Below are 144,179 nucleotides of genomic sequence, written 5' to 3' on the forward strand. Positions count from 1 at the left end.
TGCCCCACCTTGGTTGTTGTCCTCTCAATCCCTCTCGCCTTCCCGTGATGTGTGGGTCTCATCCATGCAGCAACCCTCTCCACCATGCAAGAGCCTTGCGTAGTTGCAATATTTTCTTTCTTCTTCACCATCTCTAAAGGATGTCCACACACACACACACACACACACACACACACACAGAGTCTTATGCATTTCCTTCCACTCGAAATGATGATGCAAGCCTGAGAAATTGGTCAGTTACAGTAACCATGCACTTGGTGTTGCAGAGTCATGTGAAATTGGAGTACTTCACATGTTAAATACCAGATGAGTGCAGCTGCATGAGAAAGAGAGAAAGAGAGAGTCGCATGCAATTCCTCCCCACTTTGCTCACCGTCTCCATCACCTCCCCACCATACTCCTATGCCCATGGCTTAAGTGTCGTTTCCATCTAGGATGCCTACCTACGCTGCCGACAACAGTCCCAATCCCTCTCCTAAGATGTCCACGTGTGGTGTCAGCTGCAACGTCAATTGTGCCCTCTACTCTCAAGCTAGCCTCTCATGCCTCGACTTTGCTATAATTTTCCAAGCATTGGTCTCTCATGCCTCATATGAGATCCCAACCCTATTAATTGCATCGTGGCTTCGACCCATAGGCTATGCTATTGAGATGGTGTGGATTGGCAGGTAGGATTGTACCTCTAGAAGGTATTCGAGTTTTGTCAAATTGAAATCTTAAAAGAATTTCTATAATTAAATCTTTCTCAAAACCATGGGTTTCTACTCCCATCATTGCCTTTATAGTCTTCACTCTATGACAAGTGATTGCTATTTCATTCAACCAATGAAAAAATTGTGCATTTTTAAAAAACTAACTTCCCCTTTTTCATTAGCAAAAAGGGAGGCATCACTACGGCCTTACTTCTTTGGGGTAGGCCAAAAATACAAAACCTATGATGTGGGTGCCCTATTCTTAGACTCCACCTACACTTTTTGCGTTTTAGATGTTTTGAAGATTTTTACTTGGTGAGCCTAAGAAGGACTTTTTAAACGAGCCTCAGGGGATTGAGCCATCTGGCTCAATCCGAGCCCTCAATTGAGACATAATCCAATGTTGAAGATGATGCCATGATTTTTATTAATCGCCTCTATTAAGAACCGCTTTTCTGATCGCTTGCGTTGACTGTTGAGTGTACGAAAAGCTCTCCACACAATCACTTCGCTTCTCCTGCATATGTTCTTGTAACAAGTTATCAGCTCTTGGAGAGCCACGATACGCAACCCGATCATTATTTGTTTCTTGGTTCAAAGGTCTGCATAGAGCTTGAAGCTAATATTGCTTGTTCTGATAGAGTGTTAACAGAATTCATCTCATCGACCTCGTCCAGAAGAGTTAGAAGAAGGAAATGTTTGTCAAAACCCTTGAAGAGAATGACACTGAGCTTTGTGACTACTTTGTCATGCTGCACGATGTGGTATGGCCTTGACCACTCATCATATGGTCAGGTGATGCTAAAGAAAGATGCATGCTTGGGAATGCTTTGGTCGTTTTGTATGTCATATGTGGTGCCCTTAAGAAAGCACATATAGTTCTTGATGAGATTTCTGCTCAAAATGTTGTCTCTTTGAGTATGTCCATTGCAGAAGACGCCCAACATGGACATGGAAAGGAAGATTTTGGTTTTTTTTTACCGAATGCAAAGGGTTGGCCTTTTGCCAAATGAAGTTGCCTATGCTCCCACCTTGAAGGCATGTGGCCTTATGCAAGACCTTCACATGGGCAAGAGGATTTATGATGTCATTTCTGCTGATGTGGTATTGATCCCTCTTGCTAAGAGTCAAGCGAGTCTTATTTTGTAGAAAACTATTACGCAGTAGAATTTTGAGCAGGTTAGCACACCCGTAGATTGTTGTGTTGGTGCCCTAATCGGGCCATTGTGGGTGAAGCCGCCTGGACTCTGTAGAGCCAAATCACGTTGTTGCTTTCAGAGGTTCTTGGAGGCCGCTTGCTGTCTTTTGTGTGGGGCATCATCCCCTTTTATATATGCCATTTGCGGAGTGCATTGATTGTGGATATGTCCAAGAGGGATAGGGCCAAGAAGCTCTACGCTATTTTCAGCAGATGCCAAGAGATGGAATATCTCCAAATGCAATCACCTACACTTGCATCTTGAAGGCATGTGGCATTACGCTAGACACATGTGTGGGCAAAAGAATTCATGATAATATTTTTGGTCAAGGGGTGTTGAAAACAAACGTCGTTCTTGAAATGCCTTAGATGACATCTATGCCAAACATGTCAGAAAAGCTCAAGAAAGTGCTTGATGAGCTTCCTACCCGGAATGTCGTTTCTTTGAACAAATTGATTGCAGGATATAACAAGGGCAACGTTGATATTATTAGATAGGGGTTGTGTGCTTGGCATTGCCTTGATCAACATGTATTCTAGATGTGGTGTGCTCGAGGAGCTTTGTGTCCAGAAGCTTGTCTCTTGGAATGCATTGGTTATGGGATATGCTTAACAAGGGCAGGGCTAGAAAGCTCTGGTCCGTTTTTTAGCTCATGCAAAGTGAGGGTACATCTCTCTAGATGCAATCACCTATGCTTGCATCTTGAAGGCATGTGGCAATTACATCGTTTATTTGAATGCATTGATTGCATGATATTTTAACTAAGGCTCTATTCTATTTTTAGCTGATGGGAAGCAAGGGCACTTCTTGCAATACGCAAGACTCCAATACAAGCAACGATGATATTTTTAGACAAGAGCTACGTGCTTGGAATTGCCCTGATCGACATGTATGGCATATGTGGTCTGCTTGAGGAGCTTTTTGTTTGGAATGTCGTCTCTTGGAACACACTGATTGTGGGATATGCTCAACAATGGGAGGATCAGAAAGCTTTGGATTGTTTACAACAAATGCCAAAAGCGAGGACATTTCTCTGGATGCAATCACCTATGCTTGCATCTTGAAGGCATGTGGTACTATGCAGAATGTCAATGTGGAAAAAATAATTCAAGATGATATTTTTAGTTAGTGGTGGATGTTGAAACAATACATCGTGTTGTTGGGGTATAGGCGTCTATGCCTTGCCCGGTCGCCCAGGCTATGGGCGCCCGTCCACTGACACCTTATTCTTGTGTACATATACAAAGAATAAGGGGCAGCTCACGGTAGAGTCTTGCTCCACCCACACACTATGTACTCTCTCCTTCTCTCCTTCCCACACACACACCGCACCGCGCATGCACGCATCCGTGCACTCGTACTCTTCAACTAGTATCAGGGCTTTGGCGGCAGCATGCGCAACGGCTTTGTAGCGAGACGAAAGCGACGGAGCTCGGCTATGGCCGCTTGAGCTTGGCGATGATAGAGAGATTAAGAAAGCTTGAAAGCTTTGTGAGAATGCAATGGGAGCGGAGCTGGTGGGTTCAACTGAGAGTGATGTATGCTCTTGTGGAAGCTCAGAAGACAGTGTGAAAGATTGTGTGTAAGTGAAGGTGCTGTCGTAAAAATTGTGTGCGTAGTAGCATTGTTTTCAGATTTGTTTTTGTCTTTGTAGAACGAAGATTTGAGGATTCTATCTGTTGACCCCATCTGTTTCGACGTGGTCTACAACTTTGCAGAATAATTTTTTGCAAATTCCTCACCGTTTTGTTGATATTCAACTCAGACTGACTGTATATAGAAATTGCAGGTTTTGTGTTTTCGCATAATGTGCGAGTGTGATACACTTTTGGAAGCACGACAAGTGCTCAAAGTTAGGTGCATAAATTCTGAGCTAAAGATGCAATTTCAGCTTGTGTAGAGCTTGTGGTTTGACGGTTTTTTTGTATATTTGGGTAACGAAGTACAGAGGTGTTTACACACCATCGAAGTGGTCTCTTGACAGACATGGTTTTTGGAGCACACAGGTGGAGCTTCTTTCAAATGTTTTCACAAGATACTTTGACAGCAATTTTGTGCTTGGATTCATAGTCTTTGCGAATGGGTTTGCATATAGTAATGGCGCATGGTTGATGCCCATTATACATGCATTTTGGCGAGCACTTTCAAGTGCCGGTGAGCTCACTTGAGAGCATTGTTTTTGCATTGATCATGTTTCTGGATTGCAACTCTTTTGGTGCTTGTTTATGCACAGTCACTCCGTGGATGTACGTTGAGTGTGGATTGCCATTCTATATAAGATTGTGGAGTCATTTTGGCATTTCTACTCATTGACATTGATTAGTGTTATGGTTTATGGTTTAGATTCCTCTTTCGAAGAATTTAGTGGTCGAGTTGGACTCCCACTTTGACAGGTTTTGTCAGCTTGGACACAATTTAATTTTCTTTGTACCCACTCTCATAGGAGTGAGGATTACGTATGCTTGTGTGGCTACAGACTTTGCTAGTCACACGTTTCACAGGTTTTTACAGATTTTTGTAGGCAGTTTGTGGGATGCGTATGGTTATGCGCTTTACACTCGGTTAAGCAGTTTATCCCAATTTATGCTTGGAGAGTTTGCAGATTGTGGAGTTACTTTTAGGCATATATGAGTATCAGCTTTGATGCGTTTGATCATGCTTTTGATGATTGTGTAGTGGTCGAGTCACTTCCCATTTTGTTGCCAGTTTTTGGCATGGTATATGGTTAAGATTGTACTTGAGTTTTTGCTCAGTTTACAAGGGAGATTCTGCCAAATTTTTCCCTGAGTTCTCACCATACTTTGGTTCTTAGCCATTCACCTATGGTTGCAGATATGTGTGACACAGTGAGAGACGACGGTCTCGTTCTTGCCGATACTTGCGTTGTTGGCATTGTGGTCACACAGGGCACATTAGGTGCCGTTGTTTTAGACGTATGAGACAACAACGGAGATGTATGCGTGATGCAGATACAACTTTGACACAGGTTACAGAGGCAGTTCTAGTGGCAGTGTATGCCACTGACGCTGATGTAATGCTTGCCTCGAGTGTACCTCTTGCAGATATGCATATGCGTAGCACACTTTCTTTATAGTGGTTACTAGATAGCGATGTTATTTTCCACCTCACACCATGTCGTGAGTGGTTTAGCACTTTTTCTAGTGGGAGACTTGGTTGTGTGCGACTTGTTGATGGTTCAACATGTGACATAGAGGGTGCAGGAGATGTTTGTTTGTCTTTTCCCAGCGGTGCATTTTACATGCTACAACATGTGTGCTATGTTCCTCAGCTGAGATAGAGCTTGATCTCGGCGAGACACTTAGCAGATTTTGGATGTCGGACACTTCTTTGAGACGAGTCCTTACAGTTGCATTGCGATTCAGTAATGATTGCCAGAGGAGCCCGCAACCGCCCGGTATATCCTATGCATGTGTCTGAGGTTCGAGACGTCATAGTCTCAGTTTTGTTGCTAGCATGCTTTGAGCGAGAGACGAGATGTGTCTCTTTTGTAGGTGAGCTCCACCATGCTCACGAGACAAAGTATTTAGCTGTGGAGGACATGCCAATAGACTTTGTAGTGACAGAGGTAGAGCGACAGTGCTCTAGTGAGACACAACAGGTGTTGTCAGACTTTGTGCAAGCAGAGGCAGAGCGACGGTGCTCTAATGAGACACAACAGGTGTTGTCAGACTTTGTGTTGGGGTATAAAGCCTGGTCACCCAGGTAAGTGGGCGGGCCGCCAGGTATGTACACATATTCTTTTGTAAAAACCTAATAAAAACTCACTATGCTCTACACATTACAGTAGAGCGAGTTCACCATATCGTCGTGCTCTTCTTCTCGCACTCTCTCTCGCGTCGCACTTCCGCTCGTACTCCTTCAACTGGTATCACAGCTCAGATCGAGGCTCGGGGCAGCACTGCAGGAGGCTAGAGTCACCAACTCAGATTGGAGTGAAATTCGACAGGCGAAGACACGGCCCCAATTCTCGTGGTGCAGCCCAAAGGGCTTTCGTGTTGTCAGAATTTCATTCTAAGGTCATCTCGGCCACCGTTCGACTTCAACAAAGGTCTGCGCATGCCATTTTCGACTACGTGGTCTCGGCGGGTGCAGATCCGACTCTGCAAATTTGGGATTTTCGGCCTACGACTGCAGGTGCTGAGGATATCGACACTCCCAGAGTGTTGATTTGTGGCTGTCTACACATCGAAGGACGGCTCACAGTTCTTGGTGGCGTGTCACATACGACACGGGCGCATCTACACACAGGCTGTAGGCGACATCCACTAGTTCATCAGGTAGCTTGTGTTTGCTGCTTGATATTCCAGATTTCATCCTGACATTGCAGGTACTTCCACATGGGATGTATTGTCAGAGATGATGTATGTCTGTTGAGGGTTTGCTGGCTGTGAGTCACGCAGCAAACAACCGCTGCAGCGGTTACAGCATACAGTGGAAAATTTGTGGATGTATGACTTTGTGGGAAGTCTATGTACTGTCAGATTTACTGCAGCCTTTGTTGAGGGTCGAGTGAGGTTTTATTGAGCTGGGGGATTCTCGAATGTTGAGATCCTTTCGGTGATACAGGTCTTGGAGCGATCCCTCGAGCACCCTTAGATAGGCAGCTAGGATGTATTGACTGTGAGTTAGACAGTTGGGATTGCATCTTTGCTTTACTGCCGTTGAGGCATTGTCGCAGTCTATGCTTATAGGACAGTGACAGGACAGTGAGAGACAATACAGGTGCAGGATAGGTTTACCCGCAGCTTACAGTGTCAGAGAGACAGTGTTTTTTGAGCTGTTTTTTGGTCTGTTTTTGAGTACACCAGAGCCATTTTACAAAGGAGACTCTGCCGAAATTTATGCAGAATCTGAAGCTTTCTTGGTTCATTTGACAGGTTGATATTGGTTCAGAGGTCAGTTTACAGGGGAAACTCTGCCGAATTTTTCCCTGAAAAGTAAACTACTGTGAAGCGTAGCTATGGCTGGATCACAGGACACTGCTCTTTACAATATCAAGAAGCTGAATGGAACCAATTTCCCATTGTGGAAGAAACAGGTTTGGCACGTGTTGGTACAAAAGAAGCAGATAAAACCTATAAAGCTCAAGGGGATAAAACCAGAAGATATGGACGAAGATGAATGGAGTGAAATGGATGAATTGGCACTTTCTACCATTATGCTAACTTTGGCAGAAAGCGTTTACTTCAATGTAGCAGACGAGATGTCGGCTTATCAAGCATGGTTAAAGCTGAGTGATCTTTATGAGAAGCAGAGTGCAGCTTCACAGATATACTGGCTTAAGAAGCTTGTTGACTTGAAGATGAAAAAAGGGACACCTATGTCCAATCATCTGAATGAATTCAACACAATCTATAGCCAGTTGTCAGCTCAAGGTGTCAAGTTTGATGAACCTGTTAGAGCTATGTTCCTGTTGATCACATTGCCAGAAAGTTGGGACACTTTTCGCACAGCTTTGAGTAATTCTGCACCTCCAGATGGTTTCAACATAGCAGGTGTAGAAGGAAGTCTGCTTACTGAAGAAACCAATAGAAAGACAATGGACAAAGGCAAAGGAACAGTCTTAGTTGTCAGGGGAAGGACCAAAGAAAAGTACAAAGGTGGAAAGAGGAATCAGTCTCGTAGCAAGTCCCGCAGTGCTAAAGGCAAGAGTGACATAGAATGCTACCATTGTGGCAAGAAGGGTCACATGAAAAGAGACTGCAGAGAATGGAAAGCAGAAAAAGGCAAAGAGAAAGCTGAAGACCATGGTGAGAAGAACAAGTCCTCAGTGAAGATTCAAGAAATAAATGTGACAAACACTGTTGGAGAGGATGACAGTCTAGTGTCAGGAGACATCTACTTCTTGAAGAATACAATGGACTCAGCTCTTCTTACAACATCTGATGGAAATGCACTGAGTGACTGGATTATAGACTCAGGGGCATCCCTTCATGTGTCTCCAAACAAGGAGTGGTTTACTTCTTATGTGACCACTAAAGATCATGTTTGGCTAGGCAATGGGCAGACATGTGAGATCTTAGGTGTTGGAGATGTTCAATTGAAGTTTCAGAATGGCTCTTCTTTCACACTGAAGAATGTGAGACATGTTCCCGCAATTACAAAGAGCTTGATCAGCACAAGTTTACTTGATGATGCTGGCTACGTCACCACTTTTGGATAGAACATGTGGAAGATATCCAAGGGTTCTATGACAGTAGCACATGGAGTAAAGTCTGGAGGACTTTACATGATTTATGTATCAAATGTCTCTAAAAATGTAATCAATGTAACCGAGCAGCCGAACGTTTCTTTGTGGCATAGCCGGTTAGGACATATGTCCAAGAAGGGAATGGAAATCTTGTCTCGTTCTGGTTATTTGCCTGGCTTTTCATTTAATGATTTTGAATTCTGTGAACATTGTCTGTATGGTAAGCAAACACAGCAGCCACATAAGCATAGAAGCAGTAGAAGAGATACACAGTTGGCACTTGTTCATAGTGATTTGTGTGGACCTATGCCTAACCTATCTCTAGGGGGAGCTTCTTACTTTATGACATTTATAGATGATTACTCGAGGAAAGTATGGGTTTACTTTCTCAAGCACAAGGATGAAGCGTTTAGTGTTTTCAAAACATTTGTGACACTTGTGGAGAATCAGAGTGTTGGAATTAGGGTTGCAGAGAAACACACACAGCTTGGAGAAGACGAAGGAAGCTCAAGGCACACAATAGAGAGTGTGTTACTTAGTGTGCAATGGAAAGATAGATAGCCCTAGAGTGATGGGCGTATATACAATGCACAGGGGAAAAAAACCTCCTAAAGAGGGAAAAAATGCCCCGGCGGTCCTAGTGTGTTCACACACATCACTACCACATGTATATGGTAACAAATCCCCTCTGGAGTGATGCGGTGAACGAGAGCTGGCACATGAGTAAAGGGAAGTAAGCCCAAAGCTTTGCGGAAAGCTTCAAGCTTCTCACGAGACAATGCCTTTGTGAAAAGATCTGCAAGGTTGTCCTGTGTTGGCACATAAGCCAAGCTGATCTCTCCTGCTGAGAGCCTCTCCCTGACATAGTGGTAATGCACCTCAATGTGCTTTGTGCGAGCATGAAAAACTGGGTTCCTCGCAACTGCCAATGCGCTCTGACTGTCAGTGTAGATAGTGTTGGCAGTGTCCTGTCCAACACCCAAGTCAGCCATAAGGCGTCTGAGCCATACACACTCAACCGTAGCTGTGAAGACTGCCCTGTACTCAGCCTCACAACTCGAAGTGGCCACAGTAGGTTGCTTCTTGCTCAACCATGATATACATGAACTGCCAAGCATGAAACAAAAACCACTTGTGGACACTCGCGTGTCAAAACAACCAGCCCAATCTGAGTCCGAAAAAGCATGTAAGTCTGGCGGCAATGATCCCCCCTTGGGATAAAACAAGCCAAGATGTAAAGTGCCACTAAGGTAGCGGAAAATCCTCTTGACAGCCTGCCAATGCTTAGACCCTGGGCTATGCATAAATCTGCTGACCTGTGAGATTGCAAACTGAATATCTGGCCTCGTGTTGCATACATAAATGAGGCAGCCAACAGCAGTTTGGTAAAGAGTGACATCAGCAGGATCGCCAGCATCATGTAGACTCAACTTCAAACCTGTTTCCATGGGAGTGGCAATAGGTTTGCAATCCTCAAGTCCAAACTTACATAGCAATGTCTCTATGTAACTTTTCTGACACAAGGCAATACCACCATCACACTGCTTAAACTGTATACCCAAGTAATGATGCAACAGCCCCAAATCTTTCATCTTGAAAGTAGCATTCAAATCAGCCTTAAATTCAGCAATATGTCTCTCATTTGGTCCAGTGATCAGCAAATCATCAACATAAAGAACCACAATGAGAAATACATCATCCTCACGCTTTACATACAATGTGCTTTCTGTTGGACTGTTACGAAAGCCTCGTTTAACCAAATGAGTGTCAGCTTTCTCATACCAAGCACGAGGAGATTGCTTCAACCCATACAAAGCCTTCTTACATCTGCACACTTTGTCCTCTTGTCCTTTTATGACAAAACCGCGAGGCTGCATTACATAAACTTCCTCAAATATGTCACCATTCAAGAAAGCAGTAACAATGTCTGATTGATGTACATCCCAACCAAAATGAGCTGCCAATGCACATAGAAAACGCACAGTAGTCATACGACAAGTGGGAGCAAAAGTCTCTTCATAATCTATGCCTTTTTGTTGTGCATAACCCTTTGCAACAAGTCGAGCCTTATGGCGATCGATCTCACCATCCAGCTTGCGTTTCAACTTGTAAACCCACTTCGTACCAATGGCCTTTTTGCCAGGAGGCAAATCACATAAAATCCATGTGTCATTCTCTATAAGTGCATCATATTCTGATTGCATGGTAGCAATCCAATTTTCTGAATTCTGTGCTTCATCAAAAGACAGAGGCTCCTCAACATCATGTAAACTAGACACAGCCAAAGCATAACAATCTGATGCATAAGATGCATGGCGAGAGCCTGAACGAGTACAACTAGACAAAGGTGCATCCAATTTACTGTCACGCAAAGTGTGCACCAGCCATTTTGGCATACCTCTAGCCTGCTCATTTTCAGCCCTTTCCTCATCAAGTACATCATGTACATCTGCATCAGTAATAGGCTGTTCTAAAACATTTTCAGAAACCCCCATAGACTGTACATTTGCCTCATTGGAACTTACATTCGTATTTCCACCACTGAAAAGAGGCAACAAAGTGTCATAAATGTCCTGTGAGCTTACATTACTGTCTCTAGTACATGACAGCAAGGGCTGAACAGAATCTTCCACAAACACTACATCCCGTGAAACCAGAATACGTTTTGTTTGCGGATGATACAACCTGTAACCTTTGCTTTCAGCACTATAACCAACAAAAATACATTTGATAGCCTTATCATCCAATTTTCTGCGCTGCACTTGTGGCACCAAAGCATATGCCAAACAGCCAAAAACACGCATGTGCTCAATAGAAGGCTTTCTATCATGCCATGCTTCATATGGAGTAATAGATTGCAAAGCTTTCGTAGGACACCTGTTAAGTACATAAGTGGCACACATGATGGCCTCAAGCCAAAAAGAATGCGGCAAAGCTTGACTTTTGACCATACATCGTGCCATTTTCGTTAGTGACCTGTTTTTTCTCTCAGCAACACCATTTTGCTGAGGTGTATAAGGCACTGTACATTGGTGTTTTATCCCACGACTAGCCAGAAATGCATTAAATTCATGAGACATATACTCCCCCCCTCGATCGGAACGGAGGGTGCCCATAGTACATTTTGAGACATTTTCAGCCATAGCCAAAAATTGTTTGAAGCACATAAAAACTTCAGACTTCGCTTTAAGCGGAAATACCCATGCATGCCTGGAGTAATCATCAATGAAAGTCACGAAGTACAGGTAATTGCCCAAGGACGGAGTTTGCATGGGCCCACAAACATCACTATGCACAAGATGCAACCTGCATGTGGCCCTAACTGAACCATCCTTTGGAAACTTAGAACGCTGCATTTTACCCAGAATACAGCCTTCACAAACATGTTTGACAGGTGCTTCAAGAGGCGGCAAAGAAGCAACCATATCAGATTTCTGCAAACGCAGCAAACTGGCAAAATTCAGATGACCAAAACGTGCATGCCAAAGTTTTGCATCTGAAATAGCCCTTGAATCTGCAACAGCATTTGCAAAATTTTGTCCACACTTGTCATACAAAGTGAGCTTATACAGCCCATGGCACAAAAGCCCAGATGCAACAATTTCATCACCAAAACTGAGATCATGAACTGTACATCTGTCATCCACAAATTTGACTACAAGTCCAAGTCTAGCAAGTGCGGATACAGACAAGAGATTCTTCTTGATCCCAGGTACATAAAGTGCATCAACAAGTGTGAAGGAACTGCCATTAGCAGCAGTGAACACAATCTTTCCAACTCCCTGAACTAGATAAGAGGCGTTGTTGGCACAAGTGACTGAGTTCCCATGAGGGACTGACTCGAGAGAGGTAAACAATTCACGATGTGAGGTAATGTGCTTTGTAGCACCACTGTCGAAATACCACACATGTGAATCTGCAGCAACTGACAAGCATGCATCATGGACAGCAGGATTGTAAGTGTACTCTGCGCTAAAAGCCCATTCTACATCAACATCAGCATCACAATCTCCTTTCACAGAAGACTCAACAATGGCTGCATTTGTAGTGGAACCAGCATTTGCAGTGGAACCACCCTCTTTCTTCTTAGCCTCTTTGGCCTTCAACTTAGGACACGACTTGATCAAGTGATCATTGGCTTTACAGTAATGGCAACGCATCTTCTTTTTGCCCTTATCACCAGAATTGCCAGACGAAGTGCTCCCACCAGAAGCATTAGGAACAAAATTTTTGCCACTCGCAGTAGAACCATAAGAAGTGGCTGCATTATTGTTACCACCCTTTCTTTGAGAAGCAATAAAAGCCTGTTCAACTGCACGCTGCCTAGTCCTGTTTTTTCTAGAAAGTGACTCTTGCAACAGCAATGTGCATAATGCATCAAACTTGACAACTTCAGGATTTCCTTGGGTCATCAGTCTCCAAGTACTAGCAAAAGTCTGGTAGGAATCTGGTAAGGCATCAAGAACAGTCTGCACAAGGGAACTGTCCGAAATGACTTCACCTGCAGAAATGAGTTGCTCGTTGATATCCTTGACACTAGCAAGGAAAGTGTCCATATCATCTTCCTCATGCATAATCTTCGACTCCAGCTCTTTACGCAGCAAAGCAATTTTAGCCTCATTGCGGCTTGCATAAAGACCTGCTAGAATATCCCAAGCCTGTTTTGCAGATTTTGCTGAACGGATGTGAGGAATAATGGTGCGCTTTACAGACAACGCAATCAATGCATGAGCCTGCGCATCCTTAACATCCCAACGAGCTTGTTCTGCTGTAGGCAAAACAACTCTAACAGCTGCAATCCTTGCAGCAAGACCTGCAACATCCTCAACATCGCCTACATCCTCAGAACCAGGACGTACATCAATGCCCTGCACAATGTTCCAGACACCTTTTGACACAAGAACATGTTGCATCATATAAGCCCACATAGGGTAGTTGTCCCCATCCAACCTGTCCTCAGCAGCAAACATCTTGAACACATCTGTGTTGTTGTTGTCAGCCATGGTAAATGCTGCAGCTGATGTGAAAACTGCCCGAAAATAGGAGAAATGGAGCGGGAACAACTTGTGCTATATAGCACAAACCGTAGAAGACTATAAGGCACCTGTTATGCAGAAAACGGCATTGATAGAAAATCTGCACAAAATGACGAAATAGCCTGTGCAGTACTGCCCGTAGTGGAATCGGAGGCCGAAATGAGCCCTAATCAAAATTCTGAGCAGACCGAGCTCTTTGAGATCACCCAAAATATTTGTCGACCTACGAACGCTCGCCAAAGCTCACTGAAATCGGAGAAAGTGAGCAGACGTGTGCTGGAGCAGCTGGCGACTAAGCCCGGGAGGACGAGACCTGCTCTGATACCAATTGTTGGAATTAGGGTTGCAGAGAAACACACACAGCTTGGAGAAGACGAAGGAAGCTCAAGGCACACAATAGAGAGTGTGTTACTTAGTGTGCAATGGAAAGATAGATAGCCCTAGAGTGATGGGCGTATATACAATGCACGGGGGAAAAAAACCTCCTAAAGAGGGAAAAAATGCCCCGGCGGTCCTAGTGTGTTCACACACATCACTACCACATGTATATGGTAACACAGAGTGGCAAGAAGCTTAAATGCTTACGCACTGACCATGGTGGAGAGTATGTTTCAAAGGCCTTTCAGGACTTTTGTGAGTCAAAAGGTATAAAACGTGAACTTACTACTCCTTACAATCCTCCTCAAAATGGTGTTGCTAAGAGGATGAATAGGACCATATAAGAGAAGGTCAGAAGTATGTTGTCTAATGCACAGCTGCCAAATGGGTTTTGGGCTGAAGCTGTATCAACAGCTGTTCATCTTGTAAATAGATCTCCTAGCAAGGTTTTGCAGAAGGATTCAGTGCCAGAGATGGTATGGTCAGGCAAAATGCCCTCATACAAGCATCTCAGAGTCTTTGGCTGTGAGGCATATACTCACGTTCCAAAAGAATTTAGGAACAAACTTGAGCCAAAGAGTAGAAAGTGCATCTTTCTAGGCTATGGTAATTCTGGTGAGATGGGGTACAGACTTTGGGATCCCGAATCCAAAAAGGTTGTCCGCAGCAATGATGTTCACTTTAATGAATCCAAATATCATTCTAAACCAGAGAGGGTTGAGGAGATTAGAAGAGTTGTCTTCCAAGAAGATGGACCTGCACGTGCAAGACAAAATGTCAGGGCTCAAGAGGAGCAAGGACAGGATAGAGTGGAACCACAGGTTGTGGCTGAGCCTGAGCCACCTATTGTGCGTAGATCTGGACGTGTCACGCGACCTCCTGATAGGTTTGTTCCATCTATGAACTATGTCATGTTGACTGATTGCAATGAGCCTTCATGTTACAAGGAAGCAGTGCAAATGAAGGACTCCGGAAATTGGCAATTGGCCATGCAGTCAGAGATGACAGCTCTGCATAAAAACAAGACATGGAAGCTAGTTAAATTACCACAGGGCAAAAAGGCTCTACCTTGTAAATGGGTTTACAGGTATAAGATCACCGCTCATGATAGTTAGCCAAAGTACAAAGCAAGGCTTGTTGCCAAGGGCTTTAAGCAAGAACAAGGCATTGACTTTGATGAAGTCTTCTCTCCGGTGGTCAAGATGACTACATTGAGATGCTTTCTTGCATTGGTTGCCATATTAGATTTGGTGTTGCACCAAATGGATGTCAAGACAACGTTCTTGCATGGTGATTTAGATGTGGAAATTTACATGCAGCAGCCAGAAGGGTTTGTTGAGAAAGGCAAGGAAGATTGGGTATGCCAGTTGTTAAAGAGTCTTTATGGCTTAAAACAATCACCGAGGGCATGGTACCATAAATTCCACAAGTTTATGCTTTCTCAAGGCTACAAACGTAGTGAGTTCGATCACTGTCTATATACAAAGAAGGCTAAGGATGGCAGTTGACTGATCCTTATTTTGTATGTGGATGACATGTTGATTGCTGGCAAGCACTTGGAAGAAATTTCAGCTTTGAAGTCAAAGATGGCAAAATCGTTTGACATGAAAGACATGGGTGAGGCAAGTCATATACTTGGTATGCGCATTGAGAGAGACAGATCAAAGAAGTTGATTTGGTTATCTCAAACAGAGTATATTGACAAGGTTTTGCAACGTTTCAATATGGAGAAGGGAAAGGCACTGAGTGTTCCATTGCCACCATATGTGAAACTTAGCAAACAAGATTGTCATGTGTCTGAGGAAGAACAGGCTGAAATGGATAAGATTCCATATGCGTCTGCAGTGGGTAGTTTGATGTATGCAATGATTGCTACTCGCCCAGACATTGCATTTGCAGTGGGAGTAGTAAGTCGATACATGTCAAACCCAGGCAAGAAACATTGGGAGGCAGTGAAAGGAATATTGAGATACCTGAAAGCTACAAAGAGTATGCGTATATGCTATGGGATTCAGGAGCTAAGTGTAAAGGGTTTTACAGACTCAGATTATGCAGGTGACTTAGACAACCGAAGGTCTACGTCAAGGTATGTCTTTACATTGGCTAGTGGAGCAGTATCATGGCGTTCTAGATTACAAGATTGTGTTACTCAGTCTACTACAGAGGCTGAATATGTTGCAGCATCAGAGGCATGCAAAGAATCAATTTGGCTTAATCGACTAGTAACAGATTTGGGAATCAAAGAAGAGATGCCTGTGTTATATTGTGATAGTCAAAGTGCTATACAATTGGCTCGCAATCCAGTTTATCACTCAAAGACAAAGCATGTGGATGTGAAGTATCATTTCATCAGGGAAATGCTCGAGGATAAGCAACTTCAGCTTGTCAAAGTTCACACCACAGAAAATCCTGCTGATCTACTTACAAAAGGACTTCCCTTAGAGAGCTTTGCGCATTTTCGCAAGCAGTTAGGTGTAGGGTAGTACATCACTTCTCTACATCTCTTGTATATTAGCTTGTATAGTAGCTTCTCTCACACTTAAAGTACCACATTGGACTTTAAGTGGGAGGTTGTTGGGGTATAAAGCCCAATGTGGTCGCCCAGGTAAGTGGGCGGGCCGCCAGGTATGTACACATATTCTTTTGTAAAAACCTAATAAGAACTCACTATGCTCTAGACATTACAGTAGAGCGAGTTCACCATATCGTCGTGCTCTTCTTCTCGCACTCTCTCTCGTGTCGCACTTCCGCTCGTACTCCTTCACTTTGTGCAGGCAGAGGTAGAGCAGGTATGCTCATGTTAGAGGTTGATGAGTTGGTACCAGGACGCACAATTTTGCTTATGGGTGAGAGGGACGTAGCTTCCCCAGTGTCGGTGTTGACACATTCATACGCGATGGGTAGTCCGGATGATGCAGTGATTGCAGATAGCACAGGGGAGGCGATTACAGCCAGGTTTGCACAGATTTTGTCACCGTTCGGGCGTCTCATGTTTGACTTGTTAGTGTTGAGGCCAAATCTATCAGCTGCAGTGGGAGTATTTGCAGCAGGGGTTGTCAATCATGTGATGATTGACACTAGCATGATGCATATTGGAGTTTTGTAGACCATACAAAGAGTCTGCGAGATTTACATGCAGGCTCTAGTGTGGGTATGCACGCTCGCCTACCACGAGAGTCGATACGACTGCATGTAGATCGATTGAGCGAGTCGGTGGGTGTAGGTTGAGAGAGTCTCTCACCCGTTTTCTTGTACATACTAGTAGTTTAGCTAGTAGGACCCACTTATCGGCACATTCACCTTTAAGTGGGAGGTTGTTGGGGTACATGCGTCTATGCCTTGCTCGGTCGCGCAGGCTATGGACGCCCGCCCACTGACACCTTATTCTTGTGTACATATACAAAGAATAAGGGGCAGCTCATAATAGAGTCTTGCTCCACCCACACACCGTGTACTCTCTAGAGGCCTCCTCTCCTTCCCATACGCACACTAGCGCGCACGCACGCATCCGTGCACTCGCACTCTTCACATGCTTGGCACTATGTGTATGCCAGATGTGGTATAATTTAGAAAGCACAAAGAGTTCTTGAGAAGCACCCTGTCCGGAATGTTAAGCCTTAGAATGCATTGATTGCAGCGGAGCAAAGAAGCTCTGGATTGTTTTTGGCTGATGCGAAGCGAGCACATCTCTCTAGATGCAATCACCTATGCTTGCATCTTGAAGGCATGTGGCAATTTGGAAAACGTTGAGATGGGCAAAAGATTTCACGATGACATTTCTAGTCAAGGGTCGTAAAAAAACCCCGTTATCCTTGGCACTACCTTGGTTGACATGTGTGCCAAATGTGGCATGGTCCTCAAGCCATAGGATGTTTTCAGCAAATGCGAAGCACAAAAAGGGCTTGAGGAGCGTTCTATCTGGAATATCATCTCTTGGAACACATTGCTTGCGAGATATGATCAACAATGACATGACTAGAAAGCTGTGGGTTGTTTTCAACAAATGAAAAGTGAGGACATGTCTCCAAATGCAATCACCTATGCTTGTTGGTAGGGCCAGGAAGCACTGGGCTGTTTTTAGCAGATGCAAAGCGAGGACATCGCTCCAAATGCAATCACCTGTGCTTTCGTCTTGAAGGCATGTGGAACTACCAAAGGCTCTTTGGTAGATGTTGTTCACATTGTTGGCACTTGGCGGTCACATAGGTCTCTTTACAACACCAAACAAACACATTGGAACCAACTTGGGCTCTAAAATCGAAAACAAGTATGATTAGGAGCTGTTTAGCTCGTATATCACATTCTACATAAAGAGTACATAAAGGGGCTATGGCCCTGCAAAAAAGGATTTGCAATTTGCCTCCAAATCCTCAAAAAGATGCATCACGCATTGGCTCTACAGAGTGTGGGTGGCGTCTACCAAAAATAGTTGGATGGGGCAGCCCGATGTGGGTCAACCAACTCAAACAAACCTAACTGTGTATAACTCAAAAAAATAATGCTCTGTTGTGCAATAGTTCATTAAACTGCATAATCAACTCAAGGCTCGCAAGGGGAAGCGTCACCATAGCCCACTACAGGTGCCAATGGAGAGCGAGGGACTATAGCCCTGCGCCTCTGAATTTGCTCTGAAAACCCTCAACACGTGGCTACCTCACACGTCAGCACGCGGCCTCCACGCACGAAATAGGACGGACTTGTAAGAAAATCTGCAAGGGCCAACTTCTCCACACGAGCCAAACCTCGTAGATCCTTCTGCGAAGCTCTTCTCTATGATTTGTAACTTGTTTCTTGCGCTGGGAACCTACAGGTCTCGACCTCTCTATTTTGCATGTCCGTAAGCTTAATATCATTAGCCCTTTTCCAACTCCTAAAGTCAACTTACTTCTTGACTTACCATCAACCCTGTCTAATAACTCAAGGGGTCATGCCCACACACTACGCCCCCTACCATCCATAAACCACACTATGGGCCCACCTGCGCTACGAGTCCTCTAGAGTCGAGATCACATGAAAGGGCCGAGAGGGAGACCCAAAACACTCACCCCTCCCCCAAGAGAGCTCGATGTTCTCGTCAAGTGCATCACCATATGATCCAGCATTGCCACACTCGTGATGCCATCTTTTGCTTTTGCCTCGTTAAGTACCCATATACTAGTTCGAAAGACCATCTCATGTCTGCCCCACTGTCACATCGGTCTCAGCTTAATATATTTTAGTAGAATTCAAAGCCAATATTGCTTTAAACGGTTTGAGTTTTTTATTTAAACAATATAGTGTAGAGTCGAAACAATAATATAAGGCGCCCCTGCTCAGCATCCATAGCCTACCGATTGAGTGATTTTACTGTGATGATTGCACCGAAGCTTATGGACTAAGAACTCATCGCTATAATAAACCCTAGACTGTTGTTTATGACGTAGAACATAAAGTTACCTCTGCTTTTCTTTTAACTTTAGATCTCTCTTTAAATCCATCTCCTGCCTACTAATTGAGCCATTCTATTGTATTGATTGCACTAGAGCTTATGAACTGAGAACTCATTAATACAATAAACCCTACACCATTTATGACATAGAACATAAAGTTAGCTCCGCTTCTCTTTATTTTTAATTTATATCCTGTATCTTTTGTATTTGTGTTAACTCTTGTTTTGTGTGTGGCAGAAAGGACATATATTCACAACAGTGGACTTCGGCTGCACAACCACGACTCTAGCTCGACAACACTACAAGGTCCGTTATTTGCATCCAATTCCCCATGCCTATGCGTTTGCTTGGCCCAACACATAAATCCCATTGGGCAGGTTACGACTTCCGTTTCTTATAATTTCTGGAGAGACCATAGTGCCAGCTTTCTACCATACTTCTGTATGGCACTTCTGCATGACATGCACTATATATTTAGCATTTTTGCTTTGCGTCTGACTGTAAGACGAAATGTTTAACTATTCACATTGCTTTTATGTAGCTTGATCCAAATATTGTCCTCCTACTTGCACAATTGGATGACACCTATACACGATTACCAATCTGATAGTGCAATTTAATTTGTATAGTCTGTTGATGCTTTTTGTATTTTGAGTTTGTCAATGCTTCCTTAAGTTTAGTTTAGCCACATGTTTTCCTCACTTCATCGTATCTATATATCAAATAGACATGCACTTTTTTTCTCATAGTACGGCAACTCAACTTATGTATTGCAGTCCTCAATGCACTATGTACACATTTACTTTATCCTAGGTGGTTGATGTGAATCTACGTATATCCTTGTTTGGAAATGCATCCTATATAATGGAATCCATCGTTCTCCTTTGCATAACCATTCTATAGCACGAGGACAACCCTTTATCCCTGCGTGATCCTCCTAGGTATGTTTTGCACCGGGTTCTGTGATCGACAACCAAGACTCCTTGCTCCCTCCGACGGTGACAATACATAAACACTCTCTCTCTCTCTCTCTCTCTCTGCGGTTCTACGAGAAATATGAGAAAATTGACTACGTTTAATTTAGAGTAATAAATACGTATACAATTCTTTCTTAAAAGTTTGCCAATGCTGTGAAATTGGACCACTTTACCGACAACTATAGATGTAATCAATCATCATCTATGCAATTAATTTTTAAAAATTTGCCAATGCACTTTGTAGTTTTTGTAGTTGCTTACTTTAGAATCTGCATATGTCGTGTTATGTTCTATAGCAACGTGCGTAAAACTCCTTCTCCCTCCTCACATCAAGCTCAAAACTCGTCCACTAAAAAGAGTACTTCCGCAGGGGAGAATGGCCTCGGCCCTCAAGGGCAGCAATGAGTTGTGGGCGTACCTTTTGCGTGACCCACGTGACAACCTTTGCGTGCTCTGCGCAACGAGCCATGGAGAGTGAGAGCATGGTGGATAATCATGTCACTATCGGAGGAAGCACAACAGTGCGGAAGAGAAAGAAGAGGTGAGGCAGAAAACGGAAAAACTAGCTGGTCTTCTGTCACAACGTGATGGGTTTCCTTCTTCTCTATCTAGTGCTGGTGGAGGCAGGGGTGTCTTTTGTGCTTATGTACGGAAGGCCCTCAGTTCTTTACAATACAGTGTTATGGGCGATCCAGAGTGTCAACCAAGGAGCCCCCTTTTCCGTGGTATTTAAGGGCTTTGCAGGATCCTTAGCCCTCATGCTTGCTCCCACTCTTTTTCGCATATTCAAAGCACGCAGGCGCATTGCATTTTCTGGATTCCCTACGGCCTCCTCCGATAGTCTTGTACTTCAAACACACCTTTTGGAGGCATGTCTCATCGGTGAGCATTCAAACATTACTGATTGATACCTCGTTATATTATCCTGCATTGACATGAACTTATTAGAATCTTTAAATAATCTCATTTTTGTAAATCTAATTTTGTCGTAAAAGGTTGGTGTGCCTCCTTTCTCCATGCTCAAAGGCTTGGATCTCCACGCTCTGTCTCCGAGTATACAAGGCCTTTGACTTTTGTGAGCCCCTACCATAGTAAATCAATTTAGTTTGGCCAAGGTACTCTGTCACTCCTAAGTGAACCAAAGTCCTTTCCCGAGAGTAAATGGTATTTGTCCCGAATCTCATAGCATATTGGATATCTACATTTAAAGTGCTTTTCAAGACTCATGGTGGCTTAATCTAAGGATCCTTCTTGCAAGCCCCATTCAACGGTGTCGCAAATTGCTGATGAGGCGAGTTGCTTGTTGACTGTACAAGTTGATGATATGGCAGGCTGCTGATGCTGCTGCCTGTCTTATGTCTGGTGCTCTCTTTGGCCCCTTTATTTTTAGAATGCTACCTCCACCCCTATATGTAGGGCACGTGGGAGGCTTGGGCTTTTATATGTTGATCACATCAGTTGGCCTATTGGTGTCAAACAAGGTTGCATTTGTACGTACCAATCTGTATAGTACTATATGTTCGTACAGTACGGACTCAAAACATATGGAGAGGTATGGTACAAGCAGTTTTCTTAGTCAAGATTTTGGGGGAGCTCGTCTAGCATGTATGTACGGACCAGCTTGGCTAGTGTTTTCGTGGCATACATGCCTTTTCAGCCTAATGTTTTAAGTTGCAGAGCTCTTTGGTTTATCATAGAGAGAAACTTGCTACCACAGAAAGTGCTCAGAGTGTCGACATGGATTTATCTATTGCCTGTTTGTTTCTAGTTGCACAATGTAGTTTTAGTGTTATGTTTCTTGAGTCGTGCAAATAACACTATTAGTGATCATCGGAATTCTGAAGTGATATGAAAATTGGTACCGCGGAATGGCTGAAGGGTCTTCTCTTGTGCTAGTGTTCACTCTATAGTGCTAATCTATGAAGTAAGTTCGTTACAGGCAGTGTGTATAGAATCCTGAAAATTGCGGCGCTGTGCTGATGTGGCAGATTGTACGGATTTTCGTAAAATCTGTTGGCATATTTTAGCAGTTTCTATGTGGGCTTTTTGGGAGCAGATGCTTTTGGGGGTTTGTGCTTTTGGGCTCTGGCTTTAGCCATCCCATGTAAGTTTAATAGAGCCCTTGGGCCTTCACTCTGCAGTGTTTTTGGATGCAAGAGTCTGAGAGCAGAGGACCCTTGGGAGTTGTACTGTTGCGAGCATAATAATAAAGAAATACCGAAAGAGATGCTAGTCTTTGGGACTAGTGCATCTGGGCGTGGGACTTTGCCGTGCCGTGTTGACTCTCTTTCTCTGTGACGGGTTTTAGGGTTAGGGTTTCTACGACGAGGTCATAGATGCATCGGTCCAATTCATTCGTTTGGCCCGCCCCAGACTCACTCTCCCTAGAAAGGTGGTCCATGCCAATCTCTTGGTCAAAGCCAAAATCGTTCCAAAATCTGAGGAGTATCTGCTTGTCACGTGCACATCTAACCCTATGTGCATGTGAACAAGCTACTTCAGGTCTAGGGTTCAATTCAGCTTAGGAAGTGTTCTGGCACCTTTGTGAGCCTGTGCGCAAGCCGTGCATGTCCAGGCACTTAGAGTAGTTGCATATCCTCTGGTTGCACACAGCATGATCATCAACATGACAGTCAATACCCATCATGAGCATTTTACAGTGCACAAAACCCATTTTTCCTATTTTATCCATTTTTCACTTATTATTAATAAGTGACTTCGTTGGGAAACTGGGTAGGGCAACTTTGCTAAGTTGATATATAAGAAAACTAGCGCTGGCACTTTTTGGTAGAAGAGGCAGCCAACTTACAATGCACCTTCTCAGCAATACCGGCAGGTGACCTAGCGTTTCCAACCAACAGCAGAACAAGACCAGCGTTTGGCTTCAGTTTCAGCCTAGCATTTTCAACAGTACCAGATCAGCCGTGGCTTTTTTGCAGATAGCATCAGTGTTTTGCAGATTGACGGCGACATATCAGCCCCAGTCATTAGCGTTTTCAGTTTTCAGCACTTAAGACACCGCAGATCCCGCCCCTAGCTTTGCAGATTTCACCTACCCGCAGCAGATTCTCGCCGCACGGTCAAATCAGCCAGCATTTTCAGATTCAGCCCGTTGTTTGCAGGTTTCAGCATTTGCTTTTCAGCGCATTGTCGTCGCGTTGTTGCCATCGCCGTCCTCGCCGACACCGTGTCAGAATTCAGCAGTTAACAGATTTGCAGATTTCAGCCCCTAGCGTTTTCAGATTTCAGCCGGTCTCGTCGTCGTCATCGTCATCATTGTCGTCGACATCGTCGGCAAGTCCATTGCATCTAGACCATTGTACCAGATTTGTGCAATCAATAGCATAGACCTCTCTCACCATAGAGAGGGGGGCCCTTGGAGGAGGGTTTGACAACCTTCTGGTGTCGTATTCTTCTCTCTCTCTCTCTCTCTCTCTCTCTCTCAGTCTCAATACCTTCAGTCACATGAGCATAGTTTGGAGCACTCATCTTGAGCAAAGTTCAACATTCACTTCCGTTGCACCTTACACTGCTAGGTCCTCCTCCTCCATCCACTTCGCATCTAATGCCGGATAGTTCTTGAATCTAACCAAGAACCGCCGAATCACTTACCTTTCATCTTTCTTTCCTTGTGTGCCAAAATTTGTTAAAGAATGAGTCTCCTCGCTCTCTTTCACTTCGGGTTGCTCATCAGGCTCCCCATCAACTGGTGTCACGAGGACGTGGCAATTGTTAACTATGTCACGAGGACGTGGCAGCTGCTAACTCTAGTTGTTGGTTTCTTTCCAATGATTTTTGTTTTATTTTTGAGACCCTCTTTTTGAAGTTGCAAATGGTCGGACATTGTATGGCCAATGTGAACGGTAGTTTCACCGGTAGACGGGAAGTGGGTCGGTACTTGAATTTGTATAGTAAGAGGATGTCTAGGCTCAGTTCAAGATCATGTAGGTCCCTCCGTCGCACTTACCAAGTTGGTGGATACTAGGAAGTGAACTCAATAAAGGCATAAAGCCAAGGTGGGTCACCAAAGGAAAGTTCCCGACAGTTGGGCCACATTGCCTTTTTGGATGCGGTGCCAGTGGGGATAGATGGTCAGAAGACCAGTGGGAGCCCAACGGAAGCATCTCCTAAAACTTAGGGAACTGCTTTTTTGGGCCATGAAATCTGTTTGCGTCGTTACCTCCGGAATGACAAGGGGAACATTTTAGAACTCTGCCATGAAGTCAACTGGGCAACCGGTCGGGAGATTTTTAGGCGGCAACCCCAAAACGGGAAAATGCTTGTAATCGCGCCAAGTGGCACAAAATGGTGCACTTTCCTCTTGCAAAAAATTGGGCGCTGATTTTTGTAGCTGAGAGGGCTCATTTGTGAAACCTGTCTCACAGGTTAAGAGCTATGGAGTGCTTGCTTTCCTCTCTATGTACAGTGTGGTGCAAGGAGTGATGACCTGCACACTACACACTGCTCTCTCCCCCCTACGTGCAGTTATGTGATGCCTCACAAGAGGGCTCTTCATTTGATTGATGTACATCTGTGTGGTTTCATGCTTTTGTGCCGAGGCAAGAGCCTCTATGAGCAGGAACATGAGTAGCTAACTACTACTTCAAAAGCAGGCACCGGTGAGGGTGATAACCTCACCGTGCAGGTGCGATTTCAACGCTGAATATGCGCTGTATTTTGACTGTTTTTCAGCCATATGGACGCAAGCACCCGTGGGAATAGTGCCCCACTGCTAGAGGGCAGTTCGAGGATTGTTTAGGGCTGGAACAGGGCAAAAACCAGTAAATACAGCGAGCTGAATTTACTGTTTTTGGGCAGGAATCAGAGGGTTTATGGCAATGGAAGTGAGTTCCAACAAGGGAATTGGTTTCGGGCAAGTTTTGGGGCTGTTGTGTTGCTAAAATTTTGCCAAAACAGGCGGTATCTAGTTGGATACAGGTAAAGAATTCCCAGGACTCTACTTTGAAATCTACCCTCTCAAAGAATAAAGAAAAGCTGTAAGGGGTGCCAATTTTGGGGCCTATAGGTTGTCAGCGTTTGCTCGGAGCATTCTAGCTTTCGAGATGTGTGTGTGCTTAAGTGTTAATTCGTGTCTCGCAGGTTCCCTTTGCAAAGTATTCTCTCTCTCTCTCTCTCTCTCTCTCTCTCTCTCTCTCTCTTTCTGTCTAAAGTTTAAAATAAAGAATTTCGGGTGAAAGCCAAAGCCTACCGCCCCATGGGTCGGTTTCAAGGTTCCATTGCTGGGATATCAATCACTTTTTCCTCAAGAAGTGAGCCTCGGTTGTCTTGGTAAAGACACAGAGTACATGTAACAAACTGCTGACGTGTCAAAGCCTAAAGAATGGAGCCAACTTACAGATGCCGGCCGAGGGGCCTAAACCGTAAGAAGAACAAGTAACAGAAGAAGTCCTCCCAACTTATGGGGACCCCGTTCGATGGGGCCCCGGCCCATAGTTACCCGGAACGCGGAACAGGAACGGCGACGGGATCCCCGCGGAATGGGGGAACGGCTAGGGGTCCGAAACGGGAACGGCGCGGAACGGGAGGTATAAAAAACACCCAAATAGTGCATTTTTTAGCTCCTTGTGTTTAAATACAAGGAGTATTAGAGTGCTTTGAATACTCCTTGTTTAAATACAAGGAGTATTAGAGTGCTTTGACTCTAATACTCACAAAAAACTCGTTTTGAAGACCATTCAACCTTGCTATGACTAGATGATGTGTGTGAGAGAGAGAGAGAGAGAGAGAGAGAGAGAGAGATTTGAGAGAGTGGGAGGGAGAGGAAGAGAGCTTGAAGGCTTGAAGCCTTGAGCCTTGAGAGAGTGAGTCTTGAGAGGGAGAGATCTTGAGAGTGTGAGAGGGAGAGAGCTTGAGCCTTGAGGATTAGCTTGTGGAGAGAAAGGGGGAGGGGGGTGCATTTTATGAGTCCTTGAGGCCTTGCACACTTCAAAAAGAAGCCCAAACATTTACTTCAATTTTTTCAATTTTTGCCAAATTTGTTTGTAGCCGTTGGCCGTTCCAGGGGCATTCCGAAACGTTCCGGGGGCGTTTCGGAACGACCGTTCCGGTTTGCACTGGCCACACGGAACGTCTGACATTTCGAGACGTTTCGGAACGTTCGGGAAGGGAACTGCACCCGGAACGGGGGCTAGGGGGCGTTCCCCGGTAACTCTGCCCCGACCCCCAAGTAACATAAAGGATTAAAATAAAGCAGGTTGGCAGATTTCCGAAAATGGCATTGGCATGATGACGTGGCAGGCTTTACGGATTTCCGCTTTTTGCGCTGGCTGATGACGTGGCAGGTTGTACGGATTTTCGTGATTTAAGTTGGCAGCTTTTTGGCTTTGCTTTTGGACCAGATGCTTTTAAGTTTGAAGGCTTTTTACTGTAAACTGCTCTTTAGGCCAAGGGCCTTTAAATATGAGGTTAGGGCTCATTCTCTGGCATGCTTCCTGGAGAAGGTGCAGAGTCTCGAGTACCGGCTTGTACTTTGATGAAGCAATATAAAGAAATACCGAAAGGGGCGCCAAGGTTTGGGGCCAATACTCTCTAGGGTGGAATTTCTCCACTCCGTGTCGCGTGTCGTCTCTCTCTTTCAGTTCAGTTGTTATTGAAGTGCTAAAAGTCTTTTCAGTCTGCTCTTTTCTATTGGCACGTGGTGCTTGTCTTGTGACAGTGGTATTAGAGCATCATGTGTGTGCTTTTCTGAAAGCATACCGGTCCCACAAAAGAGCAGACAGAGCTTTATTTGAGGTATCTTCGCCCTCCAACCCGGACTTATTAGCCACTCCCACCCTTACTTCATCGCACATCGGGCGCGCTCCCGTCTTCACCGCTCATGTCTTATAGGGCATAAGTGTCACAAAGTGATGACGTGGTTGCCCGCTCTGCAGGAAACCCTAATCTGTTGAAACCCTAATTTGCTGAAACCCTAACCCTAACCCTAATTTTTTGAAACCCTAACCCTAATTTGCAAAAACCCGAAACCCTAATTTGCTGGCTGTTGCGTACGGAAAAGCTGACACGTGGCTGTCCGGAATTTCCGGGATTCGTGGCGCAAATTGCGAGATTTTGGCTAACAGCTTTTGGGCGATGTTTTTACGCTTTTTGCTGGCTGCTTTTCCCTACGCTTTGGGAGAGAGAAAAAGCCCCTCTTTGCTTTATTTTAGCAAGAGAGACAAAGAGAAAGCCTCTGCTTTATTTATTAAAGGAAACAGAGAGAGAGAAGTTTTGCTTTATTTTCAAAGCTTTTACTTGAAGCTTTTGGCTCTGCTTTTGGCATCCCTTGTACTCTTTAAATAAGTGGGTAGGCCACTCACAACTCAGAGCATCTGGACGTAGAGTCTGAGTGCGAGCGCCTGTCCGCACTCTTGTACTTTGAACTCAGATTAATACAAAAAGAAATACCGAAAGGGGCGCCAGTTTTTGGGGCCAATATCTTTAGGCACGGAACTCTGCCGGGCCAGTGTCGAATCAATTGTGAACTGTGAACTGTTTTGAAGTGGTTATTTGTGCTGTCGTGGTAGATTCTTGACTTTGGAGTGTCCAAGTTTGTTACAGTGGTATCAGAGCACGGCCGATTTCTCTTCTACAAGAAATCCGATCCCAATTTTTTTTTTCCCGTGGCACCTATGGCTTCAGGCAAGGATCAGTCGACTCCCCCTGCATCTGGAGATGCGGGAAGGGATCACAACGAAGATTCCGGTAAGGAGTATGGCCCGCCTCGGCCTACTTCGGCGGAGCGTTGATAGATGGAGTGTCAACTATTGATCGGCGACGCAACAAAGCGATGCTTAATTTTGCCAAGGACTCGAAAATGGCAAAATATATATGAGCAAGACCTCTTTAGAGGAGGTGCACACGCAGTGGTAGAAAACCACACCACCACCCCCAAAACCCGCTCTCAAGAAACCAAGAAGTATACAGAAAAGGAATTAGAAGAGGTGGTGGATGCACGAATTGCTCAGCTTTTTGACGCGCAAAACAAAGCTGAAAAGCACGGCAAAAAGCAGAAGAAAGGCACCGACTTCCCGGGCTATTTGGGTCGTCAGACGACATTTGAAAAGGTGAAACAGAAGAAGCGTGTTCGATTTGAAGGAGTACCTAGTTCTTCTTCTTCTTCTTCTTCTTCTGACAGTTCTTCTAGCTCATTTGACTCGAGCGAAGAAGATAGAAAAGGCAAAAAGCGAAGCAAGAAGCACCGCTTCAGAAAGGGCAAGAAAAAGGCAAAAAAGTCTAAATCTCACCCCGTGAGTGACAGTTCTACAGAGGACTCGTCTACAAACAGTTCAGACTCTGATGAGAGCAACTTTTTTGCAAAGAAGAATAATTTTTACAAGGCCAACCAGTATGACTTTCTGGAAGACAAAAGCAAGAAAGTCAGAGAGTTTAAGGAAGGTGGACAGTCAATTAAATTTGACACGTTTTTTGGTTATAGAGATGCTTCGAAGGCTTTGTCTTTTGTACAGCAGTTTGACATCGCTTTTGCGGGAGGACGTTACTCAAAGCCCTTTAAGATTCGGAGAGCTGCCTCTTACTTTAAGGGGAATGCTCGAACTTGGTGGTCCACGCTTCTATTAAGCAAAACTGCGCCAGTTAAATGGCTGAAATTCAAGAGGCTTTTTATTTCTTCTTGGTTGACTCGAGAGTATGAACGTGATATACGAACTGCTTGGAACCATCTTCGGATGACGAAGAAGGATACTGTGGATACTTATTGCGAGAGATTCTGGAGCTCTTTTCTACTCGCCTCTTCATTTAAGAAGATCTCGTTCAAGGAACAGATTGAGCGGTTTACCTTGGGTCTACCTACAGAGATCCGAGATCACTCCTTGGAACAGAAGTCAGCTTCTATTTAGGAGTTGATGAGTCATGCGAAACGGGGTTTTGCCATTCACTCTGGCAGTTTGACCTACCCCACTGATGAGATCATGACACAAAGAGCCGAACAGACTTCGACAAATGAAAGTAGAAAGAGGAAGAGCAACCCAGAAAAAAAAGATGCACGACCCAACCTTACTCCTCAGGAGCGAGCTCGCTTCATTAGGGAGGGGAAGTGTCACGTGACACATCCCAACCCTATGTGTCCGTGGACAAGCTACACCATAACAGGGTTTCCGTCAAGTCCAGTCAAGTTAGATTAGAAGTGATCTAGCACTTTTGTGAGTCTATTCGTAGACCGTGCATGCCCAGTCACTTAGAGTAGATGCATATCCTCTGGTTGCACATTGCATAAGCATAAGCATTTCCATTAGATTCCATCAGAGACACTTTGGGGATTTTTCAAATTTTCCCTATATTTAACATTTTTCACTTATTTATTAAGTGACTTTTGTTGGGTACTCAGTAGGGCAAATTGGGTAAGTTAATATATAAGCAAACCCAAGTTAACACAAATTGGCAGATGAGCCAAGGAGCATAGCAGGCTACCAAGCAACAGGTGTTCCCTCCCTCTCTCAGCAAGACCCTCTCCAAGCAACTTGGTGAGGCCCATTCCCCCGCATCATCATCATCTTGGGATCGCCCCTCTTCTGGCCTGCCCTAGCGTTTTTCCTCCCATGCAGACATCGCCAGCAGAGCTTGAAAGCTAGCGTTTTTCCCCTAGTCACTTCAGCGTTTTTTGGCCACTACTAACGCCAGGCAAACCTCAGCAAGTTCAGCGATTTCATCAGCAAATTGCAGCAGATTACCATGGCATGATACGGGGTTATTAACACTTGGAAAACTGCCATTTTCAGCAAGAAGATACCTGCTGCCACAGCGTTTTTCAGCCAAGGGTCTATCTCCAAAAACGCAGCATAAAGAGCGGGAAGTCCAGCGTTTTTCATCATCACCTCAACCCCGACAAGGACAATCAATTTCAGCCATAAAACCAGCGAGAAACAGTCATTTTCAGCCACCAAGAAGATCACAGATTTCAGCCTAAGTCGCCGTCGTCATCACCGTCATCGTCATCGGCACTGTCCCATTGCATCAGTCCATTGCATACGCATTGTATACCTTGTGCAATCAAAGTAGACCACTCTCGCCGACGAGAGTGGGGCCTTCGGAGGAGGGTTTTACAACCTCTCGGGTGTCGTATCTCTTCTCTCTCCTTCTCTTAGTCTCATTCACTTGCACGCACAATATCCACTCACTTTGTTCGTGATCACAGCACTCTCCATAAGACGGAAAGCTCTCTCTTTCCCTAAGAACTAAAAGGAACCTTGAGCAATAAAGATCACTAATCTTGAGAAAATACAACATTCATTCCGCTGCACCTTACAGGAAGTGCTTTGGATGCGGGGAAACTGGACATATCTCCGCGAAGTGCCCTAACAAGGTACCGAATGAACAGGATGAAGAAAGGCTAGAAAGTTCTAAAGCAGCTGAGGGACGTGGCAGAAAAGGCAGATAACAAGCAGAATTGGTACCACATTGTGTGGCACCCGAACCGAATCAAATGAATGAAAGTACAAACTTTGCCGCTTTTCGGGCAAAGGGAAAGATCAGGAAGCTCTTTTGAGGGAGCCAAGGCCAGCTTCTTGAATTAGCGGCTCGATTTGGAATTACGCCCGACAGGTTGAGGCCACAGGCAGAGGTAGTTCGAGAGGGCACCCGGACGGGATGTTGCCATTATACTGAGCATTGACAAACTTTGTTTGCAATGACAGGGGTGTTTAGGGCACGCGGAGTTTTATGTAATTACCTTGGAAGGTTGTGACGTTCTACTCGAAATCCCTTGGTACCACAAGAACAACGCCGTGGTTGACTACCGGGCCGAGAATGCGACTTTGACAAATGAAGGGCTCAGAGATTGTACTTGATGAACTTCAGTTTCTTTACTCACTTTTTTTGGGAGAGAATTGAACGATGAATGAAGGTCGAATATGTTTGACCTGAATAAAAGAACGCCAAGATTTTCTCCACACTCATGCCGATTGCTTTTCAGAGGGCCTACCAGGTGAGTTACCATCCGCTCGTCCTGAAGATCATACTAGTGATCTGATACCTGGAAGCACACCACCGAACCGGCCACCTTATCGTGTGAGCCGAGCCCAGAACGAAGAGATTATGAGCCAAGTGAAAGACCTCTTGGAAAAGGGTCTTGTCCAGCCTAGTACTTCACCGTATTACTCTCCAGTGTTGTTGGTTTTGAAGAAAGACGGATCTTGGAGAATGTGCATCGATTATAGAGCTCTCAACAAAATCACCATCAAGAATAGATTTCCGATTCCTAGGATCGATGATATACTCAATAGATTACAAGGATCCTCGTGTTTTAGCAGGATTGATTTGAAGAGTGGATATCATCATATCAGAATCGCGTCGGGAGACGTCTACAAGACAGCTTTTCGAACGACTTTTGGGTTATTTGAGTTTTTGGTGATGCCTTTTGGCCTAACCAATGCTCCTGCGACATTTAACCGGATGATGGACATGATTTTTTGGCACTTTCTTTGACGATATCAATGTTTTCTCCAAGAATGAGGCAGAATATAGAGATCATCTGCTTCAGGTCTTTCAGGCATTACGAGATCACAAGTTAGTGATTAATGCAAAGAAAAGTGAATTTTTCCTACTAGAGATACACTTTTTGGGACACATCGTCTCAGCAGCAGGAGTGCAAATGGATCCGGCCAAGATAGAGACTATCCGTGATTGGCCCGATTTGAAGAATGCCCATGAAGTTAGAAGCTTCTTGGGATTGTGTTCGTACTACAGGTGGTTCATTAGAAAGTTTGCAAAGGTTGCTTCCCCTTTGAATATCTTGACACAGAAAGGCGTCCCTTTCTCGTGGGGACCCACAGAGGTGACTGCCTTTCAGACTTTGAAAGAGAAATTGACTACGGGACCAATTTTGACTTTGTCGGACTTGCAGAAGTTGTTTGAAGTATATTGTGATACTTGTGGTCGTAGTCTGGATGCGGTCTTAATGCAAGAAGGCCAATGTCATTGCCTACGAGAGCTGATTGTTCTCAAGGTCGGAATTGACAACACAAATTTGTGGGAAAGAGCTTTTGGCGGCTATCCATGCTCTTATTCAGTGGCGACATTACCTACTCGGAGCCGATTTTACGGTTTTCACAGATGGTGGGGGTTTACGCTACTTCTTGTCACGGAAGCAGCTATGGGAAAAAGCAGACGCGGTGGGCAAACATTGTCACGGTTTACTTCCGGATTGTCCATGTGCAGGGACATAAGAAATTGGTGGCAAATACTTTGTCCGGAAAGTCGTTGGTTTCGGCTATTTCCGCGATACATCATAGGAACTTCGAGGATATGGTTGGTCAATACGCCACATAACAGATTTTGCAGATGTATCCAGTTGAATACAGAAAGGGGAGATAGTAGCGGACTATTCCATTCGGGATGGCTACTTGAAGAAAAAAACCATGTTGTGCGTTACACAACCGTTGAGGAAAAAGGTTATGACCGAATGCCACTGTCCGCCTTTACAGGTCACCACAGCATTGCTACCGCCATGAAAGGGGTAGAGAGAGACTTCTTCTGGGCAAGACTCTAGAAGGATGTGGACGAGTTTGTGCGCAGTTGCTTGGTATGGCAGAAGGTCAAGTTGACAGGCATAAGCACAGGGATTGTTACAGCCTTTACCCATACCCACCCACCACTGGGAAAGGATTACAATGGATTTCATCTCCCGAGAACACAGCGTGGGCACGATTGTTTATTGCCCAGGTCTTCAGATTAATGGCATACCTGAGTCGATTGTCTCCGACAGGACCCCAGGTTCACGAGTTTGTTTTGGAAGCCTATTTGGGAGAACATAGGCACGCGGTTGCAGTTCTCGTCATCGTTCCACCCGTAGATTGACGGGCAATTAGAGATTGCTATTCAGTGAAACACGATTAACTCTTTGATGGGGAAGGTGCCATTTGAGATTCTTGAATTTGCTACGAAGGTTTCACCCTTAGCACGAAAGATAAGATTTTTCTTTGAAGCCGACCAGTTCACGAGGGACTTGGTTTGGAAGGCTTTGCAGAAATTTCAGGAAAGACAGAAAAAGGAAGCAGATCGCCATCGTCGCGATTTGAAATTGAAGGAGAATGATTGGGTGCTCTTACATTGTGGGAAGGCACGCTCGAGAAAGAAATCAAAAGGGCAAGGAGCGGCTTCTTTGTAAGCTTAGCATGACATAGTGTGGACCTTTCCAGGTTTTCCGAAAGATAAATGATATCTCCTTTGGACTGAAGCTGCTAGAATACTTGGAGGATTTACATTGTTTTTCATGTGAGTCTCTTGAAGCCTTTTGAAGGCGATGTGCTTGTTGATGAACAACCCGAAATGGACGAAAACGAGCAGATACTCGTTCCAGAACAGACATTGGCACAGAAAGAAAGAAAGAAAGAAGGTAAAGCGAACTGACGGTTTTTGGATTAATTCAAGACCTACTTTGCCTTGGATGCAAAGCGAATGGAGGAGGAAGACCTAGCAGATATTCCTCGGAATGAGAATCTTTACCTTGAAGCTTTTGGTTTAGCATAGTCTATCCAAATGGAACCCAGAATTCAGCTTGGTCGAGGATTTGGTGCAGTGGGTTTGCACAAGAGTGGAGTTACTCCGCTCCTTTGTCAACGGATGCCTCGATTTTTGAATAGTCACTGATGTCTCTTTGAGCTTCAGGGATACTGAGAGCTGACAGTATTCTGCTGGATGACTTTATGAAATGGAATTCTGGAATATGAAACTGATTTGTTCTTGACTTGTTTTTAAGTGGGCAGGAACTGATAGACGAAATGACTGCAGCATTTTGGTCTAATTGATCTCGAATAGACATGGTTGCAATAGGGGTTAGTCAATCGGACATCTATGAGGTCCCAACTGGATCTAGATGCGATTGCTAGCTACATTGCCGATAAATCATGGTCTAAGATCCGAATGAATGTTGAATGTCATGTGATGTCCTGTGATGTGACTGTCGATTGGTACATGTGCTAGATGTGTGTTCCTAGTACGTAGATACTAACAATCAGTGTCTGCTAAGACAATTTATGGCCTCTGTCTGTTTTGCAGGCGTAATCGAGGGCGATTACAATGCTTCCAAGAGGGGGGTATGTCACAAAGTGATGATGTGGCTGCCTGCTCTGTAGGAAACCCTAATCTGTTGAAACTTCAACCCTAACCCTAATTTTTGAAATCCTAACCCTAATTTGCAAAAACCCGAAACCCTAATTTACTGGCTTCTGCGTACGGCAAAGCTGACACGTGGCTATACGGAATTTCCGGGATTTGCGGTGCAAATTGCGGGATTTTGGCTGTCAGCTTTTGGCGATGTTTTTACGCTTTTTGCTGGCTGCTTTTCCTTACGCTTTGGGAGAGAGAAGAAGCCCCTCTTTGCTTTATGTTAGCAAGAGAGAGAGAAAGAGAAAGCCTCTCTGCTTTATTTATTAAAGGTTACAGAGAGAAAGAACTTTTGCTTTATTTTCAAAGCTTTTACTTGAAGCTTTTGATTTTCAGCTTTTGGGCTCTGCGTTTGGCATCCCTTGTACTCTTTAAATAAGTGAGTAGGCCACTCACAACTCAGAGCATCTGGACGTAGAGTCTGAGTGTGAGCGCGTGCCCGCACTCTTGTACTTTGAACTCAGATTAATACAAAAAGAAGTACCGAAAGGGGCCCCAGTCTTTGGGGCCAATATCTCTAGGCACAAAACTCCGCCGGCCAGTGTCGAATCAATTGTAAACTGTGAACTGTTTTGAAGTGGTTATTTGTGCTGTCGTGGTAGATTCTTGACTTGAAGTGTCCAAGTTTATTACAATAAGCCATTAAGATCACTTGCAAGAGAAGGATCCAAAGATTTGTGTCGAGCTGCTATTTTTCTCAAAGACAGTGCCATGCAGATGTTGATGTCTACAACTACCAACTACCAAGCGGCACACTTCCAAGGACTTCGCAAGCTTTCAAGAAAACTTTTGCCCGAAGTTATATGGTTTCTGACGCCTTCATTCGGAGTGCAACTTCTGGCAGAGTGGGGTATCCTGAAATGCTTGCCATGGAAACCCTAGCAGATTATAACTTGAAATTTTCTTGACATCTCTCAGTAGATGTCTCTTCACGAGCAGATGACCTTGGAGGTCCAGTGCGATTGCTATCTTGGGACTACCATCGCCGCCAAAGAAACACTATTTGGGCTGATGGACCATGCTGTGCTCGGCTACGACCCTATGGGATGAACCTAACCCTAGTTTTTGGTGCAGGTTTTAGGATGGAAAGTCAATAGACTTGTCGAGATTGCTTTTTAAGTTTGAAAACTATTTGAGAACTTGTTTGGTGACCCTTTTTGGAATTTGTTTGAAATGGATAGTATCTGTTTTGAACCTGTTTTGGTGCCGATTTGAATTGTTTTGACTCTGGTTTGATACTGGTTTCAATGATTGGTGATTTTACTCTCGGGTGAAATACTGTTTTGGTTTGAACCTTGGAACGACGCAGGCTAGTGTAGGGGAGCGTTTCGTTGTATGTTTGAAAACCTCCGAATGACGCAAGCAGATGCCTGGGGAGCGTTTGGTTGTATGCTTGTAAAGTAATTGTTGTTGTGACTCTCGGCCCGGACCTGGATGGTTATGCAGGAGGAGTATTAAGAAGTCTGAGCAGTGGTTACTCTCAGCACCTCCAAACGATGCAGGCTGCGGTCTGGGGGGCGTTTGGTTGTAAAAGGCCTCTATATCTCTCGGCCCGGACCTTTTTAGATTATGCGAGAGGAGTGATGAGGGAATCGTTGAATATCTCCCTGCCCGGACTTTGTTAGGTTATGCGGGAGGAGTGTTCATCGGCGACTTTATGTTTCTATGTCTTGTAACATGCATATGTGAGCATTTGTGTTGCATTGTGATGTGCCAACTACTGAATATTCCTAATTGGATGAGATTGCCTGGGTATGTAATTTTAGTGCATCAAGACACCCGTGGAAGATTAGTACGGTCTGGGTGTGATGGCTAATTTTACTACGTCGGAATATCAAGAGTTCCGATCTGGAAGAAAGGAGAAGCTAACTGCTTGATCAAAACAGCCGAAAGGAGAAGCTAACTCCTTGATCAAAAGAGCAGAAAGGAGAAGCTAACTCCTTAATAAAAAAAACAAACTAATTGTCCCTCGGAATGTCTCCAAAATTTTTGAGCTAACTTGAGTTGTTTTGCAGATATGCTGTAATCGCGGACTATTACTCTCTTTCAAGAAGGGGAGATGTACCAAACTGCTGACGTGTCAAAGCCTAAAGAATGGAGTCAACTTACAGATGCCGACCGAGGGGCCAAAACCCTAAGAAGAACAAGTAACAGAAGAAGTCCTCCCAACTTATGGGAACCCCGTCCGATGGGGCCCCAAGTGACATAAAGGATTAAAATAAAGCAGCACCCGCATATACGCAAAAATTGATGACGACAGATTTTCGAAAATTGCACTGGCATGATGACGTGGCAGGTTGTACGGATTTCCACGTTTTGCGTTGGCTGATGACTTGGCAGGCTGTACGGATTTCCGTGATTTACGTTGGCAGCTTTTTGGCTTTGCGTTTGGACCAGATGCTTTTAAGTTTGAAGGCTTTTTACTGTAAACTGCTTTTTAGGCCAAGGGCCTTTAAATATGAGGTTAGGGCTCATTCTCTGGCATGCTTCCTGGAGAAGGTGCAGAGTCTCGAGTACCGGCTTGTACTTTGATGAAGCAATATGAAGAAATACCGAAAGGGGCGCCAAGGTTTGGGGCCAATACTCTCTAGGGTGGAATTTCGCCACTCCGTGTCGTGTGTCGTCTCTCTCTCTTTCAGTTCAGTTGTTATTGAAGTGCTAAAAGTCTGTTCAGTCTGCTCTTTTTTATTAGCACGTGGTGCCCGTCTTGTGACAATACAGGAAAGCGGGATTACACTATGTTTGACAAAGGGAAGGGCATTATGGAACAGGGTTCTAAAAGGGCGAAGCAGAGGGTACCGGTAGGTGCGCGTCGCGATGTAGTGCAGGATTGGGGCAAGAAGCAGGAGGCAAGGTGCAGCAGAGAGCTAGCGCTAGAGATCGAAAGCAGAGAGAGAAGGCACGCTCGTTTTTGGGGAAACCCACAATAATGGTTTTTGTGGCCATCCCACTTTTATATAAGTGACTTTAAAAAATGTGTTCAGGTTCAATGTGAACCTGAACAAAGTATAAAAATATACAAGAGAGGTTATTTAGGGCCTTTAACCCAACAACCTCCCACTTAAAGGCATAAATGACGCCTTTAAGTTAACCAACTCCCACCAGCTGTATGCAATGCTGAAGTTGAGCCTTAGCAAGACTCTTGGTGAGAACATCTGCAGGGTTATCCTGTGTATGGATCTTAGTCAAGGTGACTGGACCATCCTCCATATCTGACGTATGAATTGGTACCACACATCTATGTGTTTGGTACGCGCATGAAACATGGCATTTTTGGCTAAGTAGACAGCACTCTGGCTATCACAACCTAACATGGGTGTATGAGAAGGCATGCCAAGTTCTTTTGCAAGTTTGCCCAACCAAATGGCCTCCTTTGAAGCATGCGTGGCTGAAATGTATTCAGCCTCAGTATTACTCAATGCCACAATTTTGTGCAACCTACAACACCAAGAGACTGTACCACCAACAATAGCAAATACATATCCACTGATAGATTTCTTGGTATCCATGTCACTTGCCATGTCTGCATCACAATATCCCTGCAACTTTAGGTCACTTTTGCCATAACAAATACACTTTGATTGTGTACCTTTCAGATATCTCAGAATGCATTTGACAGCTTCCTAGTGCGCTTTGCCAGGATTCGACATGTATTGACTAACAACTCCCACTGCATAAGCATTGTCGGGACGAGTGGCAACCATAGCATACATAAGAGAACCACACGCTGATGCATAAGGGATTCCCTTCATTGCTTTCAATGTCACCTCATCCTTTGGGCAATCTGCTTTGCTAATGTAAGGTGCAGCGGAATGAATGTTTGAACTTTGCTCAAGATGAGTGCTCCGAACTGTGCTCAAGGTTCCTTTTGTTCTTATGGAAGGGAGAGCCTTCCGTTCTTAATGAGAGTGCAATGATTACGAACAAAGTGAATGGACACTGCGTGTAAGTGTATGAGACTGAGAGATAGAGAGAGAAGAGAGATACGATACCAGAGACGTTGTAAAACCCTCCTCCGAAGGCCCCACTCTCGTCGGTGAGAGTGGTCTACTTATGATTGCACAAATTGGTACAAACTGAATGCATGTGACTGATGCAAGTCGAGGCTATGTCGGTGATGACGACGAGACCGACCTAAGGGCTGAAATCTGCAATCTTTTATCTGCTGTCCAAAAACGCTATAGGCTGAAATCTGCCGTGGCGGAAAAACGCTGATTCGGCTTGTCGAAAACGCTGATTTCCTGCGGGTCTTTATGGCTGAAAACTGCACTTCTTGTAGGCTGAAAATTGATGGTCTTTAGGTTGAATCTGAGACTGCTTCCTTGCTGAAAAACACTGCCAGAAGGGAGGGCGATCTGGGCTTTTTACTAACGCTAGGGCTGAGGGGTCCTTGCGGTGAAGTCTGGGATAAAAAACGCTAGGCCTGTGGTCTTTGCGGCTGATTCTCCAAAACGCTAGGCTGAGATGGAAAACGCTAGGTGTGGGGATGTCTTTGCTTGGAGGAAAGTCCACCAAGGGTCTTGCTTGAGAAGTTGCCTGTTGAGCTGGGCTCCTGTTGCCGCTTCTGCCATTTATTGCTAGTCTAGGTTTGCTTATATACAAACTTACTCAATTTGCCCTCCCTACTTTCCAACAAAAGTCACTTAAAAATAATAAGTGAAAAATGTCAAAAATAGGAAAAATAGGTTAAATGCACTGGAAAATTCCCCTGAAGGATTCTGATGGGAATGCTTATGATCATGCTGTGTGCAACCAGAGGATATGCATCTACACTAAGTGACTGGGCATGCACTGTCTGCGAAGAGATTCACAAAAGTGCCAGATCACTTCTAAATCTAGATTGACTTGACTGAACTGAACCGTGATCATGTTGTAGCTTGTCCACGGACACATAGGGTTGGATGTGTCACGTGACATCCCCTCCTTTTGAAAGTGAGGTACTGGTACCGAACTGTATGGCGTCAAGGGAGATCGCCAATAGCATCCGGAATCGTGGAAGGGACTCTTTGTCGGCCCACTCTGATGTGTGGTTCGTGCGGTACTTGAACTTCATAAAGGTCTGCAAAGCTTGCTTCTTTGGGCTGCGCCGAAAGCGACACAAAGTCTTATGTGGCTCCTTCAATGCTTCAACTTCGTCGAGAGTCATGCTTCTTTCTTCTTCAAGAATCTCCATGGCTGGAAATTCCTAAAACCACAATGCAATGTAGATGAACAAATAGACGGAGTTACAAACTGTTCATCAAACACATGCAAACAATGAGATCGAATCTTTCTCTTATGATCTAGAGCAATCAATTGTGGCAATTCACAACGGAAATGCCCATGTGTGGTAAGGAAGAGACAGTGACTTCCTTGAATGCATACTTTTTAGCTTTTCATGAAAAATCTGCAAACATTTGTGCTCATCCATGAGTGAAACGTGCTCAACGTACAATATGTCATGCCTAGGAAAAGGGATCACATAAAGACGCTGACTAAAATATAGGAAACGATCACGAATGAAACACTCGAATAATGCGTGCGTATCAATCATGCGAACACATAATACTTCTTGTAAGGGCTCTTTGGACCTAGGCTCGAGAGCCAAGATCGGATCTTCGGGATCTATCGAATCTTCTTGTGGGGAATCTGTTGTTAGGTGCAACGGAATGAATGTTTTGCGCTTTGCTCAAGATGAGTGCTCCGAACTGTGCTCAAGGTTCCATTTGTTCTTATGGAAGGTAGAGCCTTCTGTTCTTAATGAGAGAATGCTATGATCACAAACAAAGTGAATGGACATTGTGCGTGCAAGTGTATGAGACTGAGAGATAGAGAGAGAAGAGAGATACGACACCAGAGACGTTGTAAAACCCTCCTCTGAAGGCCCCACTCTCGTCGGCGAGAGTGGTCTACTTATGATTGCACAAACTGGTACAAACTGAATGCATGTGATTGATGCAAGTCTAGGCTATGTTGACGACGACGACGGGGATGACGAGGCCGATACTAGGGCTGAAATCTGCAATCTCATATCTGCTGTCCAAAAACGCTATGGGCTGAAATCTGCTGTTGCCAAAAAACGCTGATTTTGGGGCTGTTTTTTGATGGTCTTTGTCGCTGAAAATCTGCAGGTCTTAGGCTGAAAACTGAGGTTTCTTGGGGTTGAATCTGCTACTCTTTAGGGGCTGAACTTGCAGGTTCTTCATGGCTGAAAAATACTGCATGCTGAAATCTGTAAAGGCTGAAAACGCTAGGTCAGGGATCTCCAAAAACGCCAAATATGTTGGGATAAAAAACGCTAGGCATGGGGTTTCTGTGGCGATGATGCTGATGCAAAACGCTAGGCTTGGGCTTGCTTGTGGCGATGATGCTGATGCAAAACGCTAGGGTAAGAAAGTCCTTGCTTGGTGGAAATGCACCAAGTTTCTTGCTTGAGAAGTTGCCTGCTGAGCTTGGCTCCTGTTGCCTCTTCTGCCAATTAGTGCTAGTCTAGGTTTGCTTACATACAAACTTACTCAATTTGCCCTACCTACTTTCCAACAAAAGTCACTTAAAAATAATAAGTGAAAAATGTCAAAAATAGGGTAAATAGGCTAAATGCACTGCAAAATTCCCTTGAAGGATTCTGATGGGAATGCTTATGATCATGCTGTGTGCAACCAGAGGATATGCATCTACACTAAGTGACTGGACATGCACGGTTTGCGAACAGACTCACAAAAGTGTCAGAACACTTCTAAATCTAGACTGACTAAACCCTTGTCGTGCTGTAGCTTGTCCATGGACATATAGGGTTGGATGTGTCACGTGACATCTCTCCTTTTTAAAGTGAGGTACTGGTACTGAATTGTATGGCGTTGAGGGAGATCGCCAATAGCATCCGGAATCCTCGAAAGGACTCTTCGCCGGCCCACTCTGAGGTGTGGGTCGTGCGATACTGGAACTTCATAAAGGTTTGCAACGCTTGCTTCTTTGGGCCGCGCCGAAAGTGAGACAAAGTCTTCTGAGTCTCCTTCAATGATTCCACTTCTTCTATGGACGTAGGTCCACCTTCTTCAAGAATCTCCGAGGCTGAAAATTCCTAAAACCACTCCCAACACAAAAAACATGGACATACCCATTCCATGTAAAGTGACTGGAAAAAATCTTGTCGTCCTAATAGACTGTGCATGCAATGTAGATGAACAAATAGACGGAGTGTTAAACCGTTCACCACACACAGGCAAACAATGAGATCGACTCTTATCTTGTTGATCTAAATCAATCAATTGTAGCAATTCACAACAGAAATGCCCATGCTTGGTGCTCACACTTTCATGTGCTCTTTCTAAACCGTGTCGTGCCAAGGAAGAGACATGGAATGTGACTTCCGTGAATGCATACTTTTCAGCTTTTCATGAACAATCTGCATACATTCGTGCTCATTCATGAGTGAAACGTGTTCAATGTACAATATGTCATGCCTAGGAAAAGGGATCACATAAAGACATTGACTAAAATACAGGAAACGATCATGAATGAAACACTCGAACAATGCGTGCGTATCAATCATGCGAACTCATAATACTTCTTGTGAGGGTGCTTTGGACCTAAGCTCGAGAGCCAAGATCGATCCTTCGTGATTGATCGAATCTGCAACGAGGTTAGCTTTGCTAGAAAAAGCATCAACTAACACATCATCCCTGTGAACAATCACATCATGTTCATGCAACTCATCATGCTTGTGAGAAATCACATCTTGATCATGCAAATCATCATGCTTATCATTATCATCCAATCCATCATCATACTTCTCATAATCATGCAAATCCTGTGTGTCATGCTTTGGAGAAGAAGAGACTGAGAGAGTCTCCTCCTGAATCCTTTCAATCTTGTCCTGCATATTAGCAATGAGAGAGGGAGAATGAACATGTCCTCTCCACGAATGACGATGGGAGAATCACTTTTGGCATAGAGAGTGAAAGTGTTAGCCTCCCAATCAATGAGAGGGTTAAGATCACGAAACCATCAAATGCCCAAAATCATATCACATCTTGAGAGAGGAGAGACAAAAAATCTTCTAGTGAAGGCAGCTTGTTGAGTTGTAAACAACACACCAAGACACTCTTGCGTGATGAGAGAGTCCATACCGGGAACAAAGCTAGAGACCTCGAGAGGAGATTTCTGACTAACTTCTAGCGGGCTCTCTCAACAAGAGAGGGACTGATCACATCATGCATACTACCTGGGTCAAACAATATGACAAAACGTTGCCCCGACACCTGACCATAACATTTAATGAGAGAATCATCAATGGGAGGGTCAAGAGAAACTTGGGGCACACTCGTGTTATCAATAATTGCATTGACAGAGGAAGTGGGTTCTGTGGATTCTTTAGATTCATTCGATTCAAGCTTATGACATGTTCTTTTTATGTGACCCTTAATGTGACAATGAAAACAACGACCTTCCTTAGAATAAGTGCTTTGCTCTTCCGATGTGATGTATCCTCCTACAATCCCGTGTGCTACCTTTTCATATGGAGTAAGCTTAGGTTTAGCAATTGTGTTAGCCTTACCCTTAGGTTCATTGGAAGAATTCTTTTCTGAGAGACTGTTGGAAGATTGGTTAGAAGAGTTATCATTCTTACCATTCTTACCGTTCTTACCGTTCTGAGGGTTCTGAGAAGTGTGCGAGGTACTTGTGGAGTCTTGTTCTCCTTAGGCTTTTCCTTGTTGTGCTTCATCTCCTGTGCGAGAGCAATCGATACCGCCTTGTTGAGATCGATTGGGTCAAAGACTTCTACATCAAACTTGATATAGTCGTCTAACCCAAAAAGGAATGCCTCTTTGCGTTCATCATCCGACTTGCGTAATTGGGTACCTAGCTGCAAAACACGATTAGAAGAAGACATAACCGACATACCATTTAGCTTGAGAGCGCGCCAATCGTCCTTGAATAGTGTGAGGTACTGAGGTGGCATAAACCGCGCCTTGAGCTTGTCTTGGAAATCAGCCCAATTGAAGGAAAGGGGCGTTGAATTTGTCGGCTTCCTCTAGGTGCGCGGCTAACTGTGCCTCTTGCCATGCATGGTACCAATTGATGGCATCACCGGCAATATACATGGCTGCCGTCAAAACTTTGCTATTTCCTGTCTTCTTAGTTGTCGCAAAATAAGCATTAAATTGATGCAACCAAAAATGAATAACCGTAGCATCCATCTTACTATCATACTTACTAAAAGTCAACTTCTCTGTGACTGGATTGTTGGAATCCGCATCGTGGCTTCCGCCACTTGAGGAACTCCCACGATCTTTGGTTGGTTCGGACTTCGAGGCAAGTACTTGTCGAACCAGTTCTTGAGTGCGTAGTTCTCTTTGAGCCTCACGCTCGACCTCCAAGGCCACTCTTTGAGCTTCACGCTCGGCCTTTCTTTATGCTTTTCTTTCGTCGCGCTCACGTTCTAAAGCAATGTGATTTGCTTCTTGTTGTGCGGCAATTCTTTCGTTTCTTTCTTCGCGCTCGCGGTCCTTGGCTTCCTGTTGTTCTGCTTTCCTTGCTAGTTGTGCCAACGCAACTCGATTCGTTTCTTGTTGGTGTGCCATCATCTCCAACATCGACTTGACCATCACCTCCATAAAAGTTGGTACAACTCATGGCGTAGATGGAGAAGGGGGAGGGTCGGAAAAATCTCTTGGTGGAGAGAACTCTTTGTCGCCTCTCTCATGCTCACCATCTGTATGCGAAGTATCCATTCCGCTTCGGGTGATGACCATGCACTATGATCTTTGGTTCTTAAGTTCACGAGGAACTTGGGTTCTTGGGTTCTTGAGGTTCTTGAGGTTTTCTTTCGCTTGTAAACCGTGTTGGAGAAGGATCTTCTCTTCACCTATTGCTAAATTGGCTTTATCTAACAGAAAAATAATTCTAAATGAATTATTGGATTTATAAGTGAGAGGGTTTTCTCGCTTGGAACAACAGGAAAAATAATTCTAAATGAATTATTGGAATTTTAAGTGAGAAGGTTTTTCTCACTGGAGACATCCGAGTACAGAGTATTCCTAGTGCATCATTCAAAGTAATGACGGGAGCACTGTGAACGGGAATATCTGTAAGGCCACCAAGAACGGGTACTTCTGATGCGTCACATCGGATGGGTGACAGGGAGCATCGGGAAGAAGTATCCGACCATCCGGGAACGGACATCTCTGATGCGTCATAGGATGGGTGACATAGAGCATCGTGAAGGGGATTGTACCGTAAGTTCGGTAGGAAAGGACTAGGTGATGGGTATTCCTGATGCGTCACAAGGTGGGTGACGGGTGCATCAGAAAGGGGATATCCATAGTCGAGAGGATATTCCGAACTGGAAAGAGGAATACGCGTAAAGACGCAAGCACAAGAATAAAGATGGGTTCTGAGAAGCTTTTCTTAAAAAGCGGATATTTTAACGAGTTTTTCGGGAAGAGCAGACGCTTTCCCGCGAGGATTCTATGTTTGCATTGCATTCGTACATGTGGTTGCATCCAAGGACGCCTGGGAAGTGCTGTGAAAGCATTGTTTTTAACTTATAAGGTTTTATTGAGTTTTTGGGCAGGTTCAGACCAATTTTAAAAATATGCCGGCCGTCCACTTAATAAGTGGGCAGCCACTTAGAAAATAAAGCAACAAAACCAGCCAGCGAATTCTCTCTCCCTATTTCGGATAGGGAAAAAAAAATAATAAAAAAAAACGGCCGCGATCTCTCCGCGAGCAACTATTCGTGCTGTGGTGAAGGAGCTATAAAAGCACCACATGCCCTCACTGAAGGGAGGTTGCCAACGCCAGCAAGAGAAGACTCTGTCGCCAGAAGACGCGAGAGATCGCGAGACCAAGAAGCACGGAAGTCGCTTTTCCCGCGCAAGAGCGACAGGTATCTATTGTGGATTCGCCATACGAATTGTTGTCGTGTGTTTGCGTGTGTGTTTGCAGGTACTTCATCGCGAAGGAGAAGCGAGAAGGCTTCGGCCTACGCTTGGGAATTCCGGAAACGGAATTCGGAAATTGTTTGCGGAGTCTCGACTCCGAGTACAGACGGAAAAAGGATTGAGAGCTTGCCTCTCGGATTTCCCTTGCGGGAAGGAACGACCATTGAGTCAGAGATTTAGAACGGAGGCGTTTTCTCCGGTTCTTGTGCTTGTAAAAAGATTCTCCCTAATAAAGAATACTCTTTAAGGGGGGGGACCAGCCCATCTTCTGGTCCCTAGTACTGTGTCGATCTTCTCACTTTATCTCTCTGTCTCTATCTATTTCTCTCTATATCCTCTGGTTTCAATATTAAGTGATAAATTTTATTTATCCGAGTATATTTTATATTGCTATGCGCTCCCGTTTGTGACAGTGGTATCAAAGCATGGTCTCCTCTCTTTCTCTGTAAAGGAGGATGACTCTGGGAAGATACGGGAAGAAGCCATGACAAGCCAAGAGAGAAGTAAGCAGGCGAAAACCTAAGTCCTGCAGGAAAAGCTCGCAGAGTTGGAAAAAAAATTTCTCTCTGCAAGAAGTCGACACAAGACTTGGGATTCTCTGAGAAGGCGACAAGAGCATGATGCTCAAGAGATCCTAGAGAATCCAAGGAGCGGAATGCTCAAGATTCTTCAGAATCTAGAAAATATCCATGAACATCAATCCAAAACCATAGCCAAGAAATCCCGTCATTTCAGGAAGGATATGAAGGTCTTTAGACCTTAGAACACTCTGGTCAAGCTCGATACTTTTGACGGAAGGGAAGATGTCCTGAAAGCTACTGCTTTCATTCGCGACAGTTTGAAGTTGCCTTTGCAAACGGCAATTTTTGAGAAGCGTCGAAGGTGAGGTATTGTGACCAAACACCTCAAGGGGATTGCAAGTACTTGGTAATATACCAAAGCTCTGCAAGGAACTTACAACAAGACTTGGATTCAATTCAAGGCTGAATTTTCCGACAAATTTTTTCCCTCTATGCTTTGAGGAAGGCATCCAAGAAGATTGGGATCGGTTTGCCCAATAGAAATACGAGCGAGTCCAAGCAAGTAGTGGTTCACTCTTGCCAAGGTAGCTCCACTCTTGATCCTCTCTGAGGAAGGAAAGATGAAGAAATTTAACGAGAAGGACTTTTGCCCGAATTTTGTAGACGCATCTGCAAGATACTTTGCAGCAGATGGTGGAGTCAGCTATAAAAGCTGAAAGTGTACACCTTAGTGTACATAGACTTTAATCCCCGCAGTGGAACGGGAACCATTGAACACAGAAACAATGAATTTTTGTTACCTCTCCTCGAAGGATACGTTGCTATCCGGAGAAAGTTTGGAGTAAGGGAATTCAATCTAACTCCTAAGTTTTTGAATAGAAGACCCTCAAATTTTAAGTGAGAGGGCAGGTCTTTGATCAAAGTTAAATCTTTGAGGAACTCATAAACTGCGTATTGCTTTTATGCACGAGATATGCATGTGTCTAACCAGGACAATCACTCTCGAGTGTTTATGAGAGTAGAATTGAGTTGAAACATTGCTTTATGCGATGGATTGGTTTGCTCAAATATTCGGAAGGTCAACTATTGATCTCGTATCCGGTAGTTCACCAACAAATTACCTGCTATTGCGGGTAGGACGGGAGAAAGGAAGGAACCATTCCGAGATTTCAACCAAGAACAGCTTTCACTAAGCTTGAGTATCTTATGAACCAACACCCTCTACCCGGTAAGGGAGAACATGGTAGTGCTTTTCGCACAAGTGAATGAACACTCTCTTTATGAGGGAAGGAGCAAGCGACGACTACGGACTATGCTCGAGAATCCAAGGATTGAAATCCTAGTTTGTTTAATGAGTGGGTTTTGCTCTAAGATCGAGCCAAGGGATCATCAGGTTGAGCGTCTTCGCTCTAAGGATCTTACGAAGGGAAGGTAATTTCCAAGGTTCATTAAAACTCTAACACAGCTTAAGAATTATATACACCTTTGGGTACATGGATAACACACGAAGATGCAAACCTATGCCAAGGTGGGTCATCTACCATTTTTTCTGCTGAACGGAATGAGATGAACCAACTTCCTTTTCAGGAATTGGACGGGAGTTTGTTGTACTCTCTTGAGTGCCTTTTTATGCGCAAGGATATTTCGACACGAGAATCTCTATTTGAGATGTGTTCGGTAGAAGGAATTTGAGTTTCTCTACGGAGAAGAGGTTTTCTGATGGTCGTTGATCATTGAGTACGCTATGTGCTTTTACCATTACAGTAGCAACTTTTGGTTGGGGTATATGTTTCTCCATGAGTAGGTCAAGTAGCATTTACACGCTGCTGGAATAAATTCGAACTATTCTGTTCGTAAGAATATAATTCGCCAACCGTTTCAAAATGGTAAGAATTACATATGGGAGAACATCCCTGAGAATCAAAGAGGGTTCGCTCTATTGTGAACTAGGTTTGAATGTACGTTTAGAAAATGCTATGGCTAGAATCCTATCTGCCTGAGATTTTGCAAGGCATCATTGATGCTTGCAAGGAGGAAAAGATTGGAAGGAAGTGTGCCGTGCACAAGGAATCTTCGGATTGGAACCGTCCGCCTACGTTGAGCGACGGCCTGAAACAAGAACCTTCTCTAAGGTGATCACACACTTTGTTTGTGAAGGAAGACATCAAGATTAATACTCTTATGATTTGGGCATTCCCTATGTGGGAGGACACAAGAGGTTTAGTATCCTCAGGACTAATAGTGCAAGGTTATGCGCACGGACATAGACCTAAATTTATTTTTAGGAGGATGATTCTTCTCGGGATTGAGAAGGTGGAATTGAGTTAACAGATTCTCGGAAAGACGCGAATAACGAGTTCTTACATGGCTCGTAAGTTTAATGAATGGTGAAGGATATCCTCGAGGTACTAGAGGAAGGACATGAACTGGTAAGGTAAGTATTGAATTATTGAATTTTTGTTTAATTTAATTTCTAAGTTCTCTTTTGAGAAAGGACTGGCTCAACTCACCATTGAGCAAGATTTGAAATTTTCCGGTTTCTCCCCGGCAGTTCAGTTGGACCTCTACAATTGAGGACAACTGTTTATAAGTGAGAGGGATGTTGCTAAATTGGCTTTATCTAACAGAAAAATAATTCTAAATGAATTATTGGATTTATAAGTGAGAGGGTTTTCTCGCTTGGAACAACAAGAAAAATAATTCTAAATGAATTATTGGAATTTTAAGTGAGAGGGTTTTTCTCACTGGAGACACCCGAGTACAGAGTATTCCTAGTGCATCGTTCAAAGTAATGACGGGAGCACTGTGAACGGGAATATCTGTAAGGCCACCAAGAACGGGTACTTCTGATGCGTCACATCGGATGGGTGACAGGGAGCATCGGGAAGAAGTATCCGACCATCCGGGAACGGACATCTCTGATGCGTCATAGGATGGGTGACATAGAGCATCGTGAAGGGGATTGTATCGTAAGTTTGGTAGGAAAGGACTAGGTGATGGGTATTCCTGATGCGTCACAAGGTGGGTGACGAGTGCATCAAAAAGGGGATATCCATAGTCGAGAGGAAATCCGAATTGGAAAGAGGAATACGCGTAAAGACGCAAGCACAAGAATAAAGATGGGTTCTGAGAAGCTTTTCTTAAAAAGCGGATATTTTAACGAGTTTTTCGGGAAGAGCAGACGCTTTCCCGCAAGGAATCTATGTTTGCATTGCATTCGTACATGTGGTTGCATCCAAGGACGCCTGGGAAGTGCTGTGAAAGCATTGTTTTTAACTTATAAGGTTTTATTGAGTTTTTGGGCAGGTTCAGACCAATTTTAAAAATATGCCGGCCGTCCACTTAATAAGTGGGCAGCCACTTAGAAAATAAAGCAACAAAACCAGCCAGCGAATTCTCTCTCCCTATTTCGGATAGAAAATTTTAAAAAAAAAAAAAAACAAAAAAAAACGGCCGTGATCTCTCTGCGAGCAGCTATTGGTGCTGTGGTGAAGGAGCTATAAAAGCACCACATGCCCTCACTGAAGGGAGGTTGCCAGCGCTAGCAAGAGAAGACTCTGCCGCCAGAAGACGCGAGACCAAGAAGCACGGAAGTCGCTTTTCCCGCGCAAGAGCGACAGGTATCTATTGTGGATTCGCCATATGAATTGTTGTCGTGTGTTTGCGTGTGTGTTTGCAGGTACTTCATCGCGAAGGAGAAGAGAGAAGGCTTCGGCCTATTCTTGGGAATTCCGGAATTCGGAAATTGTCTGCGGAGTCTCGACTCCAAGTACAGACGGAAAAAGGATTGAGAGCTTGTTTCTTGGATTTCCCTTACGGGAAGGAACGACCATCCAGTCAGAGATTTAGAACGGAGGGGTTTTCTCCGGTTCTTGTGCTTGTAAAAAGATTCTCCCTAATAAAGAATACTCTTTAAGGGGGGGGACCAACCCATCTTCTGGTCCCCAGTACTGTGTCGATCTTCTCACTTTATCTCTCTGTCTCTATCTATTTCTCTCTATATCCTCTGGCTTCAATATTAAGTGATAAATTTTATTTATCCGAGTATATTTTATATTGCTATGCGCTCCCGTTTGTGACATCACCCGAGTTCTACTCTTTTCCGCGGGCGCACCCCTTGGCGGCCTTGCGCTCACACCAAGGTTGCTTTTTCCCACCTCACGTCGATTGGCCAGCTGCTAAGGGCACGGTCTGCTCTCAATGAGTGAAAAGAGACACAAGGGGAGGCTGGACAAGACCTCCTTTCCTGGGATTCTTGTCACTCTTCAAAAACACGATTAGGATTCGACACGCCCAAGCGAACTTGGGTTCGTGCGACTGCAACAAACAAAAAAAATTCTTGTGATTCTTTCCTTGAGTGATACAGAACACTGCCAAAGCTATGATACCAATGTTAGGTGCAGTGGAGTGAATGTTTGCACTTTGCTTAAGATGAGTGCTCCGAACTGTGCTCAAGGTTCCTTTTGTTCTTATGGAAGGGAGAGCCTTCCGTTCTTAATGAGAGAATGCTATGATCACAAACAAAGTGAATGGACACTGTGCGTGCAAGTGTATGAGATTGAGAGATAGAGAGAGAAGAGAGATACAACACCAGAGACGTTGTAAAACCCTCCTCCGAAGGCCCCACTCTCGTTGGCGAGAGTGGTCTACTTATGATTGCACAAATTGGTACAAACTGAATGCATGTGACTGATGTAAGTCTAGGCTATGTTGACGACGACGATGGGGATGACGAGGCAGACACTAGGGCTGAAATCTGCAATCTCGTATCTGCTGTCCAAAAACGCTATGGGCTGAAATCTGCTGTTGCCAAAAAACGCTGATTTTGGGGCTGTTTTCTGATGGTCTTTGTGGCTGAATATCTGCAGGTCTTAGGCTGAAAACTGAGGTTTCTTGGGGTTGAATCTGCTACTCTTTAGGGGCTGAACTTGTAGGTTCTTCATGGCTGAAAAACGCTGCATGCTGAAATCTGTAAAGGCTGAAAACGCTAGGTCAGGGATCTCCAAAAACGTTAGTAATGCTGGGATCAAAAACTCTAGGCACGGGGGTTTCTGTGGCGATGATGCTGATGCAAAACGCTAGGCTTGGGCTTGCTTCTTACGATGATGCTGATGCAAAACGCTAGGGTAAGAAAGTCCTTGCTTGGAGTCAATCCACCAAGTTTCTTGCTTGAGAAGTTGCTTGCTGAGCTTGGCTCTTGTTGCCTCTTCTGCCAGTTAGTGCTAGTCTAGGTTTGCTTATATACAAACTTACTCAATTTGCCCTACCTACTTTCCAACAAAAGTCAATGAAAAATAATAAGTGAAAAATGTCAAAAATAGGGAAAATAGGCTAAATGCACTGGAAAATTCCCCTAAAGGATTCTGATGGGAATGCTTATGATCATGCTGTGGGCAACCAGAGGATATGTGTAAGGTGCAGCGGAATGAATGTGGTATTTTCTCAAGATTAGTGATCTTTATTGCTCAAGGTTCCTTTTAGTTCTCAGGGAAAGAGAGAGCTTTCCGTCTTGTAGAGTGCTGTGGTCACGAACAAAGTGGGTGGATATTGTGCGTGCAAGTGAATGAGACTGAGAGAAGGAGAGAGAAGAGATACGACACCGAGAGGTTGTAAAACCCTCCTCCGAAGGCCCCACTCTCGTCGGCGAGAGTGGTCTACTTTGATTGCACAAAGGTGTACAATGCGAATGCAATGGACTGATGCAATGGGACTATGCCGAGGACGACGACGACGACGACGACTTGATGGCTGAAATCTGAGATCTTCTAATCGTTGAATTTCGGGACTGTTTTCGGTGGCTGAAAATGACTGTTTTCAAAAGGCTGCGTCTTTATGGTTGAAAATGGGGGAACATCTGCAACCAACTTGGGGTGGTTCTGCTATTGTGCATAAGGCTGAAAACACTGTGGTCTGAAGTGGCTTAGGGCTGAAAACACAAAACGCTGGCTGAATCTGTCCTTCACCAAAACGCTAGGCTGATTTGTATCTGCAATCCCAAAACGTTGATGGATCTGATGCATGCGAGGCTAATCTGACTCTGCAAAGCAAAAACGTTGAAGTGCTTGATGATGCTGGCGTTAGTAGTGGCTGAAAACACTGATGGTGATGGGTTCCTTGCGATGGCAACAATCTGCTAACGCTAGGGTGCTGAGGGCGATGGCGATGACTGCAAATGAGGAAACGCCAATGTGGGAAATGGCCCGGCGAGGATGAACTCCAAAAACGCTGGGTGTGCTGGGCGGTTCTTGAGGATCTTGAGGTTCTTGAGGTTTTCTTTCGCTTGCAAATCGCGTTGGAGAAGGATCTTCTCTTCACTCGAGTTCTACCCTTTTCTGTGGACGCACCCCTTGGCGGCCTTGCGCTCACACCAAGGTTGCTTTTTCCCACCTCCATCGATTGGCCGGCCGCTAAGTGCACGGTCCGCTCTCAATGAGTGAAAAGAGACACAAGGGGAGGCTGGACAAGCCCTTCTTTCTTGGAATTCCTGTCACTCCGCAACAAAACACGATTAGGAATCGACACTCCCAAGTGAACTTGGGTTCGTGCGACCGCAACAAGCAAAAAAAATTCTTGTGGTTCTTGTGGTTCTTCCCTTGAGTAATGCAGAACACTTCCAAAGCTCTCATACCAATGTAAGGTGCAACGGAATGAATGTTGTATTTTCTCAAGATTAGTGATCTTTATTGCTCAAGGTTCCTTTTAGTTCTTAGGGAAAGAGAGCGCTTTCCGTCTTGTAGAGTGCTGTGGTCACGAACAAAGTGGGTGGATATTGTGCGTGCAAGTGAATGAGACTGAGAGAAGGAGAGAGAAGAGATACGACACCGAGAGGTTGTAAAACCCTCCTCCGAAGGCCCCACTCTCGTCGGCTAGAGTGGTCTACTTTGATTGCACAAAGGTGTACAATGCGAATGCAATGGACTGATGCAATGGGACTATGCCGAGGATGACGACGACGACTTGATGGCTGAAATCTGAGATCTTCTAATCGTTGAATTTCGGGACTGTTTTCAGTGGCTGAAAATGACTGTTTTGGCTGCGTCTTTATGGTTGAAAATGGGGGAACATCTGCAACCAACTTGGGGTGGTTCTGCTATTGTGCATAAGGCTGAAAACACTGTGGTCTGAAGTGGCTTAGGGCTGAAAACACAAAACGTTGGCTGAATCTGTCCTTCACCAAAACGCTAAGCTGATTTGTATCTGCAATCCCAAAACGCTCATGGATCTGATGCATGCGAGGCTGATCTGACTCTACAAAGCAAAAACGCTGAAGTGCTTGATGATGCTGGCGTTAGTAGTGGCTGAAAACGTTGATGGTGATGGGTTCTTGGCGATGGCAACAATCTGCTAACGCTAGGGTGCTGAGGTCGATGGCGATGACTGCAAATGAGGAAACGCCAAGGTGGGAAATGGCCCGGCGAGGATGAACTCCAAAAACGCTGGGTGTGCTGGGGGGTACTGCTGAGAAGTTGCCTGTTGAGCGGGAAGCTCTTGCTGCCTCTTCTGCCAGAAAGTGCTAACTTGGGTTTGCTTATATATCAACTTAGCAAAATTGCCCTACCTACTTTTGTTGGAAAGTCACTTAAAAATAATAAGTGAAAATAACCAATAAATAGGAAAATAGGATAAATGCACTGGAAATTTTCCCTAACTGATGCTAATGGATTCTGATGGGAATTCCGATGATCATGCTGTGTGGAACCGGAGGATATGCATCTATGCTAAGTGACTGGGCATGCACGGTTTATGAATAGACTCACAAAAGTGCCAGATCACTGCTAATCTAACTTGACGGGACTGACTGAACCCTGCTGTGGTGTAGCTTGTCCACGGACACATAGGGTTGGGATGTGTCACGTGACATCCCCTCCTTTTCAAAGTGAGGTACTGGTACCGAACTGTATGGCGTCGAGGGAGATCGCCAACAGCATCCAGAATCCTGGAAGGGACTCTTGGTCGGCCCACGCTGCTGTGTGGGTCGAGCGGTACTTGAACTTCTTAAAGGTCTGAAACGCTTGCTTCTTTGGGCCGCGCCGAAAGCGACACAAAGTCTTCAGAATCTCCTTTCTTGCTTCAACTTCGTCTAGAGTCCTGTTTTTTTCTTCTTCAAGAATCTCCATGGCTGAAAATTCCTGAAACCATTTCCAACACAAAACCATGAACATACCTATTCGATGTAAAGTGAAGGAAAAAAATCTTGTCTTCTCTAAAGACTGTGCATGCAATGTAGAGGAACAAATAGATGGAGTGACAACCCGTTCATCAAACACATGCAAACAATGCGCTCGATCTTTTCTGTTTGATCGAAATCAATCAACTGTGGCAAATCACAATGGAAATGCCCATGCTTGGTGCTCATACTGTCATGTGCTCTTTCGGAAATTGTGTCATGCCAAGGAAGGGACATGGAATGTGACTTCCTGTCATACAAACTTTTCAGCTTTTCACGAACAATCCGCATACATTTGTGCTCATTCATGATAGAAACGTGCTCAACATACAATATGTCATGCCTAGGAAAAGGGATCACATAACGATGTTGACTAAAATACAGGAAACCTTCACGAATGAAACACTCGAACAATGCGTGCGTATCAATCATGTGAACACATATTACTTCTTGTGAGGGTTCCTTGGACCAAGGCTCGAGAGCCAAGATCGGTTCTTTGATCTATCGAATCGTCTTGTGGGGGATTTGTCGACCTCGACTCGAAAGCCAAGATCGATTCTTGGTGATTGATCGAATCTACTACGAGGTTAGCTTTGCTAGAAAAAGCATCAACTAGCACATTATCCATGTGAACAATCACATCATCTTCATGCAATTCATCATGCTATTCTTTTTCATCCAAATCATCATGCAAATCATTATCCATCAAATCATCATGCTTCTCATAATCATGCAAATCCTGTGTGTCATGCTGTGGAGAAAAAGAGATTGAGAGAACCTCCTTATCCCGAATTCTTTCAACCTTGTCCTGTATATTAGCAATGAGAGATGGAGAAGGAGCAGTGTCCATTCCATGAAAGACAATATGAGAATCACTTTTGGCATTGAGAGTTAAAGTGCTAGCCTCCCAATCAACGAGAGGGTTTATTTCACGAAACCATTTCATGCCTAAAATCGTATCACATCCTGAGAGAGGAGAAACAACAAATCTTCTAGTGAAGGCAGTCTGTTGAATTGCAAACAACACATCAAGGCACTCCTTCGTGATGAGAGCGTCCATACCAGGACGAAAGCCAGAGACCTCGATAGGAGATCTTGGGCTAACTTCGAGGCGGGCTCTCTCAACAAGAGAGGGACTGATCACATCATGCATACTACCTGAGTCAAACAATATGACAAAACGGTGCCCTGACGTGCGACCATAACATTTAATGAGAGAATCATTAATGGGAGGGTCCTAAGAAACTTTGGGTACAATCGTGTTATCATTCATTGCATTGACAGATGTAGTGGGTGCTGTGGGTTCTTTAGATTCATTCGATTCAAGCTTAGGACATGTTCATTTTATGTGACCCTTAATGTGACAATGAAAACAACGACCTTCTTTAGAATAAGTGCTTTGTTCTTCCGACGTGATGTATCCTCCTACAATTCCTTGTGCTACCTTTTCATCTGGAGTAAGCTTAGGTTTAGCAATTGTGTTAGCCTTACCCTTAGATTCATTGGAAGAATTCTTTGATGAGATACTGTTGGAAGATTGGTTAGAAGAGTTATCATTCTTACCATTCTTACCGTTCTTCCGTTCTGAGAAGTCTGCGAGGTACTTGTGGAAGTCTTGTTCTCCTTAGGCTTTCCTTTGTTGTGCTTCATCTCGTGGGCGAGAGCAATTGCTACCTCTTTGTTGAGATCGATTGGATCGAGGACCTCGACATCATACTTGATATACTCGTCCAATCCGTCCTTGCGCTTCGCATCCGATTTGCGTAATTGAGTGCCAAGCTGCAAAACACGGTTAGAGAAAGACATAACTGGCATACCGTTTTGCTTGAGAGCTCGCCAATCGTCCTTCAATCGTGCAAGGTACTGAGGTGGCATAAACCGCGCCTTGAGCTTGTCTTGGAAATCAACCCAACTAAAAGAGAGGGGCGTGAAATCGTCGGCTGCCTCTAGGTGCGCGGCTAGCTGTGCCTCTTGCCATGCCTGGTACCAATTTATGGCATCACCGGCAAGGTACACAGCTGCCGTCAAAACTTTGCTATTGCCTGTTTTCTTAGTTGTCGCAAAATAAGCATTAAATTGATGCAACCAAGAATGAATAACAGTAGCATCCATCTTACCGTCATACTTACTGAATGTCAACTTCTCTGTGACTGGATTGTGTGAATCCGCATCGTGGCTTGCTCCACTTGACGAACTCCCACGATCTTTGGGTGGTTCGGTCTTCGAGGCTAGGATTTGGGCAATAAATTCTTGATTGCGAAGCTCCCTTTGAGCTTCATGCTCGGCCTCCTTTTCTGCTTTTCGTTCATTTTGTTCAGCGCCCTTGCGTTCGAGAGCAAGTCGATTTTCTTCTTGTTGTGCGGCAAATCTTGCGTTTCTTTCGTCGTGCTCGCGGTCCTTGGCTGCTTGATCTGCGGCCATTCTTGCAAGTCTGTCGTCACGCTCACGGTCTTGAGCAAGGCGATTTTCTTCTTGTTTTGCGGCAAGAGCAATGCGCTCTCGCTCCTGAGCAAGGCGCTCGTGTTCTAAAGCGAGGCACTTGTCTTCTTGTCTATCCATCATGGCCATCATCTGCTTGACCATTGCCTCCATAGGGTCTGGCGTAGATGGCGAAGGGGGAGGGTTGGAAAAATCTCCGGGTGAAGAGAATCCTTCGTCGCCTCTCTCATGCTCATCACCTGAATGCGAAGTATCCATGTGCTTCGGGTGACTACCATGCACTATGATCTTGGGGTCTTAAGCTCGCGAGGAACTTGGGTTCTTGAGGGTCTTGGTTCTTGGGTTCTTGAGGATCTTGAGGTTCTTGAGGTTTTCTTTCGCTTGCAAATCGCGTTGGAGAAGGATCTTCTCTTCACTCGAGTTCTACCCTTTTCTGTGGACGCACCCCTTGGCGGCCTTGCACTCACACCAAGGTTGCTTTTTCCCACCTCCGTCGATTGGCCGGCCGCTAAGTGCACGGTCCGCTCTCAATGAGTGAAAAGAGACACAAGGGGAGGCTGGACAAGCCCTTCTTTCTTGGGATTCCTGTCACTCCGCAACAAAACACGATTAGGAATCGACACTCCCAAGTGAACTTGGGTTCGTGCGACCGCAACAAGCAAAAAAAATTCTTGTGGTTCTTGTGGTTCTTCCCTTGAGTAATGCAGAACACTTCCAAAGCTCTCATACCAATGTAAGGTGCAACAGAATGAATGTTGTATTTTCTCAAGATTAGTGATCTTTATTGCTCAAGGTTCCTTTTAGTTCTTAGGGAAAGAGAGCGCTTTCCGTCTTGTAGAGTGCTGTGGTCACGAACAAAGTGGGTGGATATTGTGCGTGCAAGTGAATGAGACTGAGAGAAGGAGAGAGAAGAGATACGACACCGAGAGGTTGTAAAACCCTCCTCCGAAGGCCCCACTCTCGTCGGCTAGAGTGGTCTACTTTGATTGCACAAAGGTGTACAATGCGAATGCAATGGACTGATGCAATGGGACTATGCCGAGGATGACGACGACGACTTGATGGCTGAAATCTGAGATCTTCTAATCGTTGAATTTCGGGACTGTTTTCGGTGGCTGAAAATGACTGTTTTGGCTGCGTCTTTATGGTTGAAAATGGGGGAACATCTGCAACCAACTTGGGGTGGTTCTGCTATTGTGCATAAGGCTGAAAACACTGTGGTCTGAAGTGGCTTAGGGCTGAAAACACAAAACGTTGGCTGAATCTGTCCTTCACCAAAACGCTAAGCTGATTTGTATCTGCAATCCCAAAACGCTCATGGATCTGATGCATGCGAGGCTGATCTGACTCTACAAAGCAAAAACGCTGAAGTGCTTGATGATGCTGGCGTTAGTAGTGGCTGAAAACGTTGATGGTGATGGGTTCTTGGCGATGGCAACAATCTGCTAACGCTAGGGTGCTGAGGTCGATGGCGATGACTGCAAATGAGGAAACGCCAAGGTGGGAAATGGCCCGGCGAGGATGAACTCCAAAAACGCTGGGTGTGCTGGGGGGTACTGCTGAGAAGTTGCCTGTTGAGCGGGAAGCTCTTGCTGCCTCTTCTGCCAGAAAGTGCTAACTTGGGTTTGCTTATATATTAACTTAGCAAAATTGCCCTACCTACTTTTGTTGGAAAGTCACTTAAAAATAATAAGTGAAAATAACCAATAAATAGGAAAATAGGATAAATGCACTGGAAAATTCCCCTAACTGATGCGAATGGATTCTGATGGGGATTCTGATTGTCATGCTGTGTGCAACCGGAGGATATGCATATATGCTAAGTGACTGGGCATGCACGGTTTATGAATAGACTCACAAAAGTGCCAGATCACTGCTAATCTAACTTGACGGGATTGACTGAACCCTGCTGTGGTGTAGCTTGTCCACGGACACATAGGGTTGGGATGTGTCACGTGACAATATGCATCTACACTAAGTGACTGGACATGCACGGTCTACGAACAGACTCACAAAAGTGCCAGAATACTTCTAAATCTAGACTGACTGGACTGATTGAATCCTCGTCGTGTTGTAGCTTGTCCACGGACACATAGGGTTGGATGTGTCACGTGACATCTGTGGACCTCGACTCGAAAGCCAAGATCGATTCTTCGTGATTGATCGAATCTGTAACGATGTTAGTTTCGCTAGAAAAAGCATCAACTAACACATTTTCCTTGTGAACAATCACATCATCTTCATGCAAATCATCATGCTTGTGAGAAATCACATCTTGATCATGCAAATCATCATGCTCATCATTATCATTCAATTCATCATGCTTCTCATAATCATGCAAATCTTGTGTGTCATGCTTTGGAGAAGAAGAGACTGCGAGAGTCTCCTTCTCCTGAATCCGTTCAATCTTGTCCTGCATATTAGCAATGAGAGAGGGAGAATGAACGACTTCCTCTCCACGAATGACAATGGGAGAATCACTTTTGGCATAGAGAGTGAAAGTGTTAGCCTCCCAATCAATGGGAGGGTTAAGCTTTCGAAACCATCGAATGCCCAAAATCATATCACATCCTGAGAGAGGAGAAACAAAAAATCTTCTACTGAAAGCAGCTTGTTATTGTAAACAACACACCAAGACACTCTTGCGTGATGAGAGAGTCCATACCGGGAACAAAGCCAGAGACCTGGAGAGGAGATTTCTGACTAACTTCTAGGCGGGCTCTCTCAACAAGAGAGAGACTGATCACATCATGCATTCCTGGGTCAAACAATATGACAAAACGCTGCCCCGACATATGACCATAACATTTAATGAGAGAATCATCAATGGGAGGGTCAAGAGAAACTTGGGGCACACTCGTGTTAGCAGTAATTGCATTGACAGAGGAAGTGGGTTCTGTGGATTCTTTAGATTCATTCGATTCAAGCTTAGAACATGTTCTTTTTATGTGACCCTTAATGTGACAATTCGAGTCTGCATCGTGGCTTGCGCCACTTGAGGAACTTCCACGATCTTTGACTGGCGAGGCAAGTACTTGTCGAACCAATTTTTGAGTGCGTAGTCTCTTTGAGCCTCACGCTCGACCTCCAAGGCCACTCTTTGAGCTTCCCGTTCCTCCTTTCTTTGTGCTTTTCTTTCGTTTCGTTCATCGCGCTCGCGTTCTAAAGCAATGCGATTTACTTCTTGTTGTGCCAACACAATTCGATTCGCTTCTTGTTGTGCCAACGCAAGGTGAGTCGCTTCGCGATTGGCTTCTTGTTGTGCCAACGCAAGGCGAGTCGCTTCGCGATTGGCTTCTTGTTGTGGGGCCATCATGTCCAACATCGACTTGACCATCACCTCCATGGAAGTTGGTACAACCCGTGGCGTAGATGGAGAAGGGGGAGGGTCGGAAGAATCTCTTGGTGGGGAGAACTCTTCGTCGCCTCTCATGCTCATCACCTGTATGCGAAGTATCCATGCTGCTTCGGGTGATGACCGTGCACTATGATCTTTGCTTCTTAAGTTCACGAGGAACTTGGGTTCTTCAGGGTCTTGAGGTTCTTGAGGGTTTTCTTTCGCTTGCAAACTGTGTTTGAGAAGGATCTTCTCTTCACCCGAGCTCTACTCCTTTCCGCGGGAGCATCCCTTGGCGGCCTTGCGCTCACACCAAGGTTGCTTTTCGCCACGTCACGTCGATTGGCCGGCCGCTAAGTGCACGGTCTGCTCTCATTGAGTAAAAAGACACACAAGGGGAGGCTGGACAAGCCCTTCTTTCTTGGGATTCCTGTCACTCTTCAAAAACACGATTAGGAATCGACACGCCCAAGCGAACTTGGGTTCGTGCGACCTCAACAAGCAAAAAAAATTTCTTGTGATTCTTGTGGGTCTTTCCTTGAGTGATACAGAACACTGCCAAAGCTTTGATACGAATGTAAGGTGCAGCGGAATGAATGTTTGAACTTTGCTCAAGATGAGTGCTCCGAACTGTGCTCAAGGTTCCTTTTGTTCTTATGGAAGGGAGAGTCTTTCGTCCTTAATGAGAGAGTGCAATGATTACGAACAAGGTGAATGGACATTGTGCGTGTAAGTGTATGAGACTGAGAGATAGAGAGAGAAGAGAGATACGATACCAATGACGTTGTAAAACCCTCCTCCAAAGGCCCCACTCTCGTCGGTGAGAGTGGTCTACTGATGATTGCACAAATTGGTACAAATTGAATGCATGTGACTGATGCAAGTCGAGGCTATGTCGGCGATGACGACGGGGACGACGAGACCGACCTAAGGGCTGAAATTTGCAATCTTTTATCTGCTGTCCAAAAACACTATGGGCTGAAATCTGCTGCGGTGGAAAAACGCTGATTCGGCTTGTCGAAAAGGCTGATTTCCTGCGGGTCTTTATGGCTGAAAACTGCACTTCTTGTAGGCTGAAAACTGATGGTCTTTAGGCTGAATCTGAGATTGCTTCCTTGCTGAAAAACGCTGCCAGAAGGGAGGGCGATCTGGGCTTTTTACTAACGCTAGGGTTGAGGGGTCCTTGCGGTGAAGTCTGGGATCAAAAACGCTAGGCCTGTGGTCTTTGCGGCTGATTCTCCAAAACGCTAGGCTGAGATGGAAAATGCTAGGTGTGGGGATGTCTTTGCTTGGAGGAAAGTCCACCAAGGGTCTTCTTGCTTGAGAAGTTGCCTGTTGAGCTGGGCTCTTGCTGCCTCTCCTGCCATTTAGTGCTAGTTTAGGTTTGCTTATATACAAACTTACTCAATTTGCCCTACCTACTTTCCAACAAAAGTCACTTAAAAATAATAAGTGAAAAATGTCAAAAATAGGAAAAATAGGCTAAATGCACTGGAAAATTCCCCTGAAGGATTTTGATGGGAATGCTTATGATCATGCTGTGTGCAACCAGAGGATATGCATCTACACTAAGTGACTGGGCATGCACGGTCTACGAAGAGACTCACAAAAGTGCCAGATCACTTCTAAATCTAGACTGACTTGACTGAACTGAACCGTGATCATGTTGTAGCTTGTCCACGGACACATAGGGTTGGATGTGTCACGTGACAGCTAAGCTTAGTGTATGGAGGTAAAGGTACTCCAAGAGGCTTAGCATCAGCCACCCCAAAAAGGCATAGCAAGAACAACATGAAGACATGCCAGAGAGTTTGAGAGCAGCAGAGGAACGTGGTAGAAAAGGCAAGATAAAAGCAGGACTGGTTCCAGATTGCATGGGTATTGACCCAAGCATGATTGATGAAAGTACAGAACTTTGCCGAGCTTGGGGCAAAGTGAAAGATCAAGAAGCCTTGATTTTCTTCGATGGAGGAGCCAAGGCCAACTTCATTTCACCTGAATTGGCGGAGCGGCTCGAGATTACACCCGATAGGATAAGACCACCGGCAGAGGCAGTTCTAGCGGCGCCCGAATTGGTCATAGCCATTACACTTGTCATTGGCAAACTTCGGTTGCATTGTCAGGGGTATTTTGGGCACGTGGACTTTTACATAATGCCCTTGGAAGGTTGTGATGTCCTCCTTGGAGTGCCTTGGTAACATAAGAACAACGCCGTGGTCGATTATCGAGCAAAGAAAGCGACTTTGACAAATGAAAAGGGCGGAAAATTTATACTTGATGTGAAACTGCAGGGCGAGTCTGTCCGTTTACAAATTAATGAAATCTAGTTTGTTTGTTTAGTCGATCTACTTGAAAGAGTTAAATGATGAACGCAGAACAAACATGTCTAAACTTGATAAAGAACGCCAAGATTTTCTCCACACTCATGCCGATTGCTTTTCTGAGGGCTTGCTAGGCGAGGTGCCACCATCTCGTCCTGAGGATCACACTATTGATCTTATACTTGGAAGCACACCATCGAACCGACCACCTTACTGTGTTAGCCAAGCCCAGATTGAATAGATTATGAACCAAGTGAAAGACCTTTTGGTAAAGGGTCTTATCTAGCCGAGTACTTCACCCTATTGCTCTCTGGTATTGTTGGTTTTAAAGAAAGACGGATCTTGGAGAATGTGCATTGATTACAAAGCTCTCAATAAAATCACCATAAAGAAAAGATTTCCGATTTCAAGGATCGATGATATTCCTGACCGACTACAGGGATCCTCTTGGTTCAGGAGGATTGATTTGAAAAGCGGATATTATCAGATTAGATTCGCGCCGAGAGATGTCTACAAGACAGCTTTTCGGACGAGCTTCGGTTTATATGGATTTTTGGTGATGCCTTTTGGCCTTACCAATGCTCCAACGACTTTCAACAAAATGATGGTTAGGAGTGCTCACGAAACCATCGAATGCCTAAAAGCCGGTTTAGGGTAATGACCATACACTTGATGTCTTGGGTTCTTAAGTTCACGAGGAACTTGGGTTCTTGTGGGTCTTGGGTTCTTGGGTCTTGAGGTTCTTGAGGTGCTGGAGTCTTGGGGTTGTTGAGGTTCTTCTTTAGCTTGCAATGTGTGTTAGAGAAGGATCTTCTCTAGCCCGAGCTCTTCTCTTTCCCGCGGGCGCACCCCTTGGCGGCCTTGCGCTCACACCAAGGTTGCTTTTTCCCACCTCACGTCGATTGGCCAGCCGCTAAGTGCACGGTCCACTCTCAATTAGTGAAAAGAGAAACAAGGGGAGGTTGGACAAGCCCTTCTTTCTTGGGTTTCCTGTCACTCTTCAAAAACACAATTAGGAATCGTCACGCCCAAGAGGACTTGGGTTACGTGCGACCACAACAAGCAAAAAAAGATCTTTTCTTGAGTGATACAGAACACTGCCAAAGCTCTGATACCAATGTAAGGTGCAGCGGACGTGAATGTTGAACTTTGCTCAAGGTGAGTGCTCCGAACTGTGCTCAAGGGTTCCTTTTACTTACGGAAGGGAGAGCCTTCCGTTCCTTCAGTGACAGAGTGCAATGATCACAAACAAAGTGGGTAAACACTGTGAATGAAGGTGTTGAGACTGAGAGATAGAGAGAGAAGAATACGACACCAAAATGCTGTCAAACCCTCCTCCGAAGGCCCCACTCTCTATCGCGAGAGCGGCCTACTATTGATTGCACAAATCTCTACAATGCTTTGGACTCGACGACGATGAGGACGACGACGATGAGATGGGCTGAAATCTGAAAACGCTAATAGCAGAAATTTTGCAAATCTTGGATCTGTTGAATTCTAACTTTATGTCGGTGACGATGTTGATGGCGACGATGCAACGATGACGCGCTGAAAATGCAGCTGCTGAAATCTGCATTTTCCGGGCTGAATCTGCAAACTACGCTGGATCTGACCGTGCGGCGAGGATCTGCTGCAGGAAGGTGAGGTCTGCGAGGTTCGGGACTTGTTTTGCGGTCTGTCTATGCTGAAAACTGAAAACGCTGGTGCAAAGGGGCCAAATGTCACCGGAAACTGCAAAACGCTAGGTTGACATGCTCATGCAAAAACGCTAGGGGGCTCCTGTTGCAAAAACGCTAGGTATTCGCTGATCCGCAACTGCAAAACCTTGGCTGTTCTGCAAATGCTGAAAACGCTAGGCCTTCTGGATGGTTGAAAACGCTATGTCTCTTGCCGGGGGGTCTTGTTGAGAAGGTGCACTGTCGAACTTTGTGTTCCTGTTGCCTCTTCTACCAGATTATGCTAGCGCTAGCTTTACTTATATACTTGCTTGGTCAGTTTGCCCTACCTAGTTTCCCAACAAAAGTAACTTAAAAATAATAAGTGAAAAAAGGCTAAAATAGGGAAAATAGGTTTGTGCACTGTAAAAACGCTCCTGATGGGTTCTCACTGTAATCTGATGATCATGCTGTGTGCAACTAGAGGATATGCATCTATTCCAAGTGCCTGGACATGCATGGTCTGCGAACAGACTCACAAAAGTGCCAGAACACTTCCTAAGCTAACTGAACTGAACCCATGTCATGAAGTTGGTTGTCCACGTACACACAGGGTTATATGTGCACGTGACATCCCCTCCTTTTCAAAGTGAGGTACTGTACCGAACTGTATGGCTTCGAGGGAGATCGCCAACAGCGTCTGGAATCTTGGAAAGGACTCTTCGCCGACCCACTCTTATGCGTGGGTCATACGATACTTGAACTTCATAAAGGTCTGCAACGCTTGCTTCTTTTGGCCGCGCCGAAAGCAACACAAAGTCATCTATGGCTCGTTCAATGCTTCAACTTCGTCTATAGTCATGCGTCTACCTTCTTCAAGAATCTCTTGAATGAAAATTCCTGAAACCACAACATACCCATTCCATGTAAAGTGACTTGAAAAATTCGAGTCTTTCTAAAAGACTGTGCATGCAATGAAGATGAAAATATAGACGGAGTGCCGAACCGTTCATCAAGCACACGCAAACAATGGAATCGAATCTTGACTTTCTGATCTAAATCAATCAACTGTGCAAATCACAATGGAAATTTTTGTGTATTGCCAATCACAGTGTGCTATCATTGATGGCCATTAAGCTCAATCCTTCTTGTGCTCTTTTGAATACTGTGTCATGCCAAGGAAGAGACATGGAATGTGAATTTCTTGGGTGCAAACATTTCATTTCATGAGAAATCCGCATACATCCGTGCGAATTCATGAGTGAATCGTGCTCAGCGTACAATATGTCATGCCTATGAAAAGGGATCACATAAGGACGGTGACTAAAATACAGGAAAGCATCACGAATGAAAGACTCGAACAATGCGTGCTGACTAATCATACGAACACAGAATAGTTCCTGTGGGGGTTCATTAGAACTCGACTCGAGAGCCAAGATCGGTTCTTCGTGACTGCTCGAATCTGCAATGAGGTTAGCTTCACTAGAAAAAGTATCAACTAAACCATCATCCTTGTAAACAATGACATCTTTATCATGCAAATCATCATGCTCGTGAATAATCACATCTTGATCATGAAAATCATCATGCTCGTGAATAATCACATCTTGATCATGCCAATCATCATGCTTATCATCTTGCTTATCATTATCATGCAAATCATGTGTGTCTTGCTGTCACGTGACACATCCAACCCTATGTGTCCGTGGACAAGCCACAACATGACCAGGGTTCAGTTCAGTCAAGTCAGTCTAGAATAGGAAGTGATATGGCACTTTTGTGGGTCTGTTCGCAAACCGTGCATGTCCAGACAGTTAGATTAGATGCATATCCTCTGGTTGCACACAACATGATCATCAGATTACAATCAGAACCCATTAGGATCATTTTTACAGTGCATTAGACCTATTTTTCCTATTTTTGACATTTTTCACTTATTTATTAAGCGACTTTTGTTGGAAACTAGGTAGGGCAATTTTGCTAAGATAATATATAAGCAAACCAAAGTTATCACTTTCTGGCAGTAGAGGCAGCAGGAGCATTGCTCAAGAGGCAACTTCTCAGCAAGATCAACCCCCAGCAAGACCTAGCGTTTCTGCCTCACAGTAGCTACACTAGCGTTTTTGCATCAGTAGACTAGCCTTGGCGGTTTTGTTCAGCAAATCAGCCCGGCGTCATCACGACACAACGGATCTCCTAGTGTTAGCAGTCTCCATAGCAGGAAGACAGTTTTCAGCCTAGCGTTTTTGGGGCAGCATAGACACTCAGCGTTTTTGCAGTTCCGATGCAACAAGACCATCAAGAACACCAGCGTTTTCAGTTTTCAGCATTCAGTACCCACAGTAGAACCCCCAAACCTCGCAGATCTCACCTTCCTGCAGCAGTTCCTCGCCGCACGGTGGGATCCATCGAAGTTTACAGTTTCAGCCCGGAAAACACAGATTTCAGCATTTGCGTTTTCAGTGCATCGTCGTCGTACCGTCGTCATCGACATCGTCACCAACATAGAGTCAGAATTCAGTAGATAAAGATTTGCAGATTTCAGCCATTAGTATTTTCAGATTTCAGCCCGTCTTGTCGTCGTCCTCATCGTCGTCGGCATCGTCGGCAAGTCCAAGCATTGTAGAGATTTGTGCAATCAATAGTAGACCGCTCTCGCCATAGAGAGTGGGGTGTTGTATTCTCTTCTCTCTCTATCTCTCAGTCTCATGCACCTTCATTCACAGTGTTCATCCACTTTGTTTGTGTCCATTGCACTCTCTCACTAAGGAACGGAAGGCTCTTCCTTTTGAAGTAAAAGGACCCCTTGAGCACAGTTCGGAGCACTCATCTTGAGCAAAGTTCAACATTCACTTCCGCTGCACCTTACACTTGCTTTGGAGAAGACAAGACTGAGAGAGTCTCCTTCTCCTGATCCTTTGCAATCTGTGCCTGCACAATGAAAAATAGTCGCAACAACTCTGTCATATGTCGATCTCTTAACGCTTGTCTTCCTTTGTGTGCGCGATCCAATTCTGCTTTTCTTTCTTCGCGCTCACGATCCAAGTTGGCTTTTCGTATTTGGGCTTCCAAGCGTGCTTGCTCGTGCTCACGCTTTATGGCTGCCATTCTTTCTTTGTATTTACGCTCTATGGTTGCCATTCTTTCTTCGCATTCTAACTTCCAGTCCATCATCATCTTGTCGAAAGCCTCCATAGGAGTTAATGCAATCCTTGGCGTAGATGGGGAAAGGGGGAGGGTCAGAAAAACCTCATGGTGGGGAAAATTCTTCTTCGTCACTGTCATGCTCATCACCTCCATGTGAAGTATCCATTTCGCTTCAAAATCTCAATCATAAACCATATTAAAGATGCCAAAGTGGGAGATCTCCTTGACCACTACACAATCATGACTAAAATCAATGCATCTGCAACATGTAGCTCATAGCTTTATGAAAAAATTGGACAAAAGCAGTATCCAAAACCCTGTACTAAACCAAGTAAAAACCATGCATAAGAAAGTGCAAAGAGATGATGCAAACACAAGCCGTATCATTGGAAGCAAGGAACCAAATAGAAACCATGCAAAAGCAAGCACAAAGAGATATTTCGCAAACACAAGTGGTATCATTGTAAGCAAGGAACACCGAAACTTGGGATAAATAGATCTCACAAGAGCATAAAATGCATAACCATATGCATACGTAGAGAGAGCCCGATACTCAATACGTATCCTGGAATGAGCTGGACACTTTACCATACACTTGAAGTCTTGGGTTCTTAAGTTCACGAGAAACTTGGGTTCTTGTGGGTCTTGGGTTCTTGGGTCTTGAGGTGCTGGAGTCTTGAGGTTCTTTTTTAGCTTGCAATTTGTGTTAGAGAAGGATCTTCTCTAACCTGAGCTCTTCTCTTTCCCGCGGGCGCACCCCTTGGTGGCCTTGCGCTCACACCAAGGTTGCTTTTTCCCACCTCACGTCGATTGGCCGGCCGCTTAGTGCACGGTCCGCTCTCAATGAGTGAAAAGAGAAACAAGGGGAGGCTGGACAAGCCCTTCTTTCTTGGGTTTCCTGTCACTCTTCAATACACAATTAGGAATCGTCACGCCCAAGAGGACTTGGGTTACGTGCGACTGCAACAAGCAAAAAAAAAATCTTGGTTCTTTCCTTGAGTGATACAGAACACTGCCAAAGCTCTGATACCACTGTAAGGTGCAGCGGAAGTGAATGTTGAACTTTGCTAAAGATGAGAGTGCTCCGAACTGTGCTCAAGGGTTCCTTTTACTTACGGAAGGGAGAGCCTTCCGTTCCTTTAGTGAGAGAGTGCAATGATCACAAACAAAGTGGGTAAACACTGTGAATGACGGTGCTGAGACTGAGAGATAGAGGGAGAAGAATACGACACCAGAATGTTGTCAAACCCTCCTCCGAAGGCCCTACTCCCTATGGCGAGAGCGGTCTACTTTTGATTGCACAAATCTCTACAATGCTTTGGACTTGCCGACGATGTCGACGAGGACGAGGACGACGACGAGACGGGCTGAAATCTGAAAACGCTAATGGCTGAAATTTGCAAATCTTGTATCTGCTCAATGCTGACTCTATGTCAGTGACGATGTCGATGGTCACGATGCAACGACGACGCGCTGAAAACGCAGGGGCTGAATCTGCAAACTACGCTGGATCTGACCGTGCGATGAGGATCTGCTGCAGGAAGGTGAGGTCTGCGAGGTTCGGGACTTGTTCTGCGGTGTGTCTATGCTGAAAACTGAAAACGTTGATGTAGAGGGGCTGAATGTCGCCGGAAACTGCAAAACGCTAGGTTGACATGCTGATGCAAAACCGCTAGGGGGCTGAATTTGTCCTGTTGCAAAAACGCTAGGTATCTGCTGAGTACTGTTGCCTGGCTTGATCCGCAACTGCAAAACGCTGGCTGTTCTGCAAATCCTGAAAATGCTAGGTCTTCTGGATGGCTGGAAACGCTATGTCTCGTGCCGGGGGGTCTTGATGAGAAGGTGCACCGTCGATCTCTGTGTTCTTGCTGCCTCTTCTGCCAGATTATGCTAGCGCTAGCTTTACTTATATACTTTCTTGGTCAGTTTGCTCTACCCAGTTTCCCAACAAAAGTCACTTAAAAATAATAAGTGAAAAATGGCGAAAATAGGGAAAATAGGTCTGTGCACTGTAAAAATGCTCCCGATGGGTTCCGACTGTAATCTGATGATCATGCTGTGTGCAACCAGAGGATATGCATCTATTCTAAGTACCTGGACATGCACGGTCTGCGAACAAACTTACAAAAGTGCCAGAACACTTCTTAAGCTAACTGAACTAAACCCATGTCATGAAGTAGCTTGTCCACGTACACATATGGTTAGATGTGCACGTGACATCCCCCTCTTTTCAAAGTGAGGTACTGGTACCGAACTGTATGGCGTCGAGGGAGATCGCCAACAGCGTCTGGAATCCTGGAAAGGACTCTTCGCCGGCCCACTCTGATGCGTGGGTCGTACGATACTTGAACTTCATAAAGGTCTGCAACGCTTGCTTCTTTTGGCCGCGCCGAAAGCGACACAAAGTCATCTGTGGCTCCTTCAATGCTTCAACTCGTCTATAGTCATGCGTCTACCTTCTTCAAGAATCTCCGAGGATGAAAATTCCTGAAACCACAACATACCCATTCCATGTAAAGTGACTTGGAAAATTCGAGTCTTCCTAAAAGACTGTGCATGCATTGACGGAGTGCCAAACCGTTCATCAAACACACGCAAACAATGGAATCGAATCTTGACTTTTTGATCTAAATTAATCAACTGTGGCAAATCACAATGGAAACGCCGATGCTTAATGCTCAATCCTTCTTGTGCTCCTTTGGATACTGTGTCATGTCAAGGAAGAGACATGGAATGTGAATTCCTTGGGTGCAAACATTTCATCCATTCATGAGAAATCCACATACATCCGTGCTCATTCATGAGTGAATCGTGCTCAGCGTACAATATGTCATGCCTATGAAAAGGGATCACATAAGGACGGTGATTAAAATATAGGAAAGCATCACGAATGAAAGACTCGAACAATGCGTGCTGACTAATCATTGGAACACAGAATACTTCCTGTGGGGGCTCATTAGAACTCGACTCGAGAGCCAAGATCGGTTCTTCGTGACTGATCGAATCTGCAATGAGGCTAGCTTCACTAGAAAAAGTATCAACTAAACCATCATCTTTGTAAACAATGACATCTTTATTATGCAAATCATCATGCTCGTGAATAATCACATCTTGATCATGCAAATTAACGTGAATAATCACATCTTGATCATGCAAATCATCATGTTTATCATCTCACTTATCATTATCATGCAAATCATTTGTGTCTTGCTTTGGAGAAGACAAGACTGAGAGAGTCTCCTTCTCCTGATCCTTTGCAATCTGTGCCTGCAAATCAGCCTCCTCTCTCATTTTGGGCGTCCCCCTCTTCTGGTTGAAAGTGACAAAACTGCTGCAGAGCCGCCATGTGTCGAGTTTGCCTCTTTAGAGTTAATCCTTAGTACCCACCGACTTACGAGTGTAGTGAGGGGGCCTAAATGACTTTGAACTGAGCCTAGACACCCTTTTACTGCTCGGGTTCCAGTGCCGAGTGGCCCGACCATCTCGTGGCGACCTGTAACAGACTTGGACACTCCAAGTCAAGAATCAATCACAACAGCACCAAATAACCACTTCAAAACAGTTCACAGTTCAGAATAGATTTGCACTGGCCCGACGGAGTTCTGTGCCTAGAGATATTGGCCCCAAAGATTGGCGCCCCTTTCGGTATTTCTTTAGGTATTAATCAATGTTCAAAGTACAAGAGAGCGGTTAGGGTTTCACTCTCAGACTCTGCGTCCAGATGCTCTGCAGAGTGAACCCAAAACCACTTATTTAAAGTTCTTACGAGGGATGCCCAAAAGCAGAGTGCCAAAAGCTTCAGTTCCAAAAGCAAAATTCTCTCTCTCTCTCTCTCTCTCTCTCTCTCTCTCTCTCTCAAACAAGAGAGTTTTAATAAAATAAAGCAAATAATATCTCTCTCTCTCTCTCTCTCTCACACACACACACACACACACACACACACACACACACACACACACACACACAATTTGCGTGGAGAAATAAAGCAAAAGTTGACGCAAAAGCAACAAATTCAGCCAACGCCATTTTCGGATTTTCATCTGCTGCTTTTAGGGTTAGGGTTAGGATTTTTGGTAGATTTTAGGGTTTGCAAGTTTTAGGGTTAGGGTTTGCAGAATTAGGGTTTTCAGCAGCAGTCAAGGCTAGAGTTTCCCGCATGCTCTCGGGCAGACACGTCATCACTTTGTGACATACCCCCCTCTTGAAAGCATTGTAATCGCCCTGGATTATGCCTGCAAAATAGACAGAAGCCATAAACCGTCTTAGCAGACACTGACTGTTAGTACCTATGTACTAGGAACACACATCTAGCACATGTACCAATCAACAGTCACATCACACGACATCACAGGACATCAGTAGACATCACATGACATTCAACATTCATTCGGATCTTAGACCATGATTTATCGACAATGGAGCTAGCAATCGCATCTAGATCCAATCGGGACCTCATCGATGTTCGATTGACTAACCCCTATTGCAACCATGTGTATTCAAGATCAATAAGACCAAAATGCTGCAGTCATTTCGTCTATCAGTTCCTGCACTTAAAAGAAGTCAAGAACAAATCAGTATCATAATCAAGAATTCCATTTCATAAAGTCATACAACAGAATACAGTCCCAAGAAGCTTCCGACTTCATGGACATTCTTCAAATCGGGTAAATCACAGATAGTGTCTATCTTGGCCGGATCCATTTGCACTCCTGCTGTGCTGCTGAGACAATGTGTACCAAAAAGTGTATCTCTGAAGCAGATGATCTCTGTGTTCTGCCTCATTCTTGGAGAAAACAATGATATCATCAAAGAAAGTGCCAACAAATAGCCTGTACTTGAAAAATCCTGTCAATCATCCGGTTAAATGTCGCAGGAGCATTGGTTAAGCCAAAAGGCATCACCAAAAACTCAAATAACTCAAAAGTCGTCCGGAAAGTTGTCTTGTAGATGTCTCCCCGCGGGATTCTGATCTAATGATATCCACTCTTCAGATCAATCTTGCTGAAGCACTAGGATCCCTGTAATCTGTCGAGTATATCATCGATCCTAGGAATCGGAAATCTGTTCTTGATGGTGATTTTGTTGAGAGCTCTCAACTCGATGGACATTCTCCAAGATCGGTCTTTCTTCAAAACCAACAACACTGGAGAGCAATACTGTGAAGTACTAGGCTGGACAAGACCTTTTTTCCAAGAGGTCTTTCACTTGGTTCATAATCTCTTCATTCAGTGCTCGGTTCACACGGTATGGTGGCCGGTTCGGTGGCGTGCTTCCGGGTATCGGATCAATGGTATGATCTTCAGGCCCTCTAAAAAGCAATAGGCATGAGTGTGGAGAAAAATCTTGGCGTTCTTTTTGTTCAGGTCAAAACATATTCGACGTTTATCCATCGTTTAGTTCTCTTCCCAAAGAATGAGTAAAGAAATTGAAGTTCATCAAGTACAATCTCTGAGCCGTCATTTGTCAAAGTCGCTTTCTCGGCCCGCTAGTCAACCACGGCGTAGTTCTTGTGGTACCAAGGGATTCTGAGTGGAAGGTCACTCGCGTGCCCTGAACACCCCTGTCATTGCAAACGAAGTTTGCCAATGCTCGGTGCAATGGCAACATCCCGTATCCGAGTGCCGGTTGAGCTACCTCCGCCTGTGGTGTCAGTCTGTCGGGCGTAATTCTAGATCGAGCCGCCAATTTCAAGTGAAAAGAAGCTGGCCTTGGCTCCTTCAAAAGAGCTTCCTGATCCTTCACTTTGCCCTAAAAGCGGCAAAGTTTGTACTTTCATTCATTTGATTTGGTGCAGGTCCCACGCCATGTGGTACCAGTTCTGCTTTTTATCTGCCTTTTCTGCCACGTCTCTCAGTTGCTTTTGAACTTTCTGGCCTTTCTTCATCTTGTTCATTTGGTGCCTTGTTAGGGCACTTCACGGAGATATGTCCATGTTCCGCGCGAGCTCTCTCCTCAGAAGTAAGCTTGGGTCGTGCATCCTTCTTTTCTGGGTTGCTCTTTCTCTTTCTACTTTCTTTCGCTAAAGTCTGCTCGGCTCGTTGTGTCATGATCTCATCGGTGGGGTAGGTCAGACTGCCAGAGTGAATGGCAAAGCCCCGTATCGCATGACTGATCAACTCCTGAATAGAAGCTGACTTCTGTTCCAAGCAGTGATCTCGGATCTCTGAAGGTAGACCCAAGGTAAACCGCTCAATTTGTTCTCTGAATGAGATCTTCTTGAGTGAAGAGGCGGGTAGAAAAGAGCTCCAGAATCTCTCACAGTAAGCATCCACTGTATCTCTCTTAGTCATCCGAAGATGGTTCCAAGTAGCTCGTATATCGCGTTCATATTCTTGCGTCAACCAAGAAGAAATAAAAAGCTTCTTAAATTTCAGCCATTTAATTGGCGCAGTCTTGTTTAAAAGAAGCGTGGACCACCAAGTTCGAGCATTCCCCTTAAAGTAAGAGGCAGCTCTCCGAATCTTGGAGTGCTCTGAGTAGCGTCCTCCCGCGAAAGCGATGTCAAACTGTTGTATAAAAGACAAAGCCTTCGAAGCATGTGTGTGTCCTGAAAAATTGTCAAATTTGATCGACTCTCCACCTTCCTTAAACTCTCGGACTTTCTTGCTTTTATCTTCTAGAAAGTCATACTGGTTGGCTCTATAAAAATTTTTCATGTTCGCATAAAATTTTCCCTCATCGGAGTCTGAACTGTCTGTAGACGAGTCCTCTGTAGAATTGTTAGTCACTGGGCGAGATTTAGACATCTTTTCCTTTTTCTTGCCCTTTCCGAAGCGTTGTTTCTTGCTTCGCTTTTTACCTTTTCTGTCTTCTTCGCTCGAATCTGAAGAGCTAGAAGAACTGTCAGAAGAAGAAGAAGAAGAACTGGGTACTTCTTCAAATCGAACACGCTTCTTCTGTTTCTTTGCTTTGTCAAATGTCGACTGACGACCCAAATAACCCGGGAAGTCGGTGCCTTTCTTCTGCTTTTGGCATGCTTTTTGGCTTTCTTTCGCGCGTCAAAAAGCTGAGCAATCCGTGTATCAACCACCTCTTATAATTCCTTCTCTGGATATTGCTTGTGATCAGAAGGTTTCTTGAGAGCGGGTTTCGGGGGTGGTGTTGTGGTTTTCAGCCACTGATTGTGCACTCCCTGAAAAGAAGTCTTGCTCATATATTTTGCCAATTTCGGGTCCATCGCAAAACTGAGCATCATCTTTGTTGCATCGCCGATCAATTGACGACGCTTCATCTCTCGTTGCTCCGTCTGAGTAGGCCGAGGCGGGCCATACTCTCTGCCGGAATCTTCGTTGTGATCCCTGCCCGCATCTCCAGATGTAGAGGGAGTCGACTGATCCTTGCGTGAAGCCATAGGTGCTGCGGAAAAAAAAATTGGGGATCGGAGTTCCCGTAGAAGAGAAATCGGCTGTGCTCTGATACCACTGTAATGGACTTGGACACTCCCAAGTCAAGAATCAATCACAACAGCACCAAATAACCACTTCAAAACAGTTCACAGTTCACAATAGATTTGCATTGGCCCGACGGAGTTCCGTGCCTAGAGATATTAGCCCCAAAGACTGGCGCCCCTTTCGGTATTTCTTCATGTATTAATCAATGTTCAAAGTACAAGAGAGCGGTTAGGGTTTCACTCTCAGACTGCGTCCAAATGCTCTGCAGAGTGAACCCAAAACCACTTATTTAAAGTTTTTACAAGGGATGCCCAAAAGTTGAGCCCCAAAAGCTTCAGTTCCAAAAGCAAAATTCTCTCTCTCTCACACAAGAGAGTTTTAATAAAATAAAGCAAATAATCTCTCTCTCTCTCTCTCTCTCTCTTTCTCTCTCTTTCTCTCTCTCCCTCACACACACACACACACACACACACACACACACACAACTTGCGTGGAGAAATAAAGCAGAAGTTGACGCGAAAGCAGCAAATTCAGCCAGCGCCATTTTTGGATTTTCATCTGCTGCTTTTAGGGTTAGGGTTAGGGTTTAGGACAGGTTTGAGGGTTAGGATTTCTGGTAGATTTTAGGGTTTGCAGGTTTTAGGGTTAGGGTTTGCAGAATTAGGGTTTTCAGCAGCAGTCAGGGCTAGGGTTTCTTGCATGCTCTCGGGCAGACACGTCATCACTTTGTGACACGACCTGCCCTTCCCAACTACAGGTGAAACTATTAAGCCGTCGGCCGTTACACACTGGCCACGCAATGTCCGACCATTTGTGACTTCAAAAATAGGGTCCCAAAAATTAAATTAAAATCATCGAAAAGAAAACAACAACTAAGGTTAGCAGTTGCCATGTCTTTGTGACAATAATTAGCAGTTTCTACGTCCTCGTGACAACAGAACTTACATATCTGGATGAGTCCAATAGATTAGGTAGAAGCCTCTTGCATAAATGGTTTGTACACGCGTTTTGAGAGATGTCACAAACTGTTGATGTGTCAAGCCACTAAAGAACGGAGCCAACCTGCAGATCATGGCGGAGAGGCCTAAACCCTAAGTGAAGAAGTAGAAGGTGATAAAAGGCTGTTCAGTCCGTTCTTTTCTATTGGCGCGTGGTGCTCGTCTCGTGACAGTGGTATCAGAGCATCAGGCGTGTGCTTTTTTGAAAGCATACCGGTCAGAGGATCAGGCGTGTTCTTTTCTGAATTACACTACGTGTTAGGTGCAACGGAAGTGAATGTTGAACTTTGCTCAAGATGAGTGCTACGAACTGTGCTCAAGGTTCCTTTTATTTACAGAAGGGAGAGCCTTCCGTTCCTTTAGTGAGAGAGTGCAATGGACACAAACAAAGTGGTGAACACTGTGAATGAAGGTGCTGAGATTGAGAGATAGAGAGAGAAGAGAATACGACACCAGAGATGTTGTCAAACCCTCCTCCGAAGGCCCCACTCTCTATGGCGAGAGCGGTCTACTTATGATTGCACAAATCTCGACAATGCTTGGACTTGCCGACGATGTCGGCGACGACGAGACGAGCTGAAATCTGAAAATGCTAAGGGCTGAAATCTGCAAATCTTTATCTGTTGAATTTTGACTCTATGTCGGTGACGACGGCGCGACGACGACGTGCTGAAAACGCAGATGCTGAAATCTGCGTTTTCTGGGCTGAAATTGTAAACCTTGATGAATCTCACCGTGCGGCGAGGATCTGCTACGGGAAGGTGAGATCTGCGAGGTTCGGGGGTTCTACTGTGGGTACTGATTGCTGAAAACTGAAAACGCTGATGCTTAATGAGGTTCCATCGCGAAGATCTACAAAAACGCTGAGTTGTCTTGTAGATGCAAAAACGCTAGGGCTGAAAATCCTCCTACTGCTGCCGGATGTCCTGCAAATGCAAAACGCTAGGCTTCTTGTTCTGTCTTGTTGCTGCCGGGGCTGATCTGCTGTGCACAAAACGCCAGGCAGCGTGTGGATGAAAACGCTAGGTTCTTGCAGATGCAAAAACGCTAGCCTTGCTGATGTGGGGGGTCTTGCTGAGAAGTTGCCTATTGAGCGAGGTGCTCTTGTTGCCTCTTCTGCCAGAAAGTGCTAGCTCTGGTTTGCAAATTAATAAGTGAAAAATGTCAGAAATAGGGAAAATAGGTCTATGCATTGTAAAATTGCTACTGATGGATTTTGTTGATCATGCCGTGTGCAACCAGAGGATATGCATCTATTCTAAGTGTCTGGACATACACGATCTGCGAACACTCACAAAAGTGCCAGATCACTTCCTATTCTAGACTGACTTGACTGAACTGAACCCTGGTCATGCTGTAGCTTGTCCACGGACACATAGGGTTGGATGTGTCACGTGACATCCCCTCCTTTTCAAAGTAAGGTACTGGTACCAAACTGTATGGCGTCGAGGGAGATCGCCAATAGCATCCGGAATCCTAGAAAGGACTCTTCGCAGGCCCACTCTGATGTGTGGGTCGTGCGTTACTTGAACTTCATAAAGGTCTGCAAAGTCTTTTTCTATGGGCCGCGCCGAAAGCGACACAAAGTCATCTTCAATGCTTCCACTTCGTCTAGAGTCATGTGTCTACCTTCTTCAAGAATCTCCATGGCTGAAAATTCCTGAAACCACTTCCAACACAAAAACATGAACATATCTATTCCATGTAAAGTGAGTGGAAAAAATCTTGTCTTCCTCAAAGACCGTGCATGCAATGTAGATGAACAAATAGACGCAGTGCCAAACGGTTCACCACACACACACAAACAATGAGATCGAATCTTGTGTTAATCAATCAACTCTGGCAAATCATAATGGAAATGCCGATGCTTCATGCTCAATCCTTTTTGTGCTCTTTCTATGACTGTGTCATGCCAAGGAAGAGACATTGAATGTGACTTCCTTGAATGCATACTTTTCAGCTTTTCATGATCAATCCGCATACATCTGTGCTCATTCATGAGTGAAACGTGCTCAACGTACAATATGTCATTCTTAGGAAAAGGGATCACATAAAGACGCTGACTAAAATACAGGAAACGATCACGAATGAAACACTCGAACAATGCGTGCTGACGAATTATTCAAACACATAATACTTCTTGTAAGGGTTCTTTGGACCTAAACTCGAGAGCCAAGATCGGTTCTTCGTGTTTGATCGAATCTTCCTGTGGGGTTCTGTGGACCTCGACTCGAGAGCCAAGATCGGTTCTTCGTGATTGATAGAATCTGCAATGAGGTTAGTTTCACTAGAGAAAGTATCAACTAACACATCATCCTTGTGAACAATCACATCATCTTCATGCAAATCATCATGCTCGTGAGAAATCACATCTTGATCCTCATGCAAATCATCATGCTTGTGAGAAATCACATCATGATCATCATGCAAATCATTATGCTTGTCATTCAAATCATCATGCAAATTCTGTGTGTCATGCTTTGGAGAAGACAGAGACTGAGAGAGTCTCCTTTTCCTGAATCTCTTGCATCTGTGCTTGCACTCGAGAAAAAAGTCACAACATCTCTTTCACGTGTCGGTGGTTCATTTCTTTTCTTGCTTTGTTCTCGCGATCAAATTGTGCTTTTCTTTCTTCGGCTTCCAAGCGTGCTTGCTCGTGCTCACGCTCTATGGCTGCCACTTTTTCTTTGTGTTCTGCCTTTCTTTCTGCTTTTCTGTTTCACGTTCTAACTTCATGTCCATCACCATCTTGTCGAAAAGCTTCATAGGATCTGGTGCAATCTTTGTCGTAGATGGGGAAGGGGGAGGGTTGGAAAAACCTCCCGGTGGGGAAAATTCTTCTTTACCTCTCTCATGCTCATCACCTCCAAGCGAAGTATCCATTCCGCTTCGAGTGACGACCATCCACTGAAGTCTTGGGTTCTTGTGGTCTTGGGGTTCTTAAGTTCACGAGGAACTTGGGTTCTAGGGGGTCTTGGTTCTTGGGGTTCTTGAGTTCTTGAGGTTCTTGCGGGTCTTGAGGTTCTTGAGGTTCTTCTTTCGCTTGCAGTCTGTGTTAGAGAAGGATCTTCTCTTCACCTGAGTTCTGCTCTTTTCCGCGGGCGCACCCCGTGGCGGCCTTGGGCTCACACCAAGGTTGCTTTTTCCCACCTCAGGTCGATTGGCCGGCCGCTAAGTGCACGGTCCGCTCTCAATGAGTGAAAAGAGGCACAAGGAGAGGCTGGACAAGCCCTTCTTTCTTGGGTTTCCTGTCACTCTTCAAAAACACGATTAGGAATCGAAACGCCCAAGTGAACTTGGGTCACGTCCGACCGCAACAAGCAAAAAAAAATCAGTGGTTCTTGTGGTTCTTTCCTCGAGTGTGGTAGAATACTGCCAAAGCTCTGATACCAATGTAAGGTGCAGCGGAAGTGAATCTTGAACTTTGCTCAAGATGAGTGCTCTGAACTGTGCTCAAGGTTCCTTTTAGTTACGGAAGGGAGAGCCTTCCGTTCCTTTAGTGAGAGAATGCAATGGACACAAACAAAGTGGTGAACACTGTGAATGAAGGTGCTCAGACTGAGAGATAGAGAGAGAAGAGAATACGACACCAGAGATGTTGTCAAACCCTCCTCCGAAGGTTCCACTCTCTATGGCGAGAGCGGTCTACTTATGATTCCACAAATCTTTACAATGCTTGGACTTGCCGACTATGTCGACGACAACGAGACGGGCTGAAATCTGAAAATGCTAAGGGCTGAAATCTGCAAATCTTTATCTGCTGAATTTTGACTCTGTGTCAGTGACGATGTCGATAACGACGGTACGACGACAACGCGCTGAAAACGCAGATGTTGAAATCTGCGTTTTCTGGTCTGAAACTGTAAACCTTGATGAATCTCACTGTGCGGTGAGGATTTGTTGCGGGAAGGTGAGATCTGCGAGGTTCGGGGGTTCTACAGTGGGTACTGATTGCTAGAAACTGAAAACGTTGATGCTTAATGAGGTTCCGTCGCGAAGATCTACAAAAACGCTGAGTTGTCTTGCAGATGCAAAAACGCTAGGGCTGAAAATCCTCTTATTGCTGTCGGATGTCCTGCAAATGCAAAACGCTAGGCTTCTTGTTCTGTCTTGTTGCTGCCGGGGTTGATCTGCTGTGCACAAAACGCCAGGCTGCCTGTGGATGAAAACGCTAGGTCGTGGCAGATGCAAAAACGCTAGCCTTGCTGATGTGGGGGGTCTTGCTGAGAAGTTGCCTGTTGAGCGAGGTGCTCCTGCTGCCTCTTTTGCCAGAAAGTGCTAGCTCTGGTTTGCTTATATATTATATTAGCAAAATTGCCCTACCTACTTTCCAACAAGTCACTTAAAAATAATAAGTGAAAAATGTCAAAAATAGGGAAAATAGGTCTATGCACTGTAAAAATGGATTCTGATGGTCATGTTGTTTGCAACGAGAGGATATGCATCTATTCTAAGTGTCTGGACATGCACGATCTGCGAACAGACTCACAAAAGTGCCAGATCACTTCCTATTCTAGACTGACTTGACTGAACTGAATCATGCTGTAACTTGTCCACGGACACATAGGGTTGGATGTGTCATGTGACACTACGGTGGGCATCTCGCATGATGTGCATATAGTTTTAGGTTAAAGGAATCCAATGAACCATTCGCTGCGTCGATCAGATTCCCGAGTGGACAGGGGACAATTTCACTCAGAACTGACCCCGCGGTCCAATTTATTAATAAATTATTTTTATGATTTATTTTGTCGGGTGTGGTGGACAGTTTGCCCTCCCTAAACCTAAAGAAGTTTATAACTTAAAATTTCAGCCCTATAAAGGGAGCACTCAGCCTAGCGTTTATGATCAGATTTGAGTAGCCTAGCCAAATGAAGCAAAGCAGCAAAGAGTTTTCCAAGTCCTAGATCAGCCTGGCATTTTTGGGCAGAGATCCACCAGCATTTTCAGATTTCAGCCCCGCTCCATTCTCATCCATTGCAGATCGGCCAGCGTTTTCAGTTTTCAGCCCCTCCCTCGCCAGTTCGGCTCGGATCTGTGCTCGCTAGCCATCCTCATTGCGGTCTAGTACTTTGGCAGCCCATCGAGCCTCACCTCGCCCATTTTTAGCCTTGCTTTATGCGAGAGATGTGCCGCATTTTGCGCCAGATCTGCGTTTTTGCAGCCAGTTTTCAGCCCTTCATTCCTCACATCAAGAGAGCAATTCAGCCAAGATCTACCCCTTGGTGGCCATCCGCAATCCCACATCGAGAAGTATCCCAAGGTGCATCAAATCAGCCCCGGAGGTGCCTCGTCTTTTTGAGGAGTTACCGTGGCGATATTCCCCATTCGAGTCAGTAGAGTCTGCACTTGAGGTATTGCATGTGTGTACATTCCATCTACGCAATTTAAAGCAAATGCCACATTGGCAACGGTGTGGGGGGCCCTTTAGAGGGTTGGTTAGGACCCCATCGAGTGTCATTCTCCTCTTCTCTCTCTTTCTTTCTCCCTCTACATATCTCTACCGCACTCTCTCAGTCGAAAGGTAAAAGGAACCATCATTCGAGCTAAAAGGAATGTAAGGTGCGGCGGAAGTGAATGTTGAACTTTGCTCAAGATGAGTGCTCCAAACTGTGCTCAAGGGTTCCTTTTACTTACGGAAGGGAGAGCCTTTCATTCCTTTAGTGAGAATGCAATGGACACAAACAAAGTGGATAAACACTGTGAATGAAGGTGTTGAGACTGAGAAATAGAGAGAGAAGAATACGGCACCAGAATGTTGTCAAACCCTCCTCCGAAGGTCCCACTCTCTATGGTGAGAGCAGTCTACTATTGATTGTACAAATCTCTACAATGCTTTGGACTTGCTGACGATGTCAACGACGATGAGGACGACGACGAGACGGGCTGAAATTTGAAAACGTTAAGGGCTGAAATCTGCAAATCTTTATCTGCTGAATTCTGACTCTATGTCCGTGACGACGGCGACGATGACGATGCAACGATGACATGCTGAAAACGTAGATGCTGAAATCTGCGTTTTCCGGTTTAAAACTGTAAACTTCGCGGGATCTGACCGTGCGGCGAGGATCTATTGCGGGAAGGTGAGATTTGCGAAATTCGGGACTTGTTCTGGTGTGGGTCTATGCTGAAAACTGAAAACGTTGATGCTACTGTGGATCTTGTCGCGATGAAACTGCAAAACGCTGGTTGGTCTTGCTGATCCAAAAACGCTAGGCTGAATTCTGTGCTTGCGGTGGGAATTTGCTAAAGCTAGGGTTGATCTGCTGTCATGCTGTGGAATCTGCTAACGCTAGGGCTGATTTGTTGTTGTATTGTGGCCGGGGCTGATCTGCAATGCAAAAACGTTGGAGGCTGATCTTGATGCAAAATTGCTGGGCCTTCTGATTTCTGAAAACGCTAGGTTTACTGTCGGTGGGGGGTCTTGTTGAGAAGGTGCCTGTTGAACGCGAAGTTCTTGTTGCCTCTTCTGCCAGAAAGTGCTAGCGCTAGGTTTCTATATATACTTGCTTAGTGAATTTGCTCTACCCAGTTCCCAACAAAAGTCACTTAAAGATAATAAGTGAAAAATGTCAAAAATAGGGAAAATAGGTCTATGCATTGTAAAAATGCTCCTAATGGAAATCTGATGATCATTCTATGTGCAACCAGAGGATATGCATCTACTCTTAGTGTCTGGACAAACGTTGGTTCTGCTGCTCTTTTACTTGTTGAATTTGTTGGTATTCCAAGACAAAATGCTGGATGGTATGGCTGGGAAAACGCTGAGCCTGCAGGTCTTTGAAAACGTTGGCTGGTTGAGTTTTGCAGGGCTAATGAGAGGGCTGTTGGCGAGGGGAGTGGATGTTGAAAATGCCAAGCTGAAGGGACTGAAAACGCTGGAGTTCCTTTGCTGAAAACGCCAAGCTGAAGGGGGGGTGGTTCTTGCTTGAGATGGGGAGAGAGATGCTTGTTGCAATTGCATTGCCTGGTGCACTTTCTCCTTCTCTACCAGATTGTGCTAGCGCTAGGTTGCTTATATATTTTATTAGCAAAATTGCCCTACCTAGTTCCCAACAAAAGTCACTTAAAGTAATAAGTGAAAAATGTCAAAAATAGGGAAAATAGGTTCTGTGCGCTAGAAAATGCTCCTGATGGTAATGCTGATGATCATGCTGTGTGCAACCAGAGGATATGCATCTACTCTAAGTGCCTGGGCATGCACGGTCTGCGAACAGACTCACAAAAGTGCCAAAACACTTCCTAAGCTAGATTGACTGGACTGAACCCAACCCTTGTCATGTTGTAGCTTGTCCAACACATAGGGTTGGATGTGTCACGTGACATCCCCTCCTTTTTAAAGTGAGATACTGGTACCGAGTTGCATGGCTTCCTTGTAGTCTGCCAACAACTTTGGGTAATCTTTGAAAAACTCTTCGTCGAACCACACTGCTTTGTGGGTTCCTCTATCCTTGAACTTCAAAAAGTATTGTCTCACTTGCTTCTTTGAACCATGTCGAAACTGATGCAACAACACTTGCTCCGGCTCCATGACTTCAGCTTCATCGATGATCTCCGGTTCTTCTTCTTCCGAAATGTCCTTTGGAGGCGTTCCCTTAAACACTTTCAACCAAGAAACATGGAAAACATTGTGCATTGACCATGACTTAGGCAATTGTAATTTCATTGAAACCTCATTTATCTTTTTGATGATAGGAAATGGACCATACATTCGAAAAGACAACTTGGGACACTTCTTTCCAACTTGCTTAAGACGTTGCTTCATGATTCTTAAATACACCCAATCCCCTTCCTTGATCGAAACATCCTGAAGATGCTTATTAGCCTGTCGTGAATAAGATTCTTGAGCCTTGCTTAGCCGAAGCTTCACACTCTTAGAAATCTCATCCAATGACTGACTTTCAGCATTACCATCAGGCATTTGATTGACCGATCAAGTAAAAAATGATTGGAACGGACGGCCAAAAGCTGCCTCATACGGAGTTCGACCAATGGCAGAGGAAAAAGAGTCATTCAAAATAGCCTGAACGAATGGGAGATGAGCTCCCAATGAGACTGCTGATCATGCACATATGACATTAAAACATCAAAAGCCAACTGATTGTAAATCTTTGTCTGGCCATCTGACTGTGGATGAAAAGCCGATGAAAAATCCAACTTAGTGCCAAAATTTTCAAAGAGTGCGCGCCAAAAATTGGATGTGAACTTAACATCCCTATGTAAAACAATTGATTTTGGCAAACCACAGAGGGGGTACCAATGCTTATTGAACAACCATGCTACATCTTGTGTTGTGACTGTGGCTTTACAAGGAATCAACATGCAAAACTTGCTGAAACGATCAACAATTGTCAAACATTGAGTGTCCCTTGAATGCAAACTAGGTGTAAGGTTAGTCACAAAATCCATGAAATATCTTGAAAAGGTCCATCGGGAATAGGCAGCGGAAGCAACAGGCCTTGCTGCTTACCTCAAGGAGCTTTTACCTTTTGACATATAGTGCACTGTGTGACATAACGAAACACATCCTTTCGCATTTTAGGCCAATAAAAGAATCTTTCTATTTTTTCCAAAGTGGTGTTCATTCCCCTGTGCCCACCCGTGAGAGAATCATGTGCATCATGCAATATGGTTGACCTGAGAGAGAGCAACACACATAAACGTTGACGAAAATACAACAAACCATCACGAGAGATAGTTGCTCGGCCCTTGGGAAGCAAGAGCTTGCAACCATTGCTCACCAAACTCGAAATCCACATATTGGTTCTTTATGCTATCGAAAGACACACCCTGAATAGAAACTGTCGATCTTGACTCAAGAGCCAAAATCTGTCCTTTGCGACTGAACGCATCTGCAACAGGGTTAGCTTTTCCAAGCACATACTCAATCAAACCTCCAAATTGCTCAAAAAATCGTGACCACTGTGCTTGGCGATCACTCCAATGTGCACTACGCATAGACTGGAGCCACTTGAGGGCTTGGTGATCTGTGCGAACTGTAAACTCTCTACCATAAAGAAAATGCTTCCAATGCTTAAGAGAGTGAACAACAGATAAAAGTTTCTTATCATAAACTGAATAGTTCTTTTCTGCACTATTGAGCTTCCGACTAAGGAAAGCTACAGGACGACCATGCTGCTGAAGCACATCACCGATGGCGACATTGCTCGCATCCGTCCATTTGTCACGGGGACGTGGCAATTGCTAACTTGAGTTGTTGGTTTCTTTCCGATGATTTTTGTTTAATTTTTGGGACCCTCTTTTTGAAGTTGCAAATGATCAGACATTGCGTGGCCAGTGTGAAACGGCCGATGGCCGAGAGGTTCACCCGCAATCGAGAAGAACAGGTCACCACGAGTTGGTCGGGCTAATCGGCCATGGAATCCGAGCAGTAAAAGGGTGTCTAGGCTCAGTTCAAAGTCATTTAGGCCCCTCGCGACACTTATAAGTTGGTGGGTACTAGGGAATTAACTCAAAAGAGGCAAACTGGACACATGGCGGCTCCAGGCTGATCTGCCAGATTTGCATGAAGAGGGGGCGCCCAATTTGAGAGGGGAGGTTGGTTTTTGTTCATTGGGGGTTGCTACAGTGTGTGAGTAGTGGGTGTAGGTGATCACAACGTTAATGGAAAGCTTGCCTTCTCCCTTGCTCTATGTAGCGTGACGATTTGCTCTCGCGCATCTCTCTCCCCCTCTTTTGCACATATGGTAATGCCCCACTAGTTGGGCTTCTTAGATGACCATGTACAGTTCTGGGAGTTTTATGCGTGTTTGCCAAGGCAAGAGCCTTCTGTATAGGAACCGGATTAGCTAATTGCTAATCCCCTTCAGGTACGCACAGTTCCATCGCGAAGGAATCCGAAAATGGAGAGTTTTCTTGCGTGAAAACTCGTCCGATTTGAAAGGGAACTGTCCCATTGCATGCGGGAGCACCTGAGACACGCGTAGGCGTGCTCGCTCCACTCAAAACGGTCCAAAACAGAGAATTACAGCCTGCTGTGTTTTTCTGCAGGTTTAGGGTTTTGCACCTAACTGTAGGGAATCGCCAGGGGAGCCTTGGAAAGGCCTTGGGATGCGTGTACAGGGCAATAGGCACCTAAAAGTGGCAAAACAGAAAATTACAGCATGCTGAAATTGACCTGCAGCTCACTAGAAAGCTTCCATACCGCAAGGGAAAGTGTCCTTGACGTGTACTTTTGACCTACAGGGATATTTGCGCTGTTATGTTGGCGAAATTGGGTCAAAAACCTGCAATTACAGCCATGGACAGGTTTGGACAGCTTGGTGAGGGCTAGATGCAAGGGTTCGGATCGTTTATTTGTCAGGGGAGTCTCCAGAACGCATTGGGTGCTTGTACAATCCATTTTGGAGAGATTTCCCGCGAGGAATCTCGTCTAATTCAAGGGGCAAGTGACCCTACAAGTGCGAGAGCTCGGGGGCTACCCAGAAAAGTGATCGGCACGCGAATCGGAGCGCAAAACAGAGAATTCAGCGAGCTGCAATTTCTCGCCAGGTTTTGCAAAGTGCTCTGAAGTGCGTGGAAAGTCAATGTTTGCTTGCGATTTTGTCCGTGGAGACTTCTACTGTGGTTATGTTACCGAAATCGGGTTGGAGTAGAGGAATTTCAGCCCGATAAAAGTGGGACATCTTGTGGAAGTTTACAGGTTTTTCTCAAGTATAATAAGAATAAAGAAATACCGAAAGGGGTGCTAGTCTCTGGGGCCAACAGGGTGTTGTTGTTTGCTTGGTAGCGAGAGATTCCTCGCGGGAAATCTCTCCAAAATGGCATGTACAAGCACCCAACACGTTCCCGAGACTCCCCTGACAAATAAACGATCCGAACCCTTGCATCTAGCCCTCACCAAGCTGTCCAAACTTGTCCATGGTTGTAATTGTAGGTTTTTGACCCAGTTTTGGCAGCATAACGGCTCAAATATCCTTGTAGTTCAAAAGTACACGTCAAGGACACTTTCCCTTGCGGTATGGAAGCTTTCTAGTGAGCTGCAGGTCAATTTCAGCATGCTGTAATTTTCTGTTTTGCCACTTTTAGGTGCCTACTACCCTGTACACGCATCCCAAGGCCTTTCCGAGGCTCCCCTGGCGATTCCCTGCAGTTTAGGTGCAAAACCCTAAACCTGCAGAAAAACATAGCAGGCTGTAATTCTCTGTTTTGGACCGTTTTGAGTGGAGCGAGCATGCCTACACGTGTCTCAAGTGCTCCTGCACGCAATGGGACAGTTCCCTTTCAGATCAGACTAGTTTTCACGCGAGAAAAATCTTCGTTTTCGCATTCCTTTGCGATGGAACTGTGCGTACCTGAAGGGGATTAGCTAATTAGGGGATTAGCAATTAGCTAATCCGGTTCTTGTATAGAAGGCTCTTGACTTGGCAAACGTACATAAAACCCCCAGAACTGTACATGGTCATTTGAGAAGCCCAACTAGTGGGGCATTACCATATGTGCAAAAGGGGAGAGAGATGCGCGAGAGCAAATCGTCACGCTACATAGAGCAAGGGAGAAGGCAAGCTTTCCATTAAAGCTGTGATCACCTACACCCACTACTCACACACACACTGTAGCAACCCCAATGAACAAAAACCAGCCTCCACTCTCAAATTGGGCGCCCCCTCTTCATGCAAATTTGGCAGATCAGCCTGGAGCCGCCATGTGTCCAGTTTGCCTCTTTTGAGTTAATTCCCTAGTACTCACCAACTTATAAGTGTCGGGAGGGGCCTAAGTGACTTTGAGCTGAGCCTAAACACCCTTTTACTGCTCGGATTCCAGTGCCGATTAGCCCGACCAACTCGTGGTGACCTGTCCTTCCCGACTACGGGTGAAACTCTCGGCCATCGGCCGTTTCACACTGGCCACGCAATGTCCGGTCATTTACAACTTCAAAAAGAGGGTCCCAAAAATTAAACAAAAATCATCGGAAAGAAACCAACAACTCAAGTTAGCAATTGCTACGTCCTCGTGACACCATACCTCAAAGGGGTCATCCCAAGAGGCAAGGATAAGACACGGTGCTTTTGTCACCGCAACCTTGAGAGCTGTGAAAGCCTCAATGACTGCTTCGGGCAAGTCTACGCGCCGACGCCGTCTTTACCCCTTTCAAAACATCAGTCATAGGTGCTGCAATGCGTGCAAAATTCTCTATGTGCGAACTATATGCTTGACATAAACCAAGAAAAGAAGGCACATCATATGCAGTCTTGGGCAAATCCCAATTACGTACCTGTTCCACCTTCATGGGGTCTAGCTTGACGCCTTCTGCAGAAATGATATAACCCAGATAAGTAACTTCAGCGAGAAAAAACTCAGATTTCTTAGCTGCAATGTACAACTGACACTCGTCCAAACGGGTCAATACCCTTCCCACATCCCTTTCATGTTGCTTCCATGATGCAGAAAAAATGAGAATATCATCAAGAAAGATGAACACACATACACCAACCATATCGCCGAAATGGCCTACCATGAGACGATTAAATGTACCCACGGCACCTGTCAATCCAAAAGCATAACAACATACTCCCATTGCTCTCACTCTGTGCGAAAAACGGTCTTGAAGATGTCGCCTTTGAATACTCGTACTTGATGGTATCCACTCTTGAGATCGACCTTACTGAAAACCTTTGCCCCATTGAGCCTATCAAGGATATACTCAATGCGCGGCATCGGAAACTTTTTCTTGACGGTCATCTTGTTCAAAGCCCTGTAATCAACACACAAACGAGACGAACCATCCTTCTTGCGAACAAACAAAATAGGAGCAGCAAAAGGATTTACACTAGGACGTATGAATCCTCTAGCCACCAATTCCGTGAGTTGTCGCGCTCTAACTCTTTCTCTTGTGTTTTGTTCAAACGGTAGAGAGCCTTACTGACTCGCTGTGCCCCCTCCATAAGCTCGATGCGACGGTCCTCTGGTCGCTTGGGTGGGAGATTGGGTGGAAGATCATCTTGCAAAAACAGATGCTTAAACTTAGTAGACAAAGCTGAATACTTATTTGGAGCTTGAATGCTCTAGGTAACTGGATCAGCATAGATGAATACTGCTTGTGCTCCTCGTCGTAATTCACTCTTTACCTGCACATGAGAAATGAGAGGCAAAGAATGCAGACCCTCCACAGCTCGAATGATCATGGGAGAGTCACTCTTGGCATTTAATGTGAAGAGTGTTGTCCTCCCAATCAATGAGAGGGTTATGCTCAAGAAACCATCTAATGCCAAAAGTGACACGAAGTCTTCTGTGGCTCCTTCAATGCTTAAACTTTGTCTCTAGTCATGCGTCTACCTTCTTCAAGAATCTCCGAGGCTGAAAATTCATGAAACCACTTCCAACACAAAAACATGATACTCAAGAATCTCCGAGGCTGAAAATTCTTGAAACCACTTCCAACACAAAAACATGAACATACACATTCCACGTAAAGTGACTGGAAAAATACTATTCCTTAGAAAAAACTGTGCATGCAATGCAGATGAACAAAGTGACGGAGTGCCAAACCGTTCATCAAACACACGTAAACAATGGGGTAGAATCTTGATTTTATGATCTAAATCAATCAACTGTGGCAAAACACAATGGAAATGCCGATGCTTGATGCTCAATCCTTCTTGTGCTCTTTCTGATACTGTGTCATGCCAAGGAAGAGACATGGAATGTGAATTCCTTGAATGCAAACAATTCATCTTTTCATGAGTGATCTGCATATATCCGTGCTCATTCATGAGTGAATCGTGTTCAACGTACAATATGTCATGCCTAGGAAAAGGGATCACATAAGGACGACGACTAAAATACAGGAAACGATCATGAATGAAACACTCAAACAATGCGTACTGACTAATCATGCGCATACACAATACTTCTTGTGGGGGTTCTTTGGACCTCAACTCGAGAGCCAAGATCGATTCTTCGTGATTGATCGAATCTGCAATGAGGTTAGCTTCACTAGAAAAAGCATCAGCTAAACCATCATCCCTATGAACAATCACATCATTATCATGCAAATCATCATGCTTATCATCATGCTTGTGAATAATCACATCTTGATCATTATCATGCAAATCATGTGTGTCTTGCTTTGGAGAAGACGAGACTGAGAGAGTCTCCTTCTCCTGATTCTTTTCACTCTGCTCCTGCACACTAGAAAAGAGTCGGAACAGTGCGGCTTTCCTTTCGATGTGCTCATGCTCGATGGCTGCCCTTCTTTCTTCGTGTTCACGTGCTATGGCTGCCATTCTTTCTTGGTACTTACGATCATTTGCTGCCTTTCTTTCTGTTGTTCTTTCTTGGCGCGTTGCGCTTCTTGTTGTATCCTCGTGTCCATCGTCGTCTTGACCAAAGCCTCCATAGGATTTGGTACAATCCTTGGCGTAGATGGAGAAGGGGGAGGGTCAGAAAAACCTCCTGGTGGAAAAAATTCTTCTTCGCCTCTTCCATGCTCATCACCTCCATGCGAAGTATCCATTCCGCTTCGGGTAATGACCATACGCTGAAGTCTTGGGTTCTTAAGTTCACGAGGAACTTGGGCTCTTGTGGGTCTTGAGGTTCTTGGGGGTCTTGAGGTTCTTCTTTAGCTTGCAATTTGTGTTAGAGAAGGATCTTCTCTTTACCCGAGCTCTGCTCTTTTCTGCGGGCACACCCCTGGGCGGCCTTGCGCTCACACCAAGGTTGCTTTCTCCCACCTCACGTCGATTGGCCGGCCGCTAAGTGCAAGTGCACGGTCCGCTCTCAATGAGTGAAAAGAGGCACAAGGGGAGGCTGAACAAGCCCTTCTTTCTTGGGTTTCTTGTCACTCTTCAAAAACACTATTAGGAATCGACACGCCCAAGTGGACTTGGGTTACGTGCGACCGCAACAAGCAAAAAAAAATCTGTGGTTCTTTCCTTGAGTGATACAGAACACTACCAAAGCTCTGATACCAATGTAAGGTGCAGCGGAAGTGAATGTTGAACTTTGCTCAAGATGAGTGCTCCGAATTGTGCTCAAGGGTTCCTTTTACTTACGGAAGGGAGAGCCTTCCGTTCCTTTAGTGAGAGAGTGCAATGGACACAGACAAAAGTTGATAGGTGTTGAGACTGAGAGATAGAGAGAGAAGAATACGACACCAGAATGTTGTCAAACCCTCCTCCGAAGGCCCCATTCTCTATGGCGAGAGCGGTCTACTATTGATTGCACAAATCTCTACAATGCTTTGGACTTGCCGACGATGTCGACGACGACGAGACGGGCTGAAATCTGAAAATGCTAAGGGCTGAAATCTGTCTGCTGAATTCTGACTCTATGTCGGTGACGACGGCGATGACGACGATGCAACAACGATGCGCTGAAAACGCAGATTTCAGCATCTGCGTTTTCCGGGCTGAAACTGTGAACTACGCGGGATCTGACTGTGCGGCGAGGATCTGCTGCGGAAAGGTGAGATCTGCGAGGTTCGGGACTTGTTCTGCCGTGGGTCTATGCTGAAAACTGAAAACGCTGATGCTACTGTGGATCTTGTCGCGATGAAACTGCAAAACGTTGGTTGGTCTTGCTGATCCAAAAACGCTAGGCTGAATTTTGTGCTTGCGGTGGGAATCTGCTAAAGCTAGGGCTGATCTGCTGTCATGCTGTGGAATCTGCTAACGCTAGGGCTGATCTGCTGTTGTGCTGTGGCCGAGGCAGATCTGCAATGCAAAAACGCTGGAGGCTGATCTTGATGCAAAAATGCTGGGCCTTCTGTGAAAATGCTAGGTTTACCGCCGGTGGGGGGTCTTGTTGAGAAGGTGCCTGTTGAATGCGAAGTTCTTGCTGCCGCTTCTGCCAGAAAGTGCTAGCGCTAGGTTTCTATATATACTTGCTTAGTGAATTTTCCCTACCCAGTTCCCAACAAAAGTCACTTAAAAATAATAAGTGAAAAATGTCAAAAATAGGGAAAATAGGTCTATGCATTGTAAAAATGCTTTTGATGGGTTCTGATGGAAATCTGATGATCATGCTGTGTGCAACCAAAGGATATGCATCTACTCTAAGTGTCTGGACATGGACGGTCTGCGAACAGACTCACAAAAGTGCCAGATTACTTCCTAATCTAAACTGACTGAACCCTTGTCATGAAGTAGCTTGTCCACGTACACATAGGGTTAGATGTGTCACGTGACAAGGAATCACTTATGCAAGAAAGAAAGAAAAGGATTTGTGAAAGTGTAAAACCTAGATCTTCACCATTTCAATTCCATTGCACCTGACATGTGGCAGATGAGAGGGTGCCCAGAAATTGATGTTTGAATGCTGAGGTCTCATGTGCCTTCATACTCCCAAGCACATTATAAGTACTTTTCCAGTTCTGGGGTGGGTAGTGACTTTGACATGACTTATCAAAAAAAGTCACTCATTGATATTTTATCAAAAAAAGTCACTCATTGATATTTTATCAGGAGGGCGGATTTCTGGATGAAACTGCCGCATATCTCCCAACCCAAAAATGCAATTATCGTAAGATTGGCACGATAGGTGCAATGCCAGATGCTCAGTGAAGTGTAATAACATCCATCGAAACATATACAAACCATTTATGCGAGAGGGTTCCAAAACTAGGCAAAACTTTATGACGGACTTGGCCTGACATGTAGGTCCTGCGTACAGGCTTACAAAATTGTTGAAACTAAATCTACTCGTGGAATGTAGAGGTCAAATTCAAGAGAGTTCCTTAATAACACCCATATGCAGGTGTTGCCCTTGATGAGGGAAGGCTAAAATCAGCAATTAACCAACAAAAGTGGTGGTGGTAATGGTTTTATAGGGAGTTGGTAATGTTTTAAAAGGGAGTCCTACTAACTGGAACATTTGCATCAATTTCCTATGATTACAGGTCTTGCTTACTACCTCTTTATGATCATACATCAGTTGCATGCTCAAGTATGTGGTGCTGCTGTTCTTAAAAAAGAGCTGGAGTTATTGAAAAGAACAAATGCAGAGACAAGCTTGAAATCTTCCAGGGCAGAAAATCTTTCAGAAGAGAAAAAGGAAACAGCAAACTGTCCAAAGATTGATGCTTTGGAAAGCATGATTTCAAATTTGAGAAAGACGATTGAAGATTTGCAGGGGGATTGCAAACAGAAAGATGAAGAGATAAGAGCAGCAGAGTCCAATATGAAGGCTCTTCAAAAGCAATCCGAAGGATTCTTGTTGGAGTATGACAGGTTGCTTGAAGACAACCAGGCTTTGCGCGGTCAGTTATCTTTAGTAGGCAGGAAGCTTGATCATTCAGATAGTAACAAGAAAAAGTCTTGATTTTAATGTGGGTTATTCGTCGTTACACGAGTGTGCAAGATTAAAGCCACGAGTTGTCACATGCAGAGATTTTACTGGGGATAGGTATTGTGCAAATATGCATTTACATGTACAATGGAGTGTTTCGGTGCAAGTCTTCACTCAAAAGAACCTTGCAGTCAAAGCATAAGCCTAATGTTAGAGAGGCCATTGAATGTAGCTTACACTGGCAAAGGTGTGTGAGTTTTGCTAAGCACCACTTATTTTATTAGAGATTGGAGTTTTCTTTTGCAACAGTTTTGGTGTTCATTACATGCTTAAAATTTTGTTTCCTTGATTTGCAATTTGATGCACCTGAATCTGTTGTGGTGAATGCTAGATCAAAAGAATACTTTGGCATGCAAGCCTTGAGGACTTTAAACTGGGGGCATGGTTACATCCATTCATATACTTAGCCCCTTGTTTCCATATTTTGTCTAGTACGCACTGAGCATATTGTATGTCCAGTACTTTCAAACAGATTAGGCCCTGTTTTTTTCAATATATTAGTTAAGGTGAACAACACTTTTAAGAAGATAACCATAGGCATCTGATAAGACTTTTGCACTTTTACATTTTAGGTTTTTGGGTTAGAGCCTGGAAGCTGGCAGAGGTAAAAAAGCCTCCACTGTAGATGTGTCTTTTGTAGTGAGATGTGTCAGCTACTACTATAAAGAGCTCATCATTAGACTTGCTGGATGTTTTTGTTGACTTTCCACACTAACTAAAGCACTTTGCTGCAATACTATGGTAAATTACCCAAGCAAAGGTGTGCTTGCCTTGTAGGGCTTGGACGTGGATTGTCCTAAAGCTTGGCTTCTATTTTGACTCGAGTGTGTTCCATCTTTAATAGGGGATGTGCAAAGGGTCAATGTCTTCCTGAGTCTTCGCTGAGGTGGCTTGCAAGGTGCAAGTTATATGATGCAGGTATGTCAGCTTTCTAGAGAGGCAGGCGACTATCAATTCCAGAATTGAGGGAATGCTCCAAGTTGAGTAGAGCATTGTGGGGCACAATCGTTCTTTTTAGAGAGTCAGGGGACTATTATTACCAGAATTGTCTTTACAAACTTTGAGCTTAATTATTTTTTTATTGGTGGTCATTATAAGTTTGTTTGCAAGGACCAGAGAAAAGTATGCATGGATTTGTAGTTCCTCGAGTCCCAGTTTAACTTAGTTGCCTCTTTACCAATGATTGAATCCCATGTGGGGAGATGTTACTCCTTGTGCTAGGCAAAGAACGAATTTGTTTGCGGTAGCCTACATGTCTGCAACTTTCACTCTATAGCTCCATGAACTGTTCTAGATTGTAAAGAAACTGTTACTAACCTATTAGCTATTTTTTGGGCTCACGTGTTTCACTTTGAAGTGCTCATAAGGTTTAGCCCTAGAGTGGTGTTTTCACCTAAGAGGCTAATTAGTGAGAGATTGAGCTTTGATCAGGGTTAAATGGGGTTATAATCATCATGTGTATGAGTGCCTTGGACAAATGCATCAGGTTGCAACTTATACAGATAGTGCAAAAAAGAATAGTCGTGAAGATATACGAAAAGATGGGGTTCTCTTCACTTGGATTCTAAAGCAATTAAGGCTCTATTCAAGGGGAGGTCTATACCTTGAAGTGGGTGATGTTCAAGGATCAGTCTTCAGATATCCCTCAAGGTTCTCAAGTCATTTTCAATAAAGCTAAAGCTCATCTCCACTCCCGAGAATCAACAAGCAAGCCCCAAGTGGGCACACCTTTAAATTTTCTCATTTCTCACTTAGAGGCTTGAAGTTCTTATTACTCACCAGCCTAGTGCCATTATGTATGTTATTTGCTTCATCTGTGGAAGTGACTTGCTAGTACTACTTTAGTATGTGGGATGCGACACTACAAAAATGGATACTTCTCGATAAGACTTCCACATTCATTTTCTAGCAATGGGCAAGGGAGAAGTTAGTTAAGTTCTCCAGGGTAACTTCCTTACGTTGCAAAGTAAAATCTAAGACTATCTCATGGAAATGAAATTTTGGATTTTAGTGAAGCCGCAACCTCTTGTTGTTGAGAGAGAGGAACTCCAACCTAGGGCTATTAGTGCTTAAAACCAAGTCAAAGGTGAGAGGAAGATGTTAGACATTATCAAAATAGCCCTTGATGATGATTATGTTTATCATGTATAGCATGAAAACTCATCATTAGATGCTTGGAAAATACTAGAGCGGTGATTTGGCGCCAGTAGAGAGGAATTAGGGATCAAGTTCAAAAATAGGTCAGGCAAGAACAAAGATCAAACCTTGGATGACATGAATTCAAACGTTTAGAATGACAATTAGAGGGGAACATTTTGAAATCAAGCCTCTTGTAAAAGCCTCCAATAAAAGGAGATGAAAATTAGAGGGAACATTTTGAAATCAATGTTGGTTTGTGGCCTTTGGCCTAATGGCGACAACTAGTGTGAGAACCATCTCTTGTACAATAAGCAATCTAGTAAGCAAGTAAGCATGTGAGGGCACATGGCTTAACACATGTGGAAGATGAGTTGCACAAGAGTCCAAATGACCATCCTAGTCAGTATGGATTTTCCACATTTTATGGAGCCACTCTTGTCCTTTGGAGAGTTGCCACTTGACCCTTGGGAAAAAGTACATGTGACCTTTGAGAGGCGCATCTAGCCACTAGCAACTACTATATTAGTAGCTAGTCTCTTCTACACATTTTCAACTCCAACCTCTACCCAATCCATTGTATGCATCTTATTAGTTTATGGTTGATCTAATTATGTTTTGAGTCTACATTCTCTCTCTCTCTCTCTCTCTCTCTCTCTCTCTCTCTCTCTCTCTCTATTACTAGTGAAATTATCAATGCTATCAAGATGAATGCTAGTCTCGTCAATCCACTCTAGCCCAACAATCAAGGCTCCAATAAAAGGAGATGAAAAGGATTACTTTGAGATACTGATTAGTTACCCATTGCAGTTGTCATTTGATCAATTGTTATGCATTGTACCAGCATTCTAGGAGAGATTCTCAAATAAACTACTAGGGAAAGAATATGAAAATCAAACCAAAAGATCGAGCCAACAATGCATAATATTGATCTACCAGAAGATGTTGATTTAATAGTTCCTGTCATAAAGGCGAATTTCCAAGGTAGGTTGCTTGAAGAAGTGTTACTTGATGGAGGATCTAAAGTTAACATATACCCGAGTCTGTTTATCAAAAGACAAAATTGGGGAAGTTAGATGGTTCTTAAAATGAAGGATGGAGATACTTCTTATGAGATGTTGTTGGGAAGACCTTGGTTTATAATGGTTAAGGTCAAGCAAGATTGGGGAGATCATAAGGTCGTTCTGACGGGTGAAGTGAAATGCTAGGTGCATAAGATATTTGGCCAATTTTTGTATGTGGCATTTGTTTGGTCTGAACCTCAAGAGAAGGCATTTTGTGGATGTTAAAGAAGATGTTATCAGTGGCTCCAATATGACAACATTGATATTGGAGTCTACCATTTCATGTGTGCATTGGATATGTCTATAGAAGCTGTTCTCATGCAAGAAAAGGTTAGAGGGTGGTTTATACCTGTATACAATGCTAGTAGAGTGAGGACACCAACTGCAAGGAATTATACTGTGATTGAGAGACTCTTGGGATGATATATGCTTTAAACAAATCCAAACATCATTTTCTTAGCAACATGGTGGTTTTTCATGCTGGCTATCAGGCAATGCTATATCTGATTAAGAAACCATTGTTAGCAGGAAGGTTAGCTAGATGGATGTTGTTGTTGCATGAGTTTGACTTTGTGATTGTCCACACATCAGGCAAGGAACATGCTATAGATAATTATTTGAGTAGACTAAAAATAGGAGAGGATCCAACAGGTATCGATGATGCTTTATCTTATGTAGAGCATTTTGAGGTCCAAAATACAATATTTGAGTCATGGTAGGATCAAATGTTGATATTTTTGATTGATGGAACCATGCCATCACGTTTTTTGCTGATCATAGAAGGAAGTTTTCACTAAAGAGAAGATCTTTTTTGGTGATGACAAGAGCACTATACACAAACGGGATTGATCTCGTTCTTGAGAGTTGTGTGTCTGAGAAGGCCTTGATTCAAAAAGCTCATTCATGATAAAATTTGTGTGATTTGCCAAAAGCTTGGACAACCCGATTCCAAGGATAGAATGTTCGATCATCCTATTTTTCCATTAAAGCCTCTTAAAAAATGCGGCTTGGATTTTGTAGGACCTATGAAGCCAAATACTATTGGGGTGCAAGCATTGTAGCACCTCAACTTGTGGGAAAAACCCCTAGTCTAGAAGCCATGTGCAACATGTGTGTGTGTGTGTGTGTGTGTGTGTGTGCACCATTGATAAAGGCAAGAAATGTGTCTCAACAAGAAGCTTGTGTGTATGTGAGAAGCATGTGTAAAAAGAAAGGTCCATGTGACAAACTTGTACAGAGCAACCCTTTGTATTCACAAATCCTATCTAATTCAACCACTATGCTCTCTTTCATCATGAATGGTTCATTGTGCAATCCACCCTAAGCTCATTGAGGGCACGCCCATGGGCCGTTGCCCTCACGAGTGTGATTAAAACTAATCAAGAGATCCATTATTAGTTTGTCATTAGGTTCATAAATTAACACGTGTATCCATTTTCCCTGTTTTTGTGTCATAATTATACTAATCGACTCTTGCATTTGTCAATTAGCTTGCTTAATTCACACATTTCCAACGAGCCCTATTTATTCACTATGAGCTTACTTTGTCTCCTAATTAAAAAGAGTGATTAGTGAAATTTCTTTTGTGAGTAAGCCCTATATTAAGAAAAGCAGACAAAGGATTAGTGACGTGTGTGTTCGTGGAAGCCACTTCTAAAGTGGACAAAGGATCAATTTGTTGGCCTTCATTTATGAAAGTCAAGGAAGGTTGCACATCCTTTATAGCTCATCCTCGATACCCACATGGTGCTCATTCACTGCCTCACACCAATCCCAAACTGTCGTGCCTTCACAACTGTGCCCTCACATCTGTGATTACCTTGAATTGATGTGCTGCCTACAGACAATGATTAATTTGTAACCTACCTTGTTTTTATAGCAGCTTACTGCCTGAAATTAGTTTGTGAGCCCAAGACTATCCAAGCATTTCTCTGTAACAACTGTAGTCAATTGACGTGTTGGAGATTTTTTAGCTTGCCATAAGCACCATTTTTGGATTTGGTGACATCAATTCGCACATACTAACACCACATGTTACCTCAGCTACAGATTAGGCCTACCATTTTTGACCTCAATAGCTTGAGCCCTGCCATCACATGCTCATCATGTGTTGTCGACACTTTATGCATATTTCCTGCTCCCTTACTAGAAACTCACCATCACCATTCACTCTTAGCTCTCGATTTTCCCTAAAACCCGCTCTTGATGCTTGCTACATCGTTTAGTATTAGTGCCCACATTTTTCATCGACACTAGCTATCTTTGCATCAAAATTCTGGCCTTCCAATGTTGCTTCAAGAGCACTAGGTGCTCAAAGTTAAGAGCCTTTTCACAAGATCCTATTCTCATGGCAAAGCAAATGGGTGCTTTCATATCGCAAAAACTAGTGCCTTCTACAAGCTTCAATCATGGGGTGTTTTTCTATCACAAAAACTAGTGCCTTCTGTTGCAAGGGAGGTTTCACATAAAGACATTTTAGGTAAATATCTTCAAATGTTTTGAGCATTTAATTTCTTGATTTTCAAGATTTTTAGTAGGAGCACATGTGTGCATTATTGTAAACCCTTGCACCTATCACCATGCACATGCTAAAGTTAAGTGCCCGAATTTTGTGCATCAATTTGACCTTGCACAACCAAAGGAAATATATGCATACATCTATGTTCATGCATTTGTGCCCACAGGAACTAAACACTACTATCTTTAAGATAGTAAGACCTTTGTCAAGGGCCACAAACATGTGCACCTCCTGTGATGTGCATGCCATGCCCATCAAAGCATCTTCCATCGTTTGTGACACATCATTTATGGGTAGTTGAGCACAAGTAACCAAACAACAAAAAAAATAATAATGACAACAACAATCAACAAACAACATGACAAGAAGAGGAAATCAAAGAACAAAATCAACAACAACAAGTTCATGGAAAGGACAACAAAGAACTACAACAACATTCGTAGACCTGTGTGGGGGAGAAGATCTCTCAATGAAAAACAAATTCCTGTGTGTATGTGAAGTGCTCAATTGTGTGCCGCCCCTTGTGTTCCAGGGGAAGTTTGTGTACCCATTCTTATGTTATGGGGATTTGTGTACTTCATCCTTGTGTGTAAGACATGCCTGTGTTTACCTACCTACTTTTGTGTGGGGAGGATTGTGTGCCTACAGGCTACATGTCAAGGGGAGTCAAATTTGTGTTCCTTCATCCTCTTTTGTGTTTGAGGGGAGGTAGTTTGTGTGAATGATGTACCCTTTTGTGTTATGTGCAAACAATACCCACACGGGGAGGGTTGTTGGCGTGCGGGCATTATAGCACCTCACACTAGTGGGAAAAACCCCTAGTCTAAAAGCCATGTGCAACGCGCGCATGCGTGTGTGTGTATGTGTGTGTGTGCGCGTGCGCCATTGATAAAGGCAAGAAGTGTGTGTCAACAAAAAGCTTGTTTGTATGTAAGAAGCATGTGTAGAAAGCAAGATCCATGTGAAAAATTTGTATAAATCAACTTTTTGTATTCAAAAATCTTATATGATTCGACCAATATGCTCTCTTTCATCATGAATGGATCATTGTCCAATCCACCCTAACCTTTCAACTACAAGCAAGTGATGCAAGTATATTTTAGTAGCAGCCAACTATTGTACCAAGTGGGTCAAACTTGTAGCACTTAAGGACAATAAAGCTCAGTGTGGATAAGTTTCTAATCCATAACATCATAAACAATTTTGGATGTCCTATAGAGTTGGTGAGTGACAGGGGAACTCATTATTTGAATGAGGCAGTTTTTGAGTTAACCAAGACTCACATGATTATGCATAAAAGGTCCACATCATATTATTTCCAGGCTAATGGGCAAGCTGAAAGTACTAATAAAACTGAAAGTATGGCACCGTTCAAATTGGTCTATGGACCCCAAGATGTGGTACTTATGGAGTTTGTTGTACCAAGTCTAAGAGTTAGTGCAAAGAAAATGTCTCGTAAATTTTTAGTTCAACATAGGAGCAGATAGTTGATGTAGCTCAAAGAAGACAAGTTGGTGAGTTCTTATATTAATGAGGTGATTCAAGGAAGAAGACATGCATGAGTGTGAAATTTAAGGTATTTCAAGTTGGAGATAGGGTGAGGTTGTACAACTCCAGATTAGGTCCTCATCTACATCTACCTTGATGGTGGATGATGTCTTTGGAACTAGACCGGAGAAACCTATCAAGGGTTTTAGGTTGAAGAAATTTTAAGGTAAACAACCACATTTGGATTGGCCAATAGTAGGTTTTCTTGAAGCAGAAAAGTCTGGAGAAAGGGATGATATAGGGTTTTATTATCAACATGAGTGTTCAAAGTCAAAAATTGGAGATAAAAGTGTTGTTCCATATGGGCAAGAATAGGGAAAAAGGAAAATCAATGAAGTGAATGAGGGTTTAGTTGTGTTGTAGAGTGAACTGCTATATTTGAGAACAACTTTTAGGATTTTTGAGTAGTTCAGTCGGAGTTTGGAAGGTCAAATTGAACGAGATTGGATTACACAGAGTCAAATTGTTTAAGGTTGGATATTTTAAAAATTATGTTGATTTGAGTGTTGACAACCCACGAAGTAGAATCATTAATCACGTTGGTTACAATTAATAGATTGTAGAAGCGACCTTATCAGATAGTACAGGATTTGGGACAAGGTACCTTTATTGTGGATGATGTCTTTGAAACTAGAGTGTAAAAACCTGTCAATGGTTTTAGGTTGAAGAAATTTCACGGTAAACTACAACATTTGGATTGGCCAATAGCTGGTTTCCTTGAAGCAAAAAAGTATGGAGAAAGGGATGACACATGGTTTTACTATTACTAAGAGTGTTCATAGTCAAAAATTAGAGATAAAAGTGTTGTTCCATATGGGCAAGAACATGGGAAAAGGAAAATCAATGAGGTGAATGAGGTTTAGCTGTGTTGCTGGGGGAACTGCTAGATCCGAGAAAACAACTTTCATGATTTTTGAGTAGCTCAATTAGAGTTTGGAATGTCGAATTGAACGAGATTGGATTATAGGAATCAAGTTTTTTAAACTTTGATATTTTGAAAATTGCCTTGATTTGAGTGTTGACAACCCACTAAGTAGAATCATTGATCGCCGGATACGATTAATAGATTGCAAACAATCGTCTAGTGAGCCCGTGTAGTTTGAGGGTCAAAACACCAATAGACACACTCATTACTTCCAATAGTTATGTATGTATTAAGACTCGAAAGAAAGCAAGACTCGGGACACTGGTCTAGGGCTACCCATGCCATGTTTTCCACCCGCTAGAAGTAAAATCTTAGAACTATAGTTCACCGATTATGATTAGTCTTGGTGAGAGGCGGTAGACATCCATCTTGTAATCTTTAGCACCTCAAGGCTCGGCCTGAGCTTGAGGCTGGTTTGTAAATTTTTATGTTGTTCTTAATACAATCCAATCACAGATTGTGAGTTGTGCCAAAAAAAAGACAACTTGGGCCTTTACATTCAAAGGTAGTAACACAACATATCGAAAATATCACAAACTATCCATCTCAAAAAAAATTGGGCACTACAAGAAATCATATCGACGTGATGAGAAAGCAATCAACATATAGAAAAGGTATTCCTAACGTCTTCAAAAAAATTAAAAGGTATTCCTTTTTTCCCCTAATTCAAAGATTCTCTCAACAACAACAAAACGAGTTGCTAGTCTATAGCACGTAGCAACGGGCAATGACGAAGCACATAGATTTGCAATAGTATTAATTGGGAAGGATAGATACAACATTGCGTGCGTGTGTGTGTGTGTGTGTGTGAGAGAGAGAGAGAGAGAGAGAGAGAGAGAGCACTTTAAAGAGAAGAATCCATTAAAGGAAAAATAAAGGAGAAGAGAAACACCTCTTTATATGGACACAAAAGATCTTTTGACTTTCCACCTTCATCTATCTTTTTATTTCCTAAATTCACCCTTCACTTATGCAATTAATATGTTTTGAAATAATTTTTAATTTTCTCTGAGATTGGGGAGACCTAATAGACAAATTCAAAAACTATCACTAGTGATTGATATAACCTACAAAGTTAACATGATTTTCCCTTTTTCTTTTGCCATACTCACAATTATGAGTGGTATGGTAGAGTTGTTTTATCTCATAAAAGAATGCAGTTTTATATTGTTTTTTTAATATAATATATTCTCTCATTATATGTGAGAATTTCTATTTACAAAAAATGCTTGTCCTATCAAATTAAAAAGGTATGGGAGATTAGGTGTCCCTAAACTTTTTTTGTTTGAAATACTCACAATCCATGAGTTGAATATATTTAACTTACAAAGAACTACATGACAAGCCCTGATCTAATTGAGCCATGGAACCCACAAAGCATAGAGACAATAGAACCATCAGACTAGCTAACAAGGGAGCCACTCTATCATGTCCATCACATATTATCTCAAACTAACAAACTCTAATGAACCAAACAAAATAAACAAACCGTTTCCTTAAGGGGGGAGCCTGAGACTCCATCACCTGTTATAATATTATCCTTGTCACCCAAGCCCAACCTCACCACTATGGTGGAGCTGGACACGAGTAGCCACCGAGAAGGGAAAATCTACAATTTGCAAGCTTTCATGGGGAGCCCAACCCTACCAAAAGAATCCTCTTGCAGCCACTAGAGGCCAATCCTTCATTCCCACCTCTGAACCAGTAGACCCGAGCAAAAATAGGCTATGGGGGAACTGAAGGGGATCGGGGAGCACCACAGACGGAGAGTGAGCGAGAGAGAAGGAGACACACACACAGATATGGGTGGGGAGACTCAAAGAGTGAGCAGCCCCCTATACACTTATGCTATGTATAAGGTATACAAGTCAGTGGGCGCCCAGACTCTGGGCGGCTGGGCAACGCACAGACGCCTATACCCCAACAACCTCCCACTTAAAGGCGACTGTGCCTTTACGCAAGGGAACCTAGTCTAAAGACTACAAAAGGCGAGAGAAAACCGCTCTCAACCGATGCCCACTGGCTGGCTGTGATCGTGTGCATCCGGCTGTCCTGCTCCCGTGTAAGTCCATACACCACCAGACGTACCACACACGTACTACAAGTATGTATGCAATACCTACATATCTCCCTCGTGCACTATGCCATCATCAGTCAACAAACGACTGACAACCCGAACTACAAATGCTCCCACTGCAGCTGCGATATCCGGTCTCAAGATCAGCATCTCATACATGAGACCACCGAATGCCGATGCAATGCTAGCGGGCCCTGCTAGCTCTACGGAGCATGCATCAACATATATATCCCTGGCAATAGTCATCTCTGACTGACAAGGCGTGTCAGCCACATGCATCTCCTTACTGTCCGCAAAAGACGCATCAACCTGTCGTGCAACCTCAGAGCAAACCAGTTGCTCTAGATGTCTGCTGGAAGACATATCCTGCACAACTATATCCCCATGCTCACTGTCGAGCATAGAAAGGAATGACTGCATAATCGCTGACATCTCAGCCTCCTCTGGAATCATCCACTGCAAACATGACCACTCAATCTGCTGTGACTCACTAGAGCTCTCATGCTCTAACTCCGTATGCATAGACTCTTGCACAACGTCCTCCTGTCGTGACTCACTAGAGCAAGACCGCTCTACCTGTCTATCCTGCATAGAAGTATCTCGCACAATTGACTCTCTGCTTTGCTCAGTCACTAGCAAAGCATGCATGTCTGACTCTGTCACCTCTCTGTGTGACTGCTCAGGTCGTGCCCCAACTGTGTGCACAACGAGCTCACTACTCTGCACCCCATGCAAAGCACCCTGCAACCCATGAGCAAAAGAGACTCGCCTGCTCTCTCGCTGTCTATGTGGCTGCATGATCACAGAGACAACACCGTCTCTCCCGTGATCCACATGCAATGGGTAACCTGTACCACTCCTGGCACCTCTCGCAATCACTAGCGAACCCAAATGCATCACAAAATCTCGCTCTCGTAGCGAAATCTGACATCCACAATCTCTAAGCTGACCAATCGAAATCAGACTCACTTTCAAATCTGGTACATAGCGCACATGTTGTAACAAGTAAGATGCACCACTCGGTAATGACAGTCTCACATCTCCTGCACCTGCTATCGCATGCACCGATCCATCGGTCAAACGTACACTGCCAAGCATCCTGCTAGAATAGCTACAAAACCATTCACGATGCGGCATGACATGAAACATAGCATCTGCGTCTAGCAACCACTGCGAAGGGAGTGCACTATCCACATGTATAGCATCTCGTGCATAGCTCGAGGTAAAAGTGACATCCCCGTCACTAGTATACTCTGACACTACATCTGCATCAACTGTCAAAGCAACTGAGTCCATGGCATCACTACATACATCTCTGAGACTGCCATGTCTCCTACGATGTCGCATACGACGAAAACAGCACCGTCTAACGTGTCCAGAATGACCACAATACCAACATGTCACCTGTCGGCGTGCTCGTGAATGTACATGTCTCACACGAGTCCGTGATGACTCAGATCTATCATACATATCATGTAATCTGCGTCAAAGTGCTCTCGAAGTAGTCTCATACATAACAAGAGCATATACAGATTCCGCAAGGTGCAAAGAGAGCGTAGATAGTGCCATCTCCTCTAGCTCCTGCCACTGATCGTCAGACATGTTTGAAGGTCTACCTGCATCACCACTCAATGGTCGATGCAACCCTCCCTGTGTCAATTCATCAAGCATACACTCTCTCCATGCCGCAAAGTCTGACCCATCAAACACGCGCATCTGTGAGAGGTCACAATCTAATCGATCACCTGTCTCTGCCATGAGCACAATGTAGCAAACTAGAAAGCAAAACCACCTCACCAACAACAGCTGGAAACTGTCTACAAATATGGCCAAAAACACAATGTAAAACCTGTGAGACACACTCCAAAATAGAGCTCCCGCAATGTCAATACAAGCCTCACCTGCTCTAGTATCACACTGCAATCTGTGAGCTAATCACCAAGCCCACACTGTGCGGTATCGATGCATACACACGCACAAATCTCCCACCTGCAGAGAACACCGCACGCAAATGCTGAGTGCAACCCGCAATCTCTACCTAGATCGCATAAATGATACGCATAAAACTCATGGGAAAATTTCGCCAGAGTTTCGACGTACAATGGCTATCAACACAAAATAACCATTGTCCTACAAGCTCAATACAATGAGCAATCATTGCGCATCAAACAACATTCAACATACATGCATAAGCTCTGCAAAACTATGGCAAACAATGCTCGAGATCACAAGACTCTCCCACTTGAGAGCAAACCACTGTCTCAAGCAAAGAAAGATACACAACTCCTCACTCTTGCGAGAGTGGATACGAAAAACACAAAACTGTGTACAAACTGACAAAACCTGTCAAAGTGAGAGTAAACACTCGATCACAAACTATGGCGAGAATCTGGGAAAAATCCGACAGAATTTTCCCTCAAAACTGAGCAAAAAACTCAAGTACAATCTCTACCATAAACCATAACACTACTCAATGCCAATGAGTAGAAATGCCAAAATGGCTCCACATTTTCACATACAATGGCAATCCGCACTCAACGTACATCAACGGAGTGACCGCGCATAAGCAAGCGAAAGATTTGCAATCCGGAAACTTATTCAATGCGAAAACAATGCTCTCAAGAGAGCTCACCGGCACTTGAAAGTGCTCGCCAAAATGCATATATAATGGGCATCAACCATGTGTCATAACCATATGCAAACCATCCGCAAAGACCATGAATCCAAGCACAAAATCACTGCCAAAGTATTTTGTGAAAACCAGTGAAACAAGCTCCACCTGTGTGCTCCAAAAACCTGCGTCTCTCAAGAGACCGCTTCGGTGGTGTGTAAATGCCTTCGTACTTCGTTGCCCAAGTCTACCAAAAAACCCTCAAACCACAAGCTTAACACAAGCTGCAATTGCATCTTCAGCTCAGAATTTATGCACTCAACTTCAAGCATCTCCCGTGCTTCCAAAAGTGCATCAAACTCGCACACAATGCGACAACAGAAAATCTGGAATTTCTGTATACAGTCAGTCTGAGTTGAATATCAGCAAAACGGTGAGGAATTTGCAAAAAGTTTCTTCTGCAAAGTTGTAGACCACGTCGAAACGGATGGCCTCTCCAGACAGAATTCTCAGATCTGCATTCTACAAGGAGAAAAACGAATCTGAAAACTGTGCTGCTGCGCACACAGTTTTAGGGCAGCACCTTCACTTACACACAATCTTCCACACTCCTTTCTGAGCTTCCACAAGAGCATACATCACTCTCAACTGAGCTCACAAGCTCCCATTGCATTCTCACAAAGCTTCCAAGCTTTCTTAATCTCTCTACCGTCGAGAGCGAGCGAGCTATCGCCTCGAAGCTCTCAAAGCCGTCGTGCTCTCCACGGTCACCATAGCTCTGATACCAATTGAAGGGGATCGGGGAGCACCACAGACGGAGAGTGAGCGAGAGAGAAGGAGACACACACACAGATATGGGTGGGGAGACTCAAAGAGTGAGCAGCCCCCTATACACTTATGCTATGTATAAAGTATACAAGTCAATGGGCGCCCAGACTCTGGGCGGCCGGGCAAGGCAAAGACACCTATACCCCAACAGGAACCTTGCCCCTTCCACAAAAGCTAATGTTTGCCACCATAAGATCGGCATCTTCTATGTGCAGACCATATGTTGACAATTGGTAGCACACAAACATCGGGCCACCATTGCCTCCCGGAGGAGAGGGGGAGGGATGGCCTCTCCCACTGTAGAAATTGGTTGAAGCGAGGGCAAGAAACCAATGTGGGAGGGGAAACCATGTGCCCCCCCCCTTTGGGGCAGATCTTCGACTCTCCAACATAGGCCATCTGCACACAGATCCCAAGCCATGACAAATGGGAGCACTTCTTGTTGCAAGATGCTCCATTGAAACTCCCCGTTTGGAGCAACCAAGTATCCTTAAACTTAAGGAAAATAGTTAGATGTTGTTGAAACTCAAACTTCCTTCAGATTTCATCAAGTTACCAAAATAAAAAAGAAAGTGTAAGTTTTGTCAATAAAACTAGCATCGGTAAATTTACATAAATGGGCCATAACTTTTGGTAAGAATATTTTCTCCTCTTAAGAAGCGTGAGAACATGTTGAGAATAAGGAAGGTCAATTACGTAACAATCTAGACCTCATCAAGGTGAGTTTTATGGTGATATAGGGCTAAAATGATGAAAAGTGGGCAAAAGCAACACACAGTTTTGACACAATTTAGGTTGAAAAATCATCTATACGAGCAAGGTTAATGGTGGAACCAATAGCCCAAAAAAATGACAAGTTTTTCTCAGCTCATAAACCAACTTTGTGTCTGTAAAAACTAAAACTAAAATGCTCATTTTACATCTTTTGCAATAATTCATTAAAGGTGCTCACTTAAAAGGACATAAAAGTATCTGAAGACACATTACTAACCTAGTGCTAAAAAGTGTTCTCTTGTCAAAAAGGTCTACTAGGGTTTGTGAGGGAGCTCATCCAAGTTGTTTATGGGCAGTGTAAGGCTCCAACCAACATACTCAAAATCTATGATGGGGTCTTTGATAGGTCTCTAGGTCTAATGAAAAAAAGGTCCTTAAAAATAAATAAATCCAAAGAACAAACTCTTGCCATTAACAATGGTTTGAATCTATAGCCCTAGAATAAGACCTAATTCTATCTAGCTAGGGAAAACGAGACACAAGAATCCTGATTCAATGATTTTTTGTTTCTACATATGTGAGAGCATAGTCGTTGGTGGATTCCATTTCCAATGGGAAAGTCTATTAGACATTAGCGGGGATGGATGAGGGATGGATATTTACCTGATTAATCGGGTCAACCCATCCATGATTGACAACCTTAGTTGATCCCCACTTACCACCCTACACTCAGACACGATTCTAAATTTTTTGACTTGCTACTATATTCTCTTGAAATTTAAAATAATGGTTCATTAATAATTCCATATAAGTGTTTCTAGAAATGATTCCTTGAAAGCAGTATTACAAACATTCTTTATAAAACAAACATCTTTCTGATTACTACCACATGATATGGCCCCAAAAAGGACATGTGCACACTACCAAATAGAAGAGGAGGTTTAGTACACTTTTTGGGGCCTATCATGTGGTATATAAACTAATTTTGTATAGCCAATATTTCTAGTTAAGATCATGATACATTTTCTTCATTATGTAAAGGGTGGGAACCTTATAAGCAGCGTGCAAGCACACATATAGGGGTGTCTTCAAGGGTGGCTATGGTAGGGCTGTGGAAGCTTGTCGTCCTAGTTTGAATGTTGGATATGGTGGGAGAGAGTCCCTACATGCTTGTCAAGTGCAAGGTCTCGATAGTCCTCACCTATGGGCGACCCCCTTTCCCTTGCCCTTCACCTGGATTTTAGGCTGCTTGGGAGTGGTCCTACTCCCAGTTCTCCTCGAAGAGCATCTTGGTGGTCGGTGCAACATCTTCATATTTCAAGACATGACCTTTTGGGGCACCGAATGGTCATGTTGGTGGGGATGGTTGGCATTTCTTTGACAAGGCATGGCTCCCACATGGATCCCCTTATAGCGTGCTTGCTCTTGCTGCCATGGTTTGTGGGGTGTGTCATTATGATGGCATGTCACTTGGCCTTAGGGATCTTTGTCTCTTTGGAGGGGGTGGAGTGCATGTGATGGATGGATTTCTCTTGGGTGACAACTCCTAACAAGTCTCTCTTTTATTGTCTTTATATGAAGCTTACGCTTATGTATTTGAGGGTGGCTCCCTACTTTCCTCTTTATCCTATGCTGTATGGGTGGCTCTCTGTAAAACCGTACATTGTTAATTATGGTGGTTAGTGCCCGAAGAACTGGCTATGCTTGGGCCTTTTGTAGCCTTCTTTTTGGTGATTTAATATAATAATCTCATGATATGTAAGAATTTATATTAAAAAAATCAAGTTTTCTCTTGTCACAACTCACAACTAAAGTAATGAATGTAAAGACACGTGAAGAGATACATGCTTATATCCAATAATGTTTTTTTGTGCCATACTCACAATTGTGAGTGGAACTGCTGTATTAACTTAGAAAAGAATGTATATTAAGCAAAAAAACATTGAATTAGCCCCAAATTTGTAAAATATCTAAAATTTGAAGGGCAACAATGCTCGTAAAAAATCATCTCCGCTCTCATTTCTCCCCTTGTCAAGGTCCAAGGTCGGGTGGTAGAGGATCTACATCGTTCATTTAGTCACCGTTATTTCATGTTATCTATTGATTTAACCTTTGGACCTTTGATAAGTCAGCTTACATAATACTATAATTGTATGCAATTGTATGCTCAACCAATGAGGCTGATTACCATGTGCTACAGGAGGTGGTCAAGGATAACTCTTTGTCCCCCTCCCCTGGACCTTGACACTGGGAAAGTCCATTTCCCTAGTAAAAACTACTCCTGCCATGGCTCCAATTCCCTATCGATCGCCATGCAGTCATAGTTTTTATTGGGAAAGGTCACCAAATGACCTTTACCTACACCTTATGTTGGAGAGAGAGAGAGAGAGAGAGAGAGAGAGAGAGAGAGAGAGAGAGAGAGTAGTTGTATATTTTATATCTCAAAAACATAAAAGAGAGTACAACTTCATATATCTCTATCTTTTCAATCTTCCTCTTCAAACTGTAGTCCTAAGTGCAAGGATATTCATTAATCATGAAAGGATATTTATAGATGTTTTCTTCCCTCGTTAGAAACAAGGTGAGGTCTCACAATGGCTACTATTACATGGAGGGACTCAAGAGAGAGATAGATACATAGATTTTATTATCGTCCTCGGAGGTCAAATATGACATATGGGACCAAAGTTACATGTGATGTAGTATGTGTATGGCTGATGAGTGACTCTTCATGCTCCAAAATTGTGGTGATGAGAGTCGCAATGGAGAGCCCACACTGTGGCTGGGAGAGGAAAGTGTGTAGGTCTAAGTTATGGCTAAAAATGTGAGAGAAGCAAGTTCGGATGTGACCAAAAGCTGAGCACTCTAGCAGTGTGTGGTACTCAGACTCTCAAACTTGTAGTGAGCACAGTCGATCTGACTCTTTGCCATTTCCCCAACGCCCTATCTCGCATCGAAGGAAATGGGAGCTAAGCCGAATGGATGCGATAGTGTGTATCATCGACAAGGGGATAGGCTCAAGCATTTAAGTGTGAGTACGGTTTCCTCTTTCAACAAAGAACATGGTTTTGTAGTTGGGGGCAATATGGGTGGTGTAATGTATGAAGCGTGACCCACCGGATTTCTCCCAAGCCGTAATACATTGGCGTTGTGGAAAAGCTTCATTCAATTGGGAGTCAATTGAAGCATCATGTAGCAAGTGTAATGCATCCCATCTCCCAAACCACTTCTTTATGTCTTGCATCCATCCCGTGCTCAAGATCTTGCTTTTATGCGTCTTTTGAATTTTTTTTCTTGCTTCCCATGCAATTGAAGGAAGTCAATGTGAGGGGTTTTGACGCATCTTTATCATGTACTCCACAACCCCTTCCATGCCCATAACCTCAATTGGAAGAGATCCCGACTCAAGAAGTAGGAGGATATAGGGTGTTTGTGTCTTAACTTGGAGAAAATTTGTAAGAAAATGCTTTTGGACATTCTCAAACTCTTTCCAAGTAAACTTTGAGATGCTCCCGCCCCACACTTCAACTCCATAAAGAAGAACCGGTGTCACCAATGCATCAAAAAGATACTTCTTGAGAACCCAACACTTGATGTTTCCTGCATTACACATGTTCTCAAATGCATAATATGATCTCTTTCCCACTTCCAAACGACGCATAGCACATTCATGCCACTTGTGATTGGATGGAACCTCAAGGCCAAGTTACTTAAAGCTCTCAACAACTTCAAGTGTCTCATTGTTGTACACAATGCATGGCTTCTCCTTATGGTTGGTTTTCACAAGCATAACCTTTGTTTTGGATTCATTCACAATCAGCCCACTATGCAAGCAAAAGTTCTCAAGGACAACCATAAGGTTTTGTGCATCTTCTAAAGTGTGTGCTAGAAGCACTACATCAGCCGCATACAACAAAATCATGATTATCGCATTGCAAATAGTGACCTCTTCAATGCCTTCTTCTTGCATAGAGTCAAGTACCATTTGTTACAATTGATCGATGCATAAACCAAAGAGAGTTGGTGACAAGGGACATCTTTGTTTAACCCCAATAGTGCTTACAAGTTTTTTTGAAATTTCTCTTCCCATGGCAATTGACAAATCACCTTCTCATAGATTTGGGAAACCGCAAGCATAAACTCACTTGGCACTTGGAGTTCTTCCACCCTTCTCCACAAATTGTTACGTGGAATCATAGCTTTCTTAAAGTCCACAAAACAACAATACAATCGCTTTCCTTTCAACCAACTTTACTCCATGAGAACACGAAGAGTGACAAGATGATCGATGGTGCTATGGCATCAACAAAAACCCGCTTGTCCTTTTGCACGCTTGTCATACTCTTCAACCAAATCACTCAATTTCATCTGCATTATGCACCCAAATAACTTTTCCATAAGAGACGCAATCATTATAGTCCGATAGTTGTTTACATTCTTTACATCCCCTCCTTTATGCAAAGGCTTAACCCACTTAGTACTCCGATCATAAGGCATACCGTGTTGAAGTGCAAGGTTGAACATATCACACATCCACTCATGGGTAAAATATCCTGTCCATTTGATCATCTCCGGCTTGATACCTTGAAGATCTTCCGCTTTGCGAGTGACCAACTTTTCAAGCCCACCGCATACATCCTCAACAGTAAAAAAAGAGGGCATACATGGAAATGAACCATAAAATGGTATTTTTTCAGCATTTGCTTGCTCATATAATTGCCTACAAATGTGTGCACATATCCACAAGACTCAAGTTACCAAAATTCTCAACCCGCTTGCCCCTCAAGTTTCTTCAAAATCTTCCACATGCATGTGCTTTTTCTTGGACTTGAAAAAGTTGTTGCTTTACTTCTTATCTTCTTCTCTTCTTCTCTTCTTTTGAATCAATGCCTTGTATGTACGCAAATGACTGATAGTTGTCTTTGTCCATAGTTGCATTAAGATTTATCAAGGACTTTCGAGCATCTTGACATTCTTTATCAAACCACCTTTTGCGTGAGCTATCTTTGTTGATACCATGGAGATGCTTTATGGCAAAGCATTTTTTGGCACAAGAACAAATAGCTTTCTTGAAAGCTTCCCATTTAGTTTCCAATGGTGCATCATATTGAAGATTTGTCATCCATAATTTTTGCTCAACCATTTCAATGTACATTGGTGCCCATTTGAAATCCATATATAGTGATAATTTCTCTTTCCTTTGGTTGAGATTATCATGCTTAGTTGCTTCTCCACATGAAAGGTCAATATATAAGGTGCGATGGTTGGAATCCGGGGTCCATTGACCAAACATAAAACTCTTTATGTGATACATGGTGGCTTCGGAGAGTAGCATATAGTCAATCACACTGTCCCCATTATGTCTCCTACATGTAAATCCATTGGTTCCACTCCACAAAGATACACCATTGGCAATGATCATACCCATGCTATTACACATGTGTAAAAGTAACTTTCCATAGTGATCCGGCTCTTTCTCATCCATTGAAGTACGATCATACAAGTGAACTTCCTCCAAGTCCCTTGAAATGTATGGCAAATCAAATTGTTGAGTATCATGTTGCAATGTTTTTGTGCGAGCATTCATATCCCCAAATACAATAACATCACCTTCACCTTTGACAATGTCCGCTTCTAAATCTAAAAATGGCTCTATCCATGCAAGCATAAAAGGAAAAATCATGATGAGGAATGTAGAAACCGGCTACAAAAATGGGTGCTCTTTTGGGTGTCATAATTTTCAGCCATACATGCGTTTGTACTTGTCATCTTTCACAATTGATACAAAATCTTCCAATCCTTTCTTAACCATACATGCTACCCCTCCTTGTCCTCTTCGTTGCTTGAGATTCTTTGACCACATCAAGGAATGTACATTGTAATCCTCCAAGCCGTTAATCCTTTGTGTATCATGCTCCCAAGTTTCAACAAGAAGTACAACATCGGCTTTGCTTGTTAGTTCATCAATGCCAACCCCCGCATTCCATGGGTATCCATTACAATTCCAAAAGCATATTTTCAATTGTAATTCGGTCTCATAGGTCACGCATCCCTATTTTCTCGAGGGACTTGCCTCCTCCTTGGGCACATTTTCTTCATTAGAGATCTCCTTGTTTTTATTATTCTTTTCCTCATATACCTTGCGACGCATATTTTATTGCTTAATAGTGCAATCTTCACATATAAAACATTTTGTATTCCTCAAATAGATCCAACTAGTATCAAGGATAATCTTTCGCTTGGTCTCATCCGGCATGGTACATACAATTGGCCGTTCTCCTGACCGAGGAGCTCCTTGCTTCCCCACTCTATGTGCTCCATAGACCATAACTCCGGACATGCCAAAGTGGGTTTTGAAGAAATTTTCAATAACAATGGTAAGAGAAGGAGGTGTCTCTAACTTCTCTTTGGGAATTCCACGAATAACAATGTTCGTGGACGTCGCTCCCGTTCCTTCAACTCCTCCACATCCACATTCTCAACATTGTTTGTTTGAACCATAGCTTGCATGAGTGAGGAATTAGAAACCACATTGCTACCACATACATCAGCCCAAGATTTGTTTGTGCATACGTTTTTCATGTCACATACATCCTAGCTCATGGTGTCAAATTTCTCCTCTTTCAATACATGGTCATGCTCTACTTTGCTCATCCGCTCCTTCAAAGCATTCAAGTCCACAAGAGAGCGTTTACATTCCTTGACTTCCTCTTCAAGTTGCATCAAACGTGTTGTTTGCATCTCAAGTGCCCTCTTGAGATTCTCATTCTCAACCACAAGTACCCTCAGTGTGCCATTCTCCATTGCAAGTGCTCGTAAGTCTTCGCCTTGTTTGTTTACATTCTCTTGCAATGATACCAAGTACCCCATGATCATGGTTTCCGATGTCGTTGGTTGGGTGGTTGTGTTGCTATCTCCACATTTAGGAGATTTTGGATCATTTTCCACAATGGTGGTGGACCTTGTTGAAGAAGAAGAACCCTTGCGAGTGCCAGAAGACATTGTATGTAAAATAAGAGATAAGAGTCGATTTTCTTGAACTTTTTCACTTCAAAAATGCTGCTACAAAAACACCTCCCATAATTTTGAATTTTTTTGACTTTACATCAATGCGTAGAGGGCTTTGTGCTCTTAGATTGAGGCTATAGATCACCAAATCGGAGTTCGGATGAAGAAGTTATGATCGAGAGAGAGAGAGAGAGAGAGAGAGAGAGAGAGAGAGAGAGAGAGAGAGAAAGAGAGAGCCTAGAAGACAAATGTAATAATTGACTTGTATGTGTGTGTGTGTGTGTGTGTGTGTGTAGCTGTTTTAATTATAATAAATACACACCAATGAACAAGATGTCCAAAAAGACGATTGGCTAAAGATGTCGAGGCAAAGATAAGTAAGAAACAACTTAGTCTTTGATTCATAACTGTACAGCATAATAAGAATGAAGTATCATTCCAAATGAATTTATACAAAGGTATCAAAACTATCCCAGTTGGATCATCAAGTGTTTTCAAAGTCGGACTGTGGCTAGAATTCTCACCTGCATCCATATAGTCAAGAAACCAGATATGTTAGACTTGGCTACGTATGGCAGGCTTCAAAGAACCTATCAGTTGTTATCCATGTCAAACTTAATAATTATTAGACTAGCTACTGTCCTATACATCAAAGTAGATAATATCTCAAGGTTTTTTTGCATACAAAGTAATCCTACCAGAATTGCTTCATATGTTTATAACAGTTCTTCTTTATAACAACCATTTATTGTGAGAAGAAGTCGTCTACACCATATCATTCAAAGTATTTCTTAAGCTAAACATTGTATGAAAATTAACAAAAGTTTTAGATAGTTTTTTCCAAGCTTAGTGAGCAGGCCCGAAGTACAATTATCCAGTTTTAAGCCATATTTGGCCCGAAGAATTCCAACCTATTTTGTGCTGAAGCCAAATTTTAATATTTTATTTCTGCTAAACCATAAAGACCAAGTGACCAGATCTACCTAGATTATAAAAGAGATTTTCTCAGGCATTTCAAGTGAAACTTCTCCTTAGTGCACCAAAACGAGGTAGTAAAGAACCACAAAAAAAAATGGACCAGCTCTAAAAAGTTTCGGGACTAAGCCAGATATCTAAGACCCAAAAGGCCAACCAGTAATCAACAATCAAGGTGTAGGTAAATCAAAGCAAACGATTACCCTCACCTCAATATAGAGATTCTTGTATTTTTTGCAAAGAGTATGTATTATAAACAAACTCAGATTTCATCAGTAAATCAAACTAACGTAGAAAATCTCAAATCCAAGTTTATTTAAAGCCAAAGAAATATCCAATGATGAACCTGGAATCCTTCATATAAGATTTTCAAACCTGGACCAGATTAAAGGCATTAATCTAGTAATCAGTAGCATGTTATATTTTTTTCAAGTCAAGACCAGCAAGACAAAGTCCAACAAGGTGAGCAAAAAAGAAGTGAAAGGATCTTGCAAAAAAATTAGCTCGAAGAAGTTTTAGCCAGAGCAAGAGAAGTACTAGCCAGAGCTAGAGCCAGAGCAGGCCAAAACCATATCAAATAAAGCCAATTTTTGAGAGTAAAAACTAAAAAAATGACTAGCCACATCCAGACCAAGTAAGTCCAAACAGTCAGCCTCATATCTCAGTACCATAACATACTTAGGTAGTAAATCATCAAAAAACCAAATCAATATCCATAGATTCACTGCCAATTTTTGTACAACACCAAACCTAGAATATGTATGTATGTATAAAGTTTATAATTTATGGCAGTAACCCCAAAAGCTAGCTGGAGTAGAAAAAGATCAGGACTAAGCCAAAAATCAAAGACCCAAAAGCCAGCTAATAATCAGTAAACAGGTTATAGGTAAATCAAAGCAGACAAGCACCCCCACCTCAGTAGAGAGATTAAGCAAAATACCAATAAATAGTCATGATATTATCTGCAAAATGTATGTATCATAACCAGATAAACACCTGCAATCTTCCAAACTCTTCTTTTGCCAGCAAATCACTCCTATGGTTTTGTAAAACAAAACTTGTAAGGCGAAATCATTACTCAAAGAAATCCCCATGTAACTCTCCAAAGGCATATGAACCACCACATAACCGTCCCAAATACAAAACAGTGTCCAATTTTTTCACCTACCTCAATAGAAAGATTTAAGCCAGATAACAATATATAAACCTGTCAATATCTATGAAAAGTATGTATGATAACCATAAACACCAATTTTTCATAAGTTTCCATGATAAGCCACTACTTCAGAGATTGCATAGAGTAATTTCTTAAGTAAAGTGAGCAGGACTGAAGCAACACAAAAAACCAGTATATTTTCAAGTCAAAAAGACCAACAATATTTCAAAAGCTTCCTGTATTGTGTCCAAACTTTAGTTTAACCACTGCCCTAGAATAAGGCCCTTCTCACAAAATAGTGCCAGAGTTCAGCCAGTATTAGGAATCCATCTCATCAGTCTGATTATAGCTAGTAATCGATTTTTTTGTGAGTCAGAACAATCTCCTCCATATCACCATCATACAACACATTGATGTAGTAAAAGAAACCGGATCAATATCCATATGTATGTCACACTTAATGCCATTTTTTAATATAGCAACAAAAAACTAGAGTATGTATGTAATCAGTACCAGGGAAGAAGTACAAACCCTTTAATAATGTGTGAACATCAGTAGCTAGGTTATCATACCATATTCTTTTGCTAAAGAAAGTTCCAAATGAACGGTTCTTTCAATGTTCTTAATGTCAAGAAAGAACCTGCTATAATCACCCAACAGAGCAAGGGTTTATTTAAGCATTAACATAAAAAATATATAACCTGCAAGCAGACGTAATCGCAAGATATTCTCCAAAGTGCTGGGGGACCCCTTACCTTATATAGCGGAAGAGGCAGGGAAGATCTCCAAAAGTACTTAGTTGTGGAGGTGCCGCAGCAACCAAGCATCGATGTTTCTCAATATGAGTGTAGGAGGTTTAACAGTTAAGCATCATTCCAAGAGGGGTAGGGAAAGAAGCCGTGCCAAGCAACCCTATCAACAAGCGAGGTTACCAAAACAAGATCGTGATGCGCTATGAGTGCCACGACAGAGTGAATTTTTAGGTAAATCAATCAAATCTGAAGCTTCCATTCTCGCCCAGCTAAGAGGCTAAAAAATGGGAACTAAGTGAACTTGGTAAGCGCTATATTAGGGGGGTGATATCCATAAGGTAACCACTGAGCCCATATTCCTAAAATATTGGTTCACACTAACCCAAGCAAACCAAGAAAGCAGCGTAAGTCAGGTTAAATCCACAAGGGGTTGCACCACCGAGTTAGGTTTTTTTGTGATATTCATTCAGCCATGCTAATCAAGATAGCCTAGTAGGTCGGCAACAAGGAATTATCAATTTAGTGATTTCATACTTAAGGAGGAGATCCTTATCCTAAGAGTAGGCTGCTTGTAATCAAGCAGCAAAGGCTTAGTCAAACCGCCAGAAGTGTGTTGGGTAAAGTGTTATCAACATACATAGTTAGGGTAGTAATACCAATAGGTAAAGTTAGTGTAACTAGAAATAGCTAGCCTGGTCCGAATCAACAACCAAGTGTGTGTGTGTGTGTGTACCTGCCCTATCCCATGCACCATACACAATGGGTTTTGGCAGTAGGCCCATTGTGTATGGGCCTACTGCCTCATCCAAAAGAAGAGTTTAACAAAAGTCTTTAGCCAAGAAGTGCCAAGTTGGAGTGTTCCTGAAGAGGGTAGAATTGTTTGCAATAATACAATATCAGATAACATCTTCAAGGAAGAAATTACTCCTATAGGAGTTTTAAGGCTTTGTGAGCCAATTTGAAAAAAGTATGGTTGTTCTTGAGTAGTCTTTAGATGATATATGCCAAGATTTTCCTCCAGATCCCAGAAAAGTCTTCATATGTGCAATAGGTAACATGTTCCTGTATTTATCAAAATGCAATTTTCTTAAGCATGGGTGAGTAGAATTGGATTAACCTGCTACTTAAAACCGATTGAGCCAGAAGACTACAATAGAGGTGACTATAATCTAGTCTATAGTCAAGGAGAGACCACCTAACACCTGTCAACCAGTCAAGGAATTACAGACAGTGGGTCATTCAAAGCCTAAAGACAAGAAGTATCCAAAGCCAGCGTCCTGGTCCACCCAGTTGCCTGGAAGGGCCTGAGGTTTAGGGATGTGTGTAGCTATTTTAATTATAATAAATACACACCAATGAACAAGAAGTTCAAAAAGACGACTGGCTAAAGATGTCTAGGCAAAGATAAGTACAGAAACAACTCAGTCTTTGATTCATAGCTGTACAACATAATAAGAATGAAGTATCATTCCAAATGAGTTTGTACAAAGGTATCAGAACTATCCCAGTTGGATCATCAAGTGTTTTCAAAGTCGGACCTGTAGCAAGCTAAACCTTTTTAAACCAAGATAGAATTCTCACCTGCATCCATATAGTCAAGACAACAAATATGTTAGACTTGGCTACGTATGGAAGGCTTCAAAGAACCTATCAGTTGTTATCCATGTCAAACTTAAAAATTATTAGACTAGCTATTGTCCCATACATTAAAGTAGATAATATCTCAAGGTTTTTCTGCATACAAAGTAATCCTACCAGAATTGCTTAATATGTTTATAACAATTCTTCTTTATATATAACAACCATTTACTGTGAGGAGAAGTCGTCTACACCATATCATTCAAAGTATTCTTAAGCTAAACATTGTATGAAAAACAACAAAATATTTTAGATAGTTTTTTCCAAGCGCAGTGAGCAGGTCCGAAGTACAATTATCCAATTTTAAGCCATATTTGGCCCGAAGAATTCCAACCTATTTTGTGCTGAAGCCAAATTTCAATATTTTATTTCTGTTAAACCATAGAGACCAAGTGAGTAAATATGCCTAGATTATAAAATACATTTTCTTAGACATTTCAAGTGAAACTTCAACTCCTCAGTGCACCAAAACCACGTCGTAAAGTACCACCAAAAAAATTGAGCCAGCTATAAAAAGTTTCGAGACTAAGCTAGATATCCAAGACCCAAACGGCCAACCAAATCAGCAGTCAAGGTGTAGGTAAATCAAAGCAAACCAATACCCCCACCTCAGTATAAAGATTATTGCATTTTTTGCAAAGAGTATGTATTATAAGCAAACTTAGATTTCATTAGTAAATCAAACTAAGGTAGAAAATCTCAAATCCAAGTTTATTTAAAGCCAAAGAAATATCCAATGATGAACTTGGCATCCTTCATATTAGATTTTCAAACCTGGACCAGATTAAAGGCATTAATCCAGTAATCAGTAGCATGTTAGATTTTTTTTCAAGTCAAGGCCAGTAAGACAAAGTCCAACAAGGTCAGCGAAAAAGAAGTGAAAGGATCTTGCAAAAAAACAGCTCAGAGAAGTTTTAGCTAGAGCCAGACAAGTACCAGCCAGAGCCAGAGCAGACCAAAACCATATCAAATAAATCCAGTTTATGAGAGTGAAAACTAAAAAAATGATTAGCCACATCTAGAGACCAGGTAAGTCCAAACAGTCAGCCTCACATCTCAGTATCATAACATACATAGGTAGTAAAGCATCAGAAAACCAGATCAGTATCCATAGATTCATTGCCAATTTTTGTACAACACCAAACCAAGAATATGTATGTATGTATAAAGTTTATAATTTATGGCAGTAACCCCAAGAGCTAGTTGCAGTAGAAAAAAGATCACGACTAAACTAGAAATCCAAGACCCAAAAAGCCAGCTAATAATCAGTAAACAGGTTGTAGGTAAATCAAAGCAGACAAGCATTCCCACCTCAGTAGAAGGATTAAGCCAAATACCAATAGATAGTCATGATATTATCTGCAAAATGTATGTATCATAACCAGATAAACACCTGCAATCTTCCAAACTCTTCTTTTGCCAGCAAATCACTCCTATGGTTTTGTAAAACAAAATTTGTAAGCCGAAATCATTACTCAAAAAAATCCCCATGTAACTCTCTGAAGGCATATGCACCACCACATAACCCTCAAGAATACAAACCAGTGTCCAGTTTTTTCACCTACCTTAGTAGAAAGATTTAAGCCAGATAACAATATATAAACCTGTCATTATCTATGAAAAGTATGTATCATAAACATAAACACCAATTTTTCATAAGTTTCCATGATAAGCCACTACTTCAGAGATTGCATAGAGTAATTTCTTAAGTAAAGCGAGCAGGACTGAAGCCCCACAAAAAACTAGTTTATTTTCAAGTAAAAAAGACCAGCAGTATTTCAAAAGCTTCTTGTATTGTGTCCAAGCTTCAGTTTAACCACTGCCCTAGAACAAGGCCCTTCTCACAAAATAGTGCCAAAGTTCAGCCAGTATTATGAATCCATCTCATCAGTCTGATTATAGCCAGTAACCGATTTTTTTGTAAGTCAAAACAGTCTTCTCCATATCACCATCATACAACACATTTAGGTAGTAAAAGAAACCCGATCAGTATCCATATGTATGTCAGACTTGATGCCATTTTTTAATACAGTAGCAGAAAACTAGAGTATGTATGTAATCAGTACTAGGGAAGAAGCAAAAACCCTTTAATAATGTGTGAACATCAGTAGCTAGGTTATCATCCCATATTGTTTTGCTAAAGAAAGTTCCAAATGAACAGTTCTTTTAATGTTCTTAATGTCAAGAAAGAACCTGTTATAATCACCCAACTAAGCAAGGGTTTATTTAAGCATTAAGATAAAAAATATATAACCTGCGAGCAGACGTAATCGCAAGATATTCTCCAAAGTGCTGGGGGAGACCAAGTCTAAGTGAAGGGAAAATCCCCTTACCTTATATAGTGGAAGAGGCAGGGAAGATCTTTAAAATTACTCAATTGTGGAGGTGCTGCAGGCAGCCAAGCATCGATGTTTCTCAATATGTGTGTAGGAGGTTTAACAGCTAAGCATCATTCCAAGAGGGACAGGCAAAGAATCCGTGCCAAGCAACCCTATCATCAAGCGAGGTTACCAAAACGATATTGTGATGCACTATGAGTGCCACGACAGAGTGAATTTTTAGGTAAACCGATCAAATCTGAAGCTTCCACTCTCGCCCAGGTAAGAGGCTAAAAAATGGGATCTAAGTGAACTTGGTAAGTGCTATATTAGGGGGTGATATCCATAAGGTAATCACTGAGCCCATATTCCTTAAATATTGGTTCACACTAACCCAAGCAAACCAAGAAAGCAGTGTAAGTCAGGTTAAATCCACAAGGGGTTGCACCACCGAGTTAGCTTTTTTTGTGATATTCATTCAACCATGCGAATCAAGATAGCCTAGTAGGTCAACAACAAGTAATTAAGTATCAATTTAGTGATTTCATACTCAAGGAGGAGATCCTTATGCTAAGTGTAGGCTGCTTGTAATCAAGCAGCAAAGGTTAGTCAAACCACCAGAAGTGTGTTGGATAAAGTGTTATCAACATACATAGTTAGGGTAGTAATACCAATAGGTAAAGTTAGTGTAACTAGAAATAGCTAGCCTGGTCCGAAGCAGCGACCAAGTGTGTGTGTGTGTGTGTGTGTGTGAGAGAGAGAGAGAGAGAGAGAGAGAGAGAGAGAGAGAGAGAGAGGTCCACAAGCTCTCCAAGTCTACGGTCCAAACTCATATTGATAATCTATCTAGTGTAATGTCCGTTGAGATAGTTTTACCTTTTCATATTAGTATTTAGCTTGACCATGACTTCCAGAATTGGGCATAGCCTGATGCTATAAGAGGTCACACAACTACATCTTGAAGCGAGAGGTCATCAATGGGCTTTTGTAAGTATTGTAGTCGACATACATATCCACTAAAGCATTGCTGAGAGCACTATCTTCACTCGATAGCCCGTTTATTGTAATGTCATAGATGAGAATATATTCGCTCCCTCTTGTCAATTTATCGTAAAGGTGATTAGCTTGCGAGATGGAAATGAACCGGCGGGGCCCCGGGGGGGGGGGGTTCCTTCAACATGCTTCACCTCCTCCTCTTGGCAGTGACCTATACCAACCAATAATATAGACAACATACTCTTCAAATTCAAAATGGGTATTACCCATTTTGAAATTCAACCCATGGGTGCAAGGCATATAAAAGTTAGTAACTACAAACAATCAAGCTAACAATATGTGACTAAGAAAGACCATCAAACAAATAAAAAATTATGAAAAGACCATCAAACACTACCAATGATCGCTTCAAATTTCTTCCTACATCAACAACATTGCACATGTAAGTCACCATCCATAGCTTGCAATGCACTGACACCTGTTTATGTAACATAGGTCAACTTTGGCGACTTGAACAACAATGCAGCCACCATAAAGGTCAAAAGTAGCTTTGCAAGGTGCACTGTTTTTGTCTTGGAGCATGGTGGTTTCATTCGTTCTCCCTTGTACACTAGCAATATAGAGACTTTTGAGTTTCGAGGAAGCCTGCATGCACACTGCACCCGGGGGGGGGGGGGGACTATATCTAAAACATATATATTACGTAAGTTCAAGGCTTATTTATAAAACTCCTTACCTGTGATTTTTTCACTAATAAAAGGGATGTAGAATAAAATAATATATAATATTGAAACCATGTAATAGGCATTGTTTTATTGTAGTGAACCAACACCCCCCCCACCCCCCCCCCCCCCCTCTTCCTCCTTCCCTTTTCCCCTTAGAGCTCTTGGACACACCAAGCTTGAGGATGCCTGAGGAGAACTTTTGAGAGAGGCTCCACATAGACTTCAAAGTGGGTCTAACATAGGCACTTCAAGTCGATTAGACATAGGCATCTATACTAGAGGGTTTTAGGCACTTCCAAAAATTCTGTTACCTTTGACACTTTAGTAACTTCACATTCAAGCACTTTAAGTTTCAAACCTTATCGCACCCTGTGCACTTTAGGCACTTTGGGAATTTCCAAGGTTTGTAGCACTGTGACACTTCAAAAAAATTAAGATGGGGTAAGATGAATTTTCTCCTGCACTTGAGGTTGTTAGGCTCATCCTCATGTCAGAGATGAATCCAGAGAGAAGAGGCTAATCATCCCAACACTCCACTTTCTCTCTAAATCAAGGTCGTTAACACTAGGTTGGTAACCTAACAAGACATAAAAGTGTCCTTTCAAGGTTTTAAAAAAAACCTCCAAAACCATAGTAGATCCACTCATTTTGTAATATCCTTTCATGAGGTTATAGTTCAAGGCCTACTACACATGGAAAAAATAAGAAACTTGTAAAATTTCTCATCTTTTGGTCACACCAAGCCTCCAAAGTGATGGACCAGTACATTTTCATCAAAATAGTCATTTCTTACGTTTTGTTGCATAAAAATAAGATTAGGGATTTTTGTAGGACTTGAGATAAATTCCCTTATTAACTTCAATGGGTTGGTGATCAGAACATATGATTGCTTCTCACTCACTATTTTTTGTTTTGCCAAAAGAAATAGGTACAAAAAAGTTGAATTTTTACCATTCTACAAACCTTTTATCAAAGTTTCTATAGCCACGCTCAATACAAATAATATATGCATGTTTTCTTAGTTCCCTATTGTCCTTTAGGTTCATAAGGAGCCATGGACCATGTCAAAAGAATAATACATCTCTTACCAAGGGGAATCTTGGGGACAAAGATGAAGTGCTAAATACAGCAAACATGAAAAAACTAACTGGGTTCAACATTATGAGTTGTAGAATCCCATAGAAACTATTCAATATCTAGCCAAATTTGATCCTTATGACTAGATATGGTTACTACCTACAAAATGCATGTAGTTGTCACAAGAAACTAACAATATTGAAAAAGCTATACTTGATATACTAGAATGTTTCGTTTTCTTCTATAATTGAAAAAATCAACCATCGTGAGTCTACTATGCAAAATAGGGTATTAGGTGCCCCAAAACTCAAGAAATATTAGCTTTATGTTACAATATGGGACATAGAAAAGCAAAACTGCATTTGGATATCATGAAAGCCACCAAAAAAATCATAGAAGAGCTAAAATTGAATAAAAAACAGGATTTGACAATTTTTGTAATTTGGTTATAACTTACAACTTTAACATTTATTTCTCCCTATAAGCATCAAGACATGTTGAGGACTACTAAAGATAGTTCTCTAGCATTATAGACCTCACAAACATGAATTCTAGAGTGGTATAGTTGCAAAAAGTTGAAAAAAGCCAAAAACAGGACCCGTTTTTTCAGACAGTTTAGGTTGTGAAATGTTGTGCAAGGACAAGGGTAAAGATGGAATTGATATTCCAAAAAAATGCCGAGTTTTTTTCAGCTCATGAGACAAATTTCTAGATAGATAGCACCTCAAAATCCATTTTGAAACTCTTGACATAATTCAAGGAAAATGGTCACTTAACAGGACATAAAAGTGTCCTAGGACATAAAAGTGTCCCATTACCAACCTAGTGTTAAGACGCTGTAGGTTGTTAAGAGCTGAGTATTTATTTAACTTATTTGACATGGTTTTGGGTAGGGCAATTCCTTGAAGAGGTACTTATGGACCCCAAAGTAGTATAAAAGAAGCACCCAACCCCACTGTAGTATACATTAATTCATTTTCTAGTTGGTTGGGTTAGTAGAATCTCTCTCTCTCTCTCTCTCTCTCTCTATTTTGTGCATTCTCTCTTGGCTCTATGCTTCCACATCATCGACTTTGACATGGTATTAGATCTACATGTTCTCTCATTGCAAAGGGAGGACTAGCATAGGAAGAAGAGGAACGGCCCACAATGAGAAAAAGAACTCTCTAAGCTTGCATTTTTAAATGTTGAGGCCAGTAAAAGAGGAGCAATTTTAAAAAACCATTGGTTGGTATGCATTTTGAGACTGTGAACATTTTGACCCTTGGAAATTCCTTGCCAGTAGCATTTTGAAAGGTGCAACAATATAGTTGTCCCAACCTACCACATTGGTTTTCCCTACTACGTCCTGATATGCTGGTGGGCAGAGAAGGTCGTGGATGGGTGTCCTTGGAGGTATTAAGCCTTGCAATTTGAAATGCTCTTGGCAACTATAGCAAAGAAGAGGCATCTCTTGACCCAACATTTTGGAACACTTCATCAAGGACTAGTGGTTTTTTAGCCTCCATGTGCCATCATTTTGAGACGGAGGACAAGGGAGGTTCCCTTGATAGTTTGTGGAAGTCCTTTGAATTGCTAGCAAAAAGAGGCTCTTGGATGTGCTTTGCTATGCGTATTTTGAAAGGCATGGAGAATAATATAAAGACAAAGGCAAGGATTGTGTGGCCTTCTGTGACCATGATGATCCACCTCATCAACAGTGGCGGAATTGAATGACCAACATCTAATCTTGGCTATGAAAAGTGATTGGACCAATACTTAGTTAGTAGCCCTGGCAATGCAAAGTTCTCAAGAGATTTGGCAACCCATTTGTCTCCGGATTATAATGCCCAAGGCAAGGTTTGAATCTTGCAAAATGGTAAAGTCCAAGGCAATATTGACAAGGACAAACATGACAATGGTTTCACCAAGGAGATCACCATCGTACACATGGCGACAACCACAATGTAATATTTCTAGCTAGATGGTGCCCACAACATGCTTCAGCCCAGAGGGAGAGCCCAAAGAGAGGCTTGTGAGAGAAAGATAGGGGCAAAAGAAGCTTCCAATCCTTGATTTGGATTTGTGTGCCGGAGCTCAAGTTATTGGTGTTTGAACTTGTGAGGCAAAGTTCAAGGCATACACATTTGGCAAGGAACCGACATGACGTATACAAAACATTATGGATGTGTGAAAAAACCATTGTTACTGGCTGGATTATGGACAATATGTATTCCAAAAGTTCATTGTCTAGCAAATTTTGGACATGGTGTGTTCATAGTTCATGAATGGGATTCTTGGACATAGTGTGGTCTACATTTCAAATTTTTGTGAGGAAACTAGTGCTCAAGATGGCATTCTTCTCAAGTGAGAGGTTGCTAATAAAACATCCAAGTTTTATCCAGTGGAGTGTACATCTCACGGGGTGTCCATGGTAGCTTTTTCATCAACTTGGTCTTCCTACATATGTCCACTATGAGCTATAGAGAGGGTGTTAAAAAGTCATAGCATCTCAAGTCAATAGCCCAATGTGTTCCTAGTATTTATTTTTGTCTTTAGGTGTGTATTTTATGTATTTGACATTATTTTGGGTAGGACAATTCCCAGAGGGGGGTACTTATGGACCCCAAAGTAGTATATAAGAAACACCCAACCCCCACTATATTATCACATTTAATTCATTGGCCAATTGGTTGGTTCATAGCCAAATCTCTCTCTCTCTCTCTCTCTCTCTCACTCTCTCTCTCTCTCTCTCTCTCACACACACACACACACACACACACATTCTCTCTTGACTACGCATTTGTATCATCGACTTTGACATTTTGTAAGGGGATTGTAAGCCTGCCCTCGTCCCCTTGTCACAAATAGGTCAAGGAAGAAGAAGCTAATCATCCCAAAATTGTTGCCCTTGAAGGGCTAATTAATGTGTTCGGCCATCTATTGTGTGGTTTTGACCCTCAAAATTTCAACCTTTCCTTAGATATACATGACTAAGATGGGTTAGAGCCACACAAAAAGGTGTAGTGAAGCTTGCCTAAGCATTATTTTGTTTGATTTTGACGTGTGGATGGAGTCAAAATAGGGAAAAAATAGTATGTGGATGTCTACCAAATCCCTCTCACTCGGCCTCGACACTAAGGCCAACGGGTTATTAAATGAAGTAAAGCGGTGGGCAGCTGTGTGCATGGATCTCGAGGGTGGTTTAAAAAAATGTGGCGCTCAGTGCCCCCTTGTGAACTTTGAACCCTGGTGGACAACGTCCGAGGCATGTGACCTATCCAACCCTCCATGTTTGTGTGGTGATCATGGTGGGAAAAAAAATGAATTGTAAGTAAACTTGGACAAAGGTAGAAGTAAACTAGGGCAAAAAAGGTAAACTCAGACGTGGCAAGCCAAATTGGATGGCCGAGCTTACCTCGCATTGCACGCTCCTAGTACACCGTCGCGGATCCCATGAAGTGATTTATAACAAGGCTCACTCGGGTCTGAATGTCAAAATTTCAACCTTGCTTTAAACATATGTGATGAGAATGGGGTCAAAACTGGATGAGAATTGTTTACTTTTTTGTTGAACTCACAATGGTGAGTGAATTATATTATCAAAACTAAAAATTTCAAAAATTCTAGTCATGCTCTTGCCGAGCCATCACGTCACCTACCAACGATAGGTACATCAGCTCACAGGGGAGCCATCCCGTGCCACTAAAAAGGACACAAGTGAGAACCTAGGCTGAAAAATGAGCAAGCTTTGAATTGACATGGGACCCACATACTACCCAGTCATAACAACACTGATTGCCATGTTCCACTCATTAGAGCTCATCCACTTCTCAATGGCGACAATCATTTTCCTTATTTCTTGTACAATCTTAGTGAACTTAGTTGTTTTTAGGGCATTCTTAGAGACTCGACAATTCATGGCCTTCCATAGTTGATTGATTGTGCATATAAATTTGTTTTTAATGTGTCTACAATTGATTTGAAATCTTGACAGTGATGCTTGATTGTGTGTAGAGTCTCCTTGGTTCTAGTTTGGTGGTGTTTCTCCCCTCTAGTCTGACAATAGTGGTATTTGTGCTTTGGTAATTAGAGCAACCAGCTTGAGCTTTGACAATGAAAAATTTTGGATTAAGGAAGATGAAGCTTAATTATGAACTTTGAATTTGACAAAATCAAAATAGATAATAGGGATCCAAAGGGGGATAGCCTGCAAAAGAGAAATGTGCTTCAATGGGGCTTAAAAGACCTAAAATTCAACTCGGTTAAGACTTCCATAGGCTAAGGTTCCAAAAATTAAACCTTTTATCCAATGGCCAAAGCATAGAGGAATTGAATGGTCGGGGGAAGACTAAAAAATCTTCCCACATCCCTAGGAAGGAGGGGGCGAGCCCATTTTGTAGGGGATGAGAGAGAAACACACACACACACACACACACACACACACACACACATACACACACACTCCAAGGCTTCCCCTTTACATAAAGGGAATACTGGGCACATGTCAAGCTCCTAGGCGAGTTGGCCCCAACCTCCCCTCAAATCCTATTGGATGACCATAGAGGTGGACCAATGAGAATTATGCTAGAGTAAATTTAGTCTAATCAATTTAGAAATGCTTGATAAAAGAACCAATAGAAATTAAGCTCCCTAGAAGACTATTGATTAGTCTACCAAGGGGTCCAATGAGCATCCAGCAGCCCAATGGCTTGCTTGATTCCTATTGGCAAGAAGACAAAAAGGTCCAATGAGAGTTTAGATGAATTATTTAAATACCTAAAGCTCTCACAAAAGGGGAAAGGGGGACACTTGTCAAAAGGCTATCAACTATGCTTCTAATTTGTGATTGGCTAAGCTTTACAGGAGTCAATGGGAGGCCATCGTGAGCATTTAGCAAGAGGGGTCGACCAAGATGAGAGAAGGGGCTGCATTTTACTCATGCACAATGCTACACACACACACGCACACACATACACACACACGCACACGTGCGCACGTGCGCGCGCGCACACACACACACACACACACACACACACACACACACACACACACACACACACACACATAACTCATGTGTGCAAGAAGAAATCCGTCTCCTTCTCCAAGCATTGAGAAGTAGAGGCCTACACCAACAACTATTGGCTTTGGAATGAAAATCCAACCAAGAGCCAAGCTTCAATGGCATGCTCATCTCCTCTACAATGCTAATTACTAAGCTGAGCTATGTTATTAGAGTGATTATGTGAGGAGAAAGAAGTTACTTCTTTCTCGAAGATACCTCTTCTTCCTCTCAATCTATCCTCATTCCCTGCTAGCTCTCACCATTTTTGAAGGTGTGTGAGGTCTTGGGACTGAGGCTAGGGACAAATGCTTGCTACAAATGGTTGGTGTTATTAATTGCAAAAGAGTAAGTAGAATAGGGATTTTTCATCCTTGAAGCACGCTGGGATGGGGGAAATGGGAACACACACAGTATACAAACTAGATGCCTCTCTATAGCCCAACAAATATTAAACACCCCAAGCCACAGAGAATCACACACCCATGCACACCTTCTGCCGACCTTCACAATACAAACCACCTTCGAGCAATCACGGCTACACGCACTCACACAGGGAGGCGACACACGCCTCGACCGCACATACAAGCTGCCCGCACAACATATCCACCTCTCTCGCTGCTCACAGACACACTAACCCGGAGCCACTGCTACCACACGAATTCGGCAAAGAACACGAGGCAGATAATATTGATAGAAAACTCGACAAAAAAACACAATCAACTATGTATCACATCAACCCGATCAATACAAGGATGGCGACTTCGATAATTGTTGACTTCATAGCGTGATGCTTCGTGCTGCTTGATACTCCTTGCACTTGGTCCTCGATGGCTGCTCTTGCTTGGCAAAACCTTTGTCTATTTGGCGGCCCTATCCTTCTCGACTTGCAGCCCCCGCCACCTTGTTTCTGCACCAAGCCACTGACGGCCTTTCTCTAATGGCACTGCACTTTGTCCTCCTCAGCTCGAGGCCTCCCCTTGATTGTATATTGCATGCTATCCCCTTTCATGCCTCCTTGACACCTCCCCTTTCATACAGCCCCTGGACCTGCCCGCCACTGCAATCGACTCCCCTCTCTTATCCTTCAACCCCTCCTCTTGCATGCCCTCTGTCGGCCCTCCTTCTCACATGGCGGCCCTGCAGCCCCCTTCGATCATATCCAACTTCAGCCCTTGATTTTGATGGGCTGCAGCCCACGGCCCTTTGCATCGTGGTGACCCCCTGAACCTGGCAACGCGCCCCCTCTCTTTCCCGCTCTCCCCTCCTCTGTAGCGGCTACTGCATCCCCTCCTCTGTGGAGCCCCTGGCCGCCCCTTCTCTTTCCTGCTTTTTCCTCCTCTGTAACGGCTACTGCATCCCCTCCTTTGTAGCGGCTACTTCATCCCCTCCTCTGTGGAGCCCCCGACCGCCCCTTCTCTTTCTTGCTTTCTGCAGTCTCCCCCAGGTGGCGCCAACCTTGCGCTTCTTTTTGCATGCAAGCCACCATGTGGCTCTCCTTCCCCCATCAACTGCAGCGCCCTCGTTTTTGTTTTTTTTAGCATGGCCATCTTTTTAAAAGAAAAGATATCTTGCGACTTGGGCCGCCTTCCCACGAGAGGCAACTTGCGGTCGATCCTCCGTGTATAGCTTCGCATCCCTTACCATAACAAGAGACCATGCTTTGGAACTAGGGCCTCCACGGCTTTAAGTACACATAATTGACCCACAAGAATTAAATCCCCGGATGCTTTGATACTTGCCGATAATGGCGACTGCAACAAACATTGGCCGCTTCGAATCACAATGCAACCGTAATAGATGGCCACATTCAAGCTCTGGTTTAGACTGGATCTCCAAAAGAGCTCGGAATAACAAGCCAAAAAAACAAGCCATAGAGTAAACGGTGACTATACTTCATGTACCTACAAAATCTCGATCATTAGAGGCCCAAAATCATTGCGTGACCTGTAAAGTGCCACATCTAGTATACACATCACAATCCCACTTGCTGGAATCTTCATATAGTATTTGCTCCATTGCTTCTTCATGAGTCCTCACAATTCCACAGTGATGCTAGTACCACTATTTTAGGTCGACACAACTCAGTTGCACCATCATTGCCCAACCCCTCGTTGAGCATTCATGCTCAACCGTAGCATTATTTAGGTAAAGTAGCATTGCATAGTAAGAAGGTGATTGATAGTATTTACATGAAGCAGTAGATAGATAAAGTGAATCTAGTAAATAGACAGAGAGCTTCACGGTCTGCCGGAGCACCCACCTAGGTCAAATGGAAAGCCATAGGCTCTCCCAAGCATGATTGTAGTCCCTCCCGGATCAAAAATGCGGCTTTGGTCATCATCATCTGCCTGTAAAACACATACAAACCATCCCCTCTTTGTACCAGAAAACCTGTAAGCCATCCATGTATGTAGCTCTTGACAGCATAACCCTTCAAAAAACTGCAAGCATGAGCCATCTCCACGCCCAACACAAGCTTGCACACCCTGGAAAGCCTTTGCATCATTTGTTTCCCAGCCATCGGCTATAGAGCTCACCATATCATGATTGTCTTCAAACAAAACAACCTGTAGCAACCGGCATAACGCCACTTGCAAAACAACCTTCAGCAGCACATCCATCAACAACATGGCACCAACCTGTGGCAACTGATCATCCAAAGCAGATACTGACATATCTTCACCTGTAGACTCTTCACACAACACTAGAAAAGGCGGCAAGCCTTGCATACCTTGTATTCTCGCCATAGCTTTAGCGACCAAAACCTGCGACTCGTCATCAACATCGACCACCGGATCATCGAACCCCCACTCATCTTCATCTAAGCACTCTTCTTCAGTCAACATGGACTTACCATCACAAGGCAAGAGAGAGGGTTGCCCAACCCTCTGGTCTGCACAAAATGTCTCTTCACCTGCAATTTGTTGCTCTTTGACCACCTGCTCTTCTTGCACATGGGCTACTACCATATCATCAACACATAAGAGGGCAACTTTACCTTTACCAGCTCACGCTCATCAGACTCTATCTCCTCGCCATAGGATGTAGACTCATCCACTCTATCCTCTTCGCTTGCCTCCCAGCTACTCTAGCTTGTATCTTCATCATCATTGGGATCATATACCGACCCCGTATCTGCATCTTCATTCACTCGCTGCTCCACAAAAGCTTGACCATCACCACAGCTTTGCTCACTTTCTTCATCAACTTCTAAACCCACGATATCTGCAACCTGATTGCATTCTGCTATCTTTTCATGCAAACTTTCCACAAGCACAGACCTTACCTCTTCAATCCGCATCGAAACCTCCACATCTGCTATCGCTTCTGCACCTTGGTTCACCGCAATATGGAGCTTCTCCTCGTTGACAAGCTTGTCCACCCTCGGCACATGCACATCACGAACTGGAAATCTCCAACGAATATAGCCGACAGATTTCCAACGAATATAGCCGACAGTAGGCCTTACCTCAATAGGCACTGCACTTCGAACAATTGGAGCCACTGTTGCTCGGACCAAAGAATACTTGTCTACCTCTGCAATAGGCATATAATTCGCTTGCTTCAACATGCCAAGCTCCAACTTCCGCTTCACCTTTCTGCTTTTGATCTTTGCCAGATAGACCATATCTTCATAGGTATCCACACCGGCTTCCACTTTGTCTCTAATCCTCGGATGCAAGCACGCCATGAACCTCTCGATCTTGAAAATATCTCCACTTTGCAGTTGGGTAGCAGCAGCTAGTTGCTTCCAAATATCTTCAAACTTGGTTAGAAACACACTGAAGTCTTCAGACACATCTTGCTTTAATACCTTCAATTCAGAATCCACTTCTACAGGTGACAACCTTCGCTTGAAATCTTCGACAAACCAAGCTCGAATCACCTTCCATGATTGCCGATCGAGAACTTCCAACCCCTCGAACCAAGCTTTGGCTTTCCCTCACATCACCAATGGCACAGCCATTGCCTTGGCTTCATTTGTCACCATCCGCATCGACAACATCCAGAGCTCTACATCTGAGATCCAGTCTTCAGCATCCTATTCACCTGAGAACACCAACTCAAAATCTAGCTAGCACCATATTACACTACAAGAGGTTGTGTGCTCTTGTGACGCTGTTAGCGATGGAAATACACTGGGTTTTTATAACCCCCGGCGTCGCTAAAACCGTCGCTACGAGCGTCGCTACGAGAGCGTCGCTATATGCGTTGCTATAAGCGTCGCTATATAGAGACGCTCATAGCGACGGTTATAGCGATGTTTACACAGCGACGCTCATAGCGACACTACAGAGCCATAAATAGCGACGGTTATAGCGACGCCCGAGAGAATTTTTTTTTGGTGGCAGGGCATTGAATGCCCTGCCACCCATCAACCATATTGTACTTGATTCACTTTTTTAAAAAAGTGCAAGGGTAGATAATAGACCCAAAATAGTCACCCACAAGACGCATTGTTTGCAAAATTGACAATTGTACACATCATAGGCAAAATGAATTGATTGGCAAATGTAATAATGACAATTGTACAACATCATAGGCATAAAGAATTGATTGGCAAAAGGAACTGCGGTGACAAATGTAATAATATACATGGTTCAAAAAGACGTATAAAATCCGTCTCATGATACATAAGCTATGAGAAACCCTAAACTAATGCTATCTAGCTACGGCTAAATTGACGTCGTCTAGTCAGACGTCTCATCACGTCCAAGCGGCGTATCTGTCGGATTCTGCAAAAAAAGACAATAAGACAGCTTTCAGTAAGTATAAACATATAACGACATTTATAAAACAATACAAAAAATAGAAAAGAGTAAACCCTAATACTAACCATGCCGCCGCGAGAACTGAGAATGTCCATCAGGGCGTTTAAGCCCTTCCTGCCTGCGTACTCGCGCTCGTACGGTGTGGGATCACGTCCTGTCATCGACCACTGTCAAAACATACAAAGATTTCATTATGTTAGAATTAAAAAACTCATAAATCCTAAACTATCGAACATAAAGAGCAATGCGAAAACACTTACAAAATCGGCCCCATCCACCGCTCCCCAAGTGGTGCGAGCTCCTTGCCTCTACTCGCGCTCTGGCTGCATCCTTTTGTTGCTTCCACTTGTCGGGATTCTCGCGCGCTGCTTTCTTCGCATTCTTCCAATCTTCTTTGGCCAGCCAATCTGGCATGTTCCACCTATTCTTGATTGCTTTTTGCACTTCAGAACGCTTGTGTTTGCAGTATTCGCGCATTCGAATCTTCATCAGGTCTTCATTGAAGCGCTGATCCCGTGTTGGAACGGAAAACTCATCATGAAGTATGCTGATGACTCTGTTTTTTAAATCACTTGGTACTTCACTCCATTTGTTTAGTACGTAGTGTCTAAACAGCTGAGAGCAAAGACCACGCATGCGCGAGATCACCTTCTTGCCGTCATCATCCATGATGATGCCGCCGCTGAAGTCGACGGAGGAAGACAAGCCCTCTGGCCGGTGACGCGTGAACCTGGGTGTCCCGGCAGGGGTCTCTAGCGGCGTGTCGATGGGGGTACGGACGTCAGGGGTCTCCACCGACGTGTCGATGGGGGTACGGACGTCAGTTGTCCCAGATATGCGCTCATCATCTATGGTTCGCCATAGCGTGTCCCGGACTTTATCAAATCCGTCTAGCCACTCTCCAATGTACACTAGGGACTCTGATACCAACCAACCTTCTGCCATGCTACCCTCCGGACGTGCTTTTTGACGCACATATCCCTTAAGCGTTTTCATGAAACGTTCTAAGAAGAACATCCATCTGGAATGAACTGTGCCAGCTATTTCCACCTCATCAACTATGTGAACAAGAAGATGCACCTGAATGGTTAGCATGATGGTAGTAGGAAAATGTTTCTCAAACATGCACACAAGCTCCGCAGCATTTAGTTTGGCGAATGGTATGGAGTCTACGTTGATCTCCTTTTGTGAGATCCATTGCACCAGCTTTGCAAGTTTGTAGATTGTGTTACAGATGTCGAGAGACAAACATCCCTCAATGGCAACCGGTAAAATAAACTGTAAAGTATGTGCAGCAATGATATTAAAGTCCACATTTTATGCAATGATATTAAAGTCCACTATGAACGTACCTGACACATTTTATGCCAATCGTGTGACTTCAAACCGGTAAGCTTTCCTTCTTTAGTAAAACACGTTCGGAGCGAGTGCATTACGCCAGTGGGGGTCCGCAAAGATCGAATGGTCTCTTTTACTTTGCGTTCTTGGGCTCCTGTGAAAATCCATGGTGCTTTAGGGACTTTTATCGATCCATCAGACGCTGTTTGCGGCCAATATTGCTCCATACGATCCATATTTCTAAGGTCAACTCTGGCTCCCAAAGTATCTTTCTTGCCGGTCAGATGGTCCCATAGTAGATTACCCACATTCTTGAATATGTGCATTGGATCGAGCAAGTGATTGATCATGAGTCGGGGCCAGTATGGTAACTCGTACCATAGAGATAGTCTCTTCATCCCTGGAGGCAATCCGTCATCGCACATCTCCTTCTGCTCTAACCATGCTTGTGCAGACATCCTTGGTGGCTCTCTTCCCAAAAAGCCGTCGCGTAACACATGATTCTCTGGAAGATACTCTTGATGACCTTTGTAGATTTGCTTCTTCAGTGAGGGTGCCCTACGTGCATTCAGTCTAGGTCCACATGTGACACATGCTCTGTATCCGCTTGTTTGAAGCCCTGCATGTATACACATGATAATAGATCAACTATGGGAAAAAACAAGATTTACAGTGTCTGAGTAAGGAGTGTCAATAGATCACCTGAGCATTCTGTTAGCCCGGGATAGTCATGCATGGTCCACATTAGAATGCCTCTGATCAAAGCATTCCGTCGTCCTGTGTGTCGGCTCATATCCACCACCTCTATGCCAATCCACAATTGTTGTAGCTCTTCCAATAGTGGACGAAGATACACATCCATATTCCTCACTTTATATCGCCCTGGCACAATCAAGCTTAGCCATAGGTGCCCCTTCTTCGTAGTCAACCACGGGGAAATGTTGTAGTTGACGATGACAACGGGCCATACACTGTAAGATGTTGATCTTTGACCAAATGGATTTACGCCATCCATAGCCAGGCCTAAGCGCAAATTTCGAGCTTCCCTGGCAAAATCCGACCATGTTCCATCTATATGTTTCCAGGCTGCGCAATCTGCAGGAATTTGTAGCACACCATCCGAAGATTTATTCTCCTCATGCCATGATGCTAGGGCGGCCATGGACTTACATTCGAAGAAATGCTTGATGCGAGGAAGCAGAGGAAAATGTCGCAAAACCTTTTGTGGAATTTTTGTCCCGTGGAGATCTACTCGATATCTTTCGGAATCACATTTCGGACACTTCTCCATGTCTATGTATTCCCCTCTGAAAAGAATGCAGTCATTAGGACAAGCGTGGATAGAATTGTAATCCATCCCCAAGTTTCGCAAAATCTTTCTTGCTTCATCTCGGGAATCTGGCATCACATTGTCAGCTGGTAGTATGTGCTCTTTCAGCAATCTACACAACATAAAAATACGATACAGTCGTGTAAAAATCTATCAGATCATTATACATTTAGAGTTTTATTAAAGTAAACTAATTGTAATAGATCACCTGAAAAGCGCTGTGACGCTAGTGTCACTCCATCCAAACTTTGCCTGCATGTTGAGAAGAACTAGGAGTGCTTTCAATCTAGACATACGTGCTCCATTATACAATGGCGTATCGGCTTCACTTTTCATATCATCATAGATAAGCCTTTCTGAATCCATGATCGTCTCGATCATTTCATTAATCTCGGGCTCAAAAATTGCCTCGTTGGGAATGTGCTCTGCATGATCATCCCCCGAGCTGTCAGAGGCTACATCTTGTGGCCTCACATATGCTGCTTGACCAAAGCGCCTGCGAACACGTCTATTGGGTTGCAAGATTGCTGCTTGTTGGCCAGCGTCAGAGTCCGACGAGTTATAATTGGCAACAACTCGATCTATAATAGATGGATCGAACTCGCCAAATTCGCGAACGTGCTGCAAAGAAACACGTCTTGTCCGTCGCACAGCATGCTTGCATTGATTACAAGGACATAAGACCCTCGTTGAGAGATAGGTGTTTCGGTTGGACGGTCCCACATCCTCGTCACTACTCATAATGAGGATAAAAATCTTATAACCTGGACAACAAATTTAATATTCTATTGGCATTCTTCGTCTTATCTCTCACTCTCTCTCTCTCTCTCTCTCTCTCTCTCTCTCTCTCTCTCTTTACCTCACATTCTCTAGTCATGTCCAATCCCCGCACACCTCGGTCTAGAGGTGCACGGAGATCAGAACCACTGGGTTATAATCTCGTCTTTATTGGTCAATACCTATATTTGTGGGTACAAGAAATCTACACACCCACGTCTACATGATACTGCATGTAGTGGACAAAACCCCTTTGCCTCTTCTCTAGCTGTAGCACTTCACAACATCTTAACATCTTTTCACAGTAGATCTTTTCACTGTTCGTCTATCTCTAAACCCTAAACCGTAAGTAATTCTTGCGTGGACTCGATCTAACGTAAATAAGCGTAAATCTAAATAAACATAAATCTAACTAAAAATAAACCTAAATCTAATTTAACGTAAGTCTACATCTAACCTAATCTTTAACGTCTTTTGGGATAGTTTCCTACGACGTTAAAACTCTCTTCTTCTTGTGTGTGTGTGTGTGTGTGTGGGTAAACCTAAATAAACCTAAGTCTAATCTAATATAACATAAATCTAAATCTAACGTAAATTATGTTATATTAAAAACAAAGAACTAAACTAACAGGGATTATAAGAACCTTAAAACTGATTTAACACATAATTTTTCACATAACTCGGCAAGAGTTGGCATTCTCATCACTAAAGATGTGAGAGTTAACTTCCGGCGGTGACGCTGCCTCAGCTCCATCCACATCTGACGACAGAAATTGGCCCTTTAGACCGTTCTTGCTCTTGTTACTAACTTTGAAGTTGCTGTTGAATGACTAGAGGTTGTCTAGATGGTCATTGTGTCGGGGATGTAGTGACTCTTGCCGCCCTGAAGATCCACCTTCTTCTCTATCTTCTGAAGACATTTCACCAGTACTTTTGGATCGACGGAGCCCACCATGAGTGAAGGCAGCAATACCCTATATTCCATTGAGGGCTTTCTTCACCCGCTTCATGCAGGCATCGCAGTCTATGGAGACCTAAATCTAATCTAATATAACGTAAATCTAAATCTAGCGTAAATAAATGTAAATCTAGTTAAAAATAAACCTAAATCTAATTTAACGTAAGTCTACATCTAACCTAATCTTTAACGTCTTTTAAGATAGTTTCCTACGACGTTATAACTCTCTTCTTCTTGTGTGTGTGCGCGTGTGTGGATGTGTGTGCCAATAAAAAGAGATAAATGGTATAACCTTTCTATCACCCATGCCAAGTATGATAGATTGATTATGCCATTTCCCTCTTGAATAATAGGTCTTGAGTTCAACTCCTCGTCGGCTAGATCTTTAGGTCTTTTAATTTTAATTAGTTTCCTACGACGTTAAATTAGTTTCTCTCTCTTTCTCTCTCAATGTGTGTGCGTTTTTTTGGATCGTATGCATGTTTTCTCTCTCTTTTTCTCTCTCAATGTGTGCGTTTTTTGTTTATGCATGTTCTCTCTTTCTTTTCCTCTCTCAATGCGTGCGTTTTTTGTTTATGCATGCTCTCTCTCTCTTTTCCTCTCTCAATGTGTGTGTGCATTCTTTGTTTATGTATGTGTGTGTGCGTTTTTGTTTATGTTTGTACTCTCTCTCTCTCTCTCTCTCTCTCTCTCTCTCTCTCAAAAACACTATGTGTGTGTGTATGTGTGTGTGTGAGAGAGAGAGAGAGGGAGAGAGAAAGAGGGGAAGGGAACATGAGAATGAGGAGAGGGAAGGAGCATACCTGGCTCTCCTTCCTCTCCTCGTGTGTGTATGTGTGTGTGGAGAAGAAAAAGAGAGAGAGAGAGAGAGAGAGAGAGAGAGGGAGAGCGTTACCTGCTCCTTGCTTGAGGGCGCCGAAAAACTCAGATCTGAGATCTGAGTTTTTGGGCGCGCTCGGTTATTTTTTTAGCCCAGCCGGCGTCACTATGAGCGTCGCAAATTTACAAAGAAATTTGCGACGCTCATAGCGACGCCGGGATTTTCTTTTTTGAGCGTCGCTGTGTGAGCGTCGCTAATATGAATAGCCTCTTGTAGTGTTACTACACCACGCCATCACTTGAGCAATCAGTATATCCTCAGTGGGGGCACCACTGATGGGATGGGGGAAATGGGAACACACATAGTATACAAACTAGATGCCTATCTATAGCCCAGCAGATATCCAACACCCCAAGCCACACAGAATCACACACCCATGCACACCTTCTGCCGACCTTCACAATACAAACCACCTTTGAGCAATCACGACTACACACACTCACACAGGGAGGCGACACACGCGTCGATCGCGCATACAAGCTGCCCGCACAATATATTCACCTCTCTCTGCTCACAGACACCCATCCACACCTTCTGCCGACCTTCACAATACAAACCACCTTTGAGCAATCACTGCTACACACACTCACACAAGGAGGCGACACACGCCTCGACCGCACATACAAGCTGCCCGCACAATATATTCACCTCTCTCTCTCTCTGCTCACAGAGACACAAACCCGGAGCCACCGCTACCACGGGCATTCGGCAAAGAACACGAGGCGGATAATATTGACAAAAAACTCAACAAAAAAAACACAATCAACTATGTATCACATCAACCCGATCAATACAAGGATGGCGACTTCGATAATTGTCGACTTCATAGCATGATGGTTCGTGCTGCTTGATACTCCTTGCACTTGGTCCTTGATGGCTGATCTTGCTTGGCAAAACCTTTGTCTATTTGGCGGCCCTATCCTTCTCGACTTGCAGCCCCCGCCACCTTGCTTATGCACTGAGAGGCGGAAGTGAAAAAATAGACCCGGTGGCCTCTACACCAAGACTATGCACAATGGCCTCATCATGGGGAATACACAATAGGGGCACCACCTAGCAAGATATGCGGCTAGGACACATACATATACACAATGAAGCATGCATGGAAAACAATTTCAAGATCCACGCCCAAATGTGGAATGGGGTGGTCGGAGAATAAGGTGAGAGGAGTGGTGAGTGAGTGAGAATGGGCTCGCTACGCGTGCATGTAGTAAGGAAGATAACGAGGTCAGGGATACATGCAAGTATGCTCACTTCTCATACAAAAGGTGGCGAATCCGCACACCTTAAGATGGAGGTAGCAAGATGGTAGGAATATGAGAGGGAGAGAGAGTGTGTGTGTGTGGTGGCGAATCCGCACACCTTAACATAAGCAGAAAAAAAAATGGCAAGGAACAAGCATATACCATACTCACAATGAGATGTATCCAAAGCGACACAAAGTATGGCACCAAGATGGAGTGTGTTGATTGCTTGCAAAAGATGAATACAATAGGTAGCGTATGGCAGGAAAATGAGAAGGGAACAAGATCGTAGGAGGCATAATGGAGAGATGGGAGTTGATGGCGAGGAATATCATGAGTGTGTCCACCCTTCTTCTTCTTGAAATTGTGCCTTCAACCCTTAATTACAAGTGGTGTGGAGGTGTGGTGCTCATCTTTTGTGCATGGTGATGGTGATGATGATGGTGTTGTGATTATGTGATTAGGGTTCATGCTACAAGCATGTAGCACAAGAGTGTGTATGGATAGGTGTGTGTGTGTGTGTGTTCTCCCCCCAAATGAGCTCTCATGGCCTCCTTATATAGGGAAGGAGGGAAGGATTTAGCAATATTTCTATTTGAGGTGAGTGTCCCACTTTGGTGACTAGGAAAATGGGGTGCATGTGACTGTGGCTCCCATCTTGTCTCCTCATTATTTAAAATACCAGAGTCAATAGAGAGAGAAAAAGAGAGAATGTGGGTAGGATGTAGAGGATAGGAAATATATACAATAGTCTAGCTTTGGATAGACATAAACTTAAGAGAGAGGTAAGAAAATTATAAGAGAGGTTGTCGAAGGTGGATATTTGTTGATGAGGATGGATCCTCCAAAAACGGTGATAGAATTACTCTAGACTAGCCAAGACCTCATTAAAAGAGCCTTGTCTCTTGTAATCATGCTTGAAGACTTGTAGAACCATAGCCATTCTAGAAGGAAGAAAAGTGGGGATGGCCTGTGTCACCATTACACAAGAAAACTGGGGTCCACTACAAAAATCATATCTCCGTGTTCATAACTCCAAAAATTCTGAAAAAAATTGAGCTAAAAGTTGAGATCACGATCTGCATCTTTCATGTTGAACGCTCCTTCAGATTCGGGGTTCTTCTTTACTTTAAAAATTCAGCCAAATAATGTATTATTTGTGGCTGCAAAAGTCTTTTGGTGGTCCCCTTTGAGTGGACTTCTCTCTTGCCTTCAAGTGTAAGCTCCTTCATGTGTATGAAAACATGACCTAGAGTGTTGAAAAGATTGGCAATCATCTAGATGGAGGTATTATTGAAATTTGAAAGTGGGGTTGAGATTTGAAAATGAAAACTAGTGAATAAAATATTTGGTAGAGTGGAATAATATACATACATGAAAAAAATATATTAGAAAATACTAGAATATATATATTTAATATTTTTAAGGTCAAAAGAGAGATCAACAAAGAAAGCTTACTTATTATTCTACATCGTGATTGATTAGCATAAGTATTATTTATTTAATAAAGGCTAAAACGTTAGTGAAAAAGGGAAGAAAAAATCAAAAGTAACTTATATAATAGGAAATATTTTTGGTAAAAGAGAAAAAAAATATGGGGGGTTCCCATGCATGGAAAAGCATGCCTCAGCACCAAGCCACTGACGGCCTTTCTCTAATGGCGTTGCACTCGGCCCTCCTCAGCTCGAGGCCTCCCCTTGATTGTATATCGCATGCTATCCCCTTTCATGCCGCCTTGAAACCTCCCCTTTCATGCAACCCCTAGACCTGCCCGCCACAGCAATCGACTCCCCTCTCTTATCCTGCAGCCCCTCCTCTTGCATGCCCTCTGTCGGCCCTCCTTCTCACATGGCGGCCCTGCAGCCCCCTTCGATATCCAACTCTAGCCCTTGATTTTGATGGGTTGCAACCCACGGCCCTCTGCACCGTGGTGACCCCAGGAACCTGGCAACTTGCCCCCTCTCTTTCCTGCTCTCCTCTCCTCTGTAGCAGCTACTGCATCCCCTCCTCTGTGGAGCCCCCGGACGCCCCTTCTCTTTCCTGCTTTTTACTCCTCTGTAGCGGCTCTACTGCATCCTCTGTGGAGCCCCCGGCCGCCCCTTCTCTTTCCTGCTTTCTGCAGTCTCCCCCAGATGGCGCCAACCTCTTGCGCTTCTTTTTGCATGCAAGCTACCAGGTGGCTCTCCTTCCCCCATCGACTGCAATGCCCTCATTTTTGTTTTTTTTAGCATGGCCATCTTTTTAAAAGAAAACTTATCTTGCGACTTGGGCCGCCTTCCGCACGAGAGGCAACCCGCGGTCGATCCTCCGTGTATAGCTTCGCATCCCTTACCATAACAAGAGACCATGCTTTGGAACTAGGGCCTCCACGGCTTTAAGTACACATAATTGAGCCACAAGAATTAAATCCCCGGATGCTTTGATACTTGCCGATAATGGCGACTGCAACAAACATTGGCCGCTCCGAATCACAATGCAACCATAATAGATGGCCACATTCAAGCTCTGGTTTAGACTGGATCTCCAAAAGAGCTCCGAATAACAAGCCAAAAAAACAAGCCATAGAGTAAACGGTGACTATACTTCATGTACCTGCAAAATCTCGATCATTAGAGGCCCAAAATCATCGCGTGACCTGTAAAGTGCCACATCTGGCATACACATCACAATCCAACTTGCTGCAATCTGCATATAGTATTTGCTCCATCGCTTCTTCATGAGTCCTCACAATTCCACACTGATGCTAATACCACTATCGTAGGTCGACACAACTCAGTTTCCTGCTAAAAAATGACACATGAAAGAGTTTCACGAGAAGAATTTCAAGACTGTGTGGCTTCATCATCTTACAAGCATTGAGGAAGATGAAGAAAGTTTGGATCCATATATTTCTATAGAGCTAGGAGCCAACATACTACCTATTCATGTGTTAGTCAATTCTGGTGTGCATTTGAATACAATTAGTGGGGATCTGTACCAAAAAATTGCCAGAGCTGGTCCTACAACCATTGAAAAGAATATTCACACAATTTTTAATGGGACTGTTAGTACTACCCCATGCTATATGGAGCTTACAATACAAATCAAAGGATTATTATGTTCCCATAACTTCTTCGTACTACCTCCAGAGTACCCTGATAATCAATTAATACTAGGTACACCATGGAAACGCAAGTACAAGGTGTATTTACATTGGTCAAAAAACTAAGTGTATTTTACATATAACCATTATGTGAAATATATAGATTTTGCTTCCATGGAAGATATTAGGTATCTTCTTGAGAATGACAAAAAGACCAAGGAATCGGCCAATGCTTCAATTGAACAAAGGCACAATGACAGGTACCACTGGCCATACAAGAGACGACAACTACACGGTCTAATGAAAGCCATGAATATGCATCTGCCATTAACCCTCTCCCTTCAGTACAAGTTATGGAAAATCAATCCATTGTTTTGAAAGCACAAGCACCTATAACCATGGGGATCTCAAGAACTACATGCTCAAAATCATCAAAAAAGTTGGCTCATGACAAACAACCCAAGAAAATATGGATACCAAAAATTACATGTCCAAGTCAAGCTCGAGCAATTCGGAGTAACCTCTAAATAGCATATTTGGATACCTAAAGGAACTCCCCAAATTGAAGAAAACTTCATATGGAATCCCAAAGTCCAAATACAATGCTCATTTCCACAAATGCAGCCACGGTGTTCACCCACAGCTAAAAGAGAAAATCGGAATGCCATGTGGCCTATGAAAATTCCAAAACCAAGGACACTTAGTTACACATAAGTGTGGGTACCTAAGCACCTTGTTAGAGTGTAGCAATCAAAAAATTATATGTGAATCCGAAGCAAAAAGATTCACTAAAAACCACAATCTGCAAGTATGTTTCAAGGCCACCACAACAGTCTCCAAAGTAAAAACCCACTTTGATGGTGTGGCGGCCAAAACCTTAGATACAAATCCAAGCCAACAAAGGAAAAAACCTTTAAAAATTCTCCAATGAGCTCTTGAATCACAACGCTTACTACATGGTATATGCTCTCTAATGAAAGAATAGGTACACCTTGTCATTGAATGCCCTTAAGCAATTCTCTTAAGACCCACCTCTCGCACAACATTACTTTTTCCATGCATTGATCGAGTATGCATACATAGGGCCACTTACAAGGCCTTGCCTATGGCACTGCTTTGATGCCCATGCACAACACAACCTTGATGACACACTGTCATTCATGAGAACTCCAACTAGGAGGGAGGGATGACTTTTGAATGCAGACCTATTGATCAAATGAGAAAAGGGATCCATGCCCTAGTCGAGTCACTTGCTTCCCAGGATTGACATTTTAATCTTGGTTTTGTCTCTTTCCAAGATGGGTGTTGACCGTTGGTTCCCAAGACACATCCCAAAAGATAATAACAATAGCATTGCTGCACAAAGTAAATGACTATCTGGTTACTGTTTGGGTTTTGCATATACACATGTAAGAATCCCGTGTGCATATGTTGCAC

At 43.5% G+C, this 144,179-nt stretch overlaps 1 protein-coding gene across 1 annotated transcript; it reads left to right on the plus strand.

The window, feature by feature from the left end:
• The first annotated feature begins 20,227 nt into the window (after window positions 1-20,227).
• Window positions 20,228-92,499, plus strand: LOC147453643 (uncharacterized). The gene is made up of 2 exons (XM_086515763.1): window positions 20,228-20,804; window positions 91,803-92,499. The coding sequence occupies exons 1-2, from the start codon at window positions 20,510-20,512 to the stop codon at window positions 92,222-92,224; spliced, it is 717 nt and encodes a 238-aa protein (XP_086371889.1). The 5' UTR covers window positions 20,228-20,509; the 3' UTR covers window positions 92,225-92,499.
• Window positions 92,500-144,179: the final 51,680 nt, after the last annotated feature.

This window comes from Adiantum capillus-veneris, chromosome 7, assembly GCF_014529385.1.
Source record: "Adiantum capillus-veneris isolate H3 chromosome 7, ASM1452938v2, whole genome shotgun sequence".
NCBI classification, from domain to species: Eukaryota; Viridiplantae; Streptophyta; class Polypodiopsida; order Polypodiales; family Pteridaceae; genus Adiantum; species Adiantum capillus-veneris.

Bases quoted from the DNA above. Each gene is read 5' to 3' on its own strand.
- LOC147453643 (XM_086515763.1), top strand. From the start codon at position 20,510: ATGGGTTTCCTTCTTCTCTATCTAGTGCTGGTGGAGGCAGGGGTGTCT. The intron at 20,805-91,802 runs GTGAGCATTCAA...CTATGATTACAG, and splicing joins TTTGGAGGCATGTCTCATCG to GTCTTGCTTACTACCTCTTT.